Source organism: Ciconia boyciana, chromosome 1 (genome assembly GCF_034638445.1).
Source record: "Ciconia boyciana chromosome 1, ASM3463844v1, whole genome shotgun sequence".
NCBI classification, from domain to species: domain Eukaryota; kingdom Metazoa; phylum Chordata; class Aves; order Ciconiiformes; family Ciconiidae; genus Ciconia; species Ciconia boyciana.
This window is the reverse complement of record NC_132934.1, coordinates 33,853,153-33,997,331: the sequence shown is the minus strand read 5'-3', so window position 1 is coordinate 33,997,331 and position 144,179 is coordinate 33,853,153. Positions and strand designations below refer to the sequence as shown.

The 144,179-nt window shown below is 42.2% G+C and overlaps 1 long non-coding RNA gene across 1 annotated transcript; it reads left to right on the top strand.

The window, feature by feature from the left end:
- Window positions 1-47,245: 47,245 nt before the first annotated feature.
- LOC140657975 (uncharacterized) lies at window positions 47,246-112,643 on the top strand. The gene is made up of 5 exons (XR_012044566.1): window positions 47,246-47,314; window positions 79,471-79,569; window positions 87,962-88,199; window positions 90,959-91,172; window positions 112,393-112,643. It is a non-coding gene; the product is annotated as an uncharacterized lncRNA (long non-coding RNA).
- The last annotated feature ends 31,536 nt before the right edge of the window (window positions 112,644-144,179 follow it).

The window sequence follows — 144,179 nt, the reverse complement described above, 5'->3', positions numbered from 1 at the left end:
TACAATTCAAAAAAGATGCAGACAGACTGGACAGGGCCCAAAGGAGCGCCACAAAGATGATCAAGAGGTTGTAGAACCTGCCCTTTGAGGAAAGACTGAAGGAGTTACGTCTCTTCTTTAAGAAGAGAATAGTGTGATGAGGTCCCACCTGAGCCTTCTCTTCAGGCTCAGGTGGGACCTCATCACAGTATTCCAGTACTTAAAGGGCAGCTACAAGGAGGATGGAGGCTCTCTCTTCACAAGGAATCACACAGAGAAGATGAAGAACAATGGGTACAAGCTGCACCAGGAGAGGTTTCACCTTGATATACAGAAGAAATTTTTTACAGTGAGAACCATCATTCACTGGAATAACCTCCCCAGGGACGTGGTAGAGTCCCCATCACTGGAGGTTTTCAGGATGCAATTGGACAGGGTGCTAGATAATCTCATCTAGACTCCCTTTGCCACAAAAGGTTGGACCAGATGATGATTTTTTGAGGTCCTTTCCAACCTGTGCTGTCCTACATACTAGATGATCTTTAAGGTCCCTTCCAACCCAAACCATTCTATGATTCTGTGATTCTAGGTTTCTGTGTTTCTAATTTACAGGCACTGAGAGTCTGTGTTTTGTAATTACTCAATTTATGAGTTTTTAAGACAACTATAGAGTAAAATTAGACCAGAATCAGGAAAAGACATTAATGTCCTGAGTTCCGTGTCACTGTTTTATCCAAAAATGTGGCCAAATATTTTCTGACCATTATTCCTTTCCCTCTTGTGGACAGCGTGACACATAGGCTGTTCTCTTCCAGCAGACGTTATTCTTGATATTGGTTTCCATCAGCACAGGTCTGCTTGAGCTGGAAATTGCTAATTAGACCAGAAGTGGAGGACAGCTACAGTCTGGGGGGGCGTATGAGCCACTTTTGCAAGCCAACACGTAACTGCAGCCCCCGGGCCCTGGGGAGCGATGGCGAGGGGAGCAGGCATGGGCTGAGGAATGGCACATCTCTCCAGACTCCACGGCCCCTGGGGGAGATGCAGCAGTGGGGAAAGCGGTTCACATCCCTCCACTGTGCTTCGCAGCCTGGTGAAAAGATCAGCCTCCTCCTCACCGGCTGGCAGATGGGGTGTGAAACACCATTCCCTTCGCTCCATGGCACCCTGTATTGGGATGGAGACTTCTGGCAGGGGGAGGGGAGGTCGGGGATGGAGGGAGGGAAGCTGTGACCTCTCTAACTGCCTTGGCAGGATCTGGCAGAGCTCTGCTGCCGGAGCTCTTCAGCATGGCAGAGGGCCCGGTGCAGTGCAGCAATGCCATTCCCTCCAGGTCTTCAAAACTGAGCTCTGTCATCACTTCTGCCACCTCCCTCGCCTCTCTTCTGAAGAAAAAAACTGCTTTCTGAAATTTCTGGAGCAAGATATTCTCTGAAAGCTGCCTTTTGCTGATCCCACCCTCAAAACTCAAAATGTTGCAGCGTTTGGGAACATGCGTGAAGAAGAAAAGCTCAGTGCTGGATTAAAGCCACTTTTGGCAAAAGATAAAAGACAGTCTCTCTCTCTCTCCCTTGCGCACACACACATAGACAAATAGGAAGAAAAACTCTTAGGGGCACAATCAATTACAGTTCATATCTCTTCTGGGCTGTCAGAGATAGTCACTGGCATGGGCCCTGCTGGAGTGCAAACCCAAAAGGGATTTACAAAAACAAATCCTCAGCCGGTGTATACCTTGTATACCAGCATAGCCCACAGCAATTTGTAGAACAGGAAGAAGACTACTATATGATGATACGCAAGCACAATTAATATTCTTCTCTTAATTGAATTTCCTCTGGCCTTCTGTAGTGAACTGACTGAAACAAAGGCTTTGCTCTTTCACGCTGTTCATGAAAAGTTCAACATTTTTGGAAATTTGACTCAGTCCCAACCAGGACAGACATGATCTTTACACATAGCTGTATGTATAAATGCAGATATGAATAGGAAATTCTAAAAATATTTAACTTGGAAAACTGAATATCCAACATGAAATGCAGACCTAGTGATGGTGTATGGTATTGTCCATTCTGCTGCTGCTGGTGGTGGCTGTAAAACTAGCCAGAGTATGGATAGCAAACTCAGAGAGAAATCACACTGGAAGATAACCTGAAAAAGTCACCAGATCTTCCTTGACAGAAACAACAGCATGCATTTTATCAGTTACAACTGGGAAACACAGCTCAATTGCAAATAATTGAACCAACCCAGACTTAAATATTTGTTCTGTTATCAGGTGATCAGTGCTAGGTCATCGTGACAGCTGTGTAAACCCAGGCTAACATGGCTAACGTGAATGATGGGGAGCTGCACTGGAGTCGCGCAGGAAAATGCCATGTTGACTTGATTTGGTTATACAAAACATTGGAACAAGTACTGGGAATTTTTCTGCAGGAATACATGGGCTTAATGTTGGAGAACAATTGAAAAGCAATGACTCGAGAGCCATCCTCGACCAGCACATGCTTTAGGTTTGTTAGGAGCTGAGCCATGACTGTAGAAGCCCCGTCCTTCAGGCTCCCATCAGGCTCCAAAGCCTCCTCTGGCAACAACAGATCAAAAGGCCTGTAAGGACAGATCAAAAAGACTTAATAGATGCCCCAGGTCCACAGGGCAGGCTGAGAAATATAGGGGGATGTGGGTCTCGGCATCCCCTGTGTGCTGCCCTACTGGGAGGCAGCAGCATGTGCTCCCAGCTGGCATCGCTTCTTGGTGGTGCCAGTGAAGGCGTGTGAGGGGTCCTGCGTCGGGGATACGACCTGGCCAGGGGCTTGCTTAACCCAGACCTGCCGCTGACAGGGATCAGCCGAGCAGCCCCAGCTGCAAATGCACCTCAGAGAAAGGCGCATGGCAGATGCGTCTTCAGCCCATGGTTTTGAAATCATTTCCTCCTGCTTTATGGTTTACTCCTGCTAAGTGCTGGCAATAGCTTTGAGTGAGCAGAAATCACAGTCTGCTCACAAATGTGTCAGAAGAGGGAGACTAAAAGTAGCCAGTGATTTGTCATGAGTTAACTGATGTGAGACACAGCCCGGGGTTTGTAAGGTACAGGGGAACTGACATGTCAAAGCGACATAAAAAATAGTTGAAATCCCCTGGATAAGTGTTACCATCAATTACTCCACTTCAGCTTTTGGGCCAAAGTCCGAGGGCAGGCGCAGTATTTCAATCACTTCTCTGAACACTTGCGCCAGAGAAAGCACAAAGACTCTGCAAGTTGCACAAACTTGTTAGACCATGAGACCATAGTCCCCTGCAACCGCTTGTGGTGGCGCTTGTAGAGGATGCTCTTCGGGTGCGGGGCTGGTTCAGTCTGCTGATGCTAAATTCAGCTGGGGCTGTACATGCCTGAGCAGACCTGGAGAGTGCTAATGTGCTGCTCGTGGCTCCGTTTGCCTGCCGTACCCAAACCTCTGAGGCTTTCCCAGTGCTTTGGGCTGTAGCCAGCAGGTAGTGCAGGGCTGTGCAGTATTGCTCTCCATCTTCAGCCAGTTCCCTCCCCCTCCCCGCCCACCCCCTTCTCAAGCCTGATGCAAATGTGTTGCTTATTTATTTCGATGTTACATTCAGTTTATCTCACACCCTTCTTAAATTTTCATTTCTGGCCTCCTTGCAGATTTTTGCGATCCGAGTGCAGAGGTGCTGTGTGTGGGTGACAGAAGCGACAGAAATTGAGAGTCTGGCTCAGGGGGACAGCAGGGACCCATCTCAACCAAGGGGCCCTGGGGACCTGCTTTGGGTTTTAGGAGCCCAGGAGGCCCCAACCCGGGTGGTAGAATCGCAGTAATAAATAAAAAATTCAGTTTAAAGCTGCAGCGAAGACAAGTTACGAGTGTAAATTAGAAGCCTAAATCCTACTCGACAGCTCTTAAGATCTGGGGCAATGATTTGAGCCACATGTCTGATTATAGTAATGGCATATTTTAACATTGCTTGTAACCAAGCTTAATCTTCACTGTACACAGTACCTCAGTGTCTACAAAGGGCAGTCTCTGCATTACAAGCCTGGGCAGCTGGTGTGGGCAGAGGAGCTCAAGGGCGACGTTAGTCCGGGGAATGGGAGCAGGATCAGACCTTCTGGTTCTGAGCAGAGGCCGAAGGTTTCTGCAGTTACAGGGGAAGAGAGAGCCGCTGAGCAATTAACAGCCCGGTTTCTGGTGAGCAGACGTTTCTAAGGGCCAGGGAGACATGGCTGAGCAGCCATTTCGAAAACAGCCCAAGCTGTGCGATGCTCAGTGGGTCCTGCCACCCGTGTTGCCCCTGCTCTGCAGGGCAGGACTGATTTACCCAGCCCGAATCGGGATGCTGGGGCTCTGTCAGTGGCTTTTGATGTGCCTCCGTCCCAAGGAAAAGCTTGCAAAACTTCATTCATTCAAATTTTCACTAATTGTTACTGATGGTTAGTATACACATGCTTCAAACTCTGCTGGACATGGCACCTTTGTGCACTGCTTTTCATGTGATCACCACAGAGCGTGGCAGGAGTTGTTGAATTCAGAGAGGTTATTGAAAAAATCATTGCCTGAGGAGTACAGAGAAGAAGGATGGGGGGGGGGGGGGCTCAGTTTTGCTTTTTTCTTTTTTCACCGTTTTTCTAAATATTGTGGGGCATGTTGTGGAAAAATTTTAGCCATCTGTCTAACGGATATTAGTAAAGTGGAGACTGTGTTAAAAATAAAGTGCCAGGTTGTCCTCTGCAGAAAGTTAATAAAAAGAAGGAAGTGAAAGACTGCTCATTATTTTTAATGACTTTGCTTTCCAGCAGAGTGCCTGTATCTCCCTGCCTTTACATTCTGCCTTATTTCAGTTCATTATGGCGCATTCAACTGCTCTGGAGAATGATGGCTTTGTTCTAAAGCAGTGAATTTATCAAGAGGCCCCCGGCCCAGCCTGACCAGGCTGTTAATCACAGCCCCGCTGCCAGGAGGAGGATGCCGAGAAGAGCCTGATGCATGGCGAGTCCAGCCCGGAGAGCTGGGAGCTCTTTGGTGGGGAGAGCCGCGCTGGGTGCTGGCACTGCTGAACGCCACGTGCAAAGCCGTCATTGGAGGCAATTAAGTGGTGCTTGGCGACTGCCTGAAAGTTTTCTGTGTGCACATCTCTACATTTGCCTCTCTTACTGGGTCCACCTGACATGAACCTCTCATTCCCTGTCAACGGGTATTTGCTTTATTAACTTTAAAATATAGGATATTTTAAAGTTATACTGGTTTTGCAGGTCAGAGGATGAAGATTCATGAGTGTGCAATTCGGAGCACAGTATGAAGCAAAGCACCCAGAGCATTCAGCTAAATCTGCAAGCTCCTTGCAGGGAGCATACAGCAAGCAGAAAAGCTAAAAGCAGAAGCTGCATTTCCAGATTTGAGAACCAACAGATTTCTCGGCAGCCTTGCTTGCAAAAATCCACGCTGTGATTCTCTTAATCTAAAACTCTTCTGCTATGCTCTTTGCATAAATCGAGGCCCACATTACAGACAGGTTTTTATAGCACTACAGTTACAGTGATTGGTTTGGAAACAAGATGCGCATTTTCTAGAGCTCAGAGGAATCACCAAAAAGGGGTCCACAGCCAGGGCCCAGGGTCTTTCCAGGACTTTTTCTTACAGCTCCTAACAAACTCATTTACCAGCAGATTTTGTGGTCTTGCTCTGCCTCCTCTTCTTGCTTATTGATGGTTGTGGCCCTGCAGCAAAACCTTCCTCATGCGTCTCATATGTAATGTGAGTGCATTCTCCTAAACGCCATGGAGAAGCCACTGCATGGCTTGGGGCAGCAGCAGGGCATGCAGGGAGACCTCGCACAGCTGTGCTCACAGCTGGATTGCCTCCCTGGCTCTTTCCACGCCTTTCCTGTAGCTGTTGCTCCTAGTCTCAGCTGCTGCTCCTGGGGGTACGGAGGCTCGTGGGAAACTGAATTCAGGCAATTCATAACCCCAAGGGGCTTCCAGCACAAACGATGCTCCATTGGGACAACAGCCCTCAAGACCAGCCTGGCCAACGGGAGGAGGATCGGATTTTCCTGGGGCTGGGGCAAGGGTTGGATGGGATGACAAGGAGCTGGTCCTGGTCCGTTAAATTCTAGGCACAGCAGGCTGGCTGATATTTTGAATTTGCTTATGTTTTAACACAGAACAAAGCCAAAACTCATTTATATTGGAAAACCACATTTTTTGCCTGTCTTAATCCAGGAAATGAGAACCATGACCAGAAGTGTAGTCCCCTTGTCTAAACACTGGCATGCCGGTGCTTAGAAAAAAAGACTCCACTGTGATTCTTCCCAATTGCCTGCAGAGTGAAACGAGAGCTTCAGCCAGGGAGGAAAATGAGCCCGTTCCTGCGTGGAAACTCAGCACGCAGTCAGGCAGAGGTTTTTTGGGGGTAGGGGGAGTTGTTTGTTTGCTTTCCAGCCCTACCAGACACCAAACTTGGCTGTACCCTTACAAGATGCTACAAAGCACTCTTCTGGCAGTAAGTTAACAAGAGAAACATTTGATAGATGCCTACTGGCAAGCTAATTAGAAGAGAAGGATTCACTGGATTGCAGGAAAAACAAAGGAAGGAAATCAAAATGTCCAGGCAGATCATTTAAGGTCCTCATCCTGGGAGAGGGGGAGTAACTGGTTTCATTTCCCAGAGGCTAATCCTGCTCTAATTGACATATTATTGGAGTCTGAAGGAAAACAATCCATGTGGCCATGGGGAAGGCGTGACTGCGGCTGCTGTGTGGGGGGACACGGGGAGATAATAGGTTGCAGTGTGTGAAGTGACATGGGGTAACATTGGTCATGTGCAGATCTCGGTGGCGTAAGATCCCTAACTGGGCACAGTGGTTAGTGTTATGCTAGATGGGGAGCGTTGAGAACAGGCTCATGATTCATTTTGACTCAGTGGTTTCAAACGCATTGGTCTTCCGTGAGAAAAAGCTCAACCTCTTTCTAAACACAGACCAGATGACGAGGGATCACGCGTTACAACATGATAGCTATAGCTTACTCATGAACTACAGAAAACAAACTACATATTTACAAACCAAACTCAGGACAGCGAGATCCTGCTTTTGTGAGAGGCGATGCTATGCACATGGTACGACAGAGCTTTAAGGACAAAGATGCATCGAAATACAGTAAGTCTGGGAGCCGAGCAAAGGCTGAGGAGATTTGCATTTTTCAGCATTAGGAAAATCTGTTGTGCTTTCCATTAACACTGTAAAATTATTTTGAGTCCCTAGTTTGCATAATTAAAATACATAGCTAGAAAGGAATTCAGATTTGGGCTAAATTACACTGAGGAAACTACGTTCAGTTTTGATCATTTTGCTTGACAAGGACTTTTTGGTATTAGAAATGCACTGAAGATATACTATTACTAAAATAACAGCTATTATGGAATGCCTAAGGGATACAATTCATTATCCAGATAAACTTTCAAATAAGCAGACATAAATGCATGCTAAATTGCAATAAAATTCCTGTGGAATTACATATTTCTTCCGTAACAGGCCGGGCGATCTCATCTCTTGATCGTTACTACTGTGACTACCACAGTTCTCCAGGGAAGTTCCGAAGACACAGTGAACTTCAGGTATGGTTAGACAGTATGAGTATACGGTAAATTAAAGAAACGAAATACAGAAGAGGAAAATCCAGCAAACAGTACAACTGTGTAGAAAAATACCTTCCGCCTCTTCAGATAAACTTTGATCTAAGACGTATTTTCTTGCCTGAAATTGGTGGAAATGCCTTTTCTCCAGAAGGACCTGAAGGGAATGAGCAAGTGTTGAAACAGGTGACTACGTGAAGGTCCCATCAGATATTTGAATAGCTGTGGTTTGGCAAGGAAGGTGTAGAAATCTGGTACCTTCTGTTGGACCAGGTTTTCTGAGATTTTGGGCCAGGCTTTTCAAGTAGGGTTTTTTGTTTGAGTGTTTCCAAGGGGAAACTGGTAAAAAAAGAAGAGCCTAAAATCAGCACTCCAGAAGTATTTCACATTGCTGGAGTACGCGTATGTGCAGGCGATGGGCATTGCTAAGTAAGAGAAAAGCTCATAGGAAAGCAAAGAGCCAAGGCACACCACTCAAGTTTGCAGATTCACCTGGGATACAGCTATGGGAAGACAAAAAATTGGAAATGCTCCTCTCTGAATACAGCACGTGGCAGATGGAAAATGAGATGTGTCAGCCAGCTGAGTGCAGGGACTCATTTCACTCCACTGGTTCAAGGTGGGAACACTTCCGCCAACACTTGGGGACTGGGTGAAGTGTTAGATCTGTAGTTTGTCAGGGAGGGCGTGCAATTCTAAGCTGCTCCAGAACCGCCTTTTCTTGTCACGCAGACAAAGAAATACATCTGCACATTTTACTAAAGTGCTCTGAAGTTAGAAAATTTCAGAAATTCTAAAAATCCTTTAAAACTTTGGCCTTACTGCAGACTTTTTCATGTGGAAGAACCAGCTGTTGTACCACATAGTAAAGTAAAAAACAAAAGTAAACACAGGTGGTGGAGGCAGGGAAAAAAGCTCTCAGAGAAATTGGTGCATTTCTCACTTATTAGGACATTTCCTTGATTTTAAACATAATTTATTCTGTTTCAGCCACATGGTTTCTGCACATTTCCTTTGAAACATCTGTAATTCTTTCTGGCAGAGATCCGAGGCAACACAGCATAGTCTCATCTGGGAACAGTGTCCTAGGAAAGCGAAAATATCCTGAAGCTGTAAAGAAAATAAAAATAATAAGTTAGCATTGAAGGGCTTGAATGAAAAACTGGACTAGATCAGAGATAAGTGAGTCCTCACCCAGTGACTTGGGCAAGACGGACGAGGAGGAGGATGGTGTCAGCCCGCCCCGCGCGGCAGCAGGCCTGGGAGAGACGGCCTTCCTCCAGCCTCTGGGACTCGTCAAGCCCCGTTTCTGGTGGACTCGCGTTTTGTGGCTGACTGACTTTTTAACTCAATTATAACAGGAGTGAGGCATGAACTCTCTCCTCAGTGGAATCCACCCAGGAGAGAGGAACTGCGACGGAGGAGTCACTGGTTTGGAGACTAATAAGGCAAAGCCCTGAAACGTGCTTTCCGCAGAGCGGGGCCCACCAGTTGCTGCAGGATCGTTCGATTCCCCAGGAGAGGACTCCAGCACAAACAAAGCACACAAGCTCCTCAGTCATTGACCAACTCTGGGGGTTCAGCAAGGGCTGAACACTGAACAAACACCTCGAGTACATCTACCACGTCCCGCACCGCGCGGGGGGGATCTCAAACCCCCGCAAGCCGACAGGCCCACGCGGCGCAGTGCCGTGGCCTGCAGAGACGCTCGCCGAGGTCCCAAAGCCGCGTGGCCACATCAGCATAGCATCCTGCCTGGCCTAATTAAAGGAATGGAGCTAATTAGGCCAGGCACAGTGCCATATTGATTAGATGGTAGAGACACAGCCCTGACATCTAGACGTGCTAGTGGGATAACACAGCACTTGGCTTGCGCGTTACCCGGATAAATCAGAGCCTTTATTCTCTGTAGCTGTCAGCGTGGCGCTGCTCGCGAGCACTGCCTTCACATGGACTTTAATGCTGCATTGTGTTTTGTTTTTCTTTAATATTACCCAGAACTGAACAGTCATCTCCCTGTTTTGTGGGCACAGTTCCTGAAATAAGATTAACTTTGTCTCCAGGGGTCACTTCCCAGCCAGCAAACCAAAAGCTGTGCAGGAGAACGAAAACAAGGAATAGAGAGAAGAAAAAAAATCGGGCTGTGTTGCAGACCTTCAGTTTAAGATATGAAAACCTTTCAGGGCTTTTTACAGGGAAATACATAAACCCAGAGATTAGGATTTGCATGTTCAAGCCCTCCATGTTCGTCTAACTGCCAGGAGCTGATGGTCTCCCGGTCAGGGGCTGTGCCTGAACATACAGATCGTTGCATGGATCCACTTCCCAATGGACCCTGTCCCACAGCCTTCTCTGTCCAGACCCAGAAGCCCTGCTAGCTCTGCAGACGTCCTGCGGATGACAGCCCAGCTACAGTAACCGCGGGTGGACCCGTCCTCCTGGGAGTTCTTTTGTGTGGCCTCCATTTGCCACTTCCATTCTCATCACCTAGGATGTTTCAAAAGGATAGACATATTATCTTTTCCTAACTTATTCTAGAGGGGCTGTGAGAATGTTAATATTTATGGGTCTGACTAGCTGGGAAATCAGACTTCTTCATATCACGGCATAACCATTTTGAAGATGCTGTTTCAAGGAAAAGTGAATCCCAAGGTTCAAGCAGGGCTGAGAAAAAAGAGAATATTTTATTATCTATGATCTCTCTGATCAAAGCAATACCAAAAGCATTTCTCTGTCTGCAGAGAAAACAATGAGGAATGTGGAGTAGGCAGAAAACCTAATGCTCATTCAATAATATGTGTGCCTGTACTTCTGAACCCGCTCCCCACCAAAAAAACAGCACAGCCTTTCAGTCTGCAAGCGTGTGCCCACAACTACGTTTATCAGGCTGTGAAGGTCCCTGTTTTATTCCATTTCAGTTTGTAAAGAAATGCAAATGGACTGATTAAGCAAAATTTCTACTCTCCCCCCATGGAAAAGGTGAGGGAGCTGTTTTACTTGGGAGCAGACAAGAGGGGGCACTCACGCATTTCCTACACAAGGGCTTTTAATTTACGCTATGTTAGTTGGTAGGAAATGTATCTGAGAGAGTCCGTGCTGAAAAAGGCTGCAGGAAAAAAAAACTAAATTAACATAACACCATAAAGAAGCAGAAAATTTGTCAGAAATGGAAAGAAGAAAAACGGAGGTGCGTGGGTAATGTTAGAAGACATCCTGGTGCCCCGTGCTGGGAGGCCTGACTGCAAATCTGCTTAGGTGGGAGGACGAGGTCTTGCAGAAGCAGAGGTGGAAGCGAAGCTCCTATGGGGGTGAAAGAAAGGCTGGGTCTAAAGTGTAGTCCACAGCAGTGAGCCAAAGCTGGCCTCAGGCCCCTTGCAAGCTTTTACATTTTCAGAGTAATGAAAAAGGGCAGGATAGGGGCTAAGAATAGCTGTAAGAGATACAGCTTCAAGGGCAGTCCTCATTTTACTAATGAAACAGTTTGGGCTGCCTACACAGGGTCACTCAGGAAAGTTAAATAAATCAATCACCTAAAGGTGTGAAGTCAATTTATATAAGTTATAGCACATTAAAGCTCCATGTGAATAGTTTCATTCAGGGTAAATAGCCTTAGATTACTACAGCTTAATTTTCTAGATTAGCAGAAACAAAATATGTTTTGATAGCAAAGTAAAACAAGATGGAGGGAGAATAAACATCCAGTTAGTAAATTAGTCCTTCATCTATGGTCTGTCTTTGTTTTTAGCAGCAAAATATCCAAAGCTACTCAGATAGAAAAAATAAAGTTTATCATGTGTTACAAATATCATCTAACAACCTTAGCTGCAAAAGGCTGTAATGAGCAGAAAGTGTGTTACGGCAACTAAGGACAAACCGCACAGTGTTTGCTGTGTCACTGCGAGTCCCTTTTGCTGCCCGTGTTTCTCTGTGGGCACCCCAACTGGAACTGAACCATATTCCTGCTGCAAACAGCAGAGTCAATTAACTATGAATTAACTTTTAACTAACACAATTTAACTAAATTACCGGATAGTGATATTATCAGAAACATAACTAATTCTTTTATTAAAAACTACATTCATTTGCTGAGTTAAGCGAAACATCAGTCAATCAAAAACTCTGCCTCGCTCAGTAAGCCTCCCCTCTCTTCCTTCCCTTAGCTCACCATCAGGCTCTCCTCAACTTTTTCTTTTCATACCAGTAAAACGAGCCATGCTTGTGTCTTTTTTATCTTTTGTAGGCTTCCCCCATTGGTATCATCATCACCCCAGGCTCTTCAAGAGATTTACTCTGCTGTACAAATGAACTTCTGATGCTACAACTAAGTAAGTGAAACAAAAATACAGGAATTGGCTGAGGTCAGTATGTGCTTGTGGACACTAGTTTGTGAAGTGTACCTCCTTCACAAGGAAACCTGAATTGTAAGCGACTTCTGAAAATCATCAGTTCCCCACTACAACTTTGTAGACTGCTCATTAAAACCAAGACTGGGATTTTCTAAGCAAGTGAATTTCACTAGTCACTTCAGACACCTTGCACAAAATCACTACCTGGGGATAAAATTAGATTAGACAAGGAAATGTTGTACAGCATAGATGTGATAGCATTATTGGTCTGATTTTTTTTAAATTAATGGCCATATGTAAATGGATTTTTCATTGAACTACTCTATTGTTGGAAATAAAATTCTACTGCAGACTTTTCCCTAGAACAACCTAGCCGCAAATGCGGTAATGTCCTCAAGGGTCACATTTTCCCTTTGGAAAGGGGAAAATATCAGGCTTGCTTTAGCAAATTTCTGACCTGTTTTAACAAGATGGGTTTGAAAATGTAACTCTAAATTGAGTATTACTCAGTTTCCACGACTCTTAGCGGAAACTCCACAGGAATGTGAAAGTGGGAGGAGCAATCCAATGAGAAAATGAAAGCATTGCAGTAACACTGAGATGTTTAGGGCATTCACTTTAAAAAAGAGGTTAATGCCTGTTTGGGGAGAAAAGGCAGGCTGAAATTAGATTACTGAAAGTTACAAACCCCAAATGTGGCCTAAAAGCTTACAGAACCTCAAGCTCCATGATTCTATCCCCTAGTTTAAAGGCAGTGTGTATTCCCTGTGTAACACGTTCACTGTGTAAGACTGATTAGACACCCTGTATAAAACTAAGATATTACTAACTATATGGATCACTTAAGGAAACCAAACCCAGTATATAAACCAAGAATCTTGTGATGGTTCTGCATAGCCTTTTCAGCAATCTAAGAAGAAACCTGTTCTCTCCTTAATTCACCCCTTTCCCCCAATAAGCTGGTAGAAGTGTTACACAATATACAGAATTTATACTGTAGAAGACAACTGGGTTGAGGCCTATAGGCTCCATCACACCACATAATTAATAATTAGGTTATTTCTCCAACCTTTTCTCTAACAGTTTTGCGCTACCTTCATATTCATTCTTGTAAACTCCCGTTGCCCCAAAACAGAGTAAACAATAGCAGAAATATTGTTTACTTTATTACAAGGAAACAACATTTGAAATTTATTGGTGAATGAATTCTTCAGGCATTTTACCAGTGAACTTGCTTCTGGATTCAGAGAAAATTTGCCCAATCCAGGAGCCAACTAGCTTTCAAACCATCTTCTTAAGGTCTGGGCAGAATGCTTCAAAAGGCTTTGTGGGATGGCTAACTCTGAGGCGTTCGTCTCATCTGTAAAAGATGCCAAGAACAAGGCCACGCCATACTAAGCAACCAGGAGGCTCTTTCTGGAGAAAAGAAATGGCATCTGCCAAAACATACCTAAGGGATGAGGTTAAGAAACCAAAACAGGACCAAACCAGAAGTCTTAAGGCTATCAGACTGAAATTATTTCCTTATCCCTATAATTACCTGCAGGAAATCAACCAAATATTTACATATTTTATTTATTTATATTTTAGGACAGTTAGTTGCCATTTAAAGCAAAGAGGCTTTAGAAATGCTCATAGCCTACAGAGAGGACTCATCTAGGATTTATGTCCCTGCTTCCAGGCAACCAGCTTTCTAAGATCCCCTCTTCAACACTTGCAAAGATTTTCCTTTTACATTTTCACTCAGCCACAGCCCTTCTGGTCTTCAAGGCACCATCCTCTGCTCTTCTAACCCCATAACACTGGAGCTGTGTTCCTGGTGTCACAAACCCTCTGGTTTGCCCAGACTCTATCAGTGTATGCTTGAAAAGCTACCAGAAGTGCAGATGCAGCACAGCATTCACCAGCCTCCTTTGGGAGCTGGTGCCCCAGCGCAGCCATGCGCTCACCCCCTCTGTACTCTCTGCCTCTGGAAACTTGTCTCTCCCTGTGCCTTGTCTCTCCTCCTGCCACTCAATCCCTTTGCTTCAAGAGTAAGAGAAGGAGGTTTGCAGAACATCATGAATGTGCCCAAGCTCAATCCCCGGGAGGTAGTAGCCCTGCGGCCAGGAGTCCTCAGACTTGGTTTCAGCTGCAGCAACAAGCAGAACCACAGCAAATTCCAAGAAGAGGGAGATCAAAACTGTTCAGCAGGGAAGTAACACAAAAAGGTGTCTGAAATCCTTTACGGGATACCTAAATGACTGTTTGGGAGAGGAGACACCCCTTTTCCTAAGAACTGTTTCATGCTAAATCCCTGAAAACTCACAGGCAACCAATTGGGGAAGAACCATGGAAAGTCATGCAAGGTACTGTGAGTGACCTGCTTTCAGGCAGAGCTTAGCAAACCCCTTCCAGCATCAGGCTACGTTGCAGTCTCCTCAGAGCTTAAATATACTCTCACGGATTTTTGTACTATCCTACAAATGAGACACATTTTAAGAAATTAAAAGATGGGGAAGAAGAAAGAAACAATTAAGCCCCAGAGAATAAGACAAATACCTCCAACAGAGAGAAATTTATGCATATATTTGCCTATAAACAACAGAAGGAAATTCATAATACTGCACATAATGTTTTAAAAGCTCTTGGGAAAGCAGACCGAGAAGGGTGAGGGCAAAGTGTTCAATCTCCTTAAGCAGCAGCTGAAACAGGCTCTAAATTAATAAGGATTCTTAGAAACTCTAATAAGAAGGGACTGATGAAAAACAGCTGTACCCAATCCCTATAAAAACCTTCAAAAAGAAGAGAATTAAGTGATAATGTTGGTGGAAAGGCATATCATCACAGGATGGTCTCCTGCTGCTCCAAAATGCCAGAGCAAAACCAAGTACTTTTTCCAAGGGGAGATAATTATGATGAGTCTCAGCCCTGTTTTCAGTTCCTGGACTTGATTTCCACCCTATGGTGTGGAGATACAGCTCTCGTTTGAGCAGACTTTAAATTGTAGTGAACACTGAGAGTCAGAGCATCCAGTTCTAATGCTTGTTAAAAGTGGTATTCAGAACATCTCTTCTGCCCCCACCATAGAGATCTGCATGAGAAGAAGGACTTGTATCCAAAGTATGGCCTTGTAAAGGAGGGGAATAGAAGGGAAAAATAAAATATATGCTCACCATTAACTGTTGAAGGTCTTCAGTACCGTAGACTCAATAAAGTTAACTTACAGCCCAGTATTGATGAAGGAGAAAGTATCCCACAGAGAGGCAGGATATAAGTTGATGTCTCTCAGGAAAACAGTTGTCCGCACGAAGAATTGTTTTGTGGAATAGTGAGAGATGATACTAACAGGTTTTAGTAGTATTTCAGCAAAAAATAATATCATAGTGTGGCGAGATTAATGGTGCAACAAGGTGATGTGCAAAACCAGTAGTTTATGGAAAGAAGGAAAAATGACTTTTGCATGCTTGTCCCAAAACGTACATTGATTTTTTTGTCAGAAAAGCAGTTGGATCTCAGTAACTCCCCTTGCTCTGCGCAATGCCGCTTCTGAGCGTCCCCCAGGACAGCTGCATGTGCAGCCCACAGTGGAGCTGCAGTCTCCCCACACATGGTTCCTGGCCTCCATGGGTTTACAGCAGCTTTTCCCCAAAACTCTGTAGGATTTCCGCAACACTGATAGCCTGCAACTGCAAAATCTCCCTTACAGAAAAGACACTTACAACATTGACTCTACAGATTTAAGCACCCAGATACCGAGGTCTGTGTTTTGCCTCCCAAAGGACTTTTCGTGACTGTATGAAAATGATTGTGTGTGGGACTTTTCATCTCATTTTTTTCTCTGGAACAAATTGCTTCATTTTTGTCATCTTCAGTTTCTGTGGTTTTAAGGTTGTCTTAATGCTCATAGTTACGCCGGAGACGCCGTGAATGAAGATTTCAGGACTCCCATGTGGAAACGCCCTATTGCATCAGAGTTGCTGCTTCTCCTCTAACCCAAGTCATCATAATAGGAAATGACTCCTGGGTAGGAGACATTACATATAAACTATAGACACTCATCTAACGTTCCTACAGAAGCTCAGTTATTTCTCTCTGAGCTAATTGTATGACAAAGGTCGATCTCACGATCAGTTATCTGCACAACAAAAGCAGGCTAAAGCAGTAAGATTTTTGCTTGCATCAACAGTGTGGAGAGGCAAACAGAGGTACAAGCACTACAGAGGGGCCATCAAGCAGGTACTCACCCCCATGGGGAGCTACTATCACTTCCTCAGCATAAGGTCTCGGCTTCCTCCGCTCCCTGCCTTGTGCAATCCCCAAGCCTGTCATTTCCCAGCATGGCTAAATGTTGAACCTGAAAAAAGTGTTTGATAATGCAAACGTATTTAGTAATGACGAGCCATTCTGAGGACCCTGTAAGAGTCATAAACATGTTTGTTTTAATCGAGGTAGGGTAGGGTTTGTAGTGTGATAGAACGATGAAAACAGCCCTGATTAACAACTCCTCTCATCTCCTGCTCTGACAGCCCCTTTCTCAAAGCACCAATATTACCCACTTAGAAAATGGATTTATGCCAACGTTTAAAGCACTTCTTCTTCTTTCAGCACACCAGATGGTACTAAAAATTCAAAATATTTCCTACAACAGCTGTATCTTTGACAACAAAATTAATACAAGCCGAAATACCACTGTTGTGTGTAGGCCATAATGACCAGACTTCTCAGTTTTATGTCTAATGTAACAAGGCATTTTATAGTTAAAAAATAGATCTGATCAACTCAGTATTGCGTCAATCATGTGACTCTGTCTGGGTTTTCAAAACCAGATGCAAAATTTAGTGCCTTTATAGTTTAACAGCTGGTCTGATAAGAATGTAAAATACACCTTTCCCTAGAGCTATAATAAATGTGTTAACACTTTCTTACAACCAACCCTTTCCTACAACTCATCATTTTCTTGCCCCGAGCTCCGTCTTTATGTATTTGATGACATAAATCTTTTAAGCAGGTTTTGACCAGAAGCTAACTTCCCTTACTCTCTGATATCTGGACAATAATATGTGGGTTTTTCTTTGGTGTTTAAAGAGGAGGAGGGAGGAGGAGGAATACTTTCAATTCAGACAAAACAAAAAATGCGAATGATTGTGCTTGCAATTTCCATCTCCTTAACACAAATGCGTACAGTAGGGTTTTTTAATGATCTATTTGTTAGATCATTAGCTAGATCATTAGATATAAGGCATGCAGCTCTCAAAGTTTTCGTATTTTAAACAGCGTGGTAGCTTTGGCATGCCCTGAACAGTGAGCAAGAAGGGCAGGAAGCACAAAAACAAGACTCAAGCCAAATAATTTGCCCATCAAAAGGGTGTAATATCCAAGCAATGTAATGAACACAATTCTGTTATCTGTATATGTTTCTACATGTACGTGAACATTCTTGATGCTAGCATGTGAACATCTGCTAAAAAATTCAATTACTTAACAGTGCTGTGAAGCAAGAAATGACTGTTAGCTCTTGTTGTAGGGAGGTAGGATGGTCTGGTGGTTATTCACGCTGGACTCAGCCTAGGGAGGGACAATTTCATTTCCCTCCCCTGTCACAGGCTTGTGAGACTCTGAGCCACCTCGACAGGGAGCCTTACATCCCAAAGTTGTCTAAGGTCTGAGGCATATAGGGGATCTATGATGGGAACACACACTAAAACCCCAGCACCTCAGCTCTGGCCATCCTTTTCCCTGTCAGACCTTGCCTCTGGTAGGTGAACATCACCTTCCCCACCTCTGTGTGTCTGTCTTTGCTCTCTGACAAGCGCCGATCTCTGCTTTCCCACTGGTACCTTCCCTGCACAAATCACTCCTCTCATCTTCTCGCAGCGAAATTCCCACCCTCATCTGTGGGATTCCCTTTCCTCCAGGACCTATTCCTCATCCAGCACGAGCATGCGCTTGCACAAGACATCTGGCATTGAAATGATGCAGTTGGCCTGATGCTGTCATGCTGGACGTGGAGGTGATGAGCAAATGGTTGTTATTTGCAGATATAGCGCTAAAGCTATTTTTAACCATCTTCCTTTTGCACAGCTGCAATGCTGTCACATTAGTTCAGCATACTTGAAAATTAACATTCAAGAAGCAAAGAATGAAAGGGTATGGATTTTTAAAGTATTGATAGAGTTTGTTAATATTTTAAAAAATGAGACAAAAATAATTTTGGAATGCCCTTCATTTAAAAATTTGTCCCTGCTCTCAGCTGCATTAAAGACACAACACAGGCTGGAAGTGGAATGAAGGACTATAAATTAGTTGGAGGTGGAGAAACAAGACAGCTCACATCACTCAGGGCTCCCTGCAGGTACCTCCCAAAGTCTACATACTGCCCTGTGACCTTGCAGGACCAAGGCCACGATAGGAAGGTGGGCAATGGCTGTGCTCAATGACTTATGAAGGCATTTCATTGAAACCATGTGAAGGTAGAATGGATGCTAGTTTTGATTTTGTTTTACTCAATACGAGTGCTCCCATTTAAAATTTTTAAGTAATTAATTCTTACATTAAGTGTGGCTAGTTCTAAATGAAATTGTTAGTGTTCCCCTTCAAAACAAATATACTGTCCAAACCAATGATCAGAGAGGTGTCAGGCAAATGTGTGTGGCACTAGCAGACATGAACAGATGATTTTACTCCAGATAAATCTCTAGATTATTTTATCTAGAAATCTAATTGATTTATCTAGAAATCTAAATTTATCTAGAGGGCTTTAAATACCACAAGAGTGATGGCTTTCTGCCTCTCCCCAAATACAGTGCATCTCCACAGCCAGCTCACTCAATTTCAAGATGAAAAATGTGGGTGATTCCTATGCCCTGGTGATCACCTGAGCAGGATCAGGAGGAGAACAGGCTCCTCTGTTTTACACTGAAGACTGAGCTGATCTTGGAGGCTTAGAGTCATCCTTGTTTTCCTTCCCTTTCCCGCCCCTCCAGAGCCACACAGCCCGTTGACTGGCAGCCAGGAAAGAGCTGACCCACTGTGAAGGCAAGGACCCCTTTTAATTCAGGTGAAGTAATTTTAAACTTAAATTTGGGTCTCTCAAGGACCCATTGCATCTCCTTTAATTTTTGAGGGGAGTAAATAAACAAATGATCTCTAAGCAGGGTTTTCTGAGCACTGTTGTGTTATTTTGCATTTGGCCAAGATTTACTTACAGTTGTTTATTTCCATTTCCATTTGCAAGAGCCCAGCTCGCTCTCACACAAATCCCTGTTAATGACACACGTCTGTAGCTCACTGGAAGCTAAAGGGATGGTCACACTGTTGGTTAAGTCCCAGCTTAGCTGCTGATTCAGAGCCAAATAAACTCCTAAACCTCTGAACCCCGATGCTGCTGCCCGCTCTCATGATGCCTGCTAAGCAAGCAGGAGCTGAGCATCAGTGGAGGGCCAGCCTGTCCGGGAGAGCTTCCTGTGTGCAGTGTGGACAGAAAGCTGTGCTAAACTTCAGCAAATGATAGCTAAGGGGCAGAAATTTCCTTTGAAACCACTTTTCAGTTGTATCCATTTCATTCCAGTGCAAAGCCAAAGAGGTTAAAATGGAAAGTGCCAGTGCTTTAAGCTAATCCATTTGTTTTTGCACAAGAATGAAGAATAGCTGAAAGAGGTTAAAATAAATATTTTGAAGTGATTTTTTGCCATCCTTCTTGGCTAAGACTCCATTCCCAACTGTGTACTCACTTGGACAAAACCGGAGAAAATCAGGTGATACACTGGGCTCACTATTTGATCACATTCTCAGAAGCCAAAGCCTTCATTAAAATTACTTCCTTCTTCAGTGCTAGCTCTGCTAGCCGAAATGATATGCTGTGCATTTGAGTGATTCCTAGAAGACCATCTGCGCTTCCCAAAGTCTGTCCCTGTAAGTCCCTTTCCCAGCCACAGCACATACATAATCACTATGGCTAACTGATTATTCTGGGACCGTGTGTGATTCCCAACCTGTCAGATTTTCGTGGTTTGAGATGTTGACATACAGCTCCAAGCTGAACACTTTCAGCTGTAGGATAAAGCACATAAAGGAAAACAGGGTGAGTTTAGTACACCTGTTCTCCATCCATCCACCAAGAACACAGTCTTTAAAGACTTGAGACAAATTCACTGTAGACTCCCAGAGGTAAAAGGCAATGAATGAAGTCACTCCGCAATATTTTATTTGCTGCTAAGATACTGCAAGGTTGAAGGAAAGCTGACACCAGGAAAGGGTTACACAGGCATCCCGGGAAAGAGCTCAGGAAGCAGTGAACACCGCCCATACACTTTTAGTGCATTACTAGCTAAGCTCCACACATTTAATAGCTTGCCCTTCATCAGAAAGATTTATGATGCTTGATAACAGAAGGGTATTGCAAAGAGACTGCGCTGCAGGAATGCTATCCTTGTGGTGGCATGCGATGACATCGCTGGAATAAATGATCTCGCGCCCTTACTGCAGTAAGCAGTTGCAATCTTTCTGAGCAATCTGTTTACTGAAAGATAACTAGGCTGCAGATCAGTGCACACCACATCTGATGAGCAGGATGGAGACTCCAAAGCCCATCTTCTTCTTCTGTGAGATGATGGAGGCCCCAGCTTCACCCAGTCATTTACTTTTCTGAGCTGTCCTGAGGAGCTCTGTCTTTCTGCTGTCCTTGGTCTCTTAAGGTCCAGCCTTAACCTGGGAATTTCTTTTACCCTCCTCAGGTGCTTTTGCATTCCTCTAAGTCTGAAATCCATTTTGTCAAAACCAGAGAGCAACTATGTGTACTTTAAATGTCTTCTCACAACCACAGGAGCCACGGAGGTGTAAACTGCAGACAGCATTGTGTCCATCCATATCTTTATGGCTTGCTGCTGGCTGTTTGTTGCTAGTTTTTTTCTTAGTCCTGAATGTATTCTTGCTTTTACTGTTCACTCTGTCACACTTTGTACCAATTATCTGGCACTTGCTGTCTCCAAAGCCAGGATTCATTCTCAGCAGTGGCAGAGCACAAGATTTCTTTCTCTGTATAACCAGAACTGTGTCAAAAAAGCTCTGTTTGTAGAAAACAACATGCAAGCCGCGACAGATGTGAGGTGTGTGCACGGCCAGTTAAGAACTACTCAGGGGTGAAATGTCTTTTCAAAAGTACTGAACTGAGGTAGTTGCAATGCTGTGGTCATTTGTACAGGGTGAAAGACAAGAATATTTTCCTGGCAACTGGCTGAAAAAGTCAACAGCTTCACTGGCCACGTACCAGTGTCCTCCTCAGATGGGGAATCTGCCTGGGGAAGGTGCTTTTGAGACAGAGCATATCTTAGTCAGAGCCGCAATTTGCCTCGGACGGTGCCTCGCTTTCCCCTGTAGCAAGTTAAGTCATCGTGACAGAGGTTCATGCTCTCCAGCGCATTTGTTCCATATCCTTCTATCTGTTTCTTGTACTAATACACTACTGTCCACTCTTGTTTTAGTCACATGTTCATCCTGGAATCTCCTTTTTTATGGCAATCCCTGTAAAAATTCCCTGAGCCTTGTGCCTCAGTAGCCACAGTACTATCGTTCAAGTCACCTTTAGTTCCCCACAGTGACCTTGAGGTGTCCTTAGCCTTGCTAAGGTGATTGCACAAGTGATGGTTATTTGCAGGTCAGTCTGTGTGAGGATTTGGGAGGCAGAGTCTATTCTTATCTCTGTCACTTTGCTTAGTGGGTCACCTTGGAGGAGTCTGTTCCCCGTTCTTTGCTGCAGTCTCCTCATGTGTAGGAAGAGATATTTAATACTTCTTGATGAAAAGCAATTAGCTAAGCCATAATACAATTTCCCTTCCTAGTTATCTGTCAGACTGCTGTCTGCTGAGAGAGTGCTCGATCTGTGTGCTCTCATGCTTGCAGATACACTGAGGCACTTATTTATTTTCTTTTTTCGTAGCCTCTCTTATACTTTTTGGGCACAATCTTTGTGTCTCTTACTTCTCATAAAACTGGACCATAATACTCTGTCCATCCTAAGTCCCATCATAGTACCCTTGGTAGGCAAACACACTCTTTGCCAAAGAATTTAGCATTAGAGCTTTAATTTGTAGTTTAGCTTATAATAGATGATTGATATTTGAAGCAATATGATACATGAAGCAATTTGAAGTACGTGATGGCACCCAGGCTCTGTGAAGGACTCTGGCACAATTCTACTTGACTGTAGACTGCACAGGAGAAACAGATCTCAACAGAGCAGCACCTGGGATTCTGCACCTTTCTGGAGTATCCTTTGGAAGAGCCCTCAAACATCTGCTGGGACAACGCACACGATGACTCCACACTCTGGAGCATGAGTTGTGCTGGTGGCGAGTGCATGTTCAGAGTAACCATACAGGGCCTATTTAAGAACAGAATTTTTTCTATCCTAAAAAATATTTAAGAATAGAATAGAATTGTATTCTAAGTGTGTCTGGGATACCCCAACGTCATGTTTTATGTGCTGCATAGTCAAGCTACCATGTGCGATGGCCACGTGTCTGGGACTTCTGGAAATCTGGCAACTCCATTAGCATTATTTCTCTTTCTCCTTCTCTTTGCACAGCCAGACATCTTTAATAGGCCAAAAAGCTCTTTCTTTCTCCTGACAAAGTTTCTGGGTAGAGAGGAAAAGTGAGCATGTCTGAGAAAATCCAGAGATGTTTGGGTTGAAAACCAATGGTAAGTCCAGTAACCCTCATCTCCCTTTACCTACCCCTTCTCCCCAACCTTCACACAATTTTTTCCCTGAAGCACATAGACACTCTCCTCCTGCCTTCTCCCTGGAGTCTCCTCCTCTCCAGCTAGTTTTCTGTTTCTTTGGCTGATGGTGCAGAGGAGAAAAGCCCTCTCCGTGAAGGCATGTGTCTTTGTTCTTCCTTTTTGCCCAAAGCCGCCTCGCTCTTCAAACCGCTGCTCTATCACCTCTGCCCCTTTGTTCTCCTGTTTAGGGATTTTCCACTCCTCACCTTCCTGCTGATAAAGTTAATCAAACTAATTTTCCCACTCAGTCACCTCCCTTATCGCAGTCACTGTTTGGCCGGAGCCCAATGGATATGGTTTACAAGCTCTGCTGTTTGTTCTGCAGCTTTTTCTGGGCAGAGTGAGCGATGTGTCTCAGGGTCTGTGACAGCTCCTGGCTGATTCACAATGTCTTGAGACAAATAACATTTGAACCATTTTGTGAAATAACTGGAATTCATAAATTCAAATAATTTCATCATCAGGAAAAGATCCAGGATCTTTTTGTTTTGCTTTGAAACTCTATCTTTATCTAGTGCTTAGCTGCCCACACCCAAATGATGACTGTAACTTGGTTCAGCTTCTGTGTCAATGATTGTAAAAGGTAGAAAACATAGTTTGTTCTGCCTTAACATTGCTTGTGTTGCAGTGTAGATGTTTTGAAGAGGCAGAATGCGAATGCATGTGAGAATCAGCTGGAAATGGTCTCTGGCACCGCTGTCAGATATCTAGTCTGATCTGCCCCCCAAGGTCTCCTCTACAGTTAGTGGAAGAGCCCATGGCCCTGCAGCGCCCAGTGGCCTGGAGGAGCCGAGGCAATTGGGGCAGACCAGGCACTTAACCCCAGAAGGGCTCAAATTAAGGGTGGCGAGTCCTACCCAGTGATTCAGAAAGATTTGCAGTCACTCTTCCTATTGCTGTCACTGCTCCAGCACCACTTGTATTAGTAACAGCAAGAACAGCATGTAAGGGGGCCAACAGCAGGATTTTGAGCAATTGGTCAGCTAATCAGGGGGTGCCACAAGTGGGTAGGTGGATCCTGGTGCTCGGGGTCGCTACTCATCCCTGTCATTTGATTTCATGCCACTGAGTGTGTCTCAGCCTTTCCAGTGAGGCCCTGCTCCCCACAACTTGGCTGTCAGTGTTAGAGACCTCTGAGGAGGTCCTCACAGCTTGGTGGCAGGAAAATCCCCAAGTACCCAACGCTTGCATGGGGTACGAAGCACTCCCAAAGGGCTTCCTCTTTGCGCATCGCTCCTGGTGCAGAGTGACATCCCAGCATTTCACAGGTTATCCCGCTGAGGCAAAAAAATAAAACAAGTTTTGTTCTGCTACACTAGAAACAATTTTTAAAAGCCTTCTAGACTGGGGAAACAGGTGCAAAGAATCAAAGGGCAGATCCTGCTCTGACCTCACATACCCCATCCCCATGCCTGCCCCCGGCCATTCATCAGTGAGTCCCTTGTACCAGCTCTGGACCTTGCTGAAGCCTTTCATGAGCTGATTTAACTCACTGAAACAGCAGAAAACTAATCCCAGAAGGAGGAAAGGGAGGTAAACAATTGTCTGAGGTTTCAGTGAAGTCATTTGGCTCATCAAGACGTCCGGTGGGTACCATGGCTGGGGAAGGGAGTAGGGAAGAGCATGGTGATGGGCACAGGACAGAGGGTAGTGAAGCCTGCCTTCGCCCTGCACAGCAAGCTGTGTGCCAGCCCAGGGGGACGTGCAACTGCACCCCCAAACAGCCTAATCCCTCTAATGTCAAGCTCCTGCACTTGGGGCAAAGCCCTGTGAACCCATCCTTTCCCTGGGAATTCGACCAAGTGTAAATGCCACACTGGGGATTTCCTGTAGCCCAGAGACTTGATAATTAGTTTAATTAGGATGTCAATTTATGATCTCCTTGCTGGTGAAAAGCTGCTTGATACAATGTTAGCTTTTGATATGCAAAAATGCTTTTGAAACTCTACCTCACCCTGGGTGGCCCAGAAAGTGTTATCATTTCACTGTCAATAGATAATTCATTCATGATACACACATGTATCCCTGCTTGACAAATGCTGATGGGAAATGTTGAATAATCTCTGAGGCTATGGATTCATATGAAGTTTTCTCTGGCCACAGTGGCGGAGTGACATGTTTTTCAGACTCCCCCCAACCCAAACCATCGGATCACTTCACTGACCTCCTTGTGGACCCACAAACATTTCATTCAGCCTAGTGAGGGTGCATGAAGACAGGGACAGGGGCAGGGACAGGGACAGGGACAGGAGCAGAGACAGGGAGGGAATACTCTCCCCACACTAGCACTATTATTGGGAAAAACATAACATTAAACTAAAGTTTGAGTTTAAATACATGAGTCTGAATGACGAAACTGTCTATGATGTGTAACCACAGCATTATGGTGGTAGAAAGATACAACTTATCTGCAATTTTACATTGGTGCTAAATACAATCGCTAGCAAGATGAACTGGAAGATTCTCAATTCTGAGTTATGGAAGATACCAGCACAGCAAAAAAGGGAAGGCTGCCTACACCGAGGCACAATGTGGTGTTGTCAGCATCCTTCTACATTTGAAAGGCCCCAGTATTTCCATAAATCGTATTTTACTAGTATGATAATGAGGATGACAGTATTTCAGAGGGATTTCCACTGATCTTGTATCATTTTAAATAATGCCCAAACTGTCTCTTCACCATTTGTTTCAGTATTTTCGTCTATTCTGATTTAATTTAACCTGATTTTCTGCAGAGCCAAAAAAATTTCCCACTCTCATTTCTTTTGGACTGATTTGCTCATGGGGTACATTTGTTTCTGTTTTAGTTATGACCCTGTTAAAATGCAAACATTTTCTAGGTTTTAAAAATCTGCTTTGGACAGCACAGTGTTCTTAAATTAACATTAGCCAGCTATGCACTTTTCATATTATTACATCAACAATCTAGACTGCTGAGCCTGATTTCATCTGCCCTAAATTACTTGGGAAAAGTGCTGTTAGTGACTCCCCAAATCACTTGCTGTTTTGGCAGGTGGTCAGTTCACCTCCTTGTTCAAAGAGCAGTTATACCCTCATCTTTAACAAATGCATTTCTATTTCAGACTGTTTTGCCGGGCAGCTTGCAAAGCGCCGATGTCAGCAGGGTTGGTCCACTTCCATGGCTAACTTTGCCCTTCTGGACCAGCATCAGAAGAGACCTGTCACTCACAACAGGGCGTGGTTGCGGGTGCAGGGCCCGTACCCCCGTTACACGGTCAGTACCACACGCTGAAGCTCAGATTAGGAAGAGGGAGGCATGGCTCAGGAGTGCTGCCGTACAAGGTTGGGGGAAGAGAAAGGGAAACGATGCCTTGAGGAGACAGCTGCCCACTATCGATCCCACTGTAGCTTCTCTGCCTTCTTACCTGCCTTTTCTTTACAGATATGACCCAGGGAGGGAGCACAGCAATGAAGAACTGCATCCAAATTCTCCCTCAGAAATATCTCTGGCCACATCAAAAATGCCCCCTTATCCTTGGCCCCAGGGCAGCAGCAGTGCCAAGTGCTTCCAGCCCCAGGGCAGCTTCAGTGGTAGCCAGGAGCAGTGTCTGGTCACAGAGGGAAGCAGCAGTTCGTACAGCTGGCTGCTACTCTGCGAGATGCAAGTAGATAGAGGCTTCTAAACTGCACACTGGGACATCTCATCTGGAGACAAAAAGGTGGTTTCCAAATTATGGAAACCAGTGGGGCCAAAAGGCTGGGAGGACAGTTGGTGGGATGTGTAATGCAGTGTGACATAAATGTTGTGGGCCACTGCCACAGCACGTAGTGAGGTGTTGATAGGGCACTTTGAGGGCATAGAGAAGCTTCTCTTAGGACAATGGTACACCTCTTGTGTTTCTACTAAGCCCTGCTTAGTGAGTGCCTCCTGACCCCATCCTTATCTCAGCTTTATCTGATCTAAAAACCTCCTGCAGCCTCAAACCTTTGCTTCCTGTCTCTCTGCTCGCAGCATTTGCAAACGCTCAGGTCAGGATGAAGGTGTGGGAGCTGATACTTTTCTAGTGGTGTATATGTCTCACTGCCAGAGTAAAGTGTTGTTTCCAAACTGTCCATCACAGCTAATGGCATTATGAACTCCCTCAGAATTAAGGGCTTTCCAGGTGGCAGGTGGAGACTTATACCATGCAAGGAAGCAGAGGAGAGGGCCAGATATGTAAGCTGGTAGGAGAAAGGAAAGAAAAAAAAGTTTGTTCTGCACTCATGCAAAACAGGCATTTTAGACAGCTGGAGACATTTCTGTGTCTCAGTCTGGATGGTGGCCAGTTTAGACGTGAAGCTGGTGCCAGTGAAGAGATTAATGAATTGCAGTAGCTTTCTTAATCCTCCCTGTATGGCTACTTCTGGGGAGATGCAGCCAGGCCTTCCTCTTGACGGTGTTAGAGAGAAACTGGTCTAAATCAAAAGTCTCCCTTTCTACTCACTAATCTTCAGCTGTGAACCTCCAATGTGAAAGGTGCAACAAAGCAGAACCCAAAGAAGACCTAAGAAAAGGAAAAGTAGCACTTCAAAAGCAATCCAGAGGGGGAGTTACTTCAAAAGGGAACCCTGGAGTAAGAAGCACTTCAAAGGGGAAAACTTCCCTAGGGAGCTTGTTGCAAATTATCTTAAAGTAGGTCCTACCATCAAACAGATGTAATTAGTTTTATTCCTATTGCTACTGTCATGAAACCTTGTTCATTCAAAAACACCCTGAACATTTCATATGGTGGAGGAGCACTTGCTAAAGGATACACAAGACTTTAGCGTAGTCGGCATCCTACAACTGTGGGCAACAGGCTGCAAGAAGTACCTGCTCACCAAAGCTTGCCAAAGCTCAGAAAGGTCTCTCAGAGCAGGTCTGTCCAATATTATACAACTTGGGTTCGTTTACTTGCCGTCTTTTCACAGCTGACTTGAACAACACTGTAAATGAAGTATCTTGCTGCAGCAAAAGCTGGTGTGATTTTCTGGCCTCTCGTGTATTTTCAGGCACTTTGTGTAGTCTGATTTGAGCACTCTTAAAACTACATGTACTTTTTTCTTCATCTGATTCATTGTCTCTAGGTATAAGTCAATCCAAACTCCATGAGCTGAATGTACTGCCAATTAATTTTACTGTTATCATAGTCAGTGTAATTAAAATAATGACCAAGTGGTCTGATCCTCCCATTTTCCCTCTTTCTTGTAATTTTCTTCCTTCTCATCACTTTACTCCTTCATCTTCCATATATCCCTTTCTGTGTGCTTGTTCTCACGACAGGGGAACCTACTCCCCCCAGATCTCGTGGCTGCGGCTGCACCCTCCCTTGGCCAGCATCCATGTTAGCTGCCTGGCCCCGTCACTAACACTAATGTTAATTTTAAAATGTCTGTTTTCTTTTAGAAGTTCAAACTCTATACTCTCTGAAGAGACTAACAGGGTGAAGAGGGTTGTGTTCGCAATGTAGGTCAAGCACGAACAACAACTTCCAAAAAGAACTGAGGTGTATCAGGATTGTTAAGTTTCAAAGTGCCCGCAGCCTGACTTGAGGAAACCTCCCTCGGTTCTCAGTGCTCTGCTTCCTCAATACCCTCCCAAACCCCTAGAGATGCATTAATTTCTCATTCTCTTGAGAACAAATTAGCACCTTTGGATTAATTAAAACGAGTGTCTTTTGAAACCACGCCCATGTCTATTCAATAACTGCTAAGGTACATTATTCCATTATACTTAAACGGATACATGAAAAAAGAGTGAATACTTATTATAATGGTGTTAGATAAAGCACGTATCACTTGAAGGCTCTCACACAGACACCTAGGAAGCTGACTCATCTTTTTCTTTTCTTTCCCATCAGACTGTGTCTCTTACTCACCATGCATCTTTTCCAGTAGTTCACCTTTAGAAAGCTTGTTTGAATCTCCCTGGATAACATCTACATTGTTACCCTAACTCAGGCAAAGGTGGTTCTTTATTCCTTACCTTTTGTTTCTTGCCCTCCAAGGTCAGGCAAGGTTGTATATGTGTTGGAAAAGGAGAAAGGGATGAAATGAGGGAGTACTGTTTTTAGATTCTTTACCAAAAAGCAACATTTAATGCCCCAGCTTGAAGTTTTTGTGGCATTTTTCTCCTTCCAGCAGACATACTCTTATGCTGTATTTTCAGGGTCTAATGTTCATACTTCATGTTGAACAACCTTATTTCAGCAAATCATCCCCTGGATTAGTAGTGAGATTAATCTTGTCTTTGAAGACAATGAAAACATCAAAGCAATTTTTATGTATAAAAAAAAATATCCTTCCCTAGACCTGTCAAGTGCACCAATTTTCTGGATTTCAGCAGCCTGGGCTGCTAAACATACGGAGAAAGAGCTACTGTGAGGGCAAGGAACACTCCAGTGTGTGCAATAGGTACGCTGTGGGACACGTCAGACCTACTCTCCTCTGACCTGCCAGTGTTGGCAAGTCAGCTTCCCTCAATAAGTTACTTGGCCTTATCAGAAGGTGTTAAAGTGTGTTCTGCAGACTATGAACATCTTTCTTCAAGATATTTAATATTAACACTGTTGTAGTTGAGACTTGTTTTGAAATTTGTCTCTTAGCAACGTCAGAGTTATTTACAGTAAATCACATCTGAATTGAGATGAAAGAACTTCACCTGACTTCAGAAAGTAAAATACACGCAACTTGTGTTTACAAGGCAACCCATTACAGACAAATGCCTTGGTGATAGCAGCTTATGGAACATCCATATGTGCTGTTGGCATTTGTAAGGTGATGAAACAGAATGCAGTTTCTGATATCTGAGCTGCTTTTACTGTGGTATTTGCAAAAATAAAAATACCCAATAAAACTATACTTGGAATTTATAACAGTTGATTTATGTGAAAAACAGGAGCCAAACCATAATCTTTATTAAAATAACGTTCAAGATCTAAAATCGCTAAAAAGTAATTGTGTATTTTAGTAGATATTTTGACCACTGTAAAGCAACATGACAAAGCAGCGGAGCCTGAGGCTGCTATTCTGAGCTAGAAAGAAAGTTAAAATAAAATTGTTCTTGTTTTAAACTAGAAAGGAAAGAAGCTTATATAGAACAGGTGCTCTCTCTCCCTCTTCATTTCTTTATCACATCCCAAAGAGAGAGAGAAAAAAGCAGTAGAAGAAAACAGAGGGAAAAAGTTGGCTTAGGAAGAGATGACTGACTACAGTAGTGTGAACATTTTGCTGCTCCTTCACATATGGGTTAAGCCTTGCTCCTGACTGTGCAGTTTTGTAGGACTGGATCAATGGTGCTTTGGATGGTTAGAGAAAGGGAAGAATTCATGCTGCAGACATCACCTTAAGCTAATTGGGAAAATTAAATGTCAGCATCACTAGTTCAAAAAATAAGTTAAGCTAAAAATCTTTGGTATTGGAAAACTAGACATTCCTACCAGAACAATGTGCAAAATTATGTTTTGGGCTAGCTCCTCAAAAAGACTTCAGCATTGCTAGTTGAAGTATGTCAGTACCTGGCTGTTAAATATGCTGTTTGCAGTGGAATTTACAGATTAAGTTAGACCCACAGGCTCCTTACAGCGGTACTGGACGATTTAGCACCAAAGACAGACTACATGGACGCTTGCAAGCTGAGCAGGGAGGAGTCATCTTTCTTAGTCACTCCAGTGGGAAGTGCTGTGGAGGACAGAGTGGCTCAGGAGGGTCACACCCCTGCGTGCAGACTGCAGGGAAGCACATCCCTCCAGCAGCGTGCAGTTCTCAAATGTGCAGCCTCTCCTTGGGGTTAGACCTCTTGCCAAGCCCTTCTTATAAAGCGCAGCCAGAAAAGATCTCTCTCACCATCTCCTGTTCAAAAAATTTAGATTTCCATCCTTTCCTTAGCAGAACTCAAGTTCAGATCCCCCTTTTCCTTCAATCTTCCCCGCTGCCCTTCTTTGCCACCTCATAACTGCTGGGCTGTAGCTGTGCAGGTTGTAGTCCCTCTTTCATTTTACATGGATTAATTATACCTTCATTATAACTATCTTGGGTCAAAGCCCACAGGAATCTGTAGCTGGGAGGACAGCTCTTATCAGAGATGCGAGAGACGTGGATCCTAATGATTCTTCCAATTAGTACTTATGCCTTTATTACAAAGTAATAAATCTTTGTGTTTCCTATGCTTCAGGTGAATGCTGTAACCCCTCGAATCCAGGGTATGATGTAGCAGGGAAAGGGAGCAGTCCTTTATCCTGGGAGACAAGTTTGGGGGTGCCCAGTTGCCCAGTATGAGGGGGACACGCATGATGTACCTCAAACAAGCATGAGGCTGAGGTGGCCACCCACCTGGCTTCTCAGCGCTGTCACACCTCCAGGCGATTGCTTTGTGTGCAGTGGCAGGAAATTCAGACTCTCTGGGATTTGCTGGTAAAACTCAGACACTTACACACTTTGACAGCACCAACGAAGAGGTTAGCAGCCAACAAGGCACTTGGGGAAATCCCATTTTTAGATTTAAAAGCGCCTAATTAACCAGCAGTGAGGTGTTACCAGCTGGATGGCTTCTCACTGTCAGGCAGTCTCTCCTTCCGTGAGATTTCCCCCAGCACAGTCAGTCTCCTGGAATGAAGAGACAATATCACCCTCCAAGAAATAACAGCCTTTCTTTCCAAAATATTTGAGAATGTTTTCTAATCCTTAGAAATGAAAGCAGCAAATGTTTCTTATTTCCCATACAAGTCAAAGACTGCCATCTTTATTTTTGTGCCTCTCCTCAGCGTTCAGCTGTCATCGTAGTTAATTATCTTGTCAGAGGCATCTGCAGTTTGGGGACTATTGCTTAAATATTTTCAGCTGTCTGCATCCCATGGTAGCACATTTTGGTGAGCGGTGGGAAACAGAAATAGGATGGAGCAGCAGAAGGACACAAAGATAGTCAGGTTTGGCAATGAACTCAAATAAGGTCACGATGTAACAAGTTTAATTCTGACAAATCAGAGATTATAATGACCGCAAGAGCATGAGAATGGATCTACACCTTTAGAAATGGTAGAGAACAACTTTACTTACCTTTGATGTACACAAAATGTCCAGAATCTTAAAGTAATATTTCAGTTTACTCGTTATATAGTCTGTTGTACTTGCATGATCATATGGCATTGCAATGATGTATCTATTGAATATAAACCATTCAGTCTGGGCGTTTTCTCAATCCCAGCTTTTATACAAGTGTTGAGGAGGGAACACACAAGGTGTGCATCTGCTGCCCAGGGCTAAGGCACAGGGACATGCTTTCTCCAGTTACCAGCTACCCTCCTCATGATAGGGCCACCTGAAAAGGGGTTGGAAAGAGAGGGCCTTAGCTATGGAGAAGGTGTCAGGAACGCTAGCCTAGTGAGACCGGCATGTGCTATATCTTTTCCAGGACTGACAGGGAAGACCTAGCAGGTATAGCATCTCTGTGATTTAGTGATGTTCTAGGGTTAAGAGGACTCCTAGACACACAATGCCTCTCGGGCCTCCCATCTGGGTGAGAAAGTATCCATTATGCTGGAGCAGGCACATAAAACACAGGCTGACACAGAGATTAATGGTGATTACCAAGTCTGGACTCTGCTGCATCTCCAAATATACAGCTTTCATGTAGGATGACATTGTCTCAAACATCTGCCAGAGGGGAACTCATAATAAATTTCTCACATGCAGAAGGGGATAAGTGTTAGATTATGTTCGACAAATAAACAAACCAAAGAAAAGCTGTTCCACCTCAGTCAGAGAGCAACAATTGTCTGGATTATCCCTGTCAGCACTTGAGTAGATTTATTGCTTCTTATCAACAGCTAGTTAAAAAAACTGCCAAGACAGTAAGAAAACGGGCAGGAAAATCCTCCAGACTATAGTTTGCTGTTGATGTCCACCGGTCAACCTGTCTTCCTTGGAAATCGTGCTATGGCTGTCAATAAGGGTGAGCTATGCTACTTAATGCAGCTGTAACTGTGACAGGTGTGAAGGTCAGCTCCTTGCAAAAGATTTTATAAGAGAGATTAGTAGTGTATCTGGAAATATGTAGCTATTTATGTATCATGACTGAGGAGCCTTAAATAAATTGATTAGCCGAATACTAAAAAAGGCTGTTTGATGCACTTAAAAATAAGGAGTGAGGATTTCTTTGTGAAAACAGCAGGCAGGCTGCAAAAATCACTCCCTTCTGGTCTAAGACATACAAACTGTAAGCAAGTCCAGAGTCTGAGGTAACTGGACGTTTTAATGGAGGCAACATTATTATAGTACTACTTGGAGCGATGGCTGAACCAGCAAAGGGAGATGTCAGTGGTAAGGGCTAACATGTAATGCTTAGCAATCCGTAGTTTTAGTTCATCTCGTTCTGTTTTCATATACTGAATTCACCTCGGATCTATCACCTACTTATAATTTGGATATTCAGAAATGTGGAGGTCACATTTGGAGTCCTCAGTTATTAAGAACATGAGTTTGTTATATATCTGTATATCAGATTTACATAATGCTCTTGCATTTCAGTTATGGCATTTAACACAGTGTTAGAACACGTGTAAGACACGCATAGAGTGTAAGACACGCATAGAGTAAGAGAAGGCCAAATTAAGGCATTTGGTTTTGAAACAGATTTGTTAGTTTCATTCATTTATAAGAGAAAGATCAATCCAAAAAACAAGTGAACTTGTAAAAGATAAATTATACCTAAAGAACACACCTGTATATTGCATAGTTTCTTCTCTAGTCATATGGGCTGAAGGAATAGAACTGTTCATTTTGCCACTTTGTGAAGTTTAATGTACAAAATATCTAAGCTATTGTGTCTTTATAAACATAAATTCTAACTTTTATGACACAGATTAAGAGGAACCTAAATGTGGATGTGGTTTTAAAATGAAATGAAAGAAATTTTATACCTACAAAGAATGAAATGCTTATCTGCATTATCTCCGATTTTAATGGAGTCTTTAGTGTTTCCTTCCTATTCCCACTTACATCAGATCATATGGGTAAATTACACAAATAAGTGAGATCTCAGTGTTAGAGTGACAATGCACAGATGGTTTAAAATTCTATGGTAAATTCACAGTCTGGATTTTTTTATAAAAGTTATTTATTGCAAAACGTCCCTAGATTTACACTGAGGTGTAATGTTCTGCCAGCAATTGCTTTAACAGCTCTCCAACAAAAAAACCCAGGGACTCACTTTATCTCCGGTTTGTATTTTATTAACTCTGTAAAGCTATGTCATTCCTGTCCATCACTTAAGTTTAAGACTAATTTCACAGCCTGCAACAATTACTTCATACATAATGGATACCTTTTGTCTGAAAATAAAAGGCAAACTCCAACAACCCAGAAATTGCATTTTTCTTCACACGTGATTGTTCTCCCCATAGAATTTTAAAGACGTGTTTTTGCGAAAGACATATTGTCCATAATCTGTTCAGTTTTTATCAGCGAGTGGAATCTAAACATGAATCACTGAAATGCAGTCTCTTCTCTTTTCACAGATCCCACTGTCTCACACGGCAAACCACCTAACAACCAGCTGGGCCAAGATAACTGCTTTTTTCCCCACAGGTCTTTTGTCAGCTTGCGGGGAGATGACAGAAAGAATTAATTGGTGATTAATCCTTATATCGGAACTAGAAAGCTCTTTCAAAGCTGCTTGCTGTGGCCACTGGTCCTGGAGTACACAGCAAAGTTCCTCTGGGGAGAGCGCAGAAGCGAGCGCATTCACCCGGGAGGTATCCGAAGTCTGCTTCATGGCAAGCGTGCTAACGTCCTAGCTGCCCTTCCTCACATCAAGCTGCTGCCCAGCTGCTCCAGTAATTATCTTGCTACTCACCCGACAACCACAAAGTTACGGTGCGATGAGGCTGTAGAGAAGGCACATGGCAGGAACACAGACTTATTCATTTGGAGATCTATGCACAACTTTGCTAAGAAAGTCTCAGTTGAAAACAACATATTTATTGCCTTGGAAGAGTTCCTTTGTTACCTGAAAATAACTCATAAACTGGAGGCTTGTTGTCTGACATTAGAAGCAACATCTCCACATAACACATTTGTAAGAGCTCACAGTCAGTTTCACTAATTAGCTATTTTGTAATTGCTTTGGATAAAGTAATTTTACCCTCTTGAAACGTGTGAGCATCTTTAGCAAATTGTCTCAAAGTGCCATGTAATTATTCTATTTGTGATGGAGTTAAAGTAAAAAATATTGCTTGCTGCTTTGCTCCCAAATCAACAAGCAACTTATTTTGCTACTGTTAGAGACATAAAAGCCTCACAAAGGCCACCAGGTTTTGGAAAGTGGCTTGTGTAAGTGTAAAATGTGACAAGGTGATAGCTCGAGTGAGACTGCAGCCTTATCGGACAAAGCGCTGAGCAGAGAGGGACCGCAAGACAGGCTTTGACTGGAAGAACGTAAATCTAAATAGTCAGAGAGCGAGACAAAGCAAACGTTAAACCTATCTTGCAGATGGGGAGCAAAGGCACAGAGCAATTAAGGTCCTGATTCAGGAAAATACTTAAGAACATACGTGAATCCCACTGAAGTAATTAAGTTCAACTCCTGGGGAATGACTTTAATGAAATGAGACCTGGGAAATTGCCTACAGCCACTCATAAGCTTATGAGTGAGCCAATAGCGGGTTCTGGTCTCCAAAGTCATGTTTTGGTAACTTCAGCAGTGCCCTTGCACCATCTCACTGGGGACCTCCCCACTGGCTGTGTTTCCGACCAGAGAGCACAAGAGGAGGAGCTGGACACGTGAATGCAGAGCATAGGAAAAACCGGTGGTCGAGGATCCTCCTGGCTGATCAGAAAACATCAGCTCGTTTTTGGTTGCTCTTACTTGCTTATTTTGCTATTTTCCTTTCTTTCTTCTTCATTGTCCTTTTTAACATAGCAGTTTTAGCTGTTGAGGGGGGAGGAAAGATAGCGGAGGTCCGTCAAGCTCACTTCCCAGATACAGTCCTGCCCAGGAGCCCTGACACGAGGTGGACAGTGCAGCCCTGGCAGGTCAAGGGGGCTCCGCAGCCTCGCTGCCCGCTGCGCCCCGCTGCCGCTGCTCCCCCTCGCTGCGACCTGCCGCTCCGTCTGGAAATGAAGCTGGGGGCTGACCCCACCTCGGCCTGCTCCCCTGTTTGCTCATGGGCCCCCTGCACGGGGCCACCCAGCTCAGGCTCCAGCCCTGGGTGGCAGTGTGGGCAGGAGGGACAGGGACAAAGAGTTTAGAGCCCCAGACTGAGTTGTGTCGCTGGGCTTGGCTGGGGAGCCCGCATGCTCCTTATTTGTTGGGGAGGCCATAAGGTCTGCTGGCATTTTTTTTTGCTGGGCAAAGATCAGGTGCAAAAAAAATGGGGAAAAACAGCATTTCTCTTCCAAATTTGCACACCTTGGATGACACGTCACTACACTCAGTGGCTCAGGTCTGTATTAAAACCAGGGGAACACTGGACTTTTAAGCCAAATTGGAAGGAAATGGTTGAAAGAATTTTTCCAGTTGAGCTTAACCTGAAAAATATTCAGGACTTTTTCTTTTCTTCACAAGAAATATTAATAGCCAGTACAATTTCAGGGATGTCAATGCAAAGATACACAGTAATTACTTTTTTTCAGACCCAAAGTGCAACCCTTTGTAATACTGTTTGGGTTTCCTACTGATGTGCTCTACATGTTTTTCTTTTCTGTAAGATAGAGGTTGATTTCAAAAGGAAATATGCCATTTCAAAATGAAATATAGAAATATTTATTTTTAGTCTCTGGAAATAAAATTATCAAACTTTTTCAACTGAAACTATTCACAGACCAGTAATAGAGCTTTCCCTTCTCCCTACATGGCAGTGTCAGGGCAGTGATTTTTCCTCCATCCCTACCTGTCATCTCCCCTCTGCTGTTTTGCAGAATTTAAGCAGTGACAAGTTAATGACATTTAACATCCCAAACATTTTCACTGGACCACCATAAGGGAGGTGACTCCTATCTCTCAAAACTACTGCTTTAGGTTCTGCCACAGCTTCAGTTAGTGTTAGTCCAAGGGAGAGGACTCAGTACATTTTCTGGCAGCAATCACTCCAGCAAGTGTTACCTCTTAAATCACTTCTTTGATGTAGTGAAAATACAAAAAAGAAATCATGATGGTAGAACTGGGATGCTATTACAGCATGTGCTGGGCCAGTCGGTTTGGGGCTGAGAGGAAGTTACTTGTTTTTCTTGGTACAGCTGTTTTCTCCCATATGTAGTCATTTGGTCTTGGAGTATCTCATAATAATCCTTCTCCCTGAAAAAAAAAACCCTGGGTGTTTTCCTGTGCTTGGCTTTCGGTCAGTTGGTTTGATAGCTGCAGAGGAGGCACTTGCCATCTTGAGGGTTGACTGTCGCACGAGTACGCAAAGTGACTCCGTTACTTACACAAGCTTTTGTCTCTCTCTGGTCACCAGTGTTGCTGCTCCTGTGTTTGGTTTATGATCTGTTGCTAGGGTGTATTTCCCTGGCTGGGAGCTGGCCACATTTTGCTGATGTCTGGCATGTGCTGCTCTGCTTTTTATTCATGTAATTGTTAAGCAGGAAATACCTATTAGCTTGTTATCATCTCGTGTTGAACAGAGTCCTGGTGAGCAGACACTGAGGAGCTGCAGCACAGTTGTTTCTGCTCACACACATCATTCTCCAAGCTGAGTACAAAGCGTATGTGTTTTCTTGTTTCACAGAGCACAAGTGTAATAAGTATCACATCGTGTGATTTCTCTTCCTTTCTTTAGGCTTGCAGGAAACTCACCTCCTCCTGCTAGTGAGATCCACATGTGCGTCCTTCCCGGGCTGCATTACTAGACCTTGCTGTAAGTAACCCTAGATTTCTAGCGTGAGCATATTGTATTAACTTCTCTCTGTTTGAAGGGGCTGCTGTGAATAAATGAGCAGTGATGCAGCCACTGCCGTGACTTCCACCCCGTTCTGCTGCCAGTAAGAGACCTGGGCCATAGTTTCCAAAGCCACTGATGGACTCAAGTGCACTGGTGACTCCTTGCTAGCCAGCAGCCACGTTTTCCCAGGACAAGGCAGCTGGCAAACTCTGAAAGCACAGTCTCAACATAGGAAAGAGTTATTCTTGATTGAGGTGTTTTAGCTCTGTAACTAAAGTACCTACAATTATGATACTTTAGGTTTGACCATATTCAGAGGTAGCTTTTTGACAGCTTTTTTTAAAAAAAAGTTTCATCCTGGTAGCTGCAATAGACCTGAAATGTGTGCCTACAAAGTACAAATGGAGTATGTAAAGTGGGGGATTGATTAGTAGCTGCAGACTTCATTGCAAGTTAACTTTTACCTGAGTTCCCCTGAATGGTGATGTCCTGCAGGTGGTGTGGCCAGGAGAGCTGATGTCTGGTGGGCTTCTCCTGCCTACAGCTGGGCTGTGCATATTGTGGTGGGTTGACCCTGGACGCCAGGTGCCCACCAAAGCCACTCTATTACTCCCCTCCTCAGCTGGACAGGGGAGAGAAAATACAACAAAAGGCCCGTGGGTCGAGATAAGGACGGGGAGATCACTCAGCAGTTACCGTCATGGGCAAAACAGACTCAGCCTGGGGAAATGAACTTAATTTGTTACCAATCAAATCAGAGTAGGATAATAAGAAAAAAAACCAAATCTTAAAACACCTTCCCCCCACCCCTGCCTTCTTCCCAGGCTTAACTTCACCCCTGATTTCTCTACATCCTCCCCCCCCAAGCAGCGCAGGGGGACAGGGAATGGGGGTTGCGGTCAGTTCATCACACATTGTCTCTGCTGCTCCTTCCTCCTCAGGGGGAGGACTCCTCACACTCCTCCCCTGCTCCAGCATGGGGTCCCTCCCACAGGACACAGTCCTCCACAAACTTCTCCAACATGGGTCCTTCCCATGGGCTGCAGTTCTTCACAAACTGCTCCAGCGTGAGTCCCTTCCATGAGGTGCAGTCCTGCAGGAACAGACTGCTCCAGCATGGGTCCCCCACAGGGTCACAAGTCCTGCCAGCAAACCTGCTCCAGTGTGAGCTCCTCTCTCCACGGGTCCTGCCTGGAGCCTGCTCCAGCATGGGCTTCCCACAGGGTCACAGCCTCCTTTGGGTTCATCCACCTGCTCTGGTGTGGGGTCCTCCACAGGCTGCAGGTGGATATCTGCTCCACCATTAACCTCCATGGGCTGCAGGTGGATATCTGCTCCACCATTAACCTCCATGGGCTGCAGGTGGATATCTGCTCCACCATTAACCTCCATGGGCTGCAGGGGGACAGCCTGCCTCACCATGGTCTTCACCATGGGCTGCAGGGGAATCTCTGCTCTGGCGCCTGGAGCACCTCCTCCCCCTCCTTCTTCACTGGCTTTGGTGTCTGCAGAGCTGTTCCTCTCACATATTATCACTGCTCTCTCTGGCTGCAGTTGCTGTGTTTTTTCTTCCCCCTTCTTAAATATGTTATCACAGAGGTGCTACCACCGTTGCTGATGGGCTTGACCTTGGCCAGCAGTAGGTCTGTCTTGGAGCCAGCTGGCATTGGCTCTATCAGACATAGGGAAGCTTCTAGCAGCTTCTCACAAAAGCCACCCCTGTAGCCCCCTGAAGTCCAAAAGGATATGGAGGGGAGGCTGAAACCTCACCAACTCCATGTTTTCTACTTGGGCTTGGGATTTCTGAGATTCAGCCCTTTTATTTTCATATAATTTGGATTTTAAAAGGCCTCTGCTGAATGGTTTAGTTTTAGGACTCCTACAGATCTTTCCTGGGGGCACTACACCCGACCCAGGAATGTGATGAGTGCACATTTGGACAGATGCTGAGAGGGGGTTGAGGAGCCTTCAGGAAAGGTGTTATGTGGGAGAAGGCTGCAGCAAGGTATGCAACCTTCAGCCCTCTTCCTGCCTGCGTCTCAGGAGCCCTTGAGGAAGCTGGCAGCCAGAGTGAGCTCCTTGAATGTCTCTTTTGGAGAAACCAGCTTGCTCCTGGCCACTTTCCCAGATGCTCCTCAATAAAGCAGGAAATGGGAGCATGAGCTAGACAGTGCATAGCACTAAGTCTGATCATTTTGAGAGTGCTCCAAAGTCCTGGCTGCAATGAGGTGTAATATTATTCTGGTTGTCTACTTGTATGCATCTGCATCAAAGATCATCTCCGCTAGGGATCTTTCGGTTATATCTCAAGTCCTGTTTACAGGCAGCTGTGAAAGCAGTCATAATCACAGTACGGGCCATGATTCAGCTGCCTTCCACCTACAGGATACCTCATGGACAACCTACCATTTGCCTGCAGGAGATTTCTCTTGCTCCATGCCTCGGCCCCAGAAGCCTCCAGCGGTTAATACCGCAGAGCCTCCGGCAAGGGCAGCTCTCCAGGCTCCCCTGGAGTGAGCCTGGCAGACCTCTGCGAGAAGGCGGACAAGCTGCCAACACACTGGCAACCGAGTTGGTGTGATTTAAATAACTGCGTCCAAAAAGCTGTGAATGAACAAAGCATTTGAAGAGTAAAAGCAGAGATATCAGGGCGAAGCTGGCTGTCCCCAGAAGGGTTGTTTGCTGAACTAACCTGCATGCTGGCATTTCAATGGGTTCATTTAAAAGGGAATGCATCATTGGACAGCAAGCCATTTTGTTCATGTGTTTGATTTTGACAAACAATGGAATGGGGTTAAACACTTAATATGAAATACGGACTCTGATAATGATGACAGATTTTATAGGGGCCCATTTTGCATTACTTAAATATGTCTTTTAATACAATATAATTAGTCTTCCAGTGGATGAGTGAAAGCTGGAAGGTTTCCAGGTTGTTGTCATGCAATAACTGTAGTTCAGTTGTGTCTAAGCAGGAAGAACAAATTTGAAACACACATTTTAATTGGAAAGTAAGGTGGAGATCTTAGTGACCGATGCTACACTAACGATCTCTTAAATAATTCTAGAGCTAGCTGGGCCTTCTGAAATTGCCCTTTTGGGATTTACCCATCAATAAAGTGAGATAAACATTTGATACTTTAGGAAGGTAAGAGTTGAGATTGCAGTTTTATTGTTATAAGACACATTTTAAGTGGTAAGGAGATGCCCTTCAGAAGGAACATGTTTAAAACTATTCCAGGAAGCCAGCCAATGTACACAAGCATTTGCTGAAAGTACGTGAGAGATTTATAAAAAAATTTCCTGGATGAAACATTAACAGCACAATGTCTCAAAAGCAGAACTGCAAAAAATGCAAGAAGTTGAGGTGAGCATCCTACCGAGATACAGACAAACCATGAGAATGCAGGACACAGAGCATCAGCTGCATGGTTATGCTTCCACTGAGAGAGCTAACGGATGACATCAATATGGAGATTGCAATGTGGAAAATAAACAGACATGTTTCTGCTTACCAGTCACTTGTTGCACATTTTGTCCATTCATGTTACCTGAAAGATCCTGCCATTTGCATTGCAAATGTAGCATTGCATTACTACTCTATGGTTTAGTGCCTCTGGGCATGAAAAACCTCTGTATTTTTTCAACATTTGTGCCACTGACCTTGGTTGTTGGATGTTTCTTCTCCTCAGCTTTCAACTGCTCAGTCTCATTCACTCTGTCCACTCTGCTTCCCATTCTCCAGCACCTAATTCCCTTCTCTGTCCCTTCCTATTTTTTACTTGTGTAATGCCCTTCGTCTATTTCCTTGCAACCACAAGGAACCATTGAAACTCTGGCAATCCACAGATGCAAATGTCTACAATGCATGAAGCTTACCTTTATTGCTTAAATAACTTTTCTTACTGTCTGCCTTTGTCCTTTTTAAATCAAAACCACTTTGGATTAGGAATTGTGACAGTATGTTTTTACAGTAGTCATCGTAACAGGGTGTTGCTGCCATGTACTGTATATAGAGGTATTGCCATAATAAAACAGCAAAAGAAACAAATGAATATGTAAGAGAAATAACAACACTGAATGAGGAAAACTCAATGTCTGTTGGTGAGGTCTGGAGAAAGGTAAGAGAAAATGATTTCTTAGGTGTAAAGATTTACTCTGAAGACTTAAAATGAGATGCTCACCTAGCACGTTAGTAAAAGAACAGTAAATATTGCTGGAAAACCATGTTCATCATACTGCAACAGATACAACTGACAAACCAGTCATTTAGAATTCACCACACTAATGTATTTTGGAGCAGCCCTGGTCTAAACTCTATTCCAATGTGAGCACGTTGGGTATCATCCCACAAAAATTTTGCAAGCAAAGCTGGTTTGCAAGCTAGGATTTCCTTGGACAGATATGACTTATATTCTTGCCTCATTTTTAGGGGAGCTTAAAGTTTTTAGACACACTGTTCAAGTTAAAAAGTACTTTTCAAAGCAGTCCACCACCATGTTGCATGTCTTAATGCTCCATCTGGGACAGAGAAAAGCAGTGTTGCCTGTTCAAGAAATAAGAAAGAACAATTTTTTAAAAAAAGAATGTTTGGAGTTTTGGAAACTACCATTTGGTAGTATAGGACACATCATTAACTTACTTAGGCACATATAAATTTTGACTATTTGTTATCTCTGTTTCTGAACAAAGTATGGCACCATGGAGCTGACTTTGGTCTCACTGCTGTCTACTGCTCACTCATTCCCTAAAATATTCCTCTCATTTCAAAAATGCTTCTACATGGCGTGCAGTGCTAGTGATTTTGCATGGAGTTTTGCAGACATGACTGATTTTTCAGGTGGAAATGAACACCTAGACCTTGGTATCATCTGCATCGGAGAGTATATTCATTCCAGCAAACTTAGGTAGTCACTGTCTCCTGTCATCTACCAAAGCTGTGATGCAGATGTTTAGGAGCAAGTTAATGACCACAATACCTATTCAAGACAATGAACTGTGATCATCTGAATGATCCTCTGTGGAGAAAAGCTGCATTTGTACAGATTTTAGTGAAGAGTGAATATCCATTCCTACTGGAGCCAACCTGGCTTTGAAATATGCTGAATCAATAATTTCAAACAATGCTGAGCAAGGTCTAGTTGTGGCTTTGTAGAAGCCTACTCCTGCTACGAGGTGGAGATCTCTGAAAATCTCACTGCAGACCACCAAGAGGAACAATATTTTTTATTGGATCAAAGACTACATCAGACCTGGAAAATCTTGTCCAAATGGGAAGTCTTACAACTATCACACGCTGCAAAAGTGCATTTCACACTTTACCAAAAAATGAGGCAGTGTGACAAGTCCTGGATATTTTGAAGCGAGAGTTAACGCATGTGTGGAATAACTTCTTCATTTCACAGAATAGCTCAGCAAAACTGATGCACTTTAAGCTTGTGAGATGATGCAGGTGGAAGAAAAATCTCAAAGAAAAAGAATATCTAATATTTAGGATTTATAACTGGTGCAGATGGTTCAGATGGTTATAATTCACATTGTAATAACAAAATTGGCACCAGACACCTTCCTGAAATCTGTTATCCAGATTTCCAAAGGGTGGATAAGGATATGATTCTAGCTAGATAACATCTAGAGATCTTATTCTAGAATGAAAGAAAACACGAAGGACGAAGTTTCTTCTTGGCAGATAGCAGAGTTCAAGAGTCCACTAGATAAAAATTCTACATTTCAAGATGTCAGAAAAGATCAGGGCTGCAGCAGATACTTCATGTCTGGAAAATGAGAGTTAATTCTATTCATTTCAGGGGGTTTTGTTTGGTGTCATATGCTGCCTATATATCTCAAGAGTAAAACCTGCAAGAGTAAAAAATAATTGGTTTCGGGTAACTCTTTTAAATGGCATGTCTTTTTTATATCTTTCAGATGACTTTTTATTAACAAGTTAGAAGGCAGCCATTTTCCAACCAATGTTTAAACAGATAAATAAAATAATTTACTTTTTCATCTTTGACTTGTTAGTCAACTTTTTGGAAAGATTTCATATACCTGATATAAGCAGAATCTCTTTGAAATTACATTGATTAATATGGTCATGGCTTTCCTGGAGACATTACAGACATCATAAATGTTTAGGCCCAATATGAAAGGAATTTACTAAACAAATTTCAGAGAACTTATGAGAAATAACAGTATAAGGAGAACCTTATTGCTTTTCAGAGTACACTGTTCTGGAAACCAGATGCAGTGATTCAAACTGGATTCTTAGGAGGTTCTGTATTTGTGTCGTTTGCACTGCTTTGCTGCTTCAACTCGGTAAATTATTCTGCACAGTTCATTTGAAGTTGGCCTAATCTCTACATAAAACTTCATGAAAAAATGATACAGTTCAGTTACACTGAACAAAAAGATGACAAAATCCTGCGTCTTGCCTTCTAATAAATTTCATATTAGCTGATACCTTGCGAGTAAATTTTGCACGAACAAAAAAATCTACATATTGATATATCCATGTATATACTCAGCCAATATTTTTTTCTCAGAATAACTCAAGAAGAATTTTTAGAAACTAAAATTAGGTCAGATTTCTTGCAATTTATTGCAGAGGTTACTGGAGAAGGGAAATCTTTTTATCTGTAGTCAAATACAGTACTACTGTGCTGGTGCTGAGGGCATTGGGGGTTTCAGCCATTCTGGTGGTCACTCATGATATGCAACCAAGAACTTCTATAGCATTGCATGAGCAATCACCTAGTCAAGCTAATAGCACAGGTGACTAAATGATTCCTGTATACAACACAATATGTTTTGAATTTACATTTTTGGCAAACGATGTGCATTTGTAAGTCCTTTCGTAAGTCTATACATACTGTAAACAGGCTGCCTAAGCTTAACTGGGATATGTTTTAAAAAGTATCTAATAGAATTGCAATTAAATCAAGAGAAAGAATTAGTAGATTTTTTGCTCAGATGGAGATTTTATTCTGCCTACATAAATTCTGCCTTTTGCTTTGTAAGCTGAAGTATTCCAATTCCCCATAAGTATTACAGTACTATCTTTCCTAACAATTATCTCATTCTCCTTTCTCCTTTATTTTCCCAAAGGGTTTTTTTCCCCTTTAGCAAAGTCTAATTTGGCCAGATCCACCTACATACGCTCAGCTTTCAAATGATTCATTTCAGATGTTCCTTCTGCTTACTTCTCGGCAGCATTTGTTTCCATCATTCTCCATATGTCAACAGGTTATTTTGAAGCAGGCTCTCTTCCCATTTTGTCAGTAGGGTTAGCCATGTTTTCTGTGTGGGGACAGTGGGTATAGAAAAGAGTGTACAAGCTTTTTTAGAGAATAAGAAATCACTGAAGCTTTCGTCTGTCATTGGTTCATAACTCTTGCATAAATAACAGATTAAAATCTTCCCTGTTTTTCCTGATACCTGACTGGTCATTAATTTGCACATTTTTTCTCGTTAGGCAACATGATTGCCTTTGATTTCTCATGTTAATTTTGAGTTTGATGTTGTCTCAAGTGTCAAGTCCAAGTAAAGGCACATGTTAATTATGTGGGGGTTTACTTCTGTGATTGTACAGATTTTTTCTGTACAATCTTTCAGATACTGATAGATAGATACTTTCCCCCTTCAGCATTATGTACTCCCTCTGCAGTAATTAGTCTTTCCCCATTTTTAGGGGGCTACTGTTCAACTTTTTCTTTTCTGACAGCTGAAGAAAAGCATGCAGAACCTATTTTCCTTAGAGGTATTCCAAATATTTTTCTCTTACATATATATCATAATGAATTTAAAAGATTTCTTCTTTCCAACATATTGCTCCCTCTCGCTCAGCTCTTTAATGTCCTACAAGAAACACTGAGCAAGACGGGAGAAGCTAAGGGTCCATGGCATAGCCTTCAGTGCACTGACCTGCTGCATTTTTCATGTCAGACTCTTGTAGCTCTTCTGCATTAGCTAGTTTACAGGATTTCAGGAGAGCAGAGGTTGAGGTTATTTGTGTAATTTCTCTCTCATTTAAAGTATCAGTTCATTCTCAGAATGAAAACCATTTGGTGTTTTTGAACATACAGAATTTTTATTTTAATTGGCAATTACTGCACTTTGAAAAGGGCCGTAATTTGCATTGTTACAAACTTTTCATGCAAACGCAGTGTTATTTCCAAGTCAGTCACATTTCTTATTTAAATTTTAAGGCATACTTAAAAAAGAATCTGCTTTGCAGATAGTCCAGTTGGTAACAAACAGGCTTTGAATCATGCCTAGCACAAACTTTGTGCAGACAGCCAGACAATAGAAGGCCCGTGTCCAACTTGACAAATGTTAGATGCAGATTTCCATTGTCTAGCTTGTAGTTTAGGTTGTGTCGGGGAATTTCTGCTGTGATTTTACTCAGTGCAACCGATTGTTAGAAATCACACCCCAAATCCAAAGTTATTAATAACGCATCCAACAGATGGCAGACTGTTTCATAAGAGCAAAATTTACCTGAAAGTGATGCATTGAATGTGTTTTTTACAAAATGGATTTTTAACTCACATTATTTGGCTCTAAATCCAATCTAATCAGATGTAGTTTAAATTGTAGTATAATGTAAAGGAAAATAATTTTGTGCCTCATGTTGTATCTTCATCTGAATCCCTGAGCCTTACCAAAAATGTCTACGTTTTATGTATTTAACAAGTTTATTGGAAGATGAAAAATAACATTATTCAGCAGGAAAATCCCATACAAGTATAAGGGTACAGATATTTACATTGACCATGTGGAAAACAGAACAAGATTTTTGAGTGAGTTTTATTAATTAAGCTAGTTGGGATTTGTAAAGCTGGGATCTATATATACTGCCAACTATTCTTCTCTCTGAAAAAAATCCTAAGCTGCTTTTAGAGCTCTTTGCAGCAGTCTGCGAGGTTGATCGGGTGGAGCTGGACTTCTGTGATCATTTAGGGTTAAAGCAACCCCCAGAAAAAATAACATGAAGGCGCATTGCAGTAGGAGTAGTCAAGGGAGGGAAAGGTTTCTAAGCACCACACCTCCTTTCTCTGTGGATCTAGTGGAAGAAGAACTGTTACTTGTCTGTAACAGCAAATAGTTCTCCCCATCGCACCAGCTCTGCTGTGCTTCTTCTTTTCCTGGTGATATATCAGCAAGTTTCTACCAGTTCTTGCACATGATGACCCAACACCGCTCAGCAGCCAAGGCGAGTGACTACTCCAGCATCTGTCCACAGCACGGTCTGCATATGAATAACCTGCACAGACGCTTAGATTGCATTTTTCATCCCTTTATGCCTTAATGGGAAGAAGGAAGTACGGGCTGGCTGTCAGAAGCGGAGTCCCATGGAGCCCAACGGGGTTGCTCCTTTACAACCTGAATGCAGAATGCGGTTCCTTCCCGGCGCTGCCAGGGCAGTATCAAAGGAAACCCACATGTGATGGAAACTGTGTGCTGGTTACACCTTCGGGTGATGTTGCAGCCCTGTAATGCTAATGAAAGGCCACCTATACTGTCAAAACATAATTAAAATGTAAACTAATCTCAGTACAGAAAGGAAAGTACAGCATCTGCCTTTATCAGCCCCAGTCATGACTCACTGCTCTGTGGTGTAATAAGCCTGACTGAATAGGCAGTTGGAGCTCAACCCACGCAAGTTTGCTCTAAATTAACAGCGACAACAGCAGGAGAGACATATCTTGCGGGAGGAACTGGAAAGTTTCATTATCAGGTGATACTTAACAAAAACTACTTTTCCTTAAGTAAATTTCAATTCATTTTTTGCTAAGATGGTAGCAGTAAATATGCATAGCTAAAGAATTGTACATTTGTAAGTATTTACCACACAGCCCCATAGAAAGTTTGATGTATGGTTAGCATATGCTGTATTGAATAGGAATGTAGCTAAACTACGCTAAAGCTGGCATCATATTTCTTGCGTTAAGCGAATTTAGCATGTAACACTATCTTGAATGACATTCAAACTATAATGACTTGGATTTGTGTTTCGAGCCGGGTCTGTGAAATAAATGGCACTATTTCTATTGTACCAGAAAAGATCGCTCGAAGGGGGAGGAGTAGAGGTAGCTTAAGTGAAATACAAACAGCAGACTGCGTGAGATAATTGTGCAGACACAATTTTGGTCAAAAACATTCCTTAGTTTCAATTTTTTTTTTTCCTCCCAGCATTGTTAAAGTGCTTTTCAAGCATTACAGAGTGTTCTGGGAATACTGTCTATCTCTATTTTTATCCGTAGTTTACAAAGCCTCTCCAGCTGCAGACAGGCAGCTGAAGGAATTCAGGAGACCGTGGATGGCATGCCGAGCTGCCCTTTGTAGTTAACCTGCGTCTGTCTGCGGCACTACCTAAATGAGCTATGCGTTGCTTTCATCTTAGCTGCTTACAACACGAAAATTGCTTCCTACAAAATGGACAGCATTGGGCCCCGCATGTGTTGCCATGCTGCTAGATTTAAAAATCTGACTATATGTTAAGAGTATATTTATCCTTACAGTGCACGATAACTGGCTAAGGAAATTAAATCACCAGCATAAAAGCAACAAAAATAGATCATGTTTCAGGGTGCTGGTTTATACTTTTAGTCCATAAAGCTGATGATCTGAAATAGTTATATAGTGTCACCATTAATTACTGTATTTACTAGGCTCCAGTTCAGCAAGGTAGTAAAGCATGTGCCTAGCTTCAGTAGAGTCACTCTTAACTTAAGCTGAGCTTAAACTTAAACTTTTGCTTCCAGTACCCAGGGTTTTTAGCATCTTGTGTCAGTGGGCATAGGTGAGAAAATCGTGGCAGCGCTCTATATTGGGATAACTAAACCGGTACCCTCTCAAAGCAGTCTTCGGTTGATATTGTGAGAAAATGCATGTAAATATTTACTACTGACAACAAAAAAGTAGTCAATCATTAAGGGTGTAAGGTTGTCCCCAACACAGACTCCTGAAAATCTGTTAACTGGATTCTTTTTGAATGAAGTTTACTTGAATAACAAACCACAGTTGCATGGTCCAGGGCATGGGTCTGAAGGAAACAATTCCCTTTCTGACTTTACACTTATTTACACAGTGAATTCTTCTGAGCATATACAAGATTCAGGATTAAATTCACATAGAACCTGGGAAGATTCAGAGAAGTTCAGTCTTAAATTTCTGTTTGACTGAATAACCTCAGATATAGGAAATTCTTCAAACTTCTGAGATGAGACCCTATAATTTTAACATAACCACAAACAAACAATAATAAAAGTATCTTCTTCTTCCCAAGGCCCTTATGGCTCATGCAAGAATGTGAAGAACATTATCTGAAATAAACAGAGTTTGCAAAACCCAGCAGGTAATGGCGAGAAGCAGGGAGACACAATACCTGTCTTTCTAACACGGTGCTGTCCTTTGACAGAGGCAAATATGGAGTGACAGAGAAACTTGCTGCTGAAACACAAAAAAAAACAGTCTGGAAAGAAACTGGGCATGATCATTGCCCGGATGAGCCAGTGCCTCTGGTCAGAGCAAAGATATATAAACCAAGGACAGTGGCCGCTGTCATATACTGTAGGTCCAGTTTACATTTCCTAGTTCACAGAATCACAGAATCACAGAATGGTTTCCTTAAATTAGGATGTGATGAGGCAAGTGGATTTTATCCGCTTCCCTCCTTATCCTTTAGGTGCCTGTTGCAGAGTTGAGGCTAGAGTACAAGCATTGCAGAGCCCAAGTTTGAAAAAAACCCTAGCTTCTGTTCGCACACCCAGACTTCTGCACAAAATCAGTATATTTCTTGCCGTAATGTTTGCAGAGGGAATTGCTAATGGTTTCTGTTTCTTTATATGCAGTAGTTAATATGTTATAGATAACGTAAATGCATGCATTACAGACTGCACCAGTACATGCCTGAAATGTGACTTTCAAGAAGATGAAATATTTCAGGAAATCTAACGCTGGATCTATGCAAGGCCAGAGAGCTGCCAAATCAAGCAAGATTCTGTCCAAAATTTTGTTCCACTGCTTATGTGCCAGATTTTCAACCTCACTTCGTTCAGGTGGCAATTTTTGAACCTGAAAATTTAGAAAGCATGAATAACTACATGAAAAAAAAACCCTATGGTGATGATAGTTTATGCTAAAAAATATTCTACTAAATCTATAGCACTTCAGTGTTCATCTGCAAATACCCAAGAATTATCTGGACCCCAGTGAATATATTAACAGAACATATTGTCTTTTAAATCTGACAGTGGTATTTTGTAAGCTTTGATTGTTTGAAACTGTCCCTCCTTCTAATATGGTGAAAGTTTACAGGATACCATTAAAATTCTGTGTAGCTAATAATTATTTGTTGACTAATGAGTAAAGGCTGTTCCAAAGCACCAGGTGATAGCAATCACGTAATGAAGGAAGTGATGAAACCATGAACTGTCGTTTAACAAGACAGAAGTTGTTTTACTTTCAACTCTCCTACTATTCGCTCCTGACAAATATTAATTCTAATTTTCTTCCCTGTGTTGCCACAACGTATATCATAGTGCTGCATGAAATTTTTCAAATAAAAAAGAAACTCTTCAGTATTCACTTTTTAAAAAAGAAAATAATTTTGCTTTTCTAAGCATTTCATATTATTCTATTTCCATCCAAAACTCCCATAAAAGATTCATGTTTATAAAACCTACATTTTTTATCAGAAAACTAGTAACAGAAAAATGATTCAGCCATTTTAGACAAGTATTCCTGAAATTCACCTAATACTAAGGGTCTGTTTTGAATCTCATGAAGTAAACTCAACTTAGAAATTTTATTAGTACTTATGAGAATTTGACTATCGAATAACAATGGTTTTCTTCTATAACTTATGTGCTGGATTTGCTTTCTGGTTGGTTTTTTTCAGTATATTTTCTGGATTCATTTTTGTATGAATTTGTAAATTGCCTTTTTTGATATAGGCTGATGAAATGTGGGGTGTTTGGTTTTTTTTTTCCTGTTTTTGACTAGCTGTCTGGTGTACTATCTGTAATTTCCTAGCAGAATTTACTGTGCTTTTTATATGAGACTACATTTCTGTGTCTGTATTCTGTTTCGGAAGTTCCCCTTTTTTTTTTTATGAGGAGGTATTTACACACTCATGCACACACACATGCACGTGCATTCTGACCTGTAAGCTGGTTTCTTCTGCAACGATCCCAGAGCTGGGTTTTAGCCCTGTATGAAAATAAATGGGAATTCCAACTCTGAACATTTTCAGATTGTTAGTGTTTAACTCTGTCTCAAAGGTATCCAAAGCCCAAGGACAAATTCTATGTTATACTGGGCAAGAAAGCTGAAGAAGAATTTGCAGAGCCAAGGGTTTAATTGTAAAGAACTGTTAAATCAGAAGTATAAACTGTTAAGGATGAAATGACGGACTCTAGTGCAAAGTGAAAGTAGGTCTGCAATAACTGCTAATTCATGTTGGCCACCAAAACTTCTTACTATTAAAAACAAACGTGGATGTGCTCTGCCCAAGGCATTTTTTCAATTACTCTCGCTTTGTCCTGGAATGCTCCGTCTCATTAAGTGGCTGATCCCGATCACAGAGAATTGCATGCTACAGGATCAAAACGCACAAGAATCAACTTCCCTGACTTTCTTCCCCTACCAAAGCCATTTTTATGCAAGCTTATACATATGCTCTTATCTATAATCTAAAGTAAATTTAAGCCTTTTATTTCCCTATCCAGCAATCGCTGCTTAGCTAGCTCTCCAGATCCTGACAAATTTGAGGGTTTTCATTTAGATAATTTAGATAATTTTAGGTATTATAAGCTATCTTCAAAAAAACGCAGGCAAGTTCCAAAACTCCACTTGACTTAAGGTAACAGAACCTGGCTTTGTACAAAAGTGAGCTTTTTATTTTTACTATTAGTACAAAAGATATGGAGAAAGCATCTTATGAATCATAAGAAGATTAACTATGGGTGCTCTTTCAGTAATAGAGTCTGAAAGTAAGTACTGTTTGAAAGAGAATATTTTTCCAGCAGACAGTAAAATATCTTCAAGACTAAGCGATGAACTAAAAGCCAGATCCTAATCCTTTTAATTCAATTGCATGGATAATCCAGTTCTCTGAAAATATTATTTTAGTATGAAAATGGAAAATGGAACAGTTAAAACCAAGGGCAAAATCTAAGGCTGGGCGAAAGTGAACCTTGCTTATTGCCAGATTTGACCAATGCTGTCCGTAACATATTTTCGTTACCACTTTTCAGTAACACCAAGAAACTCCCCACAGAAAAAGACCATTTCAAACAGGCAGCCCAGATGTTGAAGGAGAAAGGTGGGCAGAGGGGAGAGGCCCTCACACGAGGCCACGAACGGGCAGCGGGAGTGAGGGGACCTTGTTGCTGCAGAGTGCCAGCCAGCCCCGTGCTCCTCCCAGCATCGCTCCTGCCTTTGGAGCTGGAGCTGCCTGGACACAGATCAGCACAGAAACCCCTGGGGGTGGTGTACCCTCACAGGCAAATATCCAGAAATGATAAATATAACAAATATCAAGAAAACATTTAAAAACACCTAGAGTTACAGGATAGCCAGGCAGGGACCAAATCTGTGATAAGAGACCATCCATGCTTCTAAGAGGCAAAAATCCCCAGTGGTATAGTCACTTCTGGCATTTAACAAGCCCATCATCCTGGAAGGCACCTTTTGGCCAAGGTGCAAATTAGAAAACACTTGTTTAGAATCCCTCTTAGTACAGGTGCAGCTTATTAGGGTAAATTGTTTATGTCTGTGCTACATTCATCAGCCTCACAAACAAACCAAGCTATCTTGCCACTGTTTTTGCCAATATGATAATGTCTGCCTTCAGGTTTTTACTAGCTTAGATAAGCAAAACACTCCTATTTACCAAACACAACCCCCCAAGCCCTTCTTGATAAGCACTGCCATGCTAGCAAAAGCTCCTTCTGGTGTTGTGTAGTGTTATCTCATCTTTATCTCCCTGTAGACACCAGGTACATCTCTGCGTAATGTGCATCTGCAGCCACAGGACAGTGAAACAATGACAGTGGATGCAGTTGCACCCATGTGTAGCTGTAGAAATTTGTTCAGTTGATCATTGCGTAGCAGACCTCTTTGGGCTTGTGTCCCCAGCGAACCCCCAGACCCCTTCTGCCTATGGTCCCCTGGGAAATTCCTGTTGACACCGGCTAGCTGGGTTTCACAGCGTGCACGAGGAGCTTTAAGTAGCACAGACTGCACTAGGCTGAACGCACTTGGAAATCAGGCATTTTATTTCTTTCTGCTGTGGCTTCAGCTCACTGCACGATTCCAGACTGAAGCTGAGTAACAATGTACAGCGAATATGACAGTTGAGCCTCTGCTGTTTATAAATTTTCCACGAGTAAAATGGAAGTTCTCCTGACTTAAAACTTCTTCAACTATATTAAAAGACAGCATTTTAGAATTTCTTGGCTGTCTCCCAGTTTCCTGGCTCGAGTTCCCAGGCAGATTTGATGTTGTCAGCTGCTGCCCACAATTTTGAGTGAAAGGGGAAAAAGGCAACTTTTTTTCTCGGTGACTTGAAGGATCCCTTCTCTTCTGAGTTACCTGATGCCTTTCTCACTGTCCTCTCTCTTCCTATGAACAAGGTTTCTTCTAACACCTTTTAGGACATTTTCTTCTTTTCTGCCACCAGGGTATCTTCTGTTAATATGCTGCTTTCTATCAAAGTTAGCCATTCCTCTTTTGACACCAATGTCCTTTTAGTGGGTGATTTCTGATCCAGTCAGCATGCTGCTTTGAAATTTTTGGCAACTAAGATGGCAATTAACCATTCCAAGTTGGAGTCTCAAGGCTCCAGAAAATGTCGGCGCCACACACCAATAATGGAGGCTTTCATGAAGTTTACTTGCATTTGTTCGCTTGGAACTCACAGAGTTCAGGTGAGTCCAAGCCAAAACCATATCCCTCCGCATAGCATCAGACGTGGTAGGAGTCATTTTTTCCTCTACCTGCAGATGTGGGAGTGTCGAGCGCTGATTTACTGTGGGCCTGAGGAGCTTTTTCAACTACCTCCCATTAGTACTAGCCACCATAGTACACATTGAGATGTCCACGCAGCAACCCCTCTTAAACCAGTGTTGCATTCATCCATAGAGTATCCTAGTTTGAAGGTTAATGCATTTGTTCTTGTTTTTATCACGTCTCAACAAGACTCTCCAAGTCTGAGGAATCATTGGGACCTTTGATTTCCAGTTCAGTAATCTGACCTAAATTCTTCTGTTGTGTTTCCTGGAAAAAACATACTTTTTGTAATACTTTGTCAGATGTTCAAGTCAGACCTCCTGGAGTGATTTCTATGACGTTGATCATGCTTTTTCAGTAGATCTTACTGGGATGTAATGTTTCATATTAATCTCTCAGCATATCTCACAACAGACCAGCACAGAGACACTTGCTTGGAGACCAGAGAACAGCACATTATGATCATGAACTGTGAACTCTCTCAAATTTGACTTCAGGAGGCAAAGAGATATATTTGAAAGACAAGCTAACTCAAACAAATACAGTTTTATTGGAGGGGCTTGGTGGGCTTATTACCATGTTACGTGCAGCATGCACACCCTGGGTCATGCAATGCAGATACCCCTTGGCAGGCTTTTCATCCCCTGCACAGCCAGGAGCTGTTACTGGCTCTGAAGTCCACCCTGAGTCACTGATCACGGCCACTGAAGCACAAGCTGAAATTCTGCAGCTTTCATGTTGCTGGAAGCTGCAGAATTTGGCCTTTGGCTGTGCAAGGTGTTTTACAAGGGGTGAACACATTGCAATGCTATTAGCTGTGCTGAATTTTAAGTACCTAACTTAGTTGTCTCTTAGGCTTCTCCTTTTACCAACAGGGAGGATCAGGTCAGAGGCAGTTCAGAATTACTAAGTTAGGCTTCCACAATCTATAGGGGCTAAGTCTCTCCCCACTAGCTAGGACTTAGGAAAATAAGGAGCCTATCTTATTTAAGTTAGGTGGTTTGCACATATTCTCTGATGAACATACAACCAAATGTCGCAAGACAAATTTCAACCAGATGCTTTTGAACTCAGTTGGAATTTAGCTTGAGAAAGGCTTCAAGACATTGTCCTCAACCAGCTGAGACCGTTGATACCCTAGGAGATGTATTTAGAACAGATAATTCCTCCATGTATTGCAGACAAGACACTAATTTAGTATAACATTTACAAGCAGAAAAAAAAAATAAAAAAATTACAAGCACTATACATTCTCTTCTCATATAATTTTATAATTATGTATTTCATCCTGGAATTGATTTTGTGATGCATCTTCATTTTAGACTTGGAAGTGCTTTACCACTGCTTGTTGATTGGCAGGGGTTTTTTTAATGAGAAAAGGGGCAAAATGTCAACTGAGTTAAAAGCTTTATATTTCCTTAATTATTTAAAAAAACTCTATAGCATCAGAAAATCGTAAAGTAACCTGGATGGTCAGATACACCTCATATGCCTCTATAAAAACAGTCAGATCTGTGTAAAAATTACATTGTTGATTTTGGGTAAAGAATTTTGTTGTGTTAGAATCTGTTACATGCTGTTGCCATGTAAATTATTTGGCTGGCACTGCTGACAGTTTGTCTAACTGGATTGCAAGTTGCTTATTAATGCGGTGTTGGAAAATCATGTGAAACCATCATTCTTCTGAGACCAAGTCAATATTTATCTACATTTAGAAGATGCAGCTGCCATGGTGATGGAAGGGCTATGCAGAGGCCAGGAATGCCTAATTTCCAGGTCCTCATTGCATGCATAGTGTGCTCATGCCTCTCTGGCAGGTATGTTCCCCATACGGCACCTTGGGAGGTTGCCTATATAGTACCTTGGTAGAACTCAAGGGTCCCCCAAGATGGCACTGCTCCCAGTGCATGTGGTACCCTAAGTGTACCCTTTTGTTCCTAAACAGACCGGAAAGGTTTCTGTGCATAGTGAAGCAGGGCAAGGAGGATGGTATTCCTGCTCCTCAAATGTAGTTGCCCACCTTAGCCAAATTAAACTAAGTCTCTAGTCTTCTTTTGGGGAGATAATTTCACATCGAGGCTTGACTTTGGCAGTCTCAGCTGTCCTCTTCAGGGATCCCTCTTTCTCTCTTTGGCAACTTTAAAAGCAGATAAATTAAAAACACATAAAGAAATAAGCCAGGGCTCTTCCTCTTAATGTCTGGTGTGGAACTCCAAGTTGTCTGTGGCCAACGTGAAATACGGTTATATACCAACACAAGCACTGGCCTCTTTGGGAATAGAATCATAAAATCATAGAATAGTTTGGGTTGGAAGCGGCCTTTAAAGGTCATCTAGTCCAGCCTCCCCTGCAATGAGCAGGGACATCTTTAACTACATCAGGTTGCTCAGAGCCGCATCCAACCTGACCTTGAATGTTTCCAGGGATGGGGCATCTACCACCTCTCTGGGCAACCTGGTCCAGTGTTTCACCACCCTCATCGTAAAAAATTTCTTTCTTAAATCCAGTCTGAATCTACCCTCTTTTAGTTTAAAACCATTACCCCTTGTCCTATTGCAACAGGCCCTGCTAAAAAGTTTCTCCCCATCTTTCTTGTAAAGCCCCCTTTAAGTACTGAAAGGCTGCAATAAGGTCTTCCTGGAGGCTTCTCTTCTCCAGGCTGAACAACCCCAACTCTCTCAGCCCGTCCTCATAGGAGAGGTGTTCCATCCCTCTGATCATTTTTGTGGCCCTCCTCTGGACCCACTCCAACAGGTCCATGTCTTTCCTGTGCTGAGGACTCCAGAGCAGGATGCAGTACTCCAGGTGGGGTCTCACCAGAGCAGAGCAGAGGGGGAAAATCACCTGCCTTGACCTGCTGGCCACGCTGCTTTTTATGCAGCCTAGGATAAGGTTGGCTTTCTGGGCTGCAAGTGCACATTGCTGGCTCATGTCCAGCTTTTCATCCACCAGTACCCCAAAGTCCTTCTCTGCAGAGCTGCTCTCAAGCCCTTCATCCCCCAGCCTGTATTGATACTGGGGGTTCCTCCACCTGCTTGTCAGTCAATGGAGAAGAAAAATACAGAGGTGGAAAGGAAGGGGGAAAATACCCAGGGCAGCCATGCTCCAAGAAGCCAGGGTTCATACTTACACCCAAGGAAGACCACCACCACCACAGCTCACTGTGCAAACTGCAGTGGCACTGCGAAACAGCCCCCTGCCATGCCTGAGGGTCAGCTTGCACTGTGCATCATCGTGTTTAACAAAAAAGCAGATTGTGCCCCAAAGATCTGACACTGATAGTTTTCTCTGGGATGTTAATGTACATCAACTAGCTCCTTCTCAGAACAATAGGAGTGCTTGAAACAAGAATAAATTCCATTATTTGCTGGTTGTGGCAGGTGTGCGTGTAACAGGAATACAGACAACTGCCTCAGCTGATTGACAAGACGTCATGTCTGCCTCAAAGTCAGGACAGAGCTGCGAGTGTGCAGCCTTCAGGGGGCTGACTGAGCCTGCTGGAGAGCGAGGAGTCCTTGTCTCATTATCTTCTGAGTTTTCAATCTGCCAGCCCTTTCCCAGGAACAACTGCATGGTGTTTATATAGCTGCTGGAGCCAGGAGATGGAGAACATATGGGACACCGAAACGTGACCTGGATGTCAAGGTAGCCCTGGTGGCAGCCTGCTAAACCACAGCAGAAAACTTGGAAGATATACATGAATCCTGCACTGCTGCCATCACCCAGAGACGTTGTTACTGAAAGAGCTGGACAGTGAAGCAGGGAGCTAAGGTGAAATTCGTGCTGGGGGAAGGAAGTGGAGGAGGGAGGTACTCTGACCCTTTGCCCCGCAAGGTCTGAAATAGCTGCCTGAAATTATTCTCATGGGATTTTGTAGTGCAGCAAAACAAAATATCGGCAGTCAGGGTGCTTCTCTGACTGACCCGATGCTAAGCCATGCTGTAGATTAAGGGTGAGCAGAGGCTGATGAGAGCAACCCAACAGCAGGGACTCCTCTCTGGCAGATGCTGTGGGGTCCCTGTGGATGGAAACCTCAGTTCAGTCTCTGACTTCAGAGCAGACACTGCGTTGTGTCAATCAGCCCTGTAAATCCAACGCATGAGGCACTCGTTTGTTTTACAGTTGTGGATCCACCTGTCATAACAAACTAATAGTTAAAATTCAACTTTTTTTTTTTTTAATACTCTAATTGGAGCTGGAGTTTATCTGTTTAAAACCAAATTCAAATTATTCCCACTCCCTCCCTTAAGGAATATGAGAGCATTTGCTAGTTTTAAATAACAAAGGGATCAAAGACAAAATCTGACGTGCCACACTAATCATCCAAGTTTCAGGCTATCCACCTGCTGAAATGTCCCCAGCTAGATGTGTATGTTCCCGAAGTAAAGGGAGAGAGAAAAAGAAGAGAGAAGACAAAGATGAGTAGATAAAGGAAAGACCTCAAGGTGTGAAACCAGATAAACACCACAGACAGGACTGAGATACCTATACACTGAATAAAGCTTTATATCATGAGTAATCCTGTAGATATTAGTAGGCCAAGTGGTGGAAAAAAACATTTGTTACTGTGTGAGTAAGAAAATTGCAATTTGGCCAATACTCAAATGAGAATGAAAAGTCCTTATCAGCAAAAGAGATTAAAGATTTTTTTTTAAAAGGCAATCTTAGAGAACTTTTAACATTTATTTGTATCCAAAACAAAACTATCATGAGCCTTAATTTTTCCAGTGTTTTCACTGTTAAGGAAGAAAGCTTTACAGCTTTCTAAAACCTGATGTATAAACCACCGTGATTGTCAAGGAAGATTTTCTTATAATACATCATCTGGTTCTTCAGAAGGAAGAAGACAATGGTCTGTATACAAAATAACCTGCACATTATTATGTTCTTGATCAGAAAAAGGAAAGGGTAATTTTAGACATCCCTGTATTTGGCAGCTTTGCAGGATCTGAAGTAGACTATGAATTACCTCGTTTGAACAGATCCATATCAAATAAGTAATTACACTTCCCAAGGACAAACCCACCCAAATCAAAGCAGGGATCATCAAAAGTCATGCAACAGCTAGGCTCCCTCTGAAATTAAAAACATAGCAGTACCAAGAGCATTTCAATAAAGGAGGATGTTAAACAACCTGACTATCTTCTCCAGTTTCTTTCAGTTAGCTGCATGATTTAGGATACATTCTTTCCAAGTCCAGAAAACACTCCAGGCACCTTCTATCTTCTAGCTAAAGAAGGGTATACTAAGGTATGTTATGACCAAATGTACACAGTGTTGCCATATTGTAATTACAACAGTATTATCAGCTTTAAAAAGAAAAATTAAGGTCTCCACTTTTAACAGGGAACAGGTGGAAATAACGACATGAAAAAAACCCTATTCAAATTGAAATACTGCACTGGCATGTAAGACACAGCTTTTTTAATCCTATCTATGCATTCAAACTGCAAACATCTAACCTGTGATTAATCATCACATAATCCAAACCTTTTCTCTTTAATCCTCAGGTTAATGGAGAAAAAATAATCTGGACCAATAAAACTGTAACTGCTTGACATGTGCTGTAGATACACTAAACTAACGTGGCAGATCTACAGTAAATTGCAACACTTCATCCATCCATGTCATTTTTCTCAGGAATAACATAAATCCGTGTAAATCATGTGTTCACTCCCATTCTAATGACTCCATCCTGCGAACACTTACTGACTTTGGTTTTCTTTCTCGTGTGATCAGTGGCAATGAGTAACAGGTCTCGGCCAGCCAAGTCAAAGTGTTTACAGAGTAAAGCAGAGGGTGGAATCCAGTCTACCTCACCGATACTTTAGGCATGTTGTGTCAGGGTTATTGGAGGGAAGGAAAGGGCTGACTCATCGCATCTAAATTTGCTTTACTCAAGGAGAGCACTTCAGAAAACATATCCCACCATGTTCAGCTTGTTCCATTTCTCCCATCTTCAGAGGAGCTCATGAACTCTTCAAGGCAGATCCAGTCCTTCCAAACTTTCTTCTTCACCTGAGGATATGAGGAACCAGCAGCAATTTCCAGATGTCTCTGGCTTCCAAAAGCCAGTCTTCATGACCTTCTTCGAGAGACCTTGATGAGCGTTCCATAGTGACATGCTGCAGCACGATCCCTGCTGTAGGCTGAGGACTGGAGCCAGGCAATGGGTCCTGGGCTCTGCTAGGGGAGAGGAACCACACATGCCCACCCTCCTGGCATATGCACCCAACGCCAGAGCATGGTGTGCCCCAGGGGACCACCCAGCCCTCATGCTGTCCAGGGGTGGCCAGCAGGCAGGCACAGTGCCTGGGGAAAGGCCACAGGAGCCCACCACCACCCGAGAGATGGCCGTTTTGAACCATGCCTCTCTATCACACACACGCTGGCCAGTAGTAGACAAGCTGGGAAGATCTGAAGAACACGATGGGTAAACCATGACTGTCTCCCTGCTAAAATCTTCCAGCTCCTAGTTAGAAAGGGTCTGAGCCTGGCGATACAAGCTGACAGGTCAAGCACTCACTCAGGAGCGGGGTGGGTAGGAGAGGCACACCTATGTCAAAACTGGCTGGGGTGGGGGTTATGCAGTGGTAGTCTCATGTAAAACAGAAAAACATCCCAGAGCTGGGTTTGGAGCACTAAACACCCCCACGTATGTCCTGACTTTTATAACTAAAATGCAACCTCTCTCTCTCTTGCCCCGGTGTTCTGCTCCTCCTCCTCCACAGGAGGCCAGCCCTGGTGACACCAGGGGAGCGCTGCGCAGCAAGGGAGAGCAAAGGCTGTAATTAACAACTCTGCTGAGCATCTGAGCAGAGAATTTTCTCTCGGTAGTGGTGTCACTCTATAGCACTCACAGCATTAATAAATTCTTCTTTGGAGAAGGTCTCTTTAAAGTCCATATTCAGGAAGAAAATCTTGATTATTTTTTTCCCTATACTGTTTGTTTTCCTAGAAGTGTTAAAATCACCAAAGAGACATTCTGACTTCTCTTGGGATGCAACTATCAAAAATTAGTAATGCTACTTATTATTCCCACTATAAAGAACACAGAATTTCAACAGTATCCAGTTAGATTATGTTCTCATCTCTCTCTTACCACCGAAACTTTCTTTTGAATATTGCTGAATATTTCATTTCAGCCACTTTATAAATTAGTCTCATCTGAATAAGTTTCAGCCCTTCCTAAATATATGGCTTTCACTGCATTTGTATTTGTATCACAGCTATTGTTTATGTCAGTTTAAATGGTTTGTTTCTCTTCATTTACCCCTTGCATTTTCAGTTGCTACAGAAAGAAATTTATGGCTGAATCAGCAAAAGCATTTAGGAGAATGTCAGTCTGTTTAGGCATGGTCTGTGGGGAAAAAAACTGGAGGCACGTTGCCTGCCCTCTGTCTTATTCAAAATAATTTCTGTAGAGATAGGTAGGCTGCAATGGTGGTTTTCCTACCCAAAAGGGTATGAGACCTTAAGAGTTGAGGAAGATGTGGAAAGCAAGAGAACAGCAGTGTTTTCTTCTAACAAGAAGAAGTATCTTCAATACTCCACCTCCAGGAAGGGGCAGGCATGGGAAAGGAGGAGTGGTGTGTTTTTGGCTAACGTGAGGGCATGTCTGCAACTTTGTCCTTCTGTGAAATGGAGCTAATATGCAAAAGGGAACCTCCTTGATTTGCTCACTGTTGCCAGTTCTTGTGGCTTTATGTAAGACCTGTGATATTAGCTGTTTTTCTTGTAGCTTCAACTCCTTGGGGCATGTGTGGGTGAGACTTTCAGCTTCTACTTGTAGAGTAAAGCTACAAGCTTTCTTGGTAGGGGAGAAAAGCAAGAAACAAGACCTAGGTGTACCCTAATAGCTAAAGAGCCCAGAGGCAAATAAAACATGCACAATTACTTTCATGAATGTCATGATTCGTATGCCAGTTGCAGGAATTTTGAACCAGACTGATGATTTTTAGCTTGCGGCTTACAGTGCTCCTTATTAATGTCCTAGTCAATCACCTTTTAAAAACATTTTTAATTTTATGGTATTTTTCTTCCAACTCTGCCCAGACCCAAAGTATATAATGTTGTACTGAGCCATGTGAGACTCTGATACTGATCTCAAAAAGCCATTGTAGAGATTAACCTGTTCATGTCTGTAAACACCTACAAATAAAAAGTGTTATAAAAATGCCAATTATAGTGGTCACCATTAAGGTACATAAAATTCTGCTTTCTGCCTAATTAGAGTTACCATGGTATTATCTATGCTAAGGTACCATGGCAACTTTAAATACTTGCAAATGGTAATTATATACATGTTAATGTTGACCACTGCATTATTAACTGAATCACTGAGGTTTGTAAGGACAGAAACAACTTCAACAAGATAAGAAACACTGTATGAGAGCTGAAGCAAGCAAAGAGAAAATAGCAAATCTATAAGAGTGAAAATACTAGGTGCCTCTAATATCTTGGATTCTGTTTAGTTCTGTATACTGTGTATAGGAGCTACTGAAATAAGAACTAACAAACCCATCAATGTCTTTCACTAAACCATCAGAAAATAAATCTCCCCTCCTACATTCCCAGAAATGTGTCCTGTGTCTTCACTTAACACTTAAAGTTATATATCTAAAGAGCGGGGTTAGAGAGGAAGGCCAAGTCTTTCTGAAGAATGTTCAAGATGAATGGCAATGAAGGTTGTTCAGAAATTTTATGCATGTTGGAGAAGTTCCAGCTGCACTCATTGTTAACATTTGAAAAATTAATCGTACTTGCCAAAAGACCCTTTCAAGACAGATGCTTCAATTCCTTTTAAAAATGCAAGATCAAAATATGTATCGTTAGTTACTTTATTTTGAAACATTATAAACTCTGTCCAAGATCAAATTCATGACATAGTTGCACAAGCTGATATTTAAGATCAGGTTTTGGGCCTTTATTTATTTTGATAAGAAGAGGTTGTTTCTCCATCACTAACATTTAAGAAGAAAGAAAAGAAAAATAATATGAAAAAGATGATCTGTGTCTTTTTTAAAGGGGGAAAAACCTTTCCTAGAAAGAGGGCAGGCCTCCAACAAATATTAGGGATCCAAAAGACCCTTTACTTCCCATTAATTCTGTGTCAGATCCTGCATGGCTGGAGCATTATAATGCACTGTTGCTGTAAGTCTCACCAGAGGAAAGTACGATCGGTGATCAGTGCCAAAAGGTGAGGAAGAGGCTAAGAAGCTGATATAGGTAAGATCTGAAGTAGGTAAAGACAGCAACTGTACCTGCCCCCAGGTAGGATGTGCTGTAGTAGCAATCAAAAGAAAGCAATAAAGAACCGGGTGATCCAGTTCTGTATTGCTAAGCTTAGCATTAATATTTATTTTATTTTGTGTCTTTCTTACAAGTGTTATTAAAAAGTTTTATAGGGTTTCATAATACATGATTAGAATTTCCCCCAACCGTGGAGTTAAATAAATTCTGTTCCACTTTTTAAAGATAAAGCATGATGTATAATATATGACTGGGAATCAATGGCCATATCTTCTGTACATATAGAGCTGGACATCAGCCAGATATTCCAGACACAAGTCTGGTTCCCAGAGAGTATTTGCCTTAAGGAGTGGTATCTGAAGAAGTTTTATAACCGCCCAGTACCTTTGTTACCTCTCTCCTCAGTGTTTCTGCTCTGAGGTGTCTCTTACCACTTTGCAGATCAAATTTTCTCCAGCTATTTCCTGGCATCCACTTTGGGTACCTGATTTTTCATTGCCATTCTTTGGACACTGAGATAAATGGTTTAATAGTCATTAAACAACACTGCAGCCAGTGTGGCACTAAAGATAGCTTGATACATGCTGCTTTATAAACTGCCTCCCACAAAGCACACTGTGGGCACAGCTGATGTGAGTATAAGAGTGCAGATATGCAGAAAAGCCAATTAGTTTTGTCTCAGCTAGTATAAAATACATACTGGGGACTGCTTGATTCAGGCAACTTAAGAAGCTCTTATATTTTATGATTTATCCACTAACCTGAAATCAGAATGTCTTGAACCATTAGTGATAAAAGATTTGTGTGGGGCAGCAAGGAGGTAAAAACAGCATCAGCATCTGGGTTATAGAAAAGTTCTAGAAAAATTAAGTTAATGTAAAAGTAGTTATGAAAAACCCATCCTTCAAGGTTGCACTTCTCAGTATAGGAGGCAGGCCTTGCTGGTGAGACTCTGCAAAGAGCAGGTGAGACAGGAGCAAGCTTGTACTGCCAGAGTCCTGCAGCCCTCATGGTAGGGCTTGAAGACTGAAATTTGGTATGAGATAAATATTGGAGCAGGCTTAGTTTTAGTAATATATCCAGCAGAACCTGATGGGTGATGAGTCTTCAAACTAGCAGAAAAGAAAGCTATAATAAGATCCAATGCCTAGGAGCTGAATGTTGACAAAATTCAGTCTAGAAATAAGACTCTGAACTTTAGCTGCCAGAGTGATTAACTACTAGAATAATGTGCACAGGGATGAGTAAATTCCTGCAGACAAAGACCATCCATTTTCCCAAATGACAGAGCTTCAAAGAGGAGTTCTGAGCACAGTGCAGAAATTAGTGAGTACGTTTTTCTGGCAAGTGTCATGTGTCATGGAAAAGGTCATACCAGCCCATCAGCACCACACCTTCAGGTCTTCTGATCCTCTTCATTTGCTCCATAATGGAGTGTACTCCAGAGGTCTGCATGGCTGCTGCAAGGCCACAGGCAACACCAAGTGCCACTGTTGTTCTCTGGGAGATCATCTCACTGCAGACTTGAAACTCAGGTCAGATGAACTGAAAATTTCACATGTTTTTGAACCAACACAGGGCTACATTCAAACTAACCAGAATTGTTCATCTACATTTTAAAAATCTGTAGGTTTGTCTTCTTTGACACAAAATCCTCTGGTTAAGGCTTCCTATATTTCTTTTTGGCACTGCCAAAAAGTAGTTTTGGGCAGAAATAGTCAAAATGAAACTAGTAGAATGTAGTATATGACAGAAATCTCCAGTACTGCTGAGTTACGAACCACAGACAACTTCTCCTTCTAATCTGCTCAGTTTATGCTTTCTCAGGAAGGCAATGTATCTCAGGTATGTATCTAAGCATATCAGAAGACCTGTTCCAATGAATGTTTAAGTCACATTTTACAGATGTTGCTGAACTGGAGACAAGAAAAGGGAAAGCTTTTAGCCACTGTTCTCCCTCCAATCTCTTATCTTCCAAGACGAGCTAACTGCTCCCCTCTCTTTACAGAAATTTCAGAAAATGGCAGGAATTCGTTTGTTCTGTGTTTTCAGACCACACAGCAAAGTCCATGTCTTTTCACAGTACATCTTCCGAAGGTGCAGCAATAGCTAGAATAAGGACTTTCACTGGGTCCCTGTCTGCCCCCGAGCTCAGCAAGGTGTTTTCCTTTTTCCTACAGAGTATCTTCAGTGACTCCTTGCCTTTTGCATTCTGTCTTTCTGAAACTACAGACTATTTGAAATTTCACCAAGTTTCCCTTTGTGTATATGGATTTGGTAGGGTCCAAGATTCAAAATGAAAAGCAGGGACCAGAAATTTGGGATGAATACAACTGGCCAGTATCATAAAAAAAGAAATATGACCTTTACAATGAAAGAAGAGAGAAAGAGCCAACAATTCTACATAAACATACATTATTTAGTGCAAAACTTCATCCTTACCCAGATTCTTGATTTTTCAGTCTGTGCATAGCATTGCTTTCAAATAATGAGCATGGCTCCCTGAGACCTCAAAGCCTTTTTAGACTTTTTTTATCTGTATCTAATCCATTTTTCTACAACAGCTTTGAGGTAGATTCCTGTAGTTTGTGCTAGGAATTTTAACCTCACCAAAAGGCTTGTATAGGCCAGAGTCAGACAAAAGATGACAAAGCTCTGTTATTGCGAAGCAATAACACTCAAGAGATTCTATTATGTGTCTGTCTCTCCCAGTAAGCTGAAGCATCAGATTCTTGCATATATGGATTAACTTTCAGTCAGCATAGATAAAAGACTGTTGGTGGTGTTACTTTCGCTAAATCCTCTCACACTGGGGATTTTTTGTCATTTTCTGTGGCTAAGCAGTACACATGCAGAAAGGGAAGAATGCTGATGCGGGTGGAAAAAGTACGGCAGTTACCTTTTCCCAGTCCGAACGCAAAACACAGCTGCAGCTGTATCAGGGATCATGGCAAGGACACTGTGCCAAGCACTGCTTATCCCTCGCTGATGGAAGCCCACTACCTTCAGAGCTTTTGGAAAAAATGCATTTCATGAAAGCCTCTGTGAAGCCTTAGCATTATGCCAGATTTTGTCCAATGATGATGATTAAGAGCTTTCCCCTTTGGAAAAAGCACAGCAGTTTGGGGAATGGGGTATCTGGAGGAGGAAGTTTGTGTTCCTGACCTGAGGCACCAGCAGCAGTGGTAACGCCTGGTCCAGGAGGTAGTTCCCACTGGCCGCAGCTGCTGGCTGCTGCAACGCAGCACCCGAGGATGGGCAACCCTGTCCCCATGTGTCTGGTGGTAGGTCAGGGAGAGGGTCCTGTGGGGTGGGCAATGCCAGCTCTCACCTGCCCTAAGGTCTGGCTCTCTCCAAGGAGGCAGCAATGTGGCTGAAGCTCTGCAGCAGAGCCTGGCAATTAGAGCAGGACAAGGCCTATGCCGTCTTTCCAAAAGCTCTCCAAAAGCAGTGGTAAGATGCAGGAGGCTAACAGGGAAAAAAAATCACTGCCTTTTCCAGTGCAAGATCTACAGGGTGTCAAACAAAACTAAAGGACCAGGTGAAGCTAGGTGGTAAATTCAAATTGAACAAAAGACGATAGTCCTCATTCACTTACGACCCACAGGCCATTGCAGATCATAGCAGCTTACACAAGTTCACAAAGAATTGGATGAATTAATGGATGAAAAATCCATCTTGCACTATTAAATAGAAAGAAACTACTGCTGGCTCAGGAAACACCTGCACCACAAATCAGTGAAGCTGCAAGACTGAGCCAGGGTAGTTTCATTATATGCCTGTCCTGTTTTTATGCCTTTTGTTAAGCATCTTCTGTTTGACAGTCTTGGAGACAGGCTCCTGGACCTTTGATCTGATCCAGTTTATGGTTATTCTTATAGTCCCATAATCTTCAGAGAATCTTGGCTAAAGCTATAATGTTTGAGTAAAATTTATAATTTGTATAAGTGAGTGTGATGTACCGCAATAAATACATAATTGAAGGCAGGCACATACTTATTTTTTTTATTATTGTTATGTTAGAAGTAACTGAAATCATCCTATACAAGATGTTTCCCACTTTTCACTTGGCTACACTTAATTTCTTTTACTAACCTGCCTACATGCTTAGCTTTCTTATTGCTGCACTGTAGTATGAAGCAGATCTTTGAAATAACTGGTGGAACACAGCCAGGGGGTGGGAGGTTTGGGTCCAAAGTTTGCAGCTTGGTTCTTATCCCTTTCAGCAGAAAAGAAAATCCTAAGCTGAGTTTTAATGCCTCCATTGGCTGGCTTGGTTTTGGTATATTTATTTGCAGTGTATGTGTAAGTGTTCCTAAAACCCCAGTCTGTCAGACAAAATATGAAATAATAAACCTATGATGTGCTTTACAGCAAGGGCAGTGCCTTGGGCCCCTGAGATCTGGAGCCAGGTACCCAACTCTGCCATTGGTCCAGTAAGTGACCTTGCCGTGCTCCTCCTCTTCATCGCTCACACCTAGATTTTGGTATCTGACAGATGATGTGCTCATTGTGTCTGTATTTGCTCCCCATGCAAAGCACATCTCATTACTAAACTGAACAGACTCGAGGCAGAGGCTGAGGCACAGCAGTGCAGTGATTCCCAGGAGAAGGGGCCCCAGCTGGTTTTGGCCCAAGCGGTGCCAGGAACGTGGGTAATGCTGGCCAGGGACCGCACCCAGCTGGCAGCGTGCATGTGGACACCCCCTTTGGGAGGGGGAGAGATGGGGGTAAGAGTGTTTTCCTATGCAGACACAAGTCCCATTTGATTTGCTAGTTTAGATGCAGCCTGTAAGTCTAGATGCAATTACTGTTTGCAAAACAGAAGATGGGCTGAGAACACAGTGAAGGCAAAAGGAGTCTTTCCTTTTATGTTGATGGGGTTTGGACCAGGCCTGCTGTGCCCAGTCAGGTTGTGTTTGGAGGTACAGAAATCCTAAAGGAACACAAAAACTATCTATCAGTTCTGTGAGGAGCAAAGGCACTCATCTGGAGCATATAGGTATAAGAGGCATTTTAACAAATGATTTGTGGGTAATGTCTAAGAGATGCCAAAAATCAATGAAATTTAAGGGAAGTAACTTTTAGGATGGAAAAAGTGGGAGTTTGAAGTGATTACTCATTTCTGTATCTGTTTTCCTTATCAGGGGAATGCAGCACTGGCGTTGATAATGCAGCAGTTTACAACACTCGAAGGCACCAACTGCACTATGCGCTGTTCCCTAGTGCTCACAAGCGACAGCCTACAAGCTGCAGCTGATGCTAATGGCTTTCATACACCAGAACCATACAAAAGTCTTACAGCCATTGCGATTTGTCTGTTGTATCATGTTACGACAGCGCTGCTGTACCGGTATTCCAGTACAATATTAATGTGATGCAGATGTATCAAGCTATTACATCCCTGTTTCTACTGAAGGATATTAGCAGGAGACGTGGGTACAGTTGTACTCAGGTCTTCAAAGAATCCCTCAATGGCCTCAACACTTTCAATTCCCAGAAACATTCAGCTTGTAAGCTATTGACCAAAAATGTCTGGACCATCCAAAATAATTTTTGGCCGGTGAACTGAAAAACATCCAAACTCCTTTTGTGAAGTATGGATATATTTTATATAGACACGTAAAATGTCGTGTAACTGGTAACAAATTTTTGAACAGTGAAAACCTAAATAACAGTAGGTTGCAAATAGCATAGCACCAAATAGCCTAACTCCATGGCCTTCAAAAATGGTCGCTAGGCAAAATGAAAGCATAGGAAAATATTTTGTAGTGCTCTTTTCCCTCTTTTTTTCAACATATTCGCTTTTCAGTATTTAAAGTAGGTTTGCTGATATTGGGATAGAGTGTATTATCAGTTCAAGTGGGGAGGGGAGGCTTTATTTTCAGTATAACTGTGGGCAAGGACTGTCTACTTCAGAGGGTACTACAGAGCTTAATTAATGTTTACAGTGCCTCAGGAGTCTTTCCCACATTAAAGGTATAATAAGAACTATTCCTAATTAACTTCCTACTAAAAAGCAAAGTTTCATGAAGTTTTAAAGCAGAACAGTGGGTGAATTTGTAAACTCCATTTATTTGAATCCCTGGAGTAGGAAAAGTTAGTGGGGAAAGTGGTAAAAATCTTCAATTAATTTTCCTTAACCTGTGGGATTTAATTAAGGTATTAGCAAAAACCTGCAAGTTTCCTGTGGGTATTTCTTATTTAATTTTCAGTTTCATGAAGATCTTGCAGCTTAGAACAGATTTTGTAAGCCACAAAGAGACTAATTCAAAAATAGATGTTAGTTTATTAAGATTGAACTGGGTACGGATCAGATTATCTAGACAAAATTCAACAGCTATATGCAACACTTTATACCATTTCCGTTCTGTAGTTTCCTTGCTTTTAATTTCTTTAAAAAGGATTGCTTAGGAATTCAGAATATGTCTTAGTGGCATAATTGAGCACCACGTAGAGATACCTGAGCTACCTGTGAAAGAGCTAACTCGAGTGTTGGAAGCTATGCATCTCTGCTAGCTCAGAATTATATCTGAGTTAATTAGTCCTGGGGAGAAGAGGAATATATTAGCTTCAGTGGAGCGCAATATAACATAGTGATACCCAAGCTACCTTCTCTAGACATACCCTCAAGGGATATATTTCCAGTTGAAAAGTAGGAAACTATTAGAAGGACCCACAGCACTGCGTGCATTGCACTGCACCAAAGAGGAACACTTGCCTTTGCCCTCAGGGTGCATCTACACTCAGAGGTAGGAGAAGACCCACTTTCATGTGCAGAACTGTAGCCCATGACCAGACGTCCTCAAAATTTCATATTAATATACCATCAATGCTGGCTTTACCTCTACCCATCGAACAAACCAATGTGGGGAAACATGAGAGCTGCAAAAGTCCCATTTCCTTGAGGACTGGTCACCACGTGGCATGTGGGGGCAAAAGGTTGTAGTTTAGAAGGCATCAGAATTTATGAGCTCCATCCGTGTGAGGAAACAGCAATGGAATAAGGGATAACTGAAGACAAAAAAAGAGGAGTTAGAGCAATATAAATTACATGCTTGTCTTGGAGAGTGTGCGTGAGCTTTAGAAGCTAAAGTACTTGTCTCAAAACCGTATCAGGACAGACAGAGGGCAATGTGCAGTTCTGAGGGTGCGTCCTGGCTCTGGGCAGCTCTTGCTCCCACTTGCCTGGCTTTCTAGCTTCTCTGCTTCTCTCACAAAGTCACTTAGTGCTCAGTGCTTGTCATCAGGCTCTGCCACCTCGCTGAGCCTGAAGAGATCTTCTGCCTTCAAGGAAAATGTCAACAGCGTCCAGCATTGTTGGCACTCCCTACAGCAAGAGGAGCCCGGTGAATGGGACTTGAAGCTATGCGGTGATAAGCCTTCAAGCTCCCTACCAGCAACCTGCTTAATTTAGACACATGAATACACCTACGGCAGTAAATGCTTAAGGCTAAGATTTTCAAAATAGGTTTGAAGGAATTAAACACCCAACTCCTATAGACTTTCTCAGTCTAAGTGCTTTTCTGGACTGGGGCCAGAGTGCTAATCAACTTGCAGTCCTGAGCTCGTAATGAGGAACTTAAATCCCAACTGCTCCAGTGAGCTGCTTGCCTTCTCATTTGACTTCGGCCAAGAGCGTGCAATAGCATCTCTGGTTTTGGAATACTAAGGCTTCACAAGTGTTATTTTACATTTTTTTGGACGAGGTTTTTGTCTGATGTGCAGCACAGCCTGCAAAAATATATCCTCTAACATGTAGAATTCCAAAAAGTGTGGTAATATCTGTCTAACGCGACATCTGTCTAGCATTAAATCTGAAGAATTGGAACCATTTGTTTGATGAGCCATGTAACAAAGACGAAAATGCATTCTTAGAATATCAATGGGGAACTTCTTTTTTTTTTAATGAAATGTGAGAGGATTTCAACCAAAAATCATGTCTGCCAGCACATATAAGCCTCCAGGCAGCTTATAAAACGTTTATAAAAATAAAGCATAGACTCATTAGAACACTTTGGGGGTAAAATGCAAATAGCCTAAGATTTATATGCTGTTTAGCAATATACAGGTGCTCTTGATGAAAGGAACCAACAGAAAACTTGAGGGCATTTATGCAGACTATGTACTTCCTGCCACACAATAGGTTGTTTGTCCTTATATTTTATTCACAAACAATTTGAGACCACAAATAATGTGAGAGTTTGATATAGAAATCACTAGGGAAGTGCAAAGCAGTCTCTCAGAGGTGCTAGACACAGATTTCTAGAGGCCCTCCTCCAAGGTGACCAAGCAACCAATAAATATGTGCAAGGACCCTCCATGCCAATGATCTCTGAAAAACTGATCTCTATGAAATCATACCAACTTGGATGGGATTCAACGAAATAGACGATTTGGGCAAAAAAATTCTGAGAAAAAGAACTACAACAAACACAGGAGAAGATGCCAGTACTGCAGGCTGTTGTCAGACTTGACAGGGTTTTTACAGAGGTCAGGGCAAGCTGGCTGTGGGTAACAGTACATCTGAGGGAGATGGAGCATCCCGTAATGCATCTAGGCTGCTGGGAGATAGGAATATGACAGATGGGAACAAATGAAATGTGCCCACAAAATGGTAGTATTGACAGGTGGAAGTGTCAGTGTTTTCTCCTTCAGAAAATACTTAAAACCCACCCCCACAAACCTATTTGGCTTTAGACGTAGAGCTTAAAGGAAATTAATGGCGCTGTTTTACCGCAATCATTGCATTATACCCATCACGGGAGGCTCTTTGGTTCAATGTAAAATTTCAAAACCAAGTTGTCCTTTGAAGATTCACTGAGATTTTCTCTGTTTTCCTGTTAGTGTCAAATATAGTATGATCTTCCTTGTTTCTCTCAGCTGGCTCAAAGCATAAGTCTGTGTTCAGCTGACCAGCTGTCACATATCAATAGTTTCCATTGGAGACCCTGCTAATTTGTCATTAGTTCTTTTGTTTATTCTATTAACAAAATAAACATCACTTGAACAGTAAATATGAATTTTTATTAGTGGCTCAGGAAAAAAAAGTCTTTATTTCAGACAGTTACGAACCCAGGGCTATTTGTGTCTCAGTTGTTCAGTACATGTTTAAATGTCTTGCTTATGTCTCCCATTATAACTGGGAAACTAAAACATGTCTGTTAGAAACCAAATAATGCTTATTTATGACTCACCTCTAGGTTTTTTTGCTCCCATTGTTCTTATTTTATTTAGTACAGTTAAAATACAAAGGACAATGACTATCCATAGCTTTCGGCACATTACCAATTATTTAAAATACAAGTACAACACAACAGAGCTCACGCAAAACAAAATTAAATTAACTTAGCCAGCTAGTAATTCAAAGCAGTAAAATATATCCTGTCCCATTCATTCCCTCAATTTTTCCCAAAAAGCCTTAGGAAATAGACAATCTTTGTAGTACACTTTAAAGGTCAAAAGATTGTGTTTGAAACTTTTCCTCTCTTTTAAACTGAGGGGACTCGTGCTTGCATCCCTCTGGTGACACCAGGATTGGTTATGTCAGCAAAATCTGAAAGAAACAGTAAGGCGGAACTTAACAATACCTTACCATCCAGCCAAGAAACCAACCAGCAGCCAAAAATCACAGGACACAGATCTTACATGCTTACAGAAAAATATTGTTACACAAGCTCAATTGATTGCTGGCTCAGTGCAACTGGGCACAAAAATGATGGAGTCCAGGTAAGGCTCATTTAGTGGAAATAAATTCATACAGTGATTAGGGGTATAAGATTTTTTTTTTCCAGTTTGGCCACTGAAGCAAATGAAATTAAATACAGACCCACAAATTGGACAGTTCAGACTTCAGAACTAAAACAAAACTGTTTGGTTTTCACTTTGAACCCCATCAACCAAAAATAAGAAAATGTCACAAGGCTTCATTTCAGTATAAAGTTGTTTCATGTCAATTAAAAAGTGTTTCAGCTTCCTTTGAGGCATCTTTATGAAAAGGAAAGCCATGGATGAGACTGAGGGAGCCTACAGAGCCGTGATGGAGGAGGTGAGACAGCAGCCTCCTTCCTCCTCGCCACCAGGCTTGCTGCATCCTCCCCATGCATGGCAGATGGGAACCACCATCCCAGCAGTGCGCCCGGCTCCCAAACCAGCGGGGAACACTCGTGCTGATCCTGATGTCACCATTTCCTTTTGTATGAAACAACTTAAAAAGCCACCAGCACAAGGCCTGGACTACAAATGCCTTGCCTCTTCAGCGAATATGCAAAAGCCACAGGCTCTGGGGCCATTCTCTCTTGACCAGTAGTTGTGAAATGAGCCCGTAGCAAGAGCAGAGATTTCCCAGGAGCCCCTTCATCGCTGCCCCCAGCGATTTTGTTTGTGTACATACCCCAAAAACCCTTTCTCTGGGCATGTGTTGTTGGACTAGATTTTGCACATCTCACTTTAAAGCAACCTGTGTGCTACAGGTGGTACTCACTGTAGAAATCCCTACCCTAGCCCATGGTGGTGGAGATGATTAATGGGTTGGTGGGACTGACATGTTCTGATCTCCTCAGGCAGAAGATAGAGCTGAAGCTGAGTTTTGCATAGGCTCGATGAGCATTCAAATGGCTAGGTGACTGGGGAGTCCATCCTCTCCACAAACTCACACCTAGCGCTGAGGAAATAAATGTATACGCATCTACCCCTGAGGAAAGTAAAAAACAAACAGTTTAAACAGCTCTGCAGATGTGGATTGAATTCAATGATATTTTCAGGCCAACAAAAATCGCATTTTTCAGTGAAAAATGTGTTTGTTGGAAATAAATGGCCTAACCTTAATGGAGAGCCAGCTCTTTTCCTGCTGCTGGAATAAACAGTTCCACTTTTTCCCTGGGGCAGGAATCACACCCACATGCTTTCAGGCTTCCTTCCTGAATGACCTCCAAGACAGCGTCCATCTCTGATGAGAGAGGCCACACCTGAGAGTGGTATCTGTAAATACGCCAAGGAACACCCACTCCCCTTCCACAGAGTGTCTCTTGTTGCAGTCTGTTCCCTAATAAGTGACCTGCCATGGTCCGTGCCAGCTTCAGTTTACAGCCCTTGCTGCCCATTATGCTCCTCATGGGGCTAAAAGAAACCCTGATCTCCTGGAAGCATCTTGCAGGGGAAGCATGAAACAGCTATCATGACCACTTCTGTGTGTTTATTTTTTAAGACTAGGGAAAGCAACTTCAGAGGCCCAGCCATGCTCTACTTGTGTTCTGCCTGTCTAAAGTCTGCTTAAGGTTTCCTTACTAGGTGTCCTTTTTCTTCAGCTTTTTGCCTCACAAAATGTACAGCTACTCCATTGCAAGTAGGGATTCAGAGAATTAATAAATGTGCATATACCCTTTCCTATCCCCCAAAGACATTTCAAGAACAGTATTTTATTTCTAATACTGTGACATCTTCAGGGAAAGCAAATAGAAATTGCAGAAACGGAGTGAACCTTATGGACACACTTTTCAGAAAATCTCCTTTTTCATGCTAGTGAGATATCAGATTAGCAAAATGTATTGTCTTTGATAATAGCTGAGAAGCAGTGGAGAAACCAGGTACCAGATTCTCCTCTCAGGGTCATGGGTGTAAATCACAGTGAACTTCCACGGAGTTGCACCCATAACGCCAGACTCTCATCCTCGCATAGCAAGTCAGTGTTAACATGTCGTCCAGGACAGGTATAAGGGGTTTGTGCTGCACATCATTCAGCATATGAATTTTCAGTGGAGGGAGAAAGAGTTTAGCTCTTCTCTGAAGTCCGTTTACATTTGTTGCTCTCTTAATTAAAGCAGGGTGTTATTTTCCCAGACTGAAGTGGATTAGAAATACAATGGCTTCAGTGAAAGCTGAGAATAACTTCTCTGTGATGCATTAGTAGGATGACAGAGGAATGAAAGGTTTAGTAGGCCTGCTTCTCAGAATTTGTTTACACATCCAAGAATAAAACCTTAAAACAGATTTAAAAGTCTGTGGCCTGATAGAAAATTATGTTCCCGAAAGCATTTTCACCACAATGACAGTTAACCAAATATGGTATGACTTCCCACCCTTGGATGTAGAAAAGAAACAAAAATTCTGTAAGTTCTCAATGTGGACATTTGCTGTAATGGATTTTTTTGGTTATTATTTTTTATTGCAGCAGAAAGAATAGCATTGAAATGGTGCTCTTTTCCCACAGAAACTAGCACTGTCTGGGCTTCGTACTTGGTTTGATAGTATCTATAGCAGTACCTGTAGCAATGTATAGCCAAAGTTAAGACAACTTAGTGTAAAAGAAAAGTCAATTAAATGTTTAATTTGGCACTTGTACCTAAATTAAATGCCATGGCTATGCTTCAGTGGAGTATATACAGGAATTGGCTCAGAATATCTTCTGTTAAACAGCCACCTTTGCCAGGTTTAGTGACTCAATATTACTTATTTCCTGGCTAAGATTAGCTGCTGATTTTATGGATATTTTTTGTTTCTCTACTGTAATCAGCACAGATAAACAATTTCAAGGATACAGTCCTTTAGACCCTCCTCAGGCAAAATGACCACTTAAGAAAACAGAGGTTTTGCTGCAGTGAGGACTGAGTCCATGCTGACATAGCTCTGGCACAAGGAATAGAAGTTAAGATAACGGATAATTGTATTCAGGAAAATAGAATGGTAATTAAAGACATCCAACCCTTTAATATTTTATTTCTATACTTCAACTCCATGAAACACTCCTCAACACTCAGCAAAGGATTTGGGCAACACTAGTGAGCTGCAAAAAGATTAGTACTAATCAATCCTCTCTTGTGCAAACTTAGATGTGTTTCCATGCCAGTGTTTTCTGATGGCCAGGAAACAGATTCTGCAGGACAGCTTCCTTTTGCTGACCAGCAGGAAATAATAGAATATTTTTATTGCTGCTGTGTTAAAATTTCACTGAGGAACTCTAAGAAGGCGGCCAGATAAGAATGATCTTTTTTTCCCCTTCTTTCCAATGTCTTTATTGCTAACTTTACCATGATGTGACTAAAAACTCATTTTAATAACTCATGAAAAAGATCACTAGGGCTACAATTACAGGCGGTTTCATGCTGAACACAGATTTTTTTGACAATCAAAATTAGATCAGCTGCCTGGGGAAATTTTCCACTATATTATTGGTAACAGCTTCAAGTTCTGCCTGTTAGTGCTTTCACTTGTAAGGACCCTTGTTATCCTTAGCCCAGGATGCGCACAGAAAGAAAGGCAGTTATTACAAGAAGATATCTGGTTGGTTCTCATTTTAAAAAGTGAATAGTTAAATACTTAAAAAGTCTCAATCTCTCAGGTTTACAGCAGACGTTGAACTGCTATTCCTACAATGAGGAGCTATTAAACACCACTTACTCCATGACCAACATTATGAAATAGCCACGTCAGTCTTTTTTTCCCTAGTGACATGCATTAAAGCTCATAACGTAGAGAAAACTGAGTGCATGTCCACTCATTATCATCTGAGAGCAGACTTGAATTTGCACATGCAGATATTTCTGTCTGGCGTAAGCTCACTTTCAACATAAGGCCTCAGCTTTCCTCCTTACCCATGCTCTTCTCTCCTCGTGCAGTAGATTACATCTCCATTTCACCTGCAATGGTCACATGAGGTTGTCTAGCCTTCCCAACAAAGAGAAAAAGCCTTCTTTTACGTATCCATAGCTCTTCTCCCTCTCTAAACTAGGTAGACCTTTGCTCACATAGCCCTGGGCTTTTCCTTAGCTGGGCTAGGGAAGGGATGGGGTGCTGCCATACCCTCCTAGTCCTCACACAGAAGGACTCAGATTGTCAAATTGCCTCCTATAGCTCAAGCCTCTTTCGTCTCCTGCTTACTCTGCACATCCAAACTTTAATCCCTTAATCCTCAAACTCCTGGCAGACCATGATCCAGACAGATGCTTACCTCTTCTGTGCCTTCCTGATCTCCTTCGGGCCTTTCCCACAGCACCCTCCCAGACAGCTTCCTCAGCTCTGCTTGGGAAGAAGTTACATCACGTCTTCTCCGAGCCCTGCTCTGCCTCCAGCTGAGGAAGGAGCTTGTCTTAGAAATCCTCATTGCATTTCCTAGCAGGGCTTGCACTTCCTGAGTTGCTTCTCGGGAACAACGAGCCGCTGGTTCCTTAGTGGGTGCCGTTGCTACCATCGTCCTCTGCAAGGACAGCACAGCCACAAGGTGCCCTTACAACCATGAGAACCATCTAAGTAAGGAAATTTAAAACTACTCTACTCAAAAGCTTTTTTAGCGCACATTTTAATTCAGTTCAATAGATATTACACTTTTAGGAAAACTTTTGGTGAGGTTCATCTCTTCTAGTTGAGGAATTTGAAAGTGAGATGAATGGTTTGGATCAGGACAAGGCTTCTAGCCCTATGCTTCCTTGATAGTCATTGAGAGAAACAGACACCTCCTGATGGTGAGCCACTGCACGTGAAGAGAGGAGTCTAAAACTGGTCTCACAAATTGCCTCCTCTGTGCAGACCATCTAAGGAGCCAAAGGTGACTGGTATGGGTCTTGCAGAATAGCTTGGAAATATCCTTAGTTTGTTGAGAGGAATCCTTTGTAATTTTCCTACGTCATCACAGAAAACACACATGGGAGTGACCAGTGTGTCACGTTAAGGGTAGGTGTAAATGCAGCTGTACCGGAATGGGCTTGCATGCCATGCATTTCTGGGAGTGAGCCTGGCAGTAGCCCCAGGTGACAGGGTAGCATCCTTAGTGACTGTGGCTGGCGGAGGAAGGCTGAGTGGTGAGCCCATGTCAGCCCTCTGCGGAGCCCAACTCTGCACAGACACACAGTGAGTGAGATGAGACCCCTTCCTTTAGAGTTAATCTCTACATCTCTATGGAAATCAGACATTTAATTACAAAATTTTCTACTAGTTGAGGGTCTGGCCAGAAATTTATTTCTAGGCATGAATGTAATGAGAAGCAACACCACCTCTCTTCTTAATGCCGTGTTTATGGCTGCAGTGTTCACTAGCCTACCTGACATTGCTGTCAGCGGCAAATCTGTACACATTGCATTTTCCACCTGCCTTAGTGACGGGGAACGCTGGTAATTGTCCATTTGCTGAAAAGAAACCAAGCCTTAGAGAAAGAGAGATAATGGACCAAGATTACACTGGAAATTTACACAGGCTCTGCCCACTCTTAAAATTGACTAAAATGAAGAAATGTTTAAAGAATTGTAATTTCTAAATTGTCGTCACATCCAGAATATCCATATACAAAATCCTAACATTCTGTAACAGTCTGATTTTTACATTTTCCTATTTCTGCCTCATAAAAGTCTGTACTGTAAAAAATAGTGGTGTGTTCTTAACAGTAGACATAGTTTCAGTCTTTGGATCTGTATTAATCCTTCAAGTTTCTCTCTCACGGTTTATTATGTCATCCAGATTTCACTCTGAACCATCTACTCTTTTCCATATGTTCTTAGCAGGAAATGTGCATGAATTTAGAAACACAGCAAGACATATGATATTCAATAATAAGAACATTTTGAAGACACAAAAGAAAAAATCCAAATGAAAGTTCTAGCTGGCTTCCAGCCTCACTCAGTCAAACAAGATACCCAATATTCCTTAATTTGAAACTTTTAGTTACGGTAAAAACATGTTTTGCTTTTCATTTATTTAGCTACATCTGAGATTTTACTGTGGATACAGACTTAGAGGTGTTGCTTTTTGTTTACTCACATCTAAGTTTTGTATTAATATCTAGAATCATGTGAGGTTTTTCTTAAGTTTTATGCAGACAAAAGTAAACAAGGCTTTAAAGACAAGTCTTTGTATTTTGAGATTCAGTAAATATAGAGGTATGTGCGATGTCACAGCTTGTTTTATGAATTACATTACATATGTTATGTATATATCAAATAACATGATGTAACTGTCTAAAAAACCTAAATGTTATACACATGTCATATCAACAAGAAAACTGCAAATGATGTACAGGTAATTGTCTGAACCCAGAAAAATGATTCCCAGATATTTTTCCCATTAAGAGTGAACTAAATAAACTGCCACTGACCTTCAGCATTCCTCCCCTGTGACCCTGCGTGTAGCAATATGATGGAAGGATAAGAAAATAAGAGTTTGCTACTGCAGAAAAAGGAAAGGAAACCCCAGTCTCCAGAGCCTTGTATGTCTATGAAGCAGGGGTGAAGGCAATAGAGAAGGGAATGGGAAAAGCAGACAGGACAGATCATGGGAGTTATACAAGCCAGAACTGCACCCCGAGTCAATCAGGGATGTTCCCTAAGTCTGTTTAGTCCCATAAAGCTTGGTAAAAAGACAGTTTATTTGATATCCATAAGAAAAAATGGCAATCTTTACAACAGGAAGTCACTTTTTTACTGGAAAATGATTGTTTTTTCTGTTTTGTTTTGCTTTATTGCTTGCATGCAATGTTTTATTTTATACCCTTCTTCTCCAGGATGACCAGTGTGTAGTATTAAACCTCTCCAAAAATATCAGTTCAGGGAGATGGTGTTAGCAGTGACTTTCTGTCTTTGCTTGGTGGTGGTGGGTCTCCAGGCAGGCAACCAGTTGCCCACTGAATGGGATGATTTGCTCCAGGGTCTCCGTGGGATCCACAGTCTGGAGTGAGCAGGGAGGCTGGAGCAGGAGATAGGGATGGATCTTCTGCATTCTACACCACTATCCTGAAGAACTGAGGTGAGATTGGTTTCTGTTGCATCATATAAGGATTTATCGTGGGCGTTAATGGTGCTACAGCCCTCCAGTTAGTAGGGCCTGATGTTAGACTGGATGTTGTCAGCAGTGTCAGGCTGCACATCCCATGTCCACTCTCCAGTCCTGGCTCTGTCCCATCCCTGCCCTCTGCCTCACATGTTATCATCAATATGAGATCCACAGGTCTACCTCCCCACAGTATAGAAAATAGCCAAGGATGAACAGTTTTAGAGCCTGCTACGAACACTGGAGGCAAAACTTAACTACTTCAGTTGGAGGAAGTTAAATTTAAAATTATTTACATAAAATTATTAAAATAATTAAAACTGTTAAAATCATTCACCAACAGGCAAAGTTTTTGTTTCAAGACCATAGACAGGCAATATTTGTGATTGAGATCAGCGGTTCCCAAACTGTCTTCTGCAGATGGTCCTTTGTGGGGCATGAGTCAGTGGCAGACAACCGATCCACAGTACCCTGTCACCATTTTACTGCTGCAGTGTGATGAGCCATGGGTGCTCTGTCAGAGATTTTAAAAAAGTTTTTCCATCACCTTTCTTTCTTGACTTGATATTGGTTTGAGCCTCAAAAGGATGAATCTATGTTAGCAGCAAATCAGAACCATATTCACTATTCCAGTCAGCAAAATATTTCTTTTTTTTCTCTTATTAAATAAGCCTTATATTCCAGAGAAGGTGGATCTCAAGTACATGCCTGTACAAAAATGCAATGTGAGCTCAAGCTGAGAGCTCCTGCACTGTAAAGTTTTTTGGACTGTGGTATGTAGAAAATTCTATTTTTTTCTGATGATATTTTTTGGTATTGTAATTGTGTAGTCTATGTGTACCAGCTCTGTAATTTTAAGCTACCCATAGGCAAACATGGCAAATCAGTACATGTATAAATCAATGGCTGTGACAGGTGTGGGCCACTGTAACAAATCTTCTATACTTTAAATTAGTCATAAATACATGCCTTTCACTAAGCAGCGTCTCACTCTCATAAAAAATAAGGTGACCATAGAAATCAGTTGCAATTTAATTTGGTATCTTAAAATGAAAGTCATATGTGGACCCAGCTTCCATTAGTGAATTCACCAAATAGCCCGCATCTTTTTAACTGTTTTTAAAAGAAGAAAAGGTTTGCATCTCAGGGATGCAACCTGCATTGTTAAAATTTTTAGTTTGTTTGTTTGGGTTTTTTTCCTTTGCACATGGAGAATTTAAAGTTCAAATATTGCTCAGTATATGTCCTGGCAAGTCTGCCGAACAGTAAACACCCGCAAGTTCGGCCGGTGCTCCATTCCTCTGTTCCTCAGGGAGTTCCTGTTTCATGTGTTTTTCATTTTAAGTTCTCCCTCCTTGAATGCTATTTCCTCTCTTTCAGTTTTTACCAAGGTCAAAGAAATCTTTAGCAAATAAAAAATGTGAACATCCAGTCATCTACTGGAAATGTGCCCATCCAGTGTCTAAATAATAAGTTAATAGGTTCACGGAGCAGTCCTACATACACCAAGCGAAGCACAGCAGAAACCTTCATCTGAGCACTTCATCACAGCTAAATAGAGAGTACTTATCAAATGAGGGCTCTTTTGTCTTGATTATGAACTGCAGAGAAATCAGTTTAGCAGAAAACAAAATTATGGCAAACAAGACTCTCCCAAGCCCCTGGGGTAGGGGACAGGGCACAGACCTTCCCCGTTGGCCTTCACCAGTCGATGGGTCAGAGCTACAGAGGCCCCTGCGCAGAGCAAAAATGGTGGTAAGCAGTTGGAAAGCTCAGCTACTGAAAATATGTCTCATATTTTGATAATACTACATGAGAATTGTAAGGATTAAGATTCCATAGAAACTATTCAGTATGGTTTGGGGAATATCTGGTGAAAATTACCTACAAAAAGAAAAAATGTGATTTAATACTAAAATTTACTAACTGCAGCCAGATGTGCTGTTGAAGTTGCCTGAAAATCAAGAGAGTCACTAGCTAACAGGATTTGTTACAGGTGATGATAGGGGATACATTATTAACGAGGATCATTTGGCACTGCAGAGACAAATATGTATTTGGGGATTGAGTCAGTCAAGTGATTAACAGCTACTGCTATTTCTTACAAATTTGGGTTTACTTTTTCATCAAAAATAGAATTCGAGCTCAAGCTAGCCTTTGGGTGATTCTACGAAGCTGAGTGTCTGAGCTCTGCATGAGCTATAAAGGAAGTCAGATCCAGAAGAGCCCTCCTGGACTGCTGCCTCCAGTCTCCCCCAACTGCCTTGCTGTACCAGTTTCCATAAACTGATAAGGTTCTGTCTTAACAGCATATTTGGGTTGATGGATGGCTGTTCCAGAAGTGTATGGCTCTTCTGGTTAGAAACCTCCTAATTTCCAGTTGAAGTAATCTGTGTCACAAAATGGCACTGGTACTTATCTTTGCTGGAGGTTCCCCACCTGATACATTCGAGGACCACATTTGTATTCTCCACAGGCACATCACATATTGTGTTATCCGGTGATCAAATAGTCCATTCCCAGGTCTTTTTTCAAAGCTTCCTGCTTGGGGAAAAATTATGAGTCCTAAAGTGCCTGACCTCACCTTTTGGGTTATTCAAATTCATCCCATTTCTATTATTCCAGTCCTGAAGCTTATCCAATTCTTCCTGTATACTGTCCTCCTCCACATTCACACTACATATTGCATTATCAGAAAATTTCACGAGCCCAGTACTACTTTTTCTGCCAAAGTTGTTAAAAATGTTAAATAGGATCAGTCCCTAGACACATCTTGGAAGAACTCCACTAGTAACTTCCTTTCAGTTTGGTATTTCTCCTTTCAACATGATCTTTCATTTTTTTTAACCTCACAATTCTTCTGCTAATCCAAATTTTCTCCAGCTTAATGAGTAATTTCCTATGCAGCACTGTGTCAAAAGCTTCCCTGGTAACTGAGTTGCATCTCATTCTCTTACTAATAAAAATAATTCATCAGGTTATTCAGACATAATCTACTCTTGCTAAAGTGAGTGATATTTCATTTAATTTCCATCTTCATGTCCTTATCTGTTTTTTCTCCAATGTGTATTTTGAAATTTCACATGTTCTTGAAGCCAGACCTGTGGTTGCCCCGACTTTTCCTGTTTTTTACTTAAGTTAGACCCAATGCTTACTTTTTCAAGGAAGAGCTATCATCTCTGATAAACACATTCAAAATCTTTGTTAGCAGACTTGCAGTTTCTTAAACCAATTCTTTTATACTTCTTCTAGGATGTGCCTCCACTGCAAGCTGACTCAGTCACATTAATCTCTTTAGAGTTTGGTGTCCACCTTAGATGTGGTTAATTCCATTTCCATCCTCATATCCCATTAGCAACACAGCCTTGTTTAACATCATCATCCCTGTTGAAAACTGAGCCAAAGTATTCATCTTGGGGCCATATCTGTATTACCCTTAACTTCATCACCATCTTCGCTGTGCAGTGGCTATAAATCATCTTTTTGTTTGTGTGGCTAAAATAATCTCTATTTGATTTAGCTGTGTTTGAAAAATCCAACTTAGTTTGTCTTTTGGCAATTCTCATTTTATCCATACACTTCCTGACCTCAGAGACTTAATTGCGTTAGCTGAACATTACTCTCTTTTTCCATTCTTCATAGGATGTCTACTCATTCTGAATAGGTTATTTTTGCACTGGGTAATCATCCAGCTAGATCTAGATCCCTTCCCTTGATTTCAGTAGAGGTGCCAGAGAAATGTTGTACCTTTGTCATTCAGAAACTCCAGCTCACTTTTACATTCAAGTCCATGAGTTTCCCAGTTCAGTGAACTGCATTTTTAAAACTGAAAATAGTAGTTTCACTTTCAAGTAAAACTACCTGGTTTTATCTTTACCTTTAATTTAAAATTAATCAAGTCAAGGTCTCTTGATCCAAGGTTTCTGGTACAACCAGTTCTTCTCCAGTGTCCAAAGTAGTAATCCAAACTGCATCTAATTGAATGATCTGTATCTGGTTTAAAGTTCATTTGGTGAAAAAGACTGTCAGCTACCTGGGATATTAAAAGACTCTGACAGTAGCACAATTCTTGGTAATACTTCTAACTCTAATGGTAATGCAGAGATTTCTATTCAGAATCTGAGTTGGTGTAAATCTGTGTTGCTCTGCTGAACCTAGTTGAGCTACACAAATTTAAGCGGACTCTTTGTCATGACAAACCAGATCAGACACATGACAAGCACAGCACACTTTGGTTAAAACTACAGAGCTTGCTGAACCGCCTCATTCTCTGCAAGCTTTCACATCCCAGAAAGACTTTTTATGGCACCATTTATAAGTCTTATCCCCTACAGCATCAAATGAGGACACTCCTATCACTCCTGCTGCCATTGAAAAAGCATCTCACGTAATTTATTGTCTTTCATTTGCTTGCAAAAAAGCAAGGAAGTTTCATTAAGTAGGTGGGAGAAGCTGAAGGCCCTTTTCACACTCATATGTTTTCTCTTTGTTGCTGTTTGTACAGGTGCAGTGAAAAAGACTCAGAGGGCGTATTCATAAAGACAGGACTTGAGAAATGCCACTTTAAATTGTTTGAAATCAAAGGTTTTGGTAGCTCATAAACAGGGAGCTATTTTTTACTTAGGACTGCAAATCTAAATATGAGGAGCCACCCTCATGTACAAATATATTCAAGGTACACATGTAACTACCATTAACATAGCCTGCCCTCGTGGATTGTGAGAACAGGCCCATTTCATTTATGTTCAATGAGAATTTCAATACCAAAAAAGAAAAAAAAAAAAAAAGATTCTCATAATCAAACAGCACATTTGTAAGTTGAAATAAAAGTATCCAATGAGGATGTCAGGAAGCCTGTACTCCATCCAAACTGACCAATTTAATACTTGTTGTAAGCATACTTCCAGACTAGCATCTGGAAATCTTAAATGAACAGAGATAGACATAGACACCCTTACACTCTGGGAAATAATTAAAGTTGGAATAAGAAAACGTTTGTGGACCAGATCATCAGCTGGTATAAATCAGCACAGCTCTAGTCATTCCAAAAAAGCAATGCCAGTTCATGCTAGAGTTAAAGTGCTAGCTGGCTCCTGTAGCTTTCCTTTGTGATTAATTTCAGTGCAATCATTTGCTGGAACATGCTTTTGGACCAAGCTTCCTGAAGCATTACTTTTACAAATCTCTTGCGTGCTCTTGGACCGCTGCCTGTAGCACACCCTTCTGTATTAGGTCTGCTTTTCTCCAACAGAAAGCACAAGGTTTGGGATTTTTTTGAAATGTTATATTAAAAATAAAAAAAACCCAAAATTTTTGCTGAGCAGTTACTTTATGCATAACACTCCTGACTCTTTTCTGTGAATCGATGGCATCTGACTTTTTTGTTCTTTGCTGTTCTTTGCCTAGACTATCCTTAGGACAGTTAATGTCGGTACTTTCCATTCCTTGCGTACCCCAAGCTCCCACTGAGCTTCAGAGGAGAAACCCAACCTCATGGTAGTGCAGAAGTGGACACAGGGCTGCTGCGAGGTGCCTCTGGTTGCCGGTGCCGTTTCGCCCTGGCTCGCATGAGCCTCTGGAAGCACCGCGGCACCTGAGGAGCCACCGCGGCACAGGCCAGCATAGCTAGCGCTCCTACACCCTCCTTTTTGCACGCCACCCTAGGAGGTCCCCAGAGCTGGAGTCTTTTGCCATGGGAGGGTACACAGGTGGCCCTGTCAACTTTCCATTGGTGTCTCAGACCTGCCAAATTTCCCTTCCTGAATGCAGTGCTCCCAATGAACTCCCTCCCGCTGGGACCTCAAGCACCACACCTGGACTCTTGCCTGCCCTGGCAAACCCAGCAGCATCCAACTTGGGGTGTCACAGATGGAGAGAGAAGCCGCATCACTGTCCTGTGGCTGGAGAAGTGTGGCCATGAAAGGCTGTGCACTCAAAGCCCCCTCACTGGAGCATACGGCTCCACCTTGCAGTCTCGTGCCCAAGCACTCTGTGGCAGGATGCAACCAGGTCCTCTGTCAGAGAAGACAACTCCTGAGAAACTGGTCCAAGGCCAAGCTTCACAGCCATCGTGCAGCTCCCCAGCCACTCCATGCAGCCATGGCTGGCACATTTTCTTTTTCATGTCTTGACCACAGAAAAAAAAGGGCAAATTACTTAAAATATTGCCTGTTCATTCATACATTGTAATTAAGCACACTGAAAACACACAGACACTTGTGAGTTAGCTTATCACAGTCTGTGCTGCCCTTGCCCTTCTTCCCCAGCTCTCTCCTCTCTTCCTCCCCAGTGCCAGCCAGAACCCGTGAACACATGAAGAAATGTAGGGAACCAATCTGTACAAGGTCATGACTTGTTTCAAGGCCAAGGTGGCTCTTAAAATATTCTCCAGCATTGTCCCTCAGGTGTGAGTGGCATTGCTGGAATGAGGGATTCACAGGATTCACGGAAGGAGGGCTCACAGAAGAGTTCAGGACTGCAGCCTGCTGTTAGATGGCAGCAGCTCAGTTCTCCTTGGTCACCCACAGACAGCTCATATTCTGCATTACAGGGGATAAGTACAAGGCTATACAGCCTACAAGTGTTCAAAGACACCTGGGACTTGCTAAGAGCCCTTAAGTGTCAGCAGAGACTCATTTCCTTCAGGGCACTGGACTAAGTGCAGATACGTGCAGTCTCCTCCTGCTTATGAGAAACTGAGCTGCTGTGATGTTGGGGGGCTGCGCATAAAGAAATGAGGCAAAAGGGGACTTCACCACACATCACTTACCAGCAACACGAGACCACCATGATGTTCAGCACTCAGAAAGATACAGAAGATTGTCTTTTCAGTGTTATCCATGCTCCCTCTGTGGCAGCAACTTGCAGAATCCCTTTTTCTGAGTGCTTTGGTTTGGGTTTCCAGGTCCTGGTTTGCAGAAGTATTAAGTACTCATATGGTTTTGAAATCTCTGTCCTTGAAGATACTCCAGATTTGACTAGATATGACCCTGAGAGACCTGATCTGATTTCAAAGTTGGGTATAACTTCAAAATTGGCCCTGCTTTGAGCAGGGGGGTGGATCAGATGGTGCCTTCTAACCAGAATTATTCTCAGACTGCAGCTGCCACTGCAGTCACTGGGAGCTCTGCCTTGAACAGACATGTGCTCAAAAAAATCAGAGATTTTCTGCTCAGCACCCAAAATTATTTGGAACTTTTGAAAATATTATTACATTTAAACAGTGCATCTATAAAATGGAGCAAATAATGCCAACACAATTCATAGGCAGGGGTTAAAGATTGCTTATGAATTGCTCAGGTATTATTTTTATAAGCATTCGAAAAGTCTCTGAGGAAATCAGCAATTTACTGCTCAGATCAGGGCTCGGATAATGTAAAGGGACAGAGCTCTTCATGGAAATCACGATGCTTAAACACAAGGCTGAAAACTCATTCCTTAAGCACTGTCTGTTCTGTGTTCCTCCTTTGAATCATGCCTTCTGTGGAGAAGGTAGTATGGCTTCGTGTAATTAAAAACTGCAGAAAGCTTTAATTTTTTATTTTTTACTTATTAGCATTTATCTTTTGAAAATTAAGATTCGGCAGGCCATACTTATCTACTAGGTGTAATTTTATATCAATATTGAAACAGACATTTTTTGGTATTGCTGTGTTTGGTCAAAGTTAAGCTTTAAGGTTATGAAAATGGAGGTCTGGAAGCTTACAATTACAGCAGATGCCTTGAGTCTGAGTCAGTCAGTGACTAGTATTGACAGGATACTATGAAAGCAGAAGAAAATGCTATGGAGGATACACACACACAGGTATCTGGGTGAAAGCTACTTCACTCAGCAATTAATCAGATTAAGAAGTCTATTGAAGTAACCGAGATTTCATTTAACACATTTCTCATGGGTAACTACTAACTGTGATAGCAGAAACAAGCCTTCAAGACTAAAAATAGAAAGCATTCCTATTACGAGTTTTGCTCGAAGCTCAGAAACAAAAATGCTGTCAGAACAAGGGAATGGGAGCCTAATGAAAACATCTCTCTCTGCCTCTCTCTCTGCAATGCCATGCTGAGAAGCAGCACTTACTTTCTCCGACACACAGAAATCTTTGTGCCTGACAGATAGAACAGGAGATAAAAAGGATACAAAGCATCTGGCTTTCCAATACATACGTGGGATGATGATTTAAATTACAAAGTTTGAAGAATTTGGCATTTAGCAAACTTGAACCTTGCCCAGGTTTTTTTTCCCTCAATAATAAGTTTAGAAAACATGAAAAAAGAAATATTTTCCCCTGTAACACAGCGTATAAACAACATCTGCACTTTCGAATGAGTTCAAAACACTTTCAGAATGAAAGATTTTCTCTTTGAACAGGGAAGAAACCCTTCCAGCATGCTCCAGCAGAGGGAAAGTCTCGCAGAGATTGAGCCGTCTGGTTCCATTGTAAGGTTGTTGGCAGAGACCCCGCGGCGGGATTGACATTGCATTAATTACCAGGCCCATGGGCCCTCCGACCCCGCTCCACCACGAGACATACTGGCAACGGATCTGAGGAACGCTGGTATTATCTCAGTCCTGAAGACCTGAAGGCAAGTTGTCACCTGAACTGCAGGTAAAGTGAAACATTTCACTGCACTAATGAAACACACATTTCTCTGGCATTCAGACTGTCTGGGAGATAACTGTTTAATGTATTACAAATTTCATTGCTTATATCTGACTTTAACAAACGGGATTACAGAAAAGACAGACTTTCTGAAGTATTTTGGTTTGCTAGTATTCATAATACTTATAATATTTTAATAATAGAAATATATTATCAGATATGGATTTTGCTCCTTATTAGTTGACAATGGGCCTCATTCTTATTTATGCCTCTTCAGCAGGAGAAAGTAGCATCAGTAGGAGTGTTATGGCATACACTCCAAAACAGTGCTGGGCCCACAGACAGTTGTGCTCGACATACATTAATTTTCCTGGCTTCCAGGTAAAGAGAGAACAGTGCAACACAGTTCTATCAGCCAGCATTTTTTAGTAACTAGTCCTTTCAGATGCCGTATTCCGCTGGTTTAATTTGAATTGCAGTGCCCCAGCCCCAGAAATACGGAGGACTATCATGATCAATTCTTTGCAAATTCTTTAAGGCTGTCTCAGTTTGCGCACTAAAAAGTTAAGGACTCACTCATTTCACTGTGATCACTATCTAATTGATTCATTCCTGTCTTGCTTGATTGCATTGCCATTTTAGCTCAAAATCAGATGTAATAGCTAAGAAGATGGGAGCCATCAAATGACTTTTTTACCAGCATCAGTTCCTTTGGTTATCAACCTTGACTATAAAACAGTGACAGGCAAAGCCTGTATTCTGCTCTTCTTTATGAATAAGAATTGCTGCTGAATTTGGCATCCTCTCATTATAAACAGTAGAATAAGAGATCAGATACCTGAAGTCCAAAGAAATACCATTTGCAAACAATAAGCAACAGTAAAAGGAAAACTTTTAGCTCAGCCTATACATAATCCTTTAATCCAGGTGGCATTTAAACCAATATTTGGCCTTGACAATTATTCCCACAGAGTTATTGTACAAGCATTAGAGATTTTAACAATGTATGTATAAACAATGTGAAATGAAAGATAAAGAACTTGATAATTACACGTCAGTTTTAAAGATACAAGTGCATTGTTTAAGTCTTTCAAATCAAAATCGTAATGGATTGCAGCTTTATATGTAGTCAAAATAAAGATTTGTGGAATTGGATTTTTTTTATGGCTTGTAGATCTATTTTTAAATATTTTTAAAAATAAAGCATCCCATGATTAGCCCTTTCAGTTACTGCATCACATAGTGTTTTTTACAGACTCTAATTATATCTTAGATTAAAATTCAAAACACCTGCTCTTGTGGATCACACTAATTTCAGCCTCGAGTATTTTGATACAAAGAGCTATAATCAGTGAGAACCAAATGATTTCCTATTCTCTGTACCACACCTTCTCAGCTGAGTACAGCTAGAGTTTGCCATTTCCTTCTCACTTTTTGTGTTATGATTATTACATTTTTTATTTAAAGATGTCTTTTTAATGCTGAAAGATGTAGTATTTTTACTTTTACTTAAATCAGATGGAACATTTAAGGCAGATATTAGCTTTTAAAATAACAGTCATTTTGATTTTAAATAGCAGATGAATAGTGTAGCTTTCTTCTGTTAGTTTCCCTTTTCCTTTCAGTGTAGCTAATATAAATACTTTGTTCCTGGCTTTTAAGAAAACTGCTCTTTAAAAACCCTGTAATTTGAGTTCAGGGATTTAAATGGCATCGCATACTTACTTGAAAGAAAGTTTTTGATGTGCTTGGATTTCTGCTATTATTCATGCACTTCTCTACGCTTTAGGGGTGTGATCCAAAGTCCCCAGAGTCAATGGGAAGACACATAGATTTCACTGGACTTTGGGTCAGGCTCTAAATATTGTATGAAGAAAAAGGAAATTGTTGAATTGTCCATGTAGACTCTATTACAGTAAAATAAGGGTATCTTTAACGGTATTTACTTTTTGATGAGCATAAGATGGGATCTGACTCTGCACAGTTCACTGGTTTTAAGCCAATAGGGCAACACTATAGGACACAACTGGACAACAAAGAGCCATGGCAGGGCACTGAATCAGGCCCATCACAGTGCTCCGAGGCCCTCCAGAGCAATTCGATTACTCTGAATTTTATGCAACGATCTACTTTCAAATAACCCTGTCTACTGAAGCTGTGGGGGTGGCCTGGCAGTTCTGTGCCAGAGCTGCTTATTTTGGTTCTCCCCCATGCTGTGCTGTAACTTGCCACTTTGCTCTGTTGCAATGGGCAGGTTTCTGAAGGCCCATGAAAAGCCACCTGGCTCTTTCTCCAGAGTATATTAATGCAATGAAAATAGATTTTATGGCATGTCACATCAGAGTTAGAACAATCTTTTTAGAGATTCAGCATTTTTATACCCTATGTTCCTTACTGTGATTAATTAACTGCGAATGTATTTATTGATGTTTTTCCTTCCCTTTCCATGTCATGCATTAGAGAGGTAGGAAAGGTAAGTTCTTTGTGGAAAAATTCAAGCCCTTCACATGATAAAATGGCATGTGCCACTGACACGTGCCAAACTCTTCTAGCTTTCCCTAAACACTCTAAGAAATTTGTGCCTGAGTGTTGTACAGCAAGCTTTCCATCGCCTGTGGACAACTGTTCTGGTTTAAGATAAATGATAACATAAGCCAGAGATATCCACTAGCATCTCACAGACAAGCCTAGCAACTCTGATTAACCCTATGCACTGGGCTTTTCTGTTTCCAGTGTTTCTTAGTGGTTTCTTACCCTACTTTCAGCTCTGCTCAGATGCACGTAGCCAGCTCAGGTCTGTGACTGCTGTGGGAGAAGGAGACCTTCCCTGGATGGACAAGAAGCATGCAGGAGCTGTGCAGAGGCACCGAGGTGGCTCTGCGACATTGGCCTCGCACTCCCCTGGCCCTGGGAGCGCCTCACCGCCCTGCCAAGGCTGCACAGCTCTGTGCCCCGGTTGATGAGCTGGTCTTATGAAGGGTAAGTTTGGGTCAAGGGTCAGTTTTGTTTTCTGTTGTCCAGATTTTCAAGCCTTGCAGGTATGTCAGGATGATTGAAGCTAGCTGCATACATCCCTGTCAGTCTGCAGACTGCTGCAGAGCAGAGCCCAGCGGCGGCCAGCACCAAGAAAGCCTTGTACCCATAAGGAGAAAAACAATTAAATCCAGTGGCACTAAGAACAGAACAAAGTGATGCAAGTTTTGTGCATAGGAGCCAGGGCCTTGGTTCATAAAGTCTCACCTCTCTGTGTGGTAGACGCATGAAACTCAGTGATTGCCTAAAGGAGCTGAAGGGCTGAGTCAACCCTGCTGAGATTTAAGCCAGTGGTTCCGGAGAGTCTAGGTGTTTCAAACATGGTGCTTACACCACTAAACCACCTCTTCAGCTTTATTCAGCTGCTGCTACTGCTATCAAAATAAACCACATGTGGCAAATCTATTTATTATGGGTTTATGCTTCATTAAATATGCAAGTCTTTTTTAAAGCAAGACAAAACCTTGTGGTAGTCAAACTCCTTTAATTTTTTAGCTACACAGCATGTGCATTATCTGCTTTTGCTTAAAAAACCCCAACATTTTTCCATAGTAGAAATTAAAATGCAGCTGATGTTTTTAATTTGAAATTTACTGCCACTATGAAAGTCTGCCTACCACCTAATAAGTGGAAGCATTAGTAAGTTAAAAAGATAACGACATAGATGTTATTCAAAGGAATAAATAAATCAAAGCCGTGCACAAGCAGTAAGTGTCTTCTGTCTGACAGGAGTTCTCAGAGAGAGATACTATGGCATTTTCCAGAATTAAATTGCATTATTATAAGAGCTTTAAATTAAGCTCCTAACCATGACCTTTAAACACGGTGATTGCCATTATGCCTGCTGAGGAGGTTGTGGAGGGTTTGGAAACCCTGTGCAAGATTGATGGGTTTTAATACATAATCACGTATAGGTTCATTTAGCACAGCTGTTGAACAGAGGGCCTAACACTGGGTTATCACAGGGAGCGCCCTCTCTTCTCTTCCAGACAAATCAGTGTTAGCAGTGGGAGGCAGGGCTTGTTAGTGCTAGGGGAAACAACACGGTGTCTTCCTGATGGGGCTGGAAGAGGACATGGAGTTTAATAGCCATGCATCTCCTTTAGAGAGTGACCAGGAATAAAATGTTCCCCCAGTGCTCAAGCAAAACCACACGTTGACAAAAGAAAGCAACCGATGTATAGTTTTTGTCTGAAAGTATTCCTATGGGTACAACCCAAAAGAAAAACTATCCCAAAGACAGATAAAGATAATAAGCCAAAAATGCAGTGAAAGTATGTTCACATAGACCAGGCAAAACCTCATACAGTGCATACTTAAAACAAAAATATATGTTAAAAAAATCAGTAAATTCCGTAAACAAGTGCACAGAAGTAAAAAAACCCAATATTTTCTTGCTATTCATAGCATTCTGTTAAAAACACTTTGAACAAATTCTGTTCTCTAAGGTACTTACTGACATGTGTATACCTATCTTATACCTTATATCTTATATACTGTCATATACCTATCTTATGTGTTATATAATTATCTTCAAGCATGAAAAAATTAAACACTTTGCAGAAATAAAACAACCCCCCGATGTACTGTATGGTTATGAAGTGCCAATTCTGCAAATCACAGAATCACAGAATCGTATAGGTTGGAAAAGACCTTTAAGATCATCGAGTCCAACCGTAAACCTAACACTACCAAGACCACCACTACACCATGTCCCTAAGCACCTCATCCAAACGTCTTTTAAATACTCCCAGGGATGGCAACTCAACCACTTCCCCGGGCAGCCTGTTCCAATGCTTGACAACCCTTTCAGTGAAGAATTTTTTCCTAATATCCAGTCTGACCCTCCCCTGGCGCAACTTGAGGCCATTTCCTCTTGTCCTATCACTTGTTACCTGGGAGAAGAGACCGACCGCCACCTCTCTACAACCTCCTTTCAGGTAGTTGTAGAGAGCGATAAGGTCTGCCCTCAGCCTTCTTTTCTCCAGGCTAAACAACCCCAGTTCCCTCAGCTGCTCCTCATAAGACTTCTTCTCCAGACCCTTCACCAGCTTCATTGCCCTTCTTTGGACATGCATGGACACAAATGTACTAATACAACCTATCCTGAAGCCTGCAAATTCTCATCACAGAAACCAAGGTTTTGGGTCGATGCAGGAAACAGAAGGGCTGACTTGTCTCATTAAAGTCCCACCTATCCTAGCAGGCCAGGCCAGGACAGCCAGCATCCTGACTCAGCCGACTCTCCAAAACAAGGTTAGAGTAAGTCAAGGCTCAAATAATCTATTTTGTACTATCCACACTGAAAACAAGCAGCATGGACTGTAGGACCTCCTTCTGGCATGCAGAGGGCTGACATTTCTCTGGAGTATCCGACTCTCCAGGGATGCTGCCGCTCATTCTCCTCGGGAACCGCAGCTGCGGGCTTAGCCCCGGGAGCTCGTGCCTGGAGACTTCCCGCTGCCCAGTCCTGCCGGTGCCCCTGACCAGCCCCAGGCTCAGAAAGACCCAGTCCCTGCTGTCAGGGCCGCTCATCAAACACAAGTGTAGCCTGAGCCCACAGGTTACTAAATACACCAAAAACTCTTCTGATACCTCCCACAAATGTTTGTTGTGTCAAGGGCTGTAATTTAAGCAGCCAAGATGCAGTGTGGCAGCTGATTTTGGTGGATGTGTGACAGGTTTTCAAGTGGCTTAACCGGCGTAAATGTACTGTACTGATAATATTGTGCTGTACTGTGTCAATAATATTTATTCTACATTTTTTTATTACTTCAATTTCTAACCAGTCAATCAAATAAAGGTAGGCAAAGCCTGAAGCATCACTTTCATATTTTAACACTATATTAGGACAAAAATTCCAATATGTTCACTGAGCTTTTGGACTAAAAAAAACACGCGCTCCAGATTCACATGGCCTACCATCCCACATAAGCTCTCTTTCCTACTTATCCAAGCAGCTTTGAAGGCTGAAACCCAGCCAGTAAAAAAATGTGTAATTTAGACTCTGTGAATCTGGACTTCTGTGAAAATTACAGAAATGGGAACTAAAAATGTTGATAGGTTAAGTTATATTTGTCAAGGGAGTTAAACTGTCGAACCGCATTGATCATTCATGCTATAAGATTATCATATTTTCAGGGTTTTTTATTTATAACCAGCACTAATTTTCTGTAAGAGGCGTCGTTATTTAAATATACAACTGGCTGCACATATTTTGTCTTCTAGTTTCTCACAGTTGTGGGAAAAAGTAAGTTTTTTTCTACAAGAAATCACTATAGTATTGGTTACAACATGTATAATAACCATGTCCCAGCCTTGACTGCTCTCATTCTTTTCCTCTTGTATCAGGCATGATCTGACAGAGCTCCTGGGGTCCTCTATCTCTGACCGTGCGGGATAACTTTTAGGAAATGTAGACATACTTCTTTCTGCCTATTCCACTGACTTCTTTTGACTGGGGAAGCATGAATTTAATTTTATAAGGGTGTTCTGCTGGAAGAGGTCTGCACAGATTCTTCAGTTCTCACCCCCCCCATCACCAATATTTTGTCACAGTATTTTTCTCCAGGTTTGTTTTTTTCTTAATTTGCCCTTTTTAATATTATTTCAATAGTGGTGCAAATTGAGACATTAAACCTTGAAGTCTGTTTAGCTGCGTCTCTAAGACAGGCCCAAAGAAGAGCACTACAATCCTCTCCCTCTGCATTTCTGCATTTCACAACAGCTTGCTTTATGTGCAGCCAAGCATTACTTGTCTCTTGGGCTTTGTAGGTGAAGGTGGAATACCTGCCCCTTCAACCACTAGGCTCTGTTCTTAATTTCTCTGATGAACCAAAGTTATCCTAGCACTAGATTTAACACTAATACAGAACTGCTTCTGTTCCTTGTGTGAGATGCAAGATTTCTTCTCTTGATATGACATCCACTGTGCAGTTTGCTCTCTTGATCTGATGAGGTTTGTCTTCCATATACATTGGGAGGAGGAAAAAAGTGTGTAAAAACGCATCACACTTCCAAATCCAAAAACCTGTTCCCCTGTCCAGCTTAGGTCATAGGGAAAAAATGTTTGGTGGTTTTAGTCACCTTTCCAGAGCAAGCAAGCATGCACTTGTACAGCAGAAGTAGTACTTGATATGCATTGCTATTAGTCACTGTACAAAACAGCTTTGCAGACACTCATATCCAAGTCAGCTATCCAAGTGTTTCTTCATGTAGACATCTGATTAAACTGAATGATTTACAAATATCTGCTCTGCAAATCTGCATTGTATTCTCATTGTCTGCTTTCCTCATACTCTTTTGCTGGTGCCTCTTTCTGCACTTGCCATCACAATAGCGTACTTACAATAAGTTGATGTGCAGTCTTTTCTTAGGATCCTGTCCATCCTTATTTGGTTATCAATTATCTAATATCAAGTAATCAACAGAAAGCTGTCTGGGGAGAAAAGATATCCTCCAGATGAGACTTTCAGCTGGAAGTCATAAAGTTGATAGACCCTAAGTGTCTATAAAACTTGGAATGTTCCACAGAGAGTTATCTGAAATAAAGTTTATGACTCTGCTAAGGGTAACCCCTAGACTGGGGATCCAGCTGCTGCTTTTGCTTCAGAGGAGTGAGCAACCAGCTTTGTGGGACAGTATGTAGGTGAAGCCCAACAACTGAATATCTTCCGCTGTCCTTTGGTGTAGCCACCAGCCTCTGAGACATGCCCATGTGGATGGTGGGAGTGAGACTGGAGGGCTCTGGGGCACTTCGTAGATTCTTGGGCCTTATGCACCTGGTTTAGCACCTGCCAGGGTGATGTCTCCAGGCCCTCCACTTTTACCATGTGAATAGGCTAGGAATGCTAGCTACAAGTGTCCAGAAGTGTGTCTATCTCATTGGAGACCTTAGGACAGTATGTGATGTCCCAGAACGGACTGCATCCTGTAGCATTTGTAGCATTTGGCAATCAGATGTAGGAGTTGCCAACTCTTTGGGGCCTGCAAGAAGGGATCCAATGACCTACTGCCCCACCTCCCAATGTCATATGTATCATCAGTATGCCCAGGTCTACTTTGTCACATCTCAGTTAAATGTGGAAGCGTTAGAAGTTACTAACCTCTTTCTTTTACAGGGAAAAAAGACAAGGCACACCTCCAGTTCAAGAATGTTGTTTTAGGAAATAATTTGTGTTTTTTGTATCAAATGTAAGGTTGAGTTTTGAGATATTTTATCACTTTCCTATGTGTTATATCCTTACGTTATTTTCACAAGACAGAAATTATAATTCTCCCATTGACAGCAAAGCTTCAGAGTGGATGGCGTAAGACTTCACAGTCTGGATTTTGGATGCTTGAAGCTATATAGGTGCAAAAAGTGATTAAATACATCCATGGAAGTAAAAACTCTCAAGAGCTGTTTATACAAAATTACCATGTCTTCCTGGGACAGTACCAGCTAGTTGGCTGCTGGAAGGTGGCAATGTACTAGGAAAAAATATCAGTATAGACTTGCTGGGTTTGTCTACCTTTTCTCTAAGCATCCGCCACTGGAAACTATCACAGATGGGACACTGTTATGGATGGACCTTTGGTATAATCTGCTAAAACTGGTCTTAAATCCCTGTAACTCTCCCCTCCTTTACTCTGATATCATGCTGAGGTACTTCCACTGTACCGCTATTAATTCAGTGCATTCACAGTGTCATAAAGCTGACCTAGTGAAGTGCAGAATTAAGCCTGACAATGGCAGAACAGTAACTTTCTAGGCTGCATTTGAAGAGTGACTGAGTGTACTTTCACATGGCAAATTTACAGGCCATACCTGTATGCTACCCCTCTTTAAAGCAATACAACCTCTTCTTTGTAACTGCAGGAGCTCTTTAAGAATTTCCCTACAAAACAGCACTTATTTCTTGGTCAATGAGTTGCAGATTATTTATTACTTACTTAAGAATAATTACCTCCAAAGACAGTTAAATGTTTCAAGACTAAAAAGCAGAGTAAATGTAGGTTGAAAGCCATTATGTACAGATACAAAAGACTTTTTGTCAGTAAATTTTCATACAGTCATCCAAAATAAATTCTACAGGTCCGATCCATGTTCTCTGCAGAGACTTCGATCTGCACAAATAGCCTTATTGGGCTATTGCACTCTCAGCATTTTGGTAAGGAAGAGTTTTGGGCAGATCTATATTAAGGTGATATTTTGATCCAAAGACACAGGCATGAAATTGTATCCCTGCCTCCTGTCTCATGTGAAAGCACTACCTACAGAAAAGGAACAGCACTGACTTTGAATACCCCAGCTTGGAGGGGTGCCAGGCATCAGAGTCCTCCTTGCCAGTGGCAGGGCCCCATTGCAGCGAGGGCTTCCAAAGGCTGCCCTGCCTCCAGAAGTGCCAGAATGGATCAGCACACTGGCTCCAGCCAGAAGTGGACTCAAAGTAGCTGTTGTTTCTTCTCCCCCAGGATCACTTCCAGAGGAAAGCCTCAGAAGTAAGGGCTGAGGTTCCCAAGAACGGCCAATCTCATGCCAGGAAGGGCTGGAGCATACCCATTTGCTAAATGCTCTATAAAGGGCAATATTCTTTAGCCACTTTTTGGATAAATCCCACTCCGCTTCTGAGAGAATATTTACAGACAGTATCTCCTGAGCATCCTGAAAGTGACTGACACAGATACACATGGATTTTGTTTATTCTTGTCTGCCTTGGTTTTAAATTTTATACATGTCCTCTAGGCATGACTTTGATGCTGATTTTTCTAGGGAAAAAAAACTGAATACATAAACAAAGGAGTCATACATACATAAAGTAGTAAAGCATAAATCAAAGTCAGCCCCTGATTTTTTTTTTTAATGCCAAATACTTTAAGAAGCAAGATTCTGTTTCAATGGCTGTCTTGCCTTAGTTCTTGTCTACTTCAATTTAAGGGGCCTTTATTACTGCATCATGACCTCCTCAGGAATTTAGTTACATTGTGAAATTTTATAACTGTAAAGACAGAAAGCTAAGAACTGTGAAACAGTTTCACAGCATCAACATTTCATCTTTTCCCCATGTGTATATTAAAATGAGAGAGAGGCCATTTCTCTATCTATCTGATGTGATGCTCTGGTCTCAGAGAGGTTTACTGTGTCACCTGTTAGCATGACAAATCCAGTTCTCCAGCTTTTCCTGAGACGTGCTCGCACAGAACTGAAGCAAGATTCTGAGTGGGAAGCCCCTTGCAGACTTTTTTTATGGCCATGCTTATATTTTGCCTCCCTTGCTGATCTCTGCACACTAGGTGGGTGGCATTGGCTTTGCAGGGTTCTTGCCAAGGAGCAGCCAAAAGCACTTTCACTGTGGAAGTCCGATCCCTGAAGTGCTGACGAGGGCAGTGACACCTGTACAGATCTCCTGAGCAAGTGCTGTTTACGCCAGTGAGGTCTGCCTGGACACATTAGTTGCACATCCAATTTTTCCAGGAATCCAGAACGTGTTACCCATGCACATAATTCTCGTCTTTGGTCAGTTCTTGCCCCTATCCTTTCCCGTAACTTCTCTGGAACTGTAAAATGGCTCTGGATGGCTCCTGAAGTGCCGTGGCTTTCTTGTTGGCTTCTCTTTGAAAGAGGAGTGCCAGATTTCTTTGAAACAGTTGAGCACTATGAAGACGAGACATAAAAAGACAAAATTCAGCCCCAAAGGTCCACTCTGTCACTTTGTTATTTCTTTGGCCTCACCTATGAAACCCAAGCAAATATAACTGCTAGACTTGACTGAGTTCAAACCATGTTTGTCCCAGATGCGTCAAATCAGTTCAGAAACCGAGCTATAGTCTGGGATCACATGTAGCCAAGGTATTATTTTCTGCTTTTAAATGTCCAAAATTGCTTGGATTGATTATTTCCTGCATTTGATTTCAGGTGTTTGGTAGCTAACATGAGACCTCTGACTGGGGAAACATCACGCTGCAAAGGTTCAGCTGAAATAGCTCCCTGCCCACACATTTTTGTACAGCACTTTAAAATATGCATTTCTTGCACATACTATAATTAGGCTCTTTCATTCTCCCTCCTGTTGCTATTAAAATACTCATTATCTATTACAAAGCTCTTCTATTATGCTTTTTTTAATATCCCTTTTGTTAATTCAGGAGGCAAATAGAGACATTTCAGTGGATGTAGTTCTAACAAGGGAAATTCCACCATTGCTTCACCATGACAATGGGGCACAATCATCAATGAAGCAACAGCTTCACTGTGGATCACTGCAACTGCTAAGGGATTTGAAACTGGCTTGCAGCAACAGACAACATCCACGGGATTGCCTGCAGCTCACTGGGCTGCGCTGGCAGATGCTAAACTTGAGTCCAATTCAAAAGATGTTGGAAGGATTAATAGTCCTTGGTACCTCAAGCAGGGAACAAGAACTGAAGAAGTAGGGAGGTAGGAGAAGCTTCTTTGGCTATTGATAGTTTGTCGGCTAGGTAAAAATTCCCCGCAAAAGGTGGCCCATCCAGAGCAAAAAGAGATCGGCTTCTGTCTCAGGCTCATGCCTTACTCTCAGAGAGGACATCCTGGATTCTCAGTCCAAAGTTTAACCCCATCCTGCCTCTTTGAGTTGGCACTTGCAGTTTCATACCTGATGAAGCAAAAGGAAAGATGCAATGTCACTGTTTGCAGCTGGCCATAAGCCAGAAGCTGGAGCTACGTTGAGTACCTGAGCAGCATGTTCCAGCCACATCTGCAAATGCCCCACAAGGTTTAAAAATGGTTTTTGAAATATTATTTGACTCAAATAGCTTTTGAAGGGGAAAGGACCTCTCAGACAGAATATGGCTTTCAGGAGAACTTCTGAGGTACCATGTTCCTGCTTACGGATATCTTCAAATTAAAGTGTGTCCCTTCACTGGTGCTAATCTGATCTAGGAAGTGTAAATTAGGCTGCGAGAAGACTGATAGGAATATCCCCTGGAAAAAAAATATTACTAACAATAACAATAATAATAATAATAATAATAATAATAATAATCTGATTAAATATATTTTGTATAGAGATATATAAAGCTCAGATATGCACTATTACTAAATACTAGAAAAGACCCTGGCATGACCCAGACCTACAATAATGGGGCAGTTATAACTTACATTTCAGCTAAGTCAAAGTATGTTAATGTACAATCTTAGATTTAAACTTTTATATATAAACTGAACTTGCTTTGACTTTTCCCAGAGGACATATGCAATGCAGTTTAAACTTTTTATTTATCTCCAAACAGGATCAAACATGCAAGGAATATTAACATGTTTAAAGTGCACAGTTAGGCAGAAATGCACTTCCTATTTGAGCAAAGAGTTGTATATTTGTCTGTGGCTTAAACAAAAAGGTGTCATTATTCTGAAAGCAAAGTAACATGAGGAACATAGTTTCATCTAACTTTGAAATACTTTAATCTGAAGAAAGAGTCTGGTGGTAACAGGCCCACAAATCAAGATAAAAGTTCAAAGATGCATATGTAAGGTATCAAACCCTTAATTGCACAGTTGAATGTGCATGTAGACAGTGTTTGTTTCAAATGATTTTGCAGATGTGTTCATTTTATACAAGTCAACTTAGATATAAGCTCCTGTAAACAGTGGTTTAATGCACATACACTGCTTAAAATAATGTTGTTTACTTAGGAAGTACTACAGAGTGCAGAGAATTCATTTTGAGGAAAATATTAGTGATGTGCAGCAAATGAACACTTTAGTTCATTACTAATTCTCTTTTCCTTTTCTTTGAAGTTTGTCAGCCCTGAGTTTTCCCCCCAGTCACTAGGCACCTCTATCCTCATCGTGCTTTGTTTCAAACCATACAGAAAATATTTAAATCATACGGCCTCACAGGATGACTAGCTATAGTCTCCTGCATTGCATCTTTTTCCTTCTGTGGTCTATTGACCATAGTTTGGGAAGCACTGCCTTGTTTCCAACTTGAGAATAGTTACCCATTGCTAAAAGTGTATCATTCTCCTTACCCTGAGATGTAGCAGGTCCAACCATGCTTTTAAAATAGGCTTTGAAAAACTGAAATGTCAGTGCTTGTTGGTGCAAAATGGAGCTACTTGGAAATCAAAGAGAAAAGAATAGGAAAAAAATTCAAAACTTATAAATAGGGAGACAAGAGGCAACTTGAGATAACACAAACATCTCCCAGAGATGGGATTCCATCCTCGGGAAAGACCTCAGGAGCCAAACTCCAACTGGCTGGGAGCTGTAAATTATTAACATATTTATCTCAAAAGCATATCCATGCACTGTTATGACAAATCTGTGCCCGTGGTCTGTTCCTGGCATTCAGTGCTTAGTAGTTTCTCCATAGCTGTCTAACATGAATATATATGAGCAACATCAATCATATCACATTGTAAAGCAATATCTTCCTGTATAAGAGATTTTTAAATTTTATTCACAAGACAATATGAAGGCATGTCTAATTAAATGTTCTCCACTTTTCCTCTCTCGGAATCCAAAGAGTTTTTAATCGTGGGGGACATTCGTTTCTGCTGAAGACTGCATGACTTGAAACTTTGCCTAATACACATCAAATGCTAAAACAGACGTTTTTAATTACTAGCACAAAGTCTGTAGAGATATGTTTTGTAATGAGGAATGTGGTTAAACAGCAAAGTGGTCCCATTTGCCTTTGCAACAGACTGTTAACATTTCATTTTGACCTATCCTTATACTACAGTTCTGTTTTCCTTCTAAAAATTTACAGAGTTTGTTGCTAAGTCAGGTAAATACAAATGGACAAATGCTGGCCTGCCAATGCAATGCTGAAGCCAGTGGACCTCTGCCTACTCATATCCGCCCAGGATATTTCGCAAACACATTTAAATACCATTAAGATAACGGCACATATCAACAAAACAAAACAAAAAATTATTATAATAATGCTCTACCTTAAACATAGTGGGAAAGAACAATGAACATTTAAGAAGAGTTTTTCTCTTAAATCTCTTTTCCCTGGATAGTTGCATATCAATAATTTGTATACAATACCATGTTTTCCCTTGTAGTGGTAGTGTTTAACAACGACAATATAAAACAAAGAACAAATTATTTTAAAAGTTTCTTAAAAGCTTGCTTAAGGTTAGATAGTGTTACAATTATGCTGAATCAAATTCACCTCACCAAGCTTCCACATTATACAGAAGGCTTTGTGTACCTTTATTTAAGTACTAACTTAGTTTTAAAGCAGAGGAAGAGAAGGAAGGCAAAGAGGACCTACACCAGCCCCTGCTGCACATCAGTGGAGGAACACGTGTGATCCAGCAGCCATCACTGGACGGCAATAGCCACCTGAAAGAAACCTGTTGCTAATCTGTCTCTGAAATATGCGTTTAAGTCAGATGCATTTCTCTGCAATGGTGTCTTTTTCTCTCTGCTGATTATAAAAGGAGAAGAGAGTCATTAATTGTGATTTAGAAATCTAATTTTTGACATCCATATTTGAATTAGATGAGCTCCTGCCTATGGGAGCATGGCACAGACAGCTGTCGCTGAAAAGTGCTGTTGGCTGTGTTAGAGCCCGTCTGGCAGAGGTCGCCAAGAAAGGTGATACTGAAAATATTTAGCTCTTCTAAGTAGGACATAAATTGATGTGAGCTGGGTTTTACCTTATATCATCTAGAAAAAAATACAGCAATATATAACAGAACTTTTATGTTCTCAGGATTTAATGTGTCTCAGATTTAGATCACTAGCTAAGCCAACTACATGGGTTTAAGCAGAAATTTACCAAGCTGCTTTTTTTTTCTTTCTTTCTTTCTTTTTTTCTGGAGCTATGTCTGAGAAAGAAAGACCACATAGTGAAAATGAGAAGGATTATCTCTTTGAGTGAAAAGTCTGAAAGTGATAAAAATACAGAGGTTGGAGGAAAATACAGGAACTTCGGTTTTATTTTGCCTACTTCTTACCTTACAGTATGTTTCAAAGGGCTAATGGCTGAGGACAAAAAGATCTGAACATCATTGCAACATTCAGAGACTACTGAGTGAGGGAAAAAAGAGATTAAACTCTGCGGAGAAGAATTCAACATAACTCAGTTCCTCAAAGCGGCAGTCTCAAAAGGAACACCCTTTCTACATCTATAATTTGGCACCTACAAATACAAGATGGGACAAGGCACAAGCCATTGTGAAAATCTTGTTGTTTCCAGTACAATGGGCATTTTTTTCTCAGAGTTATAAACCCTGAAGGAGGTACCAAATTGAAAACAGAGATATTGTCAGAAAACAGGGCTTTCTGCTCTATTAGAGACATGGCTGCAGATGTCTGCGAGCAACAGTTTTAAAAGTTGGGAAACCTGACAGCTTCGCGAATCAGACTATTTCATTACTGTGCTGCAGCTCTGAGTGTTTCTGAGGTATGGTCCTGATGCTCTCAGTGAATTGGGCTAGCTCTCTACAACTCCCAGCACTCATGCAATGTCAGCTAATTTTATTTTTTAAAGAAAAGAGAAAGAACATAAACTACTCACATATATATTTGCTATATAAACCTGCATTTCATGCCTAATAAATCCATACCATGATACGTACTTTTTGTCTGCATATGAGAATAAAGCACACACACACATAGACATATACAATATGTATGTGTATGTATGCATATCCATACATATATTTGCATACCCATCCACCTGTGGGTATGCAAATATCTCCAGATAATACCTAACTATAAGCAGATTTTTCTCCTCGGGAAGGGAAGTGGGCTACAGTTGCCTTTATTCCACATTACCATTGATTTTACAAGGGAGGTACAGAGCTGGGTAGCTGTATAAGAGTCTAACATACAGAAAGAAAAAGACAGGCTGTTTATGTGAAGGAGCAGCAGAAGATTTCCAGTGTCAGCAGCGGATGGTGACCTGTTGGGATCACACCATGGCTGTGACTGAGGACAGTGGTGCTCTGGTTAGAGAGGTCAGCAACGTTGCAAGGTCCTGCACTTGGGCCACAACAACCCCATGCAACGCTACAGGCTTGGGGAAGAGGGGCTGGAAAGCTGCCTGGCAGAGAAGGACCTGGGGGTGTTGGTTGACAGCTGCCTGAATATGAGCCAGCAGTGTGCCCAGGTGGCCAAGAAGGCCAACAGCATGGTGACTTGTATCAGGAATAGTGTGGCCAGCAGGACTAGGGAAGTGATTTGTGCCCCTGTACTCGCCACTGGTGAGGCCGCACCTGGAACACTGTGTTCAGTTTTGGGCCCCTCACTACAAGAGAGACATTGAGGTGCTGGAGCGTGTCCAGAGAAGGGCAACGAAGCTGGTGAAGGGTCTAGAGCAGAAGTCTGATGAGGAGCTCCTGAGGGAACTGGGGTTGTTTAGCCTGGAGAAGCGGAGGCTGAGGGGAGACCTTATCGCTCTCTACAACTACCTGAAAGGAGGTTGTAGAGAGGTGGGGGTTGGTCTCTTCTCCCAGGTAACAAGCAATAGGACAAGAGGAAATTGCCTTAAGTTGTTCGCCAGGGAAGGTTTAGACTGGATATTAGGAAATTTTACTTCACGGAAAGGGTGGTCAAGCATTGGAACAGGCTGCCCAGGGAAGTGGTTGAGTCACCATCCCTGGAAGTACTTAAAAGATGTTTGGATGAGGTGCTTAGGGACATGGTGTAGTGGTGGTCTTGGTAGTGTTAGGTTTACGGTTGGACTTGATGATCTTAAAGGTCTTTTCCAACCTATATGATTCTGTGATTCTGTTGCGTGACTTCACTGTTGCCTCCATTGCCGGAGCTCCCAGGAGGCTGTCATGGGTGTGAGCACTGGTACTGGCTGTCCTTGCCTGGCTTCTGGTCCCACCACCACCAGCCAGTCCTCTTTCAAACCAGAGTGAGAGCAGGTTTCCCCATCTGGTCAGAAACCTGATTGCAGATATCCCCCAGAGCTGCTCTCCAGGCCACACTGCAATGAAGCTGCTGGGCTTTCGCCACCAGGGAAATCCAACCTACCCCCCTTGGAAGACCGTGACTACTGTGTCTGTGCACAGCAGCACAAAACATCCAGAGCAGAGCAGGGGTATTGGACTTCCAGATTTAGGAGGAAAACTGTCCCTCTTCCTCTTGTCCCAGGCTTCGTCAGGGGAAGTGAGCAGCAGGTGAGGAGCCAGTGGGAACCTGTAGATAAGCTAAAAGTCAAGAGGCTGCTGCATGCCTGCCCTCCTCATCCCCACAAAGGAAACCGACGGCCTTTGTTGAGGTGCTCTAACTGGAAACACAGACAGGGCTGCTACAAAACATGCGGGTAGATGTTTTGTCAGGATTAGTAACTGAACAGATTTTGACCGGTGGCCTCAGATGCCAAAACAGAGACACAAATCTCAGGGCAAGAGCCCTCACCCCGAGCGGTGCACTCCATGGAGGCCCTTGGGCTAACACCCATTTCATGGCAGCTGCATGTAAAAGCAGGTTCTCTGTCCTCTGGAGACAGGCTAGTTTCAGTTTCTTTGACCTAAAGCAATAGTACTTGCCAGTTCTGGTGAAGATGGCCTCAAGCCAGCTCTGTGGCTCCTTTCTGATATTGCTGCTGAGAGTCTGTTAGTGATAAGGCTATGGTCCTTGCAGAGGCTGACCAAGGCCCCCATATCCTTGAGACCTCATGGCACTGCCTTCTGCCTCCCCACCCTGGCTGTCTGTCAGTTCATGTGAGCAAGAGGGCTCATATCAGCTGCTTCGTTCTCCAGAAACCTGCTTTCACAGTACACGGCTGCGGCTGGGCGTGTAGTGTGACCTCTTGGAACTCCTCACATCCATATCTGATGTGATTTGGGTATGTGGAGTTTGTTGGGCTTATGATCTGGCCTGCTCTATCTTTTGGTCCACAACCAGAGGGACTAGGACAACAGCAAAAACCCCTAGCCATGCTCTCGTGACAGTGTACATAGAGTATCCAGGAGCTGGAAGGTGTTCACATATGTTTAGAAACCCTGGAAATATAATGAAGCAATTCATAGAAAATAAAGACAGAATTTCAGACTGTGAAGGAAAATGTTTAAGACAATGTAAGAAATCTGTCTGGGGACATACGTGTCTCAGTTCATCCTTCCTGATATGCTGGCAGCTGCCCAATGTGCGTTCTTTCCATCAAGGACAACTTTGATAAAGAGAAAATAATTGCTCCGTAGTATTTGATGGTCTTGTTTATTATTTTCCGTTAGGAATGATGCCCTGTGCCTCGCCTGGGGTCAGATTAAGGACTGTAGACCTGTGAACTACGGGCCAGCAGTGACAGGGAGTTTGGGCACAGGAAGCAGAAGGGGCAACTGCACTGCACTGAGCTGATGGCCACCTGCACCAGGAGGAGAGCACAGCAGGTCGGGCTGGTGCATTTGTAGAAAAATACAGAACCAAGTGGGAAGGAGACAGGACATATTCACCTGAGGGTTTGGAAAAGAGAGTCTATAATAGGGGTAGTTCTGTTAATTGTGGGTTGGGAACCCCATTAAGCTTTCATCTAATCCTGATCATATAGATCTCGTCTTTTGCTTTCTACATCCTGTGCACTATAATCTGAAGTTCCTGTGTCAAGTAACACATTCTTTACAAAATGAAATAACACTGTAATTGTTCTGCTTTTAGTTAGTGGCTTTCATTTTAACACTCTGACTACCATAATAAACAAGCATACAATGTTTGCACTCCCACTTCACACATAGCACGCCTTTGCCTGACAAAGCAACGGCAGCCCAAGGGTTAATTTTTTTACATTCTAAACATATGCATGCAACGAAATGTATCCTAGGGCTATGATTCATTTGGGGAGTTCACAGGGATAGAAAGGCTCTTGAATTCTAGCAGTTAAGCCTTGTTTGGGGCTTGCATATTTAACTGGTGAATCTTTGTATTAAAATGCATTTTACGTTGCTTCTGAATAAAGCAGGGCATCCCTGCAAGAAATACACAAACCAGATGTTTTATTTTTGAAATAACTTGTCTGGTCTTGCAACTTTTATCTGGGCAAAACTTCTTGACATGCATGAGAGGGTGAATTTCCTAATGCAGTTTGCACCATTAGGGTCATTCTAACAGGGGAACAAATGCATTTATTGAGGGCCAGACCCTTATATCCTTTCTTCAATCACTTTCTCATCGGTTGAATAAGAACTGTTTTTCTGACTTTAACCATCAGCTGATGCTGTTGTTAATTAATTCTGGTTTCTGAAATAATCAGAGCCTGTGGGTGATGAAGTTTAGCGTTTTGGGACCCCCGTCTGTTGCCACAGTGAAAGACGTGGTCTCTCACCAGCCCTTCTGGGTCCCACACCTGAATTTCACCTAAACTGCAGCCCTCTGCCTCCTGGCCTGCTGAGATGCATGCAGCAGGGGAGAGGCTGCCGAGGGCGCCTGTCAGGTCAGCTTCCCTTCTTCTGCCAAAATCTTTCCCACTTGCCAAAGACAGAATGTCACACTGTTCTCAAGCAGTTGTGGATGTGAAAAATGTGAAAGCCAAGACTTCGCTTCAGCTCCAGCAGCAGCTTTTATAACTGGCATAGCTTTAGTAGGTTCAAAGCAAGCTTGAAGAAAAGTTTGTGTCTTACAGTGCCAGAAAGTGTCTGGGAATTTGCTTTCAGCTCTGGTAGACTTTTAAAGAAAATCGCTGGACCTGGCAAGGGCTACCTTTGCCTAATGGGCTGCCAGTGAGCTTTAGCATCTCAAAATCATTCCTCTTCCTTGCCCTCGGAAAAAAATCCAGCCCAACTCTGGCCCACCTACCCCTAAGCATGGGATGAAAATGATCCGGTTCCCAGAAACTCTTTGTCCTTCTGCCTCTGCAAATCCTGTCCATGTCACACTGGTGTTGGGGGTTTCAGTGAGGTGAGGAGAGGAAGAACATAAAGTGTGGGCTACAGACTTGGGGCTGCCACAGGAACTAACCTCGGTGTACAGCAGAGAGGAGCGTGTACACATACCGGTCCCATTTGTCCAGGAATCCATGCACCTGAATGATTGATAGGATATTATAACACACATGTAGGGCCTGTGGCTGCAGGAGACCAGGAGAAAGAAGAAATAATTGCTTTAATTATCTGGCAGTAAAGGACATCTAACTCCTCCCAGCTGCATTAAATTGCTGTTCTGGGCTCCTGCGACCCCTGCCTTGAGAGACAAAGCAACGGGAGCTGTGGAGCTCCCTTTGGGCTGGGACATCCTCTGTCCCAGTTTGCTGCAGGCCAAGGATTCTTGGCTCGCTGGCCAGTCCCTGGGGCATACGTCCTTCACAGAACTGCTGTCCTTCATGGGCTGCTGCATTGCTACCCCAGTCACCAAGACCTGCCTTGAGAAACGTGCCTGTGGCTCTGGGGGCTCACAAGTGTCCCAGGACCCTGGTGTTCAGGATTGTCACATCCAGAGAAATGGAGTTGTTGGCCAGAAGCCGGCCATTATCTCTGACTCAAGCCAGAGGGAGATAAAAACGAGTAACAGCATGCATTTACAACATCCATGACAGACAGCATAACTGTGAAGGTAGGGAAGAAAAATCATGTGACATTGATGACCTAAGAGCAAACCCAGAGGGTCCCTCTCCCTCCTGGTACCCAGCTGAGGTGCTGTGGGTGCCCAGTCACCCCAGGAATCTTAATAAAAACCTGCCAGAATATATGCAATTGTTTAATATAACAGCAAAAGCTCCCAGTGTCTCGATCCACAGCCTTTATAACCTGACATGGGCCCAAAGCATATTTCTGCATGGAGTTATTATTAAAATGTAATCCTTCAGCCAAAATATAGCTATATGAAAACAGGGAGTTTGTAAAACCCTCTCTGGTTTGAAACACTTATCTGCAACTTCTCTAATTTGCATGTTTTTAATTAAAGGCATTTTTCTACAGATATCTAAGGCACAACCAAATACTCATCTTTTGACTATAAGACCACCATCTAGAAGCAATTTTCTGTGGGCCTGGAAAGAGTAATTTGTCCAAGAACACATGGCACATGAATCCCATCAGCTTTCATTCAACCTGACGAACATGTTCTAGTTGCTTTTCAGAATGGCTTTGGCAGTGCCAAAATGTTTGAAACACTTAAGCAGATACTCTACTCCTCATTTCCCTCTCATTGTTTTGAATTGTTCAGCACCAGTTTGTTTTGAGCTCCGGTCTGTAACATGGCGTTCTTTAGAAACACATCTTTTTAAAGACAAATATTTAAAATGCTCATAAGGCGGTTATGTTTTCTTGATATCCATCCATCACTGAGGAAGGTGACTTGCAAAATGAGGAGACAGGCTGTTCACAAACTGTTGTCAATCCATAGATGGTGAGTAATTTGGAAAAAAAAATTCTCATCATCATTTTCAGTTATGGTAATGTTAGATACTACTTTTAACTAGAGTCACTAGATTTTTTTCCAGACAGGAAATGGATTTTCAGAATCAATGGACTTCAGTGTTATTCTGTTTCACGAAAAGTGGCATATCATCAAAAATATTTACAAAATAATGTCAAGCTATCTTCTAATTTACGCATTAAAGGAAAATTGTGGGAGGGAAGGAATAGAGTTATTACTTTTGCAAAGAGATCTACGGTTAGAAAACTAATTTTGTGTTGCTTTTTCTCAAGAATTTCCTGTAAGTTAGATCTGGACTATTCCTGGAAAGCAGAATCAAGCAATGTATCACAAGCACCTTAGCAGATCTAGCTGTGCCTTGGATGGCAGCTCCTTTTTTGGGAATTGCCATTTTGAGAAGGAAAACATTCTGAGAACATAGGTAAGCCCATGAGTAACTAATAAAAATGAGCCAACACCTGGAAGCAATGATATGCTTGACGGAGATTATCCATCATGCTCTTTCTGCTGCCCAGTGAGAACACTCCCACATACCATTTCAGTAGCTGAATCCCACGATGGAAAGGTTGCAAATTACATTATGTATTAAAAGATTCAGCTAGAAACATTGACATAATACACCATTGTGTTATTTTCAGAAATCAAGTAAAACCTATAAAGATTCTGAAACAAAATCTGTTTTTAATGTTGCATTGCCAGCAACCTCGATCTTCTTGTCATGTCTGAAAACTCCTTTGTATGGCTGGAAATTCAAAGGAACGCTGAAGATTTTGCTATTGATATTGGAGAGAACAGTGTGTTCTCTTCATGTAAAAGCCTATAAGGTTGAGAAATACCTTTACTTCTTAAAAGACAAATGGAGAAGGCAGTAATATAAAGTAAGAGCAAACCATGATATCATTTTGCTATGCACAGAGGAGGGTGAGATTTTCAGAAAAGAATTTATACTTTAATTGGTCTGATTTAAAATAAATCAGTAAGAGAAAAAAAAAATCACCTACCTTTTCCAGCAGAATGGAATGGTTTATCATATGTGGACTAGGCAGTGCAATATGTTCTCACCTTTATTAACCACAGGAGACTTTCTTTGGAAAATACATATATGTATGGATTTTCGATTCGTATGACCACAAGAAGCACGCATAAATGCATAGAAGCATTTTTTCCCCTCACCTTTTTTTAAAGACTCTGTTCTATTTGACTATCTCTACTATTCCTTTCTAATTCTTGACAAAGTAAATGTGCTGGTGGCTCTTTTGGCTCCCAGATTATGTATTCAGCTGCATTATAGTCTAATGCAGTTGGATTTAGAAGCCACCCCTCTCTTCGTACCAGACACGCTAGCTGTCACAGTAAGACCTTGCCCTGAAACTGTTTCTAATCTGTGCTAAGAAAACAGACTGAGGAAAAACAAAAATGCAAAAGGGAGACAGTGCTCCAGTCTTGTTGTCATGGTGTGTGGGAGAGCTGGGGCCACCTCACCTCGTCCCCTTCCCAACACCTAGTTACCAGGCAGAGGGCCTTGATGCTCGAGGATTTGCAGCACTTTACCAACCCTGAAGCATGAGAAATACCCCCTGAAGATCTATAGAGTGAGGGGTCTTCTTCCATTGAAATCACTGAGTTCCCACTGCCTTCAAGGGGAATGGGCCCTCTATCCAAATGATATCGGATTTGGTCAGCATGCATGGCTTCTAACCTCTCTCCATTTGCAGATCTCCAAGGTTCTCACACTAGCTTCCTTGTAAATTTGCATCAGTGCTATATACAGACCTTGCAAAACCGTTTTGCATCCTCTCCTTTTGTGGATGCGTGGGAAACAGACGGTCCCTGGGGAATCTGCTGGCAACTGGTGGAAAACCACTTTTCTCATGGTAAAGTGTCAGTTGGCGTAGCTAGGCTAGATACTCAAGATCATCCATCCTATCCAGCAAGATAATATCAGCAAGTCCCTGCTCCAGACATGCCTGATAACAACAGGCTGTCTTTGTCAGATTGTTTGCACTGTCAGAGGCGTGGTGGTGCAGCTATCTCAGTGCAGGCTGCTGGAAAGGCTCACACCTTCACCATGGGGCTTCCTCCTGCTGGCAGAGGGTCTGCAGCACGGATAAGCACCATGAAAGAATTAAGGTCTGATCACCAAAAAAAGCACAATACAGTGCTAGATATTAACCATAGAGCCATGAAATGATTCCCATCTGTTATCCAGTTGTAACTGGTCGTCAGATCATGCAAAAGTTTAAAAACAAGGTAAGAGCTATTTACAGGCAGTGGCAGGGTACTGTGGAGGAGAGGAGACCATTTCCCACCCACAACGTGGGACCTGGTAGCAAGGTGAGGTGTTGCTCATTTGCTTTCTGGAGCTGGGGAGAGATGGGAGGAGGGACTGTTTCCCAGCTTAGAAATGACACCTGCTAGGTGGTGATGGACGGCAAGGGTGAGGTAAGGGAAGAAAGGGGGTTCTTTCTCTTTCAGGAACTGTGGCGATTTTGGTGTCATTTGTGATCCATTTTTGTCTGTGGCTGTCAAGAGAAAACAGGATAAATAAATCAGCAGAGCCCTGTGAGCAGTCTCTCCAGTTCTGGATGTTCTTGACACCTCAGCTGGAGACATTTTGCTGCTCCATGTCACAAATATTCCTCATGTGCATGGGGCCAATAAGCCACAACACTGCTAAGAGATTTGTTCAAAATATCAATTGCAAGAAGAGACACCAAACCAAAGTTCGGAGTTCATTTCCAAAAGTACAGTCTAAATGAAATCCTTCTGCAGACATTCATGATATTTATTAGCTGCTATTTTCCAACCTATTTCGAAGGATAATTATGTGGATAACCTGCCACACGCCCCATATTTTTGCAGAGGTGATGTACATTGCGAGCCCTAAGCATTCCCGAAGACGATCTCAGAAAGCAAGCTCCGCAATCAGAGCGCTGCCCTCAGCTTGACTGGACTGACAGAAACAAGCCAGGGTTGAAAAGGCCAGCAACATCTCCAGAGGCTCCGAGAGGGAGTGTGGGGAGTGTCAGCAGCGCGGCGTTCCCTTGCAGCCCCAGGAGCCCGCGGCCAGCGAGCCGTGCCAACTCGGTGGGAGTGAGCAAAAGGCAAGTGTGATCCAGGGAGCAGACAATTTCCACAACATGTTCCCTGCCTAAACCAGTGGCGATAATTGTGCCAGAAAATAAAAACAATAAAAAAAATCTTTGATTTCTGTTGTTTTGGAGTTGATTCCAGCAATTGAGCCAGTGGAAGGAAAATAGCTAATGCACGCACAGTTTCAACAGTGGTTTACTCCTTGTTGTGAAGGGCTCGAAACTTGTTGTTGTGAAAGCCTCGTGGGTCCCCAGTCCTGAGACATGCAGACCAGATGTTAGAGAGCCTTCCTGAGAAAACTTGTCCTTGCTGCAAACGACTGGTGGGGATGGCAGGGAGCAGGGACCAGTTGGGCCCTGCCTGCCGCAGCTGGCATGGCAGGAGGATTTTCTTCAGTGAACATTTCTCCATTTTAAAACACTTGCCTAACCCAAATGAGTTGTACAGAGAAATGAAGTTTCTGCAACTTCTGCACGTTATTCTAAATGTCAGAAATGTGATCCAAATGTTGTGGTGCTAATTACCTGTAACCCCTAAGGGAAATGAGTTTTATCATTTAAATGTGCTTTCTCCGGGGCTAACAACATGGCCTTTCAAGTCACAGGAAAATACATACCCCGCACAAGAGTCTGACCCCCAAAATGATATTCAGGCATCTCCCTGCCACAGCACCCATGAGCGATGTGAGTGCCCAGGAGTTGATTTGGATGACTTTAGGTTGCGTCTAGTAGGATTTCACATTCACAATATTTATTTCAAATGGGAAGAAAAAACAGTCTCTGTGTTACATCAAATTGAAGTCCCAAGTGCATTTCTTCGCCTGAGTTATTAACCCCTAGTAATGAAGGTTTGAAATTGAGATATTAACTGCTGGAGGGGCAAATGAAGTTGCTTTAATAAGGCTAATTAGCAGGCACCTGCAGCAGGGCTGGATGTGGCTGCAAGCCGCCAGCAGCCGGGGTTCAGGGGCCAGCTCCCCGGCTCCTTGTGCCTTATCAGTGTCAGGCAGCAACTCCTGCAGCGGGGCTCACCCCAGGACCACAGCCAGGTCCTCAGAGGCGTTTATCCAAAGGCAAAGCCATCATAGGCAGAAGAGACACAAGCACAGCCAGGTGTCCTTGGCCCTGCTGAGGCTTTAGTCTTCTAGCTTTGATGGGAGGCTACTGAAGGCCGGCACAGCAGCGGCACAGCAGCGGCACGCTGCTCACAGCAGCCATGCTTGTGATAGCTCGTCTGTGCATTGCAGCTGTTGTCTTAACCAGACATTATCAGCCTGATTTACATATTAATTGTAGGACCATTTTTAGTCTTTTTTATCCCCCCCTCCCCATTCTTTTTCCTAGAGCTCAGAAATATTTCAGTCCTTGAATTGCCAGTTTTAAGATATGGGGAGAGAAATAGAAAGGAAAAAAGAGGCTAAAGCTTTTCATTCCAATTTTTGAGTTGACTGACATGTTAAGAAGATTGGGAGTTTCTCTAGCAAAAGCATCTGCATAAGACTTATACCCTTCCTCTGATCCTCTTGTGCCGTTTTGCTTTTTACCAACTGGCGGGTTAATCCAAGCATAAACAATTGCATTATCACCCTCAAAATTATTTTCCATATAGTTGATATTTTTCTTTAAAAAGTCTCATAAAAAGTGAATCCATAAGAAGTCTTTGAATAATTAAAACAGTTTAATTGACTTAGAGGTACCGAGCCACCTCCATAAAATAGACTCAAATGGCCTAATTACTAATACACCATATGGAGGAAAAGCAGAGGTGTGGTGCAGTCTGTTGATGGATCAATTAGCACACAAGGCAGAGGATTGTGTCATCATCGCTGTTACCATCAAAACAGAATCCTATTTTGCATGTGCCTGTAATATCACACAAACAATCTTGTTTTTTTCCATCTGTATAGCACCTTGTTCGAAACGAAGATCTCAAAACACTTTGAAAACATTGGTGAATTCAACTATCTCTGACTCTGCTTTATTCCCCACAGGCTAGGAAGGTGTAAATGCCAACCTGGTTTATCTGCCGTGTAAAAGTAAATAATTTCTAGAGCAGCTAGTTTCTTCATACTCCACTGAAAACTCTCAGCACTTCCACAAAGTAATGGAAAAACTGCTGAGAGTGAAGAAGCTGTCTCTGTGGGTACAAACTGGTGAAGAGCCTTTGCCTTCGCAGCGTAGGAGGGGGACCCCCAGGTGTCTACTTATCTTCAGGAGTTTAGCAAGGCATTGGGAAATTGCAGTGCGGTGCAAATCTCTCCACTGCTTTTATCAGTATAATACACATTGCATTCTGGGGGGAAAGGTTAGTAGTGTGAATTCTTTCACACCCAAGTATGATGTAATGAATTACAGCGAGCAGTTCACACTGTTACAGTTAAGAGAAGCAACCACTCGTAGCCTCTTATCTTAGGCTTGGATTAAGCGCCTATAGAAATTTTGGGAAGGGTTCCTGGGAAGAAGCATATTGCTAAAATTAACTAGTTGCAATTTAAATAAGACAATCAAAATGTCACATTTTGAGAAGAAATTTTTTAAAATGGACTTGATTTTAAATACTGAAATTTCACGACTTACCAATCTTTTATGTGGTAAAGCATAGAGCATGCAGGAGCACAAGCTACCTCTGCACTGGGGCTGTGGCTCTTCCTTTCAGCAGCTACTGCTCTAGCTGGCTAATTTGATAACTGTAGGTTGGCTACATCATTCACATAAACCTCTTCTATCAAAATTGTAAGTTTCTGGGCTTTCTGAGGCATCCTAATGCCCGAGCATCAGGGAAGTACACCCTTTATCCTTACACAGAGATGGAGCTGCCACCTTTCCTTCCACATACATCCTCCACCAGTACAGGAGACGACTTGGTTCCTGGTACAGTCTCCATGAAGGTAAACCATACCATGATACCCAAACACACTATCTTCAAGGGTCCGTACCTCTGTCAACGTTTGAAAAGGTCACTGTTCCTGATTTCTCGGTTTACTCTCCTAATAGAAATGCTGCATTTAATTTAATACTCTGACATATGTTCTGTTCTTTGATCAGACTGCTTTTCCTGTTTTCACTCATTTTCTGCTGCTATGTAATATGGGAAAATGTGCCTTGTGCACAACTGCCGTTTCACTCCTCCAGGTTTCATCTGAAATGCATTTTAGCAGAGCAAGCTGCTGCTTTCCAGCTTTCTTACTCAGGGCACAATCTAAATCTTCACTTGCAACATGACTGTCAGATAAGTTATCCATTCCTGAAAATTAAATAGATATTGGAACCAACCCTATAAGGATGCTTTACCCCTGGAAGGACTTTAGACCACCATCATTTAGTTGTTCCCACTGCTGTCTCTTCATAATAATCTTTTGTGCTTTTGAAGTCAAATCTCAGACGAAGCAGCTGTCTATAATAGGGCAACTGTTTGGAAGCAATACAGATTGGAAAGCCAGACTCTTTATAATTGTCTCAAAATGAGTAAAAGCTGGGCAAAACTTGAAACATTCAAAATCATACATTTCTTCTGAAAAGCTAGGTAGGTCTAGCATTTTGTATTCTTCTGGAAAGACTTGGGCAGGAATTGGTATGTCTCAAGGAGATGTCAGAATAAACATGGCGTCGGGTTTCACCCACTGTACAAGCAAGACTTCCAGGAAGCTGCCTGATGCTGAGGCTGTGGATAGAACCCCCCGCTTTTCCTGAAGGGACAGCCCCACACGTTTGTGTCGTGAAGGAAGGCTGCTTCTCTGGGTGCTTTTAGAGGTGCATAAATTATTGCAACAGAGTATAATTGCTAACTCTCAGAAAATAACTCATAAAGTTCAAGAGCAACCTAAAGATGACTGATAGCTTCCATTGTACCCAGGGAAACTGTTGTCTGAGGCTTTGGGGGTGCCTGCTACCAACAATCTTCCAGTGGCAAATTGTTTACTGTTGGACTGTTTCTCTTTATATGGTGGGCACAGTGCAGTAAAAGCTATCTCAATCCTGTTGGACTGGCTCCCTGCCCAACCTCCTCCTCCGCCCACCATCCATGTGCCCAGTCACATCCCCTCACAGGAACGCTGCATAATACTAAAACATTATGGGAACCATATGTCTAGAAAATGAAGTGGGCTTGCAAAACGAGATGGTCTCTAGTCAGAGTTTCGTTTTATTTAAAAATGCCTGAAGCACAGCAATACTTCTATGAATGCTACTGAGAAACTGCTGGCCAGGGTGGGAGTTGGACCTAAGGAAAGATATAACTTCTTGACTGCACATCTAGTCAAGGGGTGGGAGCTGCAGTTACATGACCCTGTCCATATAGGCTTTGCAGCCGTATGACAAAGTGCACACATATCATGTCACATTTTACTCCTGTGCTGTGATAGTTGTCCCTCAAGTACTATTTCTCCTCTTGTCTTTTCTCATGTTGCACTTGGACAATAAGGCATCGCTATTTTAACACATTGAGTTTTTCCTGGATAACCTTTTTGAAAACATCTTTATTTTTTGTGAAGGGAAAAACACTGCTCACCCTGTACATATGTCCAAGAGACACCCAGTAAGCCTATTTATAGACTTCCAGCACTGTGGGCAATAGCTGCCCATTAACGCAGCAATTTGTGATCAGGGATCACTGGAGATTTCAGGGAGATAAGAGCCCCAGGCTCAACTCACCTTTGGTATCTCAATAGCATTTTTCAGCATACATGACTGGGTACCACTCTACCTATAGAAAGACTATCTTTCAGAAAGAGGAAAGCAAATCATCACATTTCTCCTCTGTAGGAGAGCAGCTATAAAACTGAAACTGCAGTTCAGCAGGGAGGTACATCTACCCTTTGAGACTCCTACTACTGCATCAGAAATGCTGCAACCGTAAGACAAAATGCATTATTATATGGACATAATACCACCCATTCAAATCCATCCAGAAATGCTAATGGATTATCTGTATCAAGCAGACCCCAGCTCAGACCAGGTATTGTTGGTCCACATCACTCTACTTTAAGCTGTACTGAATGTCATCCATCCTCCCTCAGCTGGTATAAAGCCAACATAAACTCCATGTAAGCTCCGTATGGCATGTTCTGGCTAATTTGACAGAAATGTGATCATGTGCCCGTTCTTGAGCCAGATCAAATTTGTACTTCTGGGAGATCAGTCAGCACATAGGCCTCCGACTAATGGCTGTGGAGCCGCAGCGTGAGCACAAGCATCACACAGGTTCCTGTGGCCGAGGCCACCGGGGCTTGGACAGCATCCAACAAGCTCCTCAAACTCCCAGGCCCTCAAACCAGCTACTTTTGGCTTCCTTACATTTTATTTTTCTGCCACATTCAGACCCATCTCAATCAAACAGGAGATCAACACCATCCCATACCGTGCTGCTTTCCTCCAAATATTCTTCTTTGCCATGGAGCATTTGCAATGATCTGTGCCATTTGAGCTGCCATCCCCAGTCCCCGGTCCTCTAAGTCACTGCACTCATGTATAGAAGGGGAGCGTTCATCAGTAATGTGGTTAGTTAAAGGAGAGGGATAAAGCCTAGAATCTGATTTATTCAACACTTGAATACCATCACCCTCTGAACATGCCTTTTTATGGTTTGCAGCAGTAGCTCATGTGGTCTCAGTTGTGTAGATGCGTTAAGCAAGGTTACAGCTGGGACATTTAGGAGGTATTTTTCATGTTTTGGGTTAGGATGGCATTCTAAATGAACAAAGCTGCCTTCACATGAAACTATAGTTTTATGTCCAGTTTGGTTGCAGCTGATATCAACTACCAAACAGTACAGACTTCATTATTTTGGGAAAGCAGTAACGTTTAACTCGTGTGCCTGGTCTTGAAACTTCTTGCAGATGCTGACTTCAAAAAGGTAGACAGAGACAATTAATAACCTTGTCGATGCCATTTAGATTTCTATACTTTATACTTTCTCATGGAAATGTTTTAAAATACATAGATTTTGCTAAAAGGCAGAAGGTTTGTAGAACATTCCCTTTTCTTTTTCTGAGTTTTGCTTTTGAGTTATACCTTCACAGTGAAATACCATATGGCAGACACACACACACTTCTTAGCAGAAAAATGAAGTCCCACAGAGATTACGTACTTTTTCCCCCAGGGAATAGTTCTGCCTGTACTTCACATAGCCAATTTTATACAGCTCTTTCCCTGTAAGACAACTGACAGATTTTACTTTAAGGGATGAATTCTACTGATGCTTATGCTGGAGTAAACCTAGAGCAATTTTCTTGAAGCCATCAAAGTTACTTAAGATTTATGCTGGCATAACAAGGCTCTGAACGTGATCTATATATTGTTAGTTGGTGCTTGTAGTAGGAGACCTGAAAAACATGGTTACCAAAATGTCACTTACTTACCCTGAATTTATTATCCATGTTTACACCATCAATACTCACAACATCAGCAAAGAACAACAGCATTTAGAAACAACTATGTTAGATGTAATATTTGTAAATCTAAAGTCACTCTGTAGCTGAGATACGGGGGACAAATTCTGAGATCTTCAGCCATTGTTAGTTCTTTACTTTGCAAACGTCACTACTGAGGTAAATACAGGTTTTCATGCAGCAAAGCATGAAACAAGGATTTAAAAGCATGTTTCTTTTGAGAGCATTTAATTTCTAAAATGATCATAAATACATAGCTTAGGCAATCTTCTGTAATGTTACTTTATTTTTCAAAGAATAAACAAAATTAACATTTTGCTTTTCTGCATGGAAGATGCTCTTTTAATTCCAGATGTAGGAGACATATAAGACATGAATGCAAGCTAAATTTCAACCATAATAGACTCTGCATGTTGCCACTTCAATGACCTTTTAATCCCTTGGAGTTTAACCATTTCCTAATGTCTCCTAACAGCCATTTTCTTGTTGGGAAAGCCCATTCTAACTGATAACATCTAAACAAGCTCATACCTTAATTAGAAAAATTCTCCCATAAATATTTATGTTGCTGTGATTAGGCCATTTACTGAATCCAGCTACCCATTATGAGTTAAAATAGAGTGCCTTGTTTTGAGAAGCCTGGGGCATGACATAGTTTATACTAGGGGACTTTAAGTTGTAATTCATCTAATCAAGTGCCTGACCCCTTGCCTCCAAAGTAGCCAGTAGTTGTTGGAGGAAAATAACCTTCTGCTGAGCATAGCATCCTTCACTCTGCATTTTTATATGTTGCAAATAAATGGGATACATATCTAAGCAATTATTTAACTACAGAATAGCCTCATGGAGTCCTTTTTTTGCTTCAACAGCCAAGACATGGAAAATCTGAAAGAGAAAGGGGGCAATCTCTCTTTTTCAGAAGCAAATACAAAAAGTTACAGAAGTACCAAAGGAGGACTTCTACCTGAAGCATTTTGCTGCTACCTAATGGGGCTCCCATGCCACTTCAGTGCTGGGGGGCACCTCAGTTATTGCGGGTTGCTGCCAGGCAGCCTGCCGTGCATGGAGTTAGGTACCCAGTGTGACATGTCCCGTTGAGAGGGTGATGAGAGATTTAGGCAGCCTGTTCTCAGGGGCTGCTCTCTGGCTCCTGAGGTGTAGGAAGCACTGAAATGGGGCAGTGCATATAGTGCATGTTTCCCTCCTTTAGCTGAACATGGAGCCAGAAGACATACTGCCCTGGAAAGAAGGCAGTCTGAATTGCTCTGTTTTAGATGCCTAAAGCCATTTGAGTGCTTGGACTGGGCTTCTGAATGTAGCCTTTGGGCAACCTGCATATGTCCATACAAGCAAATTTAACCGTGCCTGGGAAGCTGGAGCATGACTATCACACTGCTGAACTGCTAATACTCCTCCCCAGCACATTTTTGGCTGTCTCACTCTGTCATGCAATTCCTAGGAACAGTTTTGGCAACAAAATTTTCCAAGGTTAGTTCCTGGGAGGAAGCTTGTGCGTGGTCACCCCAGTTTGGTGGCTGAGGAGTCTAGTAGCACAGACATGGCCACTCCTGGCCAGCTGGTCTACATGGGTGAGAGCACTGCTGGGCATGTTTAATTTACTAGCGTTGATGTCATTTCTGACATCTAATGTGCTAATTCTGTGTGTAGGTAAAGATCCAAAATTGCTTCAAGAGTTCCAACTCCTTCAGCATCAAATGGGAGAAAATGTTGCTTTACATTTATTTTTAAAATAAATTCTCACTTTATTAATCCAAAATGTTGTTCCTTTCAGGAAGAGTTGCCTTCACGAATTCCCAGACATCTGAGCCTAACTTGGAGTAACATGTTTAAAATGACACGATTCCTCATTTTGCTGCTTTCCACCACTTATGCTATCCTCATTTGTAAAGATACAATTCTAGAGTTAATTCATCCGTACTTCAAAGTCAAAATCCCTTTTGTATCTTTTTCAGCTGCAGATTTCCATCTTTCCATTTCCCTCTCTGGGATACAATTAATTCACATCTAAAGTAAGAAAAGTCTCCCTCCTCTACATGTTGCCTTTGCAGCTGCAGTTATTCAAATAAATTTCCATTATTTTTTTATCTATCTACTTTTTTTCATTTCACTTAAGATCACACCTACTTTATTCATTGATCTGGGCACTTTACAACAACAAATTTACTTTGAAACAGTTAACAAGTAAGGAAGTCTGAAAATACAAAAGATTCTAAACAAATGCTCTCTTCATGTATTATCTATTGCTATTTATCTACTTCTTGGTTACTCTATTTCCTCTACACAAAAAAAGAAAGCAGGCAATGGGATTTTCTGTGGCTTCGCTGTTTATTTCTTTATTGTAAATAGAGTCCAGTTTAGGTTACATATTCTTGAAAGACAGAATGTACTTACATTTTAGTAGTATAATTTATTGTCCTGTTTTGGATAACAATTTTTGATGTAACTATGGTTAATGTTTTAGTTAGTGTCAGCTCTAGACTTCCTAAATTTGTTTCATGAGCATCATAGCATGATACTGACCTTGAAATAATAAGATTAGAAAAATAATCATTTTAAGTCTTCTTATGTGTAGTCTGGTTTCTGAAACATTAGGGTCACATTTTTGAGATTTTTCTGTCCAACCACACCAGGAACTTTCTCTAAAAAAAGATAAAAACAAAGCTGACACACTGCGCTGATTGAAAGAAGTACCACAAAGTGGTGCTTGAAGAGCAACAAAAACAATCATGAGAGTCACATTTAAAATCACGGAAGGTGGCTGCATTGCCTTTCCCAAGTTGTGAGCCTTACTGCAGCTTGCAAATCATAAGCATGCACCAACTGAAGTTTTCTTGATTTTCAGAGATACTGAGCATCAAAAGCTCTCCTTGATGACAGTTATCCAATGCACCTAAAAATAAAGCTATTTTATGTAGATAAGCTGGGCACCATAACCCTTGTATGAAGGCCTGTTAGGAAGGTAGAAGTGCTGGGAGTAATCTCTCTTTTTAGGCAGGACTGCAAATGATGTGAATACAAGCTATGTGAATTCTTTCTCTTCTATGGTTTTTGTTTGCCCTGTACTTGGTATTGATTATTAGCAGCTACACCAGTTCCAAAATTTCTTTTTATTTCAAATAATGCTTCCTGTCCCTAATGGGATTTGCCAAATTTATTCTGTCCTCTCCAGAAAAATTCTGAGTTCTGATCACAGATAAATAAAATAATCTGTGCTTGAATTCACAAGTCAGACCATTTTGTTATTTGTTATTCTCTCCTGAACACTGTTTCTGTCTACTTAGCTCAACTGATCTGTTGCACCACTGATGACTGCACGAGATTCTTGGAATTATGAGGTACAAAGTGGATTTTAAAGCCTTTTACCCCTATAACATTTCAATCTTCCTCAGCCAAAATTATTTTCTCTCTGCTTCTCTCAAGTTGCTTACCACTCAGCCAGCCCAGTTTTCACCTCATACTTCACAGCTGGACCATCTGCATCACCCAGCAAACCACCAGCTTCCATTGCCCCAGCTTACTCTGAGAAATGACCTGTTGCCCATCAGTATCAGATTCCTGTGACTCACCTTTCCATTCATCAATTAGCAATGAAAATGAGTAAACTGATGTTAACCAGACAAAAAACATTTACAGTCTTATTCATGGAGACTTATTTTTTGTAAGAGTATTGAACATGCCAAGGGATTGAATAAGACAGAACGTCTACCATATAGGCTGGTTGCTCAGTTATTTCTGATACCAGCTGAGGTAATGAGGAGAAACCTCCACTAGCAATTTTCATCAACAGGTAATTTCAGTGAAATGGCCAGAAACTATTTCTCTGGCTGAAAAAAGACAGAAACTCAGCATACTTGAGCTAAGGTGTGGGTATAATGGGGTCCTAGAGCACAGACGGATGAAGAGAGCATACGTGACAAGATCAGTTTCAGTAGGAAACTGCAGGAATGTGAGCAGAGGTGCCAGCAGTCAGTTTGGCAAAGGAGATACAAGTGTGGAGACTTGCCTGAACCTCATCTTAATTTAGACAGCCTCTGGGGCTGGTTGAAATCAACTGCAAAATCTTAGAGAAACTGGTCCTTCAAAACCCAAGCATGTCAGCATTTCCGGTCAGGCCAAAAAAACACTGTCAAGATCATCAAACTTCCATGTAATATTTTAGCTCTTCTATACACATCAAAAGGAAGAAGCACAGAGGACCACAAAAATATCCTACATGCTGCTCAAAGGTTTTCAAGGCTGTTGTTTTTCAGCTCAAGGATGCTTTGGTTCAGACTCACAGCCTCCGATTCTGAGTATAATCAGAGCTTGGGTTATGTCTGATTTTATCCAGCATCACCTTGCGCTGAAATTACCTGCTGATGTTTTATCATGGGCAACCTGCCTGCTCGAGGGCTAAATGCATTTTTCTGATAAATGAAACCCCAGTGTCATCCTCTTTGATGAGCCCTGATTATAAGCCATGCTCATGGGTCTCAGCAAGGTCCCAGGCAGGGCCCTGTAGCCACAACTCACCAGCTGGGCATTAAGCCATACTGGTAGCCTAATTCAGACCCTAAGTAACCCAGCAGGAGACTAGTTTATGAGGACTTGGTCTCTTCTGGATTGGGTGTTCACACACCTGGAAATCAATCCCAAAGGACACACATCTTATCTTTGAAGACCCAGTATCTTTGGCTTCTATGGTAAAGCTCCTTTAGCTGGCCGTGGTCTAAGCAGATGTTCCATTCTGTATACCTCAGTAGTGGTCCTACACTAACCAAGAGGCAGGCCCTTAGTTCTTTCATGTGTTAAGAGGACCGACTTAGTAATTTTCCCCTTAGCCATCCCTCCATATCATGTGCCATCTTCTCTGTGGAGCAGAAAAAGGGAATGCCATCACTGAGATTAGCGCATCGTTGAAAACACTGAATCATCTCCATGACATTTCACATTTCCATGCCTCTGAATCGTCACTAAATTTAAGCTCTAACAGTTCCAAACTCCTTTGGTACCAAAGCACTGCAACAGATCACATCTGTTAATCACCGGGGACTCTGACATTTTAAGAGCAAATTATTCATCCTCTCCATACTAACTTAACCAACCCTGGTGAGAATACCTTGGCTGACCATTTGAGACTACACGCACACAGGGGTGCTCTCAGAAGGTTTGGATGATACCTAGCAACAAGGACACATTTTCCCCAATTTTTTTTCCTGGTGATAACCGTGAGTTATCCCCCCAAAGGGACTGGCTCCTTTTCAGTGCTACAACTATAAAAAGAATAAAACAGGTGCTCCAGATTTGGGAGTGACAGCCATGAAGGCTAACAGCAGGAAATGAAAGGCAATATTCCTGCTGTATATTTTTTTGGTTGCCAAGGCTGACATAAGAGTGTCATTACATGCAGAAAGAGTTGAGATTTGCCACTTGGAAGGTCCTTGCCCCATGTTCTTTTCATTTGTGACAGACACAGAAGAGGTCAGAGTACTTTTTCTTGCTATTTCTTTTAGTCATCTATGGATCAATGTCTCTAAACTCAGCTTACGTTTCATCAATAAGAAAGGGCATTTTTTCTTATTTCTATTATTCTACAGGCCTCTGTGGTTCACCATGAATTCTTTACTGCTGACATTTCTGGCCGATCTGCCTCGGCTTTCCACAGTTCTTGCCTGGTAACAGCCATGGAAATAGTCCGGCAAGCAAATTGTGTAGACATCATGAATTCATTGCTCTTCTCTTGCTATTTAGGGCTGTTTATCCCCCTGGCCTCCTGCAGGTGAGGAACCCTCACTAGCTATCTCAGACATGGCCAGGATCTCCTCCACTATCACCTGAGCATTTGCTGGATAGCAGAGGAGCGGGTGCTCAGCCGTCCTCGAGGGGGGACTGGACTGACATGCTACAGTCTGACTTTCACACCAGGGCCTTCTCGTCTGGTACGTGTCCTGTGCAGCATTTCCAACAGCAAGGGGGAGCAGATGGAGGAAGAACAGGAAATGAAACTACAGCTGCCACTATTCCCTATGTGGCTCTCACTTCCCTGTGAGACTTGGAAGGAGCAAACCAGGAGGGACGACTGGCAGAACATTCTCCACAAAATCTCTGCTTGTGGCTTGCTGTGCGGTGAAATCACTGCTTTCCATGAAAGTGACAAACGGCCGCTGTGTCATCTCTTGGTTCCAGTCCTACTTTCTGCAACTTGCTCTCACTGCTGACAGCCAAGGTCCACAGTCCTCGACAGCTCTACCCAAAGACCAGTATTTCCTTTTATTCCCCCGCTGTACTGTGAGGGCTCCTTTCCCCTGGCAGCCCCCAGCATCCCAGGCTTAAAGGAGCTAAGGTAGTGTTTCCCTCAGAAACATTGGTGGAAACTTAACCTGGTGAATGAAGGAAGCCTGCAAGGGGAAAAAAGAAAAAAAAAAAAAACAAAAAACTGAGAATTCATCTTGGTGCTAGGAAGAAGCTTGTGCAGCTATTTACAGAGATTTCAGCCATGGGAAGAAGGTGGGGTAGCCAGGATAGCTGTGAGGTCTCTAGGCTCAGCAGGTCTGTGCTTGGCCATAAAGTGCTCCTTGTTTCCTGCTGTCAGATCACCAGGAGGCTGGCTGGAGGGCAGCTGGCTGGCACAAGGAAAATGGACAGAGAGATGGCCACGTAGCGTATAATCCAAAGAGGCTGCAAATAGCTGCTGTCTGCTTGCAGCTGCCTATACCAGTTCTCAGAGTGTTCACCTCTCGTCCCTCCTGGCCCGGCCACAGAGCTGGCTGGCTTCGGGGACCCAGCAGTGCTCAGCTGCGCACCACGTTCGGCTGCCTCAGCCCTGCTCCTGCACGCTGGCAGTTTGCAGCACCTCTTTGAAAGCTGCCAGCCTCCTTTCCCTCTTCCCTGTTTATACTGGATCACATTCACCATCCTCTTGGCTCTGGCATGCAGTCATGTCACGGACAGTCTGGATTCACCCACAGGTGCTGTGACTCCGAGCACAGGGAAATGAAAGCGGTTTCTGTTCCCTTTGCTTGCAGAGGGGCAGGAGCTTCTCTTCCTGACTTTTAAGGGTTGTCATTGTCAGCCCCTCTCTCCCAGCATGACTCCACCTTCCTGCTCACGGCGTAGGGATCTCTCTGACTCAGGAAGGGAAAGGAAACTTTGGTTTTCGTTGGCATCCAAGAGAAGGACACATGGTGGGGGAGGAGAAGGTTGTGTACTCATGGGGGTAGGAGCTGTCTGCAGGACCTGGGGAGTTTATGGAGGGTGAGGAGGGCATAGGAGCAAATCTAAATGAAGGACTTCTGCTCAGGGGAAAGCCCCAGCTGAGCCTGGGACCACTGCTGTGCAAGAGCAGTGGCTGATTGCCCCATTAAGGCCGGATCTGGCTTTCTCATGCTGGATGAGATGATCCTGTTCCAGCTCAGCAAAGGTGTTTCTTCACCTAAGCAAAGGGAAGTTCAGCCAAGTAGGCCTCGATGCTGGAACAGCCAGAGCCAGTGAGGCACCGCAGGCCAGGAACAAGAGCAAGGCAAAGCCAACACGTGGGACCTCCACCAGGTGTTATTGGCCACTTGGTGGGGCCACCTCAGAGCTCGTGGCCCACCATAGGTTATTGTATTTCAAATGTAAGATTTGAGGCCGGAGTGATTTAGCCCATCAAGAAAAGGTCTGAGCCCTGTGACCCTCTAAGTGGAAGAGAAAGTACATGGCTAGAGGCGACTCATAGCGTAAGGGGCAACATCTGCAGACCCTGAACCTGAGGCACTGGGAGTCTAAGGGGTCTGGTGGAAAGACCTGGGAAAGGGCCAAGGCAGGCGCAGTACGAGAACCGTGCAGATAGCTGGGCAGAAAATGTGTTTACACGGCAGGGGTATTTTTAAATCCATCAGTCAGTGCTGTAAAACCAAACCTCCCACCATGCTGCTGGTGGGGAGGGGGCACAGTAACAACAGCGGCATGGAAGCAGCAAATCTCTCAGGCATCTTCGCCCTGATTTTACAGACCAGGGAGCAGACACACTTCTGCTGATACGCCTGTTATCTATAGGAAAGATGAACTCTGATCTCAGCAATGCTTTCTGCAGAAGCTGAGAGAGAGAGGAGCAGAAAAATCTGCTTTGGCCTCCCCGCTGGAGCAGACCATAGGTGGAGGTCTCCCGAGCTGTCCCACTGCTTTCTTTCCCACCATGGCTCTCCACTGCTCTCTGAGGGTATGTTTAGAAGATAGCGCTTTACTTTGTGGCGCTGCTTATACTTGCTCATTCAGTGTAAATAACTGTATTAACTTTATAGGCAGCCCCAGTTTGAACTGACTGAGATTCATGTAGCAAACTGGAACTACGCCAGGCCCACCAGAGCAGAGTCCTGTTAGTGCGAGGTGGAGCCCGAACAGCTCTCAGGATGGGAGGTCTCTCCAACCGAATGTGATCCCTCCTTGTTCTTACAGATTAGTTTTAACACTGACACAATGGCTGCCAAATACTGAATCTGCCAGAAATGTTAACAAAAGGCACTTTGATCTCATTCACTTGTTCTTGTTAAGAATGTATTGTATTATTTTGCCTCCTTTGAGGTCAGAAGAAAAATGTTTTACCCTTGCATATGACTCATGTTCAATAATCTATGTGCTGTGTTACACAGGGCTTCTGCTTTTCACTGCTACTTGCTTTTGGGCTGCTTACTTTAGCCGTTGTTGCACGCTATACATTTGTTTAAATACTTTAGGGAGGTTTTATATTTTTTATATAAAAGACTGAGATTTGTGGATACTTCCTGACATTCTCATCTAAACAACTGAAGAATTTAATTTTTGTTATATGAGTAAAAACTACTTAAAAATCAGTTTAAACTTTCATGCTATTTATTAAACTCTTGGCTTACTAGTTAATACAGTTCACATTTCTGTTCTTGGCACAAGGTTTACATTTTTCTAACCACATATTTACTGTAAAAAGCAGCTAATACTCACTAATAAAGTGATACATTGACAATTATCTAGCAACAGTATTTCTTGCAATGCATCAGCCTCACAGCGTACTGTAAAAAAATATATGAGTCAGTGTAATTCTCATCTTCGAACACAACGGCGGTTTATGGAAAATGCAATCTCCACTAGCAATAAAAAAAGAGGAAACTGTTGATGAGGAATTTTGGTGCCAAATCAAAGTCCTACATTTGTTTACATATAAAATTGAAGAATAAGATGTAACATGTTGAACTTGTTGCCATGAGGTATTGAGTATACTCTGATAGTTTGGCATGACAATACAGTCAGCAATTATACTGGAGAAGATACAGATAAACTTGCAAAATAGAATGAATATGCATCATTATTGCTCTTTCTTGATATTCTAAAAACAGTACTTGTGTTTTTTATCTTTGAGAAACAACCACATGGAAAATCTTTATTTGCAAAATGCAGAGAACATTCTGTTTTCAAAACAAATTGATTACTTCTGCTGTATATCACACTGTAGTTGATTTACTCTCAATTTCATCTTTGAAGGTTAAGTTTCCAACATGTGATCATGTAAAACAAAAATATATTGTACTCTTCCTCCAAAGGCTAGATGTCAGAAAAAAATGCATGCACGTTTGGAAAATGCTACTCCACATTTAGAAAACTGTCCAATGGTTCTTTTTGCAAAGAGAAATTTTGTTTTGACACCTAGATTATTGAATACCCAATGGGCACACACTTTCTTAACTTCATTATGTCATTTCTAGGTGCTCTATTTTCATTAGTAAGAGCTGGTAGGTTTCCTTTCTTGTTTTCCTTCCTTAATTTGATGGGATATTTTCATGAAGAATCGTATTTCTTCTCTTTGGAGGTTTACTGTCAAAAGGAGTATGTATTGATGACAAGATTTGTTACCATGTTGAGTAAGTATCAGGATCAGCATATTACTGAGAATTACTAAGCTTGACCCCGACATGACAAAAAATATATTCTTTTGGGCTCTGAACAAAATACAATACAAAACTTAGCACAATTTAGAAAAGTTTTGTAATTTCAATCCATAAAGCTGTAATGGACACCTTGTTTCCTGTTGATGGCCCATATAACCCACATCAGACATTACCAAGAGCATTAGGTCAGCTCCTTGAAGTTATTGACCTGCAAAGTTACTGCTTCAGTAGAATCATGGCATGATAGATGCTACTGAACTGGTCTCTCTTTCTGTAGATTTCAGGATCATCAAAACAGCAGTTCGCCAGGGTAAGCCCCTTTGCCTGCATGCAGTCCATGCAATGGCAGATACATCTTCAGGATTTCAATATTTTTGGCCATTTCATTCTTATTATCTGGAGCACACATTCATGCCAAAACCTTATCTGTCATCCATTGGATAGATGTGTTGCTCTCCTGTAGCTAAAAATGCACTGTTTAGCACATTGCCACTAAAGGTACTGAACTTCGTGCTGATGCCAGTGATGTTGGACATGGACAGCACAGAAGCATCTGAAAATGGGCATTTTTACCATTCAATCAATTCACTGTCTTACAGATAAAATGACAAGACTTGGGAAGAATACCAGCCTGTAAGAAGTTCACCAGGAGAGGTTATTTGGGATTACCCAGATCACGCAGACTTCAGTATGGACCTCCATAGTTCTTGGGATTTTGGCTTGCAGGTTGTGCAACCTGTTTGTTCTCAATGACTCTCTCCAAGCACCTTTTGCAGTTTTCAGGCAGTGACTATCATTAGCAAAATCACTGTGCCACTACACACTCCAGGGTGAGAGGATTAATTCCGACTAGCAGCAGTAGAGATGGAGAGATCAGGACAGTGGGGAGGAAACAGAGCAAATAGAAGGATAGAAGAGGGCGCATTTTCCTTCTTAACAAAAATCCTTCAAGATCCAGACAGCTTTGCACAGTCATCTATAAATTTCCAGTATGTGTCACATAGTGTCTCTGTCCATGTTGTCAAAGACTCTCTGACAGCTGATAAAATTTAAGGCAAGTGGTAGCTGCTGTGCACTACTTGTTCAAAACAACAAAGTGTGAAAATATGATCAATGCAGGAATTCATAGGGGGAAAAAAAGCACTTTGCTGTTCTTGAAGTCTGTTAAGTAAAATTGTGCAAAAAAGTGTGAGTAAGCACCATTAGTAACTAGAAACTATGGATAGGTATCTCACAAGTACTTTAGTACAAACTCAGTCTGATTCAAGCATTTCTGGCAAGGTTTTATAGTAAAGCTGAGCTGCTTTTAGCATTGTTCTCTCCGTTGGTGCTCTCTGATGAGGAAGGAAACCTCTCACCCATCTGCTTGGGAGAGATTCATACTGGGTAGCATTCTTGTAAATTCACATGCTGCTTACAGCTTGTTCCTGCTTTTAGTTTTCAACCTTGCTGGTGTCTTGTTAGCCAACAACTAAGGTCACTTTTGCTACGTGGCAAATAGTTCAGATGAATGTAATTTTCAATCTTCAGATGAAATTCTACTACTTTCTTTCCTGTGCTGCCTTCCAAGAATAAAGTGGGGAATGCAGTCATATACTTCTGCAAGATTATGCAGTTTTAAACTCTCAGCAACCTGAATAAACTATTATTTAAAATTTTCTAAGCTTCTTCAAGCATTTCCTATTTACAGATGTACTGGGTCTGGCTGGGATGGGTTAACCCACAGCTACAGAGTATCAAGCAGAAGCATGGCAATGAGTTGTAACTCAGTAGTTGAAGGCTACTTTAAGTAGCTACTCTGAATTAACCTGCCAGGGGAAGATCGGCTAGAACAAAAGGTGAAAGCACTGTAAGATGAGTAACTATGCCACTTATTGGGTAAATATCTATTGCGTTTATTGTATGAGCACCCTTTTTCCTTCTTTATACCAAGAAGTTTTGACAGGATGATTATCATTCTAAAACCAAGAGCAGAAGATATAGCTACAAGGAATTCAGGTAAAAATGCCTATACTTAAAAATGTCCAACTCTTAAAATTTTAAGATGCCGGGTTCTAAATCCTTATCACTTTGCTCAGCTTTAATTGTTAGAAAAGAGCCTAAAAACATTTGCCACAGGCTGAATCTTATTTGAAAGTTTCAATTGAAAGGGTTCACCCATTTTTCAGAATGACATTAAGGAGATAATGTTATTTTACCCATGTTAAAAATAACATTATTTATGGGAGAAGTTCCAATGTCTTACTGATTTGGGTCTGGGATCTGAAATATGTCAGGGATGTGTGTATAAGATCCTGGCATTAAGAATTTGCCTTTAGTCATTCCTTGGGAAATTTGCCCAAATTTGGTTAAAATATAAAATTATGAGAATTCTCAGTTTGCCCCTGAAAATAGATCACGTGTTAGAGGTTGGCGCCTGCATTTCCCCAAGAATCTCTGCTGTTTAGTGTGCTCCATCATGGGGTGGAAAGGCACAAGAATTCGTTCCCTGCAATTACTCCTGCAGGCTCTCAAGGATGTGTGACCCAGTGACTAAAACCACATGCAAGGAAATTCTCTCATGTGCTCCCACTACTTTTCCTGATGGCTTCCAGCTCCCTGAAAGAGAAGGAAGAAGCTGCCTCATATCAGAAGGGCTTGCAAGGAGTGCTGAAAGGAACGGGGAAGTGGCAGAGGGAACAAGGGAGAGGACAGGAGCTGGAGAATGGGGTTTGGATAGGAGCGGAGGAGCACAGCACCCCCGAACTTCAAACCAGACTCAAGACCCCCGAGCTTCTGCAGGCTCCAGTGTTGTGTACCTGGCTAATGGGATCTGATACAGCTTCTTCGATGCCCTGCCCTTACAGAGCCCTACTGCTGCTATCAGTTACCTTTAATAGCTTAAGGATACAATACCATCAGCTCCAGGTCTGAATGCCACCAACAGCCAAACAGGGAGTCAATGGTCTTCCACTCACAGAACTGCTGCATCTTGTACTGCACGTGTTTGCATCTGTTTAGTTTCTAGTTTGCAACTTCATTAAAAGAAAACTGATTTTAAATACATTGAAGTTCAGGGTTCACCTACTTAAATACATGCATTTGTATAACCCACTGTGCTAAGCCAAGTGGAGTTTCTGTTTCTCAGTGCTGTTAGTTTCTCATTGCATCAGGAGAATGAAATCTGAAATTAGGGAAATACTTAGGACTTCCAATTAACTTTTGAAAGCTTGATGAGTGCTAAAAATATCATGTGGAGCAGGAAATAGACCAACAGGCCTACAGTTCATTGATGTGTTTGTTTTAGTCCTTTGTGTATTTTCCAAAGATCCACTGATTGCTCTGCTATATTTTTTTGGAAATGATACACACGAGAAGGAAAAAAGGATGCTACAGCAGAAAAGAAAAATATAATTTCCCATAGTTTAGTGGCAAAATAAAAATTATTATCATAAAGTCATAGGGAATTTATGCATTAATTTTACAGTGAAAAAACTATTTAAAGAAAGCTGAAGCATAACACTTTTAAAAAATAGCTTATGCATAATTTACTATTTTACCTAGTTTGTTATTAAGTAGTTCTTGATTGTAAAAATTGTAAGACAGTTTTTTTTCTTAGACATTAATAAAATCAGAAATAATTCAGCTTTAACCTCATTTTAATGAGGTTAAAGAAATTTAGAATAATGTGAGAAACATGTATCTGATTAAGAAGGTTTTTGAGAAACCAGGGAATTGATTCCCAAACCACAGAAACTCATTTTATGCATATGTAATTCTTCTGAGTAATACAGAATTAAACCTGTCCAGTGAAGATGGTGGAGGAATCAGTGATGGCAAAACAAATATTTAACTGCCCATTCTCCATTCAGCCTGTAGTAGCTTGAGCTACTGCATTTCTGATCCCCCATAAACTGACCAAGCAGGAGTGCACAGCTGAGGCTATTGCTCCAAGAAGATTTTGTACATATAAGCTCTGAAATCATGGATTGCAATCTATTGTGCAATACCAAGAGGCACTTGGAGACTTTCATTTAATAGAAAATGGACTACTCCTCCTCTTGTCCCCCATCAGTGGTGATTACTATCTATGGGCGCTGCTGCATATTAGAGAACTGAGGCTCTCTGATCACCAGCTTCAGGGCAACACAACCAAACCGAACTTAAAAACTGATCGAAATCATCTCTGTGGATGCAGAAAAGGCAAGTGCAGAAGGTACAGCTTAGCTGTGAATGTCATGTCCTGGCCCCAACTCAGTGATCAAAGACATTCCAAAACAAGCACTAAGTGTTTGCAAGCTGCCAAAGAATTTGGGTGCAGTATTAGGAAGAAGATGGAGAACAGATTATACATCAGTAGCAGCTACTCCCTAGTTTGATGAGGAAGGATTTAAAAAAAATATAGCTGGGAAGATATACAAGCTTGCTACACATCCACAAAGATCCTCAAGAATAGTGGTGTAATGTATATTGTGTTGTAGCGCTCCAAGTTACTATTTAAAGGAAATATAACAAACAGGAGGTTGTAGGGTGGAGACAGGAGAGAGAGTGATGGAAGAAATGGCGAACTAAAAAAGGAGGTGAGAGACTAGGAGACTAGGAGGGAATAATGATACAAGGGCAGCTTTGAAACTGGGAATCTCCTACTCTGAAGCTAAAAACATATTGCTAGAAAGTCACATTACAAGAATTAACAACTTTTGGCACCTCCTTCCTGCAATGACTCCAGGAGAGGAGGGGACACAAACATCAAAATGTGGAGAGAGCTTTCATGTTTGTCACGAACAAGAGACATCTTGGTTTTGAAGAGCAAAACACAGTATGTGCACTTCTCACAGAGCAGAGTTGCAACTTACTTTGGCCATCCCTCTGTCTGTGCCCTGCCCATCGCAGGAGGATGGAAACAAGCTCTCGAAAAGAAAACAATGAGCTCTGCATAACTGGTTTGCAACAGCATCTGGTGTCTTGGAAATGGCTTCTTCAGCCAGTTCTCTTGGCTGCTTTGGAGATGCCGTGATGTTCAACTGCAATATGGTTAGGCTTGCTTCCCAGATCGTATCTACACTGGCCTGTGGAGCCTCTGCCTCCAAAGTACTGGAGGTAGATGGAGAAACTGCTCAGAAAGTGTACGTGGCTGGAACAGACTCGCACCAGATGGCCAATCAAAATAGCAGTCAAGAGAAAAGTGTCATGCTGAGCAGATGCAAGTCTCATCCTTGAGAAAAGTCTTCCCAGCTGCCATTTTCCTCTGACTCATCTTCTAGAAGAACTGTGTTTACTTCAGTCAGAGCCAGTGTTGAGTCACAGATGCCACACCTCAGACCAGTTCACTGAGTCCCCTTTGTGGTTGGGGTGAGGAGAGTACTTTAGGCAACTAAACATTTTGCTTAGCACGTGCAAAGTCTCAGCTTTCTCTTCTTTTCAGTTGCATGATTTGACACCTTTTGAAGCACCAACGCAAATACAGACAAAAATACATCAGACAGAGATTGCTAACAATAATAAAGAGAAACCCCTTGATTTTAAGGAACATTGGATCAGCTTTACATTAAACCAGAACTTTGGCTTTCAGTGCTGGATGTTGAAAGTTATTTTAAACGCAAAGTGGCTGAGATCTTTACAGACTTAATTATGTGAAACAAAAAGTTCCTCTGAGCACCTGCACCTGTATGAAATGTTCTTTCAGGTTTTCTGCTCTTGAGAAAGCTTTTTTTCCTTGATATTTCAAGAACCGCCTCTTTCAATACTTAAGCCATGACTTCTTTGTGCTAAAACTGGATAATATAATACAATGTCATGAAAGGTAAAAATAGAACTGGAGGAGGTTTTTTTCATTTCCTGCTAATTTCCTCAGAAAATTCTGAAAGGTTTACAGCCATTTCATCAAACACCGGTATTGTCTGCACTAAGCATATGGTCTATTTTGATCTTCTTTCAGTGCCCAAAATAAAAAGCTAAGGGTCTTTTGTGAATATCTTTCCTCCCCAGCTAGAAAACACGTGAAAGCAGCTCCATCACTCCTCTTCCTAAGCCCCAGTCAATCTGTGCCACGAAGGAACAAGTTTCAGTTCCCACCTAAGGCTAGCCTACAAAAAGCTTTATGTTTCCTTGCTCCAGCTGTTGGACTCTGCCTCTATCCATTTCTGCTGCTCTCCTGCAGTTCTTCCTATCAGTTCCTACCATTTTACTGAGGCAGGAGATTTAATTTACCATTTTCTTGTCATAATTTTTTAACCACTTTCATTAAAAAACTTTTTTTTTTTTGCCAAATAATATCCTTATGCTTCTCAAAATTAAGGGTTTGGGTCAATAGTGTTCAGTCAGTGGACCAACTCCAACAATTTCCTTAGAATCCATTAAAATGGGAGGAAGCTCAGAGGCATTTGTGTTTCTTCAGAGATACCAGGCTCCCAAGATTTCCCAAGTTAATTATTCACCATATAGACTTTTCCAAGGTGCCATAAAATAAATAAACCAACAGCAGAACAAGAAAGGTGGCTTCATAAAGCCTCAACAGCACATACAAGGACAAAACTCTTTGTTCCGTTTTTATTAATTTGATGTATTTTTCCATGGCGCTGGACCAAGTTATGCAATACAAGGAAGGCTGTCAGTATTTTAATTTTTGGACTACTGCATTGCCTTAATTCTTTGGCATCGCTGAGTAAACCTGCATGATTTTCATACAAGGAGAAAACATCCTGCTTGTAGGTGGTCAAACACCTGCTCCCCAAGCTAGAAAGGCAGCAGCTGTTGTCCTTAGCATGCCTGATTTGAGGAAAGTAGGATGTTGTCTACGTATTTTCACAATGCCATTTATAAGGCAATGTTTGTGTCTTGCTACCATATGAGTTATTGCCTTTGACAGGAGAAATAAAATTTTAATACAAGACTTTGACAGGAGTACTCAAAAGGCATTTTTTTTGAAACATAGGCTGAGGAAGTCAGCTGCTTTAGAAAACTGAATAAATTCTGTTCCCAGAGCTGCTTTGCTGCCCTCCAGAATAGAAACTCCAGAAGCCTGTGAGCAAGTCCAGCTTCTTGCATCCTGAGACAATGGTTCCGCCATACTTTAGATATTCCTTATTTCTGTTGAAAAGCCAACTATATTGAGTCTGTTTGGGATCAAGGATGGTACATCAGCATATTAAGATGTCAGGATGTTTGGATTCTGTAAGGAGGCTCATCTGGAAGCAATGTATATGTTTCAGTTCTTTGTAGAAAATGCTTAATTCTAATTTTTCATGAAAGCCCTTTCTCTTGGAACAACTCATCTGCTTAAAATTAGGCATGTACTTGTTTGTCTTGCTGACTTGAGGCCATACAATACACAGTCCTCTGATGCTGAGTAATTTACGTACTTGCATAAATCAGTGGGCAGCCAACAGAGGACAGACTGGATGCAACAGTTTCACATATGCATTCTTCTTTTATGGTCAAAAGATCATGGAAATGAGCTCATACTTCATGCCTTTGAAAGTCCCTTCCTTTTTCTGTCATCTCTGGAAAAGGCAATGGGTTATGATTATTTCCAAGATTTTTAGTGATTTACAATCCTCAACATAGAAAAACTGTGGACTTTGCTATCTTTTCCAGTATTTGGAATGAAGGTTACAAAGATGACCACAGTTTATAACGGTTCCTCCTCTCCTTTCACCCATTTGAAAGATTTAAATGTACGAACGCTATGTAAAGCCTGAAGAAGTCCTAGTCCTGTAGGAGAGCCAAAGACTAACCAGAAAGCCATGTGTCCTGCCCTAACTAGCAGAAATGATTCTGTGAAGGAAGAGTTGGAGGACTGTAACTGCACAATTCCAGGTCCCTCTGAGACACAAAATTGAGTGTGCTGAACTAAAATGCTCTTAGAAACACCTCTTGTCGGTCTTCTTGAGTTATGGATGGGCCTTCACATTGAAAGCAGCTGAGCTAGCTTGTGGCATTAGCATACAGAAAGTTTTTCATGTCTGTATGAAAAGCGTAAGCACACCCCGCATCCTTTCCAAATTGCAGAAAAGATGTGATAAATGCAGTAATACAGAATAGAACATTTGCATAGATGTGAATAATGCAATAGACAAAAGGTAAAAAAATAAACATGGATGAGTCAGACTGGTAAAATCCCCATTTCCAACCCTGATCTGCTTGCTTGCCTGCCATGTACCAGTGCTTATGGGTTATACTCAGGGAAAGGAGAGACACTTTGCTAGGTAAAGCACACACTGAAGTTATTCTGAGGGTTATTTACCAGATCCCATTCAGCAGGTTTCAACAGACCACCCTATATCACACCGAGAGCTGTGAAATCGCAAGGGTTGAACCCAGCGCAGCTCCCCTGCAGGGTCTGGGGGTGGCACAGGGAGCTTTTCAGAAGGACAGGGGGTTTGCAATCCTGCTAGGGGGAAGACCCAAGCCCCCTCCCCAGGCAGGGTGATGGGAGAGGGCAGGGCTGCCTGCCTGCGTGGGGTGCGCAGGCTCCCGCCGGGCAGCAGCACCCACGGGCAAGGGCTGCCAGGCTCAGGAAAAGCAGCCACAAGCCAGCTCCTGCCTTGGCAGCTATAGCAACACCAATGCAGCAGCAAGGTGAATGAAAGAACATACTGGCAGGATTTGTTAAAAAATGAATTGCCTCAAAATGTTTGCGTGTGTTAGGCCAGACTCTGCTGATTTTAAAATCCTATTAAGCCCTTCACTTATAATTCATCGCTATTCTCCACCTCATGTTCGCTAATGGTAGAGACCATTCATGTGCATTTAAAGTTCTTCCTCTGAACTCCATGTTAAACATTTAATTCTTGAATTACATCTTAAAGCCAAAGGAGTAAGAAAGAGGCAGCACCTCTCAACCCTTTTTAATCTAGAGGTGAGGGTCACAATTGTTGCTAAACCCAGAGACAACTGAAAGCATCACAAGATTTATGAAAAAGATACAATATTTTATACCAACCAGAACCAGAACTGACCAAATTTCACTGGATTTTCCCATCTAAAGTGAGAGTCAAGCATGTGAATTGAAGAAATGCAGCTAGCAAATGATCCTTCCTTCCCCTGAGCCCCTTCCGCACACGGTGCAGACTATGTGTGATACTGATATGTTAATGCCTTGTATGTGCCTCTGGTCATGAACGGAGCCCCTAACGTGGCAGGCAGGAGAACATCTGAACTAGGCTGACATTGGACCAGACCACAATATTTGAGTTTTATGAGTGCGAGCAGAACAGACAATCCTCTCTACCCTTGCTTTAATAGTTTCCTTAAAGTCTGGGAAACTACAGAGAAAGTAAACAGCAAGGTAATTAAAACATGTACTGCTTAATTCATCATTATGGGTGGCTGAGAATATTTTGGACAAAATATTTTTCCTTTAGGAAATACCTGTGCTTTGAAAAGAAAAACATCTGTTGCAAATAGTAATTTTTCTTAAATTACTTATTCCCAAAGCCTATTTTAAAAATTATCAAAATGTCCAATTTCAACATTTTTAATATAAAAATTCATCTTTGGTTCAAATAATCTTTCAAAACTTCAAACTAATTCTAGTAAAAACTGTAAATGAGGGTCAGAACCTAAATGAAAAGTCTACAAATATTGACATACAATGTTTTAATTTACTCAAATCAACATTTTATGTCTTATTTAATAGATTGCTGGAATGAACACGTGTAAGAGTTTGATTTTTCATCCCGATTCAAGCTAAAACCTTTTTTTCAAATGTCAACTTTCCCAAGAAAAAAAATACTATTTCCTCATCGGCTCTATTCCTCATGAACCTTAATTTAACAAGTGTACAATACACTGATTTCTGTCAGCAGATCACAGTGAGAATATACTGTGGTAGAAATGAACTCCATCTTCCATTCTGAATTATCTTAAGCAGCTCTGTTAATACAATAGGCTTGTGGGCATATATTATACAATGACACGAGGCCTAACCTTTCCCTTTCAAGCAGTTTCTCATTTCCTGACTTCAACAAACATAAGAGAATATCACATGGTAAAAGAATGCTGTGAAAAGTATATTGAATCATCTGGCAGTATTTAAACCATGAGATGACATTTTATTTTGCTTATTCCACATGGAAATTCCTAACATCAGCTCTTGCTCAAATACATCAGTCCAGGCTCTGCTGTTTCTTTTCAAACATTCTTTATTCCCCTCTTCTTGTTCTTGTTATATCTTTTTATCTTTTAGCTGGAATGTGGATTTCTGTGGATGTCTAAAAGCAGATAAACACCCAAACTCTGAGCTTTTAATTTTTTCTTCTGAAAAAATCTGAATACAGAATTAACTGACAGGACTTTTTTTTCTCTCTCCTTTTTTTTTCCCTAGACCACTTCAGAGTCATAGCTAATCAATAGTGTGTTAATAACAAGCGCTCCATGGCTGCCCTAATACTTCAGGGATGCTCTAAGGGAACCTTCAATAGATAAGGGTCAAAATAATTATGTTATATATGTTTAAATCAATTGATTTCTGGCAAAGCAGCCAGTATGCTCTGGATGCTCCATCTAAGAACATGGTGCTTCTTAGCCCAGACTACTTGTACACCTAAAGCTGACCGTTCTCTTAAGAGCTTTCTTGGAGAAGGTCCAGAGCTCTCAACACCTTGAAGGGCTGAGCCTCAAACACAGAGTTATTTCCCAGAAGAGGCAGCACTTAGTAAAGCTATAAAAGAAACAATTCAGGAAAAAAGCATGTGACAGTATGAAAAGAAAAGAAAATTAACAAAGCACAATAATACATCAGTTGCATACCTCTAGAGACAAGTAAACAATGCATTACAGCCAGCAAGTAGCAACTGATTGCTGCCATTTGAACCAAAGGGAAAAGGCTTTGCTGTTAGCAGGGAGCGTCTTATGACACCACATATGTTTTCATGGATTTGAAACTCAGAAAGGACTATTAGATCTTCCAGTTTTACTTCCTTCATAGCACAGGCCATAAAAATTCATGCTCTTCCTTCCATTCAGTAATGACTTGTGTGCTGGCAAGAGCAGTGTGCTCCCCAGGGGCACCTCCAGCCTTAGTCTGAAAACTTGAACAGGGGAAGAAGTGGGTCTCTTGGCCCTTATAGTCTTGTTACAGTCCATCCATTCCAGCAAAGGTTTACTAGCCCACATGCACTCCAACACCAACATTACGTTATCCAGTGACATATAATTATACATGACAGCCCGTGACTCATTGCTTGCTTCAAGTGTTCCCAAATGTATCTTGGTTACATGCCACCGCTGACGATGACAGCAGCTCCCAGCTGGACAGGACACTCTAGCAATGAGATACTTCACTCTAGTGCACATACTGCAATTTGGGAAGACCCAGCCTGGCTGAAAATTAGTTTGTGGCAGCTACAGTACCGTCATGCATCATTTCTGCCTAGAGAAAGGCAGAGACATTTGAATGTCACAGAAAACTTCTATTTATCTCAAAAAGCTTGATTTCAGATTCTCTGTAGTCACAAGGGAAACTACTTCCTACTTCAGCTGACTTCATGGAAGACACCTTAGGGCTAGGCTTACTCAAGGAAAGGGGGAATATGAGATTACAGCATTAGATATGGTATTAGACAGGCCAGAGCACCATGACCTTACTGTGTTCTTTAGAGTAGTTCCCAGCAAATTTGGGGATTGCTACAGTACATATGAAAAAATACCTTTTTTTGAGTGTAAGAGTCATAACAGTTAATTTCCACCAAAAGAGAAAGAAACAGCTCAGAGAAGAGGACATAACCATATTTGTGCTATAAGAGAGTTTCACTGTAATCATGTATGCGAGCTTTCTGGGAGGAATTTTCTTTCTTCTTTTTTTTTTTGGTTAATAGTAACTCCTAAACTTATAAAAGACATGAAAAGACTCTCTGTTTCTTTCTAGGCTGCATAAAATAGAAGCCTCAAAACACATTTGTTCATCGGCTTATGAATAGCTGCTATATAAGATGCATAACCATGTCCAATTTTTGTTGTAGAGGGCTTCTGTTCCTTCTTTTTTTAGTAATATGGGAATCGATTAAATCGTACCTGTAAATGTGCACTTTTTATCTTGGAGATGTAGAACTCCCTGCAATTGGAGAGGAAAGATTGCTTGGTGAAACCATAGAGGGAAATCATTTTCAGAAAAACTCCTTGGACTACAACACTGGTGCCTGTTCCATACAAAAACCCTTGCATGCTACAGGTACACGTACATCACTCCCCGGTCTGAGACTATGTTCCACCCATCCCATGTTTTTGCAATAGTGAAAATTCAGAGTTTGTCCCACTCTTTAATAAATGTTGATGAGATCTGTGCATGCACAAGATGAAATTGTAAATGGCAAATGGAAACAATGGCAGCAGCAAAAGAAGTCCAGACCCCAGGGGAATTTTCCTGAAAGTTGAACAAGAGGTTTCATTGTTCCTATGTGGTGCATATCAGAGTAAAGTCTAGGAAAAAGTCATTTAGCTCTCAGAGAGCAAGTGCAAGCTTTCCGAAGAGCAAGAGGAAGGCAATATGGGGAAAAAAAGAAATTAACTTGATTAATTCAAGGCACATTTAGACATTTCGCTCAGAAACAAGAATTGATCAGTCTCAAAGCCCAGTCTTCTCTAATGCTCGGCTTTTATTGAGTTACATGGGTGCTCTGCACTTTGCAGCAGTTACATTGCCTGTTTCAGTAGTACAAAGAAAGTTGGAGGCTTAGGTAACCCTGCCTGACTTCCAGTCATCCTAGTAACAGCCCAACAACAACCATGCAGTGTCTGCGAAACATCCAGGGGATGCCAGACAAATTATCTCCAAGGTTTTTCCAAAACAAAAGAGAATCTTTAAAGACATTTTATTATCCATAAACAGTTCTGAGACAGATAGCAATTTAAGGAAGACAAGCAACTTCAGAAAGAGTGGAAATTCTGAATTCGTGCCCAAAATTAAAATAACTTTTTAATAGCCTTGCCCTTAAAGAGGAATTAATGAATGCTCTTTCACATCTTTACATAAAGCCAGACTCTGGCAGATGTGAGATAGATTACTGCATACAACGTAAACAATATTTGGTCTTTTATCCTGGCAGCGGGGAGCGTACATCTCTGCACTTGAACAAAAGACCATTTCTAGCTCAGCAGAGGATGTAAACAACCCCAGTCACCAGCCGTGCTCCAGGAACCCGCAGGAATACCTGGGCAACGTTTCTACCAAACCCTGAAAGCCAAGCTAAGGGGCAGGCAGTGGGGGACACAGCAGCAAGCCTGGGGCAGGATTTGGCCTGAACACCAGGCTTCATCAGCGGTGTTTGCTTTTGTGCAGGCTGAGGACTGCCAGCCCCTGCCCAGCTGAGCTCTTCAAGCTGTAGCTAGGAGACTGCCTCCAACACGCTAAAAATACATCCCCCGCACTGGTCGGTGACAGCTTGTTTGCAAGCAAGGGGGGAGACCCTGGATGCTGCTGGACCCTGGCTTCAGCTGAGCGGGGAAATGGCCGCCAGCAGAGCCCAGGCGCCCAGCAGAGGTGCACACGAGCGCACTCGCAGCATCCTGCCTCGGCCAGGGCTGCCGAGGCTGGTCCCGCTCCTGCCTCATGCACCACTGCCTTCACACGGGTGCTGCCGACCCAAATTGCCACCAGCGGCTCGGTGGCACCCTGCCCCGCTGAGAGGCCATGTCTCCTGCTGACCTCCAGCCGAGCGGGGCGGAGGAGATGGTGCAGAGCAGGCCCCACGCACCCACCCTTCGGGGGAGGAAGGTGGGGCAGGACCGCAGGGCTCTTCCTCATGAGCAAAACTCACCTGGTGCCAACCAACATTCCCCTAGAGCACCAAGCTTTGGTTCTCATGAAGCCAGTCCTCAGCTCTCTTTTCTGTACTCCGGGTTACCTGGGTTGAGCATCTGGAGACCAGAGGGGACATCCACCCCTGGCTTCACCACTGCTAGCAGGCTGTAGGCGATGTGGGGTCTCTGCCCTTCCACCAGTAGGCTGGAAGCAGTGCCCTGGGGAGCCCTGTGGCAGCCACACATCCCATTTCCAGACAAATATATAGATGCTTGAAGCTGATTTTTTGTCTCCGAACTAACTTGAGCAATGGCGATACCGTTCTGGCAGATGGACTGTGTGTGGCCAGGAGTGGGAAGACGGGTTCATTTGGGTCATCAGCCAGTGAGATGTGCCTTGCTCACACTGAAAACACAACTCTGGGGTGAAAATCATGCTAAAATGTATGCCAGAAGAGAGAGGTCATTTATTACCAATTATTCGTGTTGCCATGCACATTGTGCCAAGCTAAAGGTAAGACCTAGAGTAAACAATTACGGGGTTCTACACAGAGGTTTCACTGTCTCCAATTTCTGCAGATATCTGTGGGTATTCCTAAATTCCCATCCACATACCAAGCACACACATTTGCAACACAGGAATATTTGTTTTTGGGAACTGTGCTTTCATAGTACAGCAGGAGACCTGGGCAGAGGAGCTACGAGGAGCTGTATATGCCATAACCACAAAGGTACCTTTGATGAACTGGATCTCTTGCATTTGCACATTTATGATTAAACTTAGTTAGAAAAAAAAAGTAATTTTCTTTAACTAGAAAAATCTATACCTCCTGTGTAACATTAGTATCCATGGAGATACAGCACAAAAAGCTATTCTAGTGTTGGTTTATGACATCTTTGTTCAAAACAGCAGAGAAGCACAAGCACTAAATACCAGTTTAGTTGCTTTGAAAATGAATAGATTAATGTACCACACCACTCTGGGCACATGGATGCATACAGCCACAAAGTCACCTTCCCCTCCTTCTCCCTCTGTCCTCGGGACTTTCTTCTATGCTTAATTCACATTTGTATTAGTATCAATAATTCTTAATATATCACCTTACAGTAATCAATGGAAGTTTAACATCAATCTGTTTCAGCATTTCAGCTATTGTTAGCACGCTGGAATGAGCCTGGCAGCATTTGGGCGGGATCTGGGTCTTCAGGAGCACAAAACCAGGTTTGCAAAGAGGGAGTAGGTAATGGAACACCAGGTAATTATTTAAAAGATCACAGATTGCATACATTTATTTGAGACACAGCACTGAAACAAGGGAGGGGCCTACTTAGTGTTGTCTTTCCCTTTGTATTTCCTCTAATATCCTGATCCCTTCAAGCTGTTAGTCATAAGAAAAGCTTTATTAAAGTTACTGAAGATATTATAAAGGAAAAATAAATAGAGTGACCTGATAGAGCAGGAGCTGGCAGAAGTTTGAAAAGCCTGCCTGTTGTTTTCCCTTTGAAATTTTGGCAGGCATGCAGAGTGCTCAAACCTGCTCCCGCAGCCTGG